This window comes from Xenopus laevis, chromosome 7L (assembly GCF_017654675.1).
Source record: "Xenopus laevis strain J_2021 chromosome 7L, Xenopus_laevis_v10.1, whole genome shotgun sequence".
In the NCBI taxonomy this organism is placed as follows: domain Eukaryota; kingdom Metazoa; phylum Chordata; class Amphibia; order Anura; family Pipidae; genus Xenopus; species Xenopus laevis.
This window is the reverse complement of record NC_054383.1, coordinates 126,969,414-127,113,592: the sequence shown is the minus strand read 5'-3', so window position 1 is coordinate 127,113,592 and position 144,179 is coordinate 126,969,414. Positions and strand designations below refer to the sequence as shown.

Genomic DNA, 144,179 nt, shown 5'->3' with positions numbered 1-144,179 from the left:
CTATATTTATTAAGATAAACTAAATAGATTTAGATAATAAATAAGATAATTTCACGCTCAAAAGATTCTTCCTAGCCTTATATATTAACTGATCAAAGATAAAATGCAAGTGAATTGAGCCTTAATGCCATTATTTTGTAATATTAATTGAATGTGCTGCTAAAATAAAAAAAACATGGGATAGAGCCTTTCCCTAGCTAAAAGGGTGATTTATCAATTCTAATTTTACCATCATTTCACATTTTTTTTAGCTAAAACTCATGAACTTGAATCATGGTTTCAAAAACTCGAATGTTCGGTATTTTCTTTTTAAATTTTAGGTGCTAAACCTTGGCACCTAAAATCTCACAAGTTCATGTAGAAGTCAATAGGAGTTGATAATAAAAATAAGTAAAATACATATTTGATGCATTCAAGTTTTTTTCTTACGGTTTTATTTGATAGATTTTTTCGGTTTCAAATTTTTAAAGAATAAGCAAACATTAGGGGCCTTTTTACTAAAATTATTTCTATTCTTTTCAGGAAATTTTTTTTGATTTCTTACTTTTTTCTCTAGTAGTTCTGAAAAACTTAAATTTTTTGATGTTTTTGTATTTTTGGCGCATGGTTTAGCATTTTCTTCTTCATTCGTGCTTTTTATATTCTAATCTTTTAATAAATTACATTGCATTCGTGGTTTTAGAGAGAATGAGTTTATTGATAATGTCAATAAATCTGAATTTATTTGAATAACTAAAAACTCTAAGGGGGTTATTTATTAAAGTCTGAATTCAAACAAGTTGAAATTTTTTTTGAGATTTATTATTCCCAGAGGATGTAAAAAGTCAAAATCCGAAAATACTCCATCTCAGACATGCCAAGGTTGTATATAAGTCAATGAGAGAGGTCCCTATCCTATTTGGAAGTTTCTGTGGTCTGCGCTGGAATTAGCCCAAAAACAAAATGCTATTTTTGGCTATTCGTGCAAAAAAATCTGAAAAATTCAGACTTTTCAGGAAAAAGTCCAAAAAATGTATCTATTTGGGAAAAAGATCCGAAAAAATTGTATGATTCAGATTTTCACTCATTTTTATTGAGTTTTTACCAGATCCAAATAAATTGTGTTTTTTAATAATAAATAAGGTCCAATCGTGGATTCTAGTTTGGTCAGACTTTTTTTATTTAAATACTCAAATTTGGATTTTGATAAATAAGGCCCTAAAATTCAAAATTTGAATGCTGGTGAATAAGCCTCCATGTGTGCATACAACCAGCAATTATCAAATTAACTATGGAACCTGCCTGCCTCTTTATATTATAATAAACAATTATCTCACCTTCCTACCTTCTATCTTTACAAGGTGTCTATTAAGCAAAAACAGTATCTTCCACCCATTTAATATTATGTGCTTCCTTCCCATTGGTTGTTTAAAGTAATTACTTTGTTCTACTAATGTTAATATACTTCAAGCTTACTGATAATAACACCTGAATTTAAGCTGATACCATATAAAGCAAACTATGTTCTGCTTTCCAACTGATGCCATAACAAGCTTGAGATACCTTATGCATCATAAAATGTTATAGTTTGTTTTAAAATGAAGAAGAAATTGTAGGCCTCCCAGCCAAAGCCACAGCCTTTACCTATTATACTGAATGGTGAAAAAATGGTGTTTATAAGATGCATTACCAAAAACTGCTCCATCTGCAAACTGGACCTGTTGCACAGGATTGTGAGACACACTGGCAATAATGTTGGAAGAAGAATAACTCACCCATTGTCCTCATTTCATAGAAAGATCCACAACTATCATATTCAGGATCACAATTTACAATACGGCCAGTGCAGTTTTTATAATTGGGTGGTGCATTGTATTTGAGGCAGGACATGCATTTTATTGAACTTACTGAAAGACAAAAGAATAAAATATGTAATTTAGAATCAACAAATCACAATAAAGATTATGGGAAAGAAAAATACAATTATTAAAGAGCTACTACACCAGGTAAGTACGTGTGACATCTCTGTATCACCCTACATCTTTTAGGGGCAGATTTATCAAGGGTCGAATTTCGAGTTTTCCCATAATCTCGAAATTTGAAAAAAAAATGACTAATCGAAATTTATTAAAAAACATTATTTTTAAAAAAACGGGTGAATAGGATCGAGCTGCAAATTCTATTTGAATTTGAATCGATTCAAGTTTTTTTGTTTTTTTCAAAAGTCTACCATATGACTCCAAATTGATTGTAGGAGTTCCCCCATAGTCTAAAACACCAATTCAGCAGGTTTTAGATGGTGAATAGTCTAATTCAACAGTATACAGTATATGATAAATTTCAAAATTTAAATTTATAATTTTATTTAAATTCGAATAGAATTTGGACTATTCCCTTGTTGAATTAAATTTGAATTTAAATTTTTTTTTTCAATTCGACCCTTGATAAATCTGCTCCCAAATTGATTGTAGGAGGACCCCATAGGATAAAACGCAAATTCTGCAGGTTTTAGATGGCGAATAGTCAAATTTGAATTTTTAAAGGGACAGTATATAATAAATTTAAAAATTCGAATTTAGATTTTTTTTTTTCAACTCAAATCAAATTTGTACTATTCCCTAGTCAAATTATACTAAAATAAACTTCAAATTTGAATTCAAAAATGTAAATTTTCAATTTGACCCTTGATAAATTTACCCCTTAGAGGCACATTTCAAATTTCGAAATTATGGGAGTTAAAAAAAAACTCCCATTACTTCAAAATTCGACCCTTGATAAATTTGCCCCTAAAACTCAAATCGAGTTTGGATAATTCACAATTTAAATTTGAGAGATCTGACTGAATTTTCACTTCGACCCTTAATAAATCTGCCCCTTAATGTCACATTTTTGCTGCATGTTATGTACAGGTACTATTTCACAATTTTTTAAATTTGAAGTTATTGTTCCAATTTACTTGTAAGTTAGTTCATTGGTATTGTGAGCTATACTGCCCAACATACATCCAGTAATGGTTAGGGCCAGAGAGATAGATCAGGGATACTTGCATATTGTAGTAATGGTGTCAGTTGGATGTTGTGAATTGTTGCGCAGTGCATGCGCCATTACTGTATTATCCTACTTATATCTGTTGACAACTAATTTCAGTCAAAATCCTTAGGACAAACTAAGCTCCATATATTTTTTAAAATACATACAAATAAATTAGGCTTCAGATAAAGGCATCATTTCAGCAAGTCACACTTACTAGAGTCAAGCACTGGTGTAAAATTTGGGTACAGCTTTATGGTGAAAGCTATGAAAGCCTCGGAAGTCACAGATGGAGCTAAAGAATACATTCTGGGTCTCTGGTACAATCACTGCGCTGGTATATATATCCCTATGGCTTGATTTATTTTTTACAAGGATTAAGGGCTAAACTCCACGGGCGACTTTGTCGGATGATGTTGGATTGACAAAAAGCATCTGAAAAGTCGGATACCGTCGCATGGGTTAAAATATAATGGGACTTATGCAAAAATCGAATGTAAACAAAACTACATTTTCCATGTCACACAACATGACTGCGGGATCGGAACACAGCTTGCTGCGTCTGCATTCGACAAGATAAAATCTGATGCTGTCTGATATACGTTGACTGTAGGTTGTAGATCCATGAACAAACTACACCATCTGAGTTGGTCCTTGATTCTTCTTAGCTCTCTGATCCGACTTTACATTCTAGCTATAGGGGGATCAAATTGTGTAGGATCCTAATAATCTCTTGCTGTTGCGTAATGTTGCGTAGTGTTGCGTGGCCAGATCAGATAAAATCTGTAACACAAAATCAGAATCTCCCATGTAGGTATCTTAAGAGATCATGATATTGTTTTCTGTATATGAGGTCAAGATTAAACCATATTAATTCTTAGGAATGGCTATCATTAGATTATAATGTGCGGCTGGACTTTTTCCAATAACACTAACCTGTTGCAGTAAGAGCGGAGATAACACAGGCTCCAGTGAGGAATCCTCTCATGGTCATGGCGTGCTGGAAAAAGATGGAGAAAGCATTTCCTGTGGATTTCTCTATAGAGTGCAAAGCCGTCTCTGTGCCAAGGACTAGGTGTGATCACTGCTAAGATTTGAAAGCAGGCAGGTACCCAGGGGAGAACTGTTTTTTTTCTAAGTAAAGAACTATAATTAATAAAACCTTGCACCAGAGCGCTGGCTAAACATAGTTGGCAGCCAATTTACAGTTGAACCCTTTACCAGAAAATCCCTACCCCCCACCCCAAGCAGGGGTTGAATTCTCCTTAAACATCAAAAACAACCAAAGTTGCTACTGTTCCTGTTGTATTGCAGTGCAGCTCCTGCTCTCCCTCCCTGAAATGAAAGAGCCCCTCCTAAAAAGCTCAGTCGGGTATTTCAGCTGCAGCAATTACCTCGCAACTCTGGACTGTATTAAAGGACTGTGCCTGTGATTAATTATTCCATGTTCCAGAATGTTATAGTAGATAACGTCCTGGGAGCAATATATGACCCATCTACAACTAACCCAGCTGCTCTGTTACAATATATACATATATAATACACAAAAGCCATGAATATCTTGTAAATTATATCCTTATAAACGGTGAGTTCTGATGTCATCGATTATAAACGGTGAGCTCTGATGTCATTTTTGTCACATGACTCACTGAAATTTGTGTATTATAATAAATAAAGTACCCCCAGTTGCCTTCGGCCTCGTGTTTTTATATGGTCATGAAACTCCTCGGTAACTTATAATATCCTTATATTTAAAAGAGGGGGTACTTTATTCACTATATATCCGCAGCAATGACTCAGCACTCTTAGGACTAGCTTAAAAAATTAACAGAGAAATCCTTTTTTGTGTGCAAAAATCAACGTTTTGGTCACATATTCAGACCGTTATCTTGGTCTTGAAAAAGTTTTGAATATGTCTGAAAATGTTGATTTTGCACAATCAGGGCCAGGTCAAACATCCTAGGCCAGGGGTGTCCAAACTTTTTGCAACTAGTGCCAGATTTGGTGAGATGAAAATGTGTGGGGGCCGACCATTCAGCCTGACATTCTTTGAACCATTAACATCATTTCGGCACATTAGTGAAATGATCTGCAACTTGGTCTATACTGCTGCCTGTGTGCTGAAGGTGTTAGTAATAGACATGTACTGGCACGTAGAGACGCGCTGGTTTTGCATACTTCTTTAGTTTATAGTACTGGCACGTCAGTTCGTCTATTGACACCTTCAGCCCTAAAGAAGTATGTGAAGTGGCGCGTCACTATGTGCCAGTATGCTGATCCAAATTGTGAAAAGATCTCGTAAAAGAAGGCTGGAAGTAGGTTATGTCTGACTGATCACCCCTAGGTGTTTTGCCTTCCTGTGGATCAATTAGCAGTTAAAGGAAAACTATACCCCCAAAATGAACACTTATGCAACAGATAATTTACATCATATTAAATGGCATATTAAAGAATCTTACCAAACTGGAATATACAGTATATTTAAGTAAATATTGCCCTTTTACATCTCTTGCCTTGAACCACTATTTCGTGATGGTCTGTGTGCTGTCTCAGAGATCAGCTGACCAGAAATACTGCAGCTCTAACTGTAACAGGAAGAAGTGTGGAAGCAAAAGACACAACTCTGTCTGTTAATTGGCTCATGTGACCTAACAAGTATGGTTTGTTTGTTATGTTTGTGTGCACAGTGAATCATACGATTCCAGGGGTCCCTTATTTTTTAAAATGGCAATTTTCTATTTATGATTACCCAATGGCACATACTACTAGAAAAGTATATTATTATGAAAATTGTTTATTTACATGAAGCAGGGTTTTACATATGAGCTGTTTTATGCAAAATATTTTTATAGAGACCCACATTGTTTGGGGGGTATAATTTTCCTTTAAGCAGGTTATTTATAGAATTAAAAGGTTGAATTTGATGGACATATGCCTTTTTCTCAACCAAACTTAATTTGGTTTTGCTACCCCCAAGTGCTAAACCACTTTCCTTCTCCTGTAAAGGGCTCAGAGTCAGAACACATTACTGTTTACAGACAGACTGGTACTTACACGTGGGTAAACTTTTTCATGTTGTTGCCCACTCGGTTGCACTCGGCAGCTTTTCCACACCTTCTTATAAATTCTAATTCATCTGTAAAAATGTAATTGAGCTCATTAAACTCACACAGTGCTTTTTTTTTTTTACGGGAAAGTGACTAAGTTTTATGAAAACATTTTTTTTCCTTTAATTAGACCTTACATACAGAAGTGTAACTTTTAAAATTGTGTTCGTTTATGGAGAATTTGAGTTTTCAATTTGTGGAGTCATCTGCTAGTAGTTATTGTTAAACATTGATTAACTTTATGTGCATAATTATGGGTATTATTCAAGCGTGGCGTCTGTAACGTTACATAATGGACTTGGACAGTGTTTTGTCACTTTCAGTTATACTCCAGTGTTGATTTACAATTCATTTAACCTCTTGGGAACCAGTATCAATTTTGTAGATATTACAAATGTATTCTCATTACTCTGCTGACTTGCTTGTCCCTGTCCATATGCCCGCGCTTTGGTAAGAGATGCCTCCAATAGATCATGCTTATAGCCTCTTTCCACAAAGCGTTTGCCCATTTGAACTAGTTGTTCCTCACAGATATCCTGGTCCGAATTATTTCTCATAGTTCTTAAAAACTGGGAATATGGAAGAGATTTCTTAGTACCTGGGGGATGAAAGCTGTTAAAATGCAACAAATTGTTGCGGTCTGTTTCCTTACGATATAATTTGTAACCTAAGCCACTGTTTTTTTTTAAACACTCAACATCCAAAAAGTGAATCCTCTCTTTGTCAGCAGAAAGTGTAAAGCGGACTGAGGCGTTCAACCCATTTAATTCAGTTACCATTTGATTCAGAGACTCCAAAGAACAAAGACATCATCAATGTAGCGTAAATATATTGCCAGGTTATCCTCATATTTTGGAATAATATATGTCTGTTCATAGAATTCCATATAAGAATTGGCATACGCCGGGGCCACTGGGGCTCCCATCGACGTGCCACTCTTCTGTAGGTAGTAGTGATGGGCGAATTTATTCGCCAGGCGCGAATTCGCGGCGAATTTGTGTGATTCGCTGCCAGTGAATAAATTCGCAAAACGCCCGCGAAAATTTGCGGAAAAAATTCGGCGGGGTCAAAATTTTTTTTCAAAAAAACGGCGTCAAAAACGAGACGCCGGCGCCGTTTTCGCGAATTTTTCGCTGTTTCGCGAATTTTTCGGCGAAGCGAAACGGCGCAAATTCGCCCATCACTAGTAGGTAGTACTGATTTTTGAAATGGAAGTAATTGCATGTCAAACATAAATGTAGCAGTTCACAAAAAAATTCTACAGGGGGGCCATTATAAGAATTTGAATTTTGTAAAGCCCACCGTACTGATTCAACACCCTCTCAGTGTGGAATTATTGTATATAAACTGCATACATCCATGCTCGCCAAAATCCAATCACTTTCTGGGGTGGCCATCCCAGAAATATATTGTAGGAAATGGCCAGTATCTTTCAGAAAATAGGTAATGATTGGACTGTATGCTGAAGATGGTAGTCCAAAAACAGACCTATTGGATGTAATAAACTGCCCCTTGAAGATATGATTGGCCTACTGGTGGGTCAACAATACTTTTATTCCAGTAAGCATGTAGACAATAAGTAATTTACTGTCCTTGAATTATAATTAATAATGTTACTTCATTTCTAATTTTATTTTTTAAGGTTATTGAATGGGGAACGGAAATCGGAGGACTCTGAGAGCAGCCATTACCTTCCACAGACATAGTGAGGTCAAAGAGGGAATACAAATCATGATTTAAGAACGTTATATGTGAGCATCTCAGATTCTTCTGATTTTCCGGACCTTTAGGATCGAATTCCTAGACTATAAAATTTATGTTTACACAGTTGTATGTATTTGAGGTATCATTAAGTCCTGATATTTATTGTGTAGTAATAATTGAATTTTGAATAACACAAGATGGACAATTATCATGAATTGGACACAAAAAATTTTTTTATCAATGAAGATGGAACACGAATTTTTGCACGGATTTTTACACGGTTTTTATTCAATTTTATTCAATTTTATTCAATTTTATTCAATCTTATTCACTTTAACAATTTGTATATTTATAACAGTGAGTGTATATGAATATTAAACATGAAGTAAGTCATGAATTGTCACAGGCATTCCCGCCCAGTACCTCCCCTAACCTTACCCCACCCACTTGTAACACTATTTAACACTGCACAGTATGTAACACTATAGGCTTGAGAAAGGGCCCTGTGAGGCCCGAAACATTGCCCCCCCCTTTTGTGTACCTCCACGTGAGCTAATAAAATCACAAAGTTGAAAGTGACCTACAACTAACAGTGTGCTGCAGTTATTGGACTTTGTATTGGACTCTCCTGACCCGTGGCAGGTGGGGTTAATTACAGCTGAGCACCTGGTCCACAAGGATTTTGCACTAGGTGAGCACTCCAATATTGTGTGGAATAACAATACTTTTATGGACTTTAGGAAGACAATATAGAACAGGACATATGGGGTACTGTTGTACCAAAAACAATTTCTCATCTGGTGTAATGAAACCTTGTAACAGTGCCCTGTCTAAAATGGATACTACTGTCCTCTTAAATCTTTCCACTGCTGGTTTCAAAATGATCGAACAGTCATCATTTAATGTTCTTAAATGACGGTCCCTTGAGGTACCGAAACGCGTAGATGTTTATATGGTTCAGTAAAGGACTATATATATATATATATATATATATATAGCTTGGCTCGTGTTGAGCGAATTTTTTCACCAACCATGAATTTTCAGTGAAATTTCACATTTTGCCATCTATGATTTTTTTCCCAAAACTGCGGCAAAAATTCAAAAGCAGAAAAATTTGCTGCAACAAAAAAGACACCAAGACAGAAATGTTGCAGAGACAAAAAAGATGGCAAGACAAAAATGTCATTGAGACAAAAAAGATGGCAAACCAAAAATGGCATAGAGACAAAAAAGACACCAAGACAAAAATGGCAAGACAAAAATGGCAAGACAAAAATGTTGCAGAGACAAAAAACACGAAGACAAAACTTTTGCTGAGATAAAAAAGAGGACAAGACAAAAATGGCACAGAGACAAAAAAGACGCCAAGACAAAAATGTCATGAGACAAAAAAGACGCCAAGACAAAAATGTCATGAGACAAAAAAGACACCAAGACAAAATGTTGCAGAGACAAAAAAGATGCCAAGATGTAAGGGGGGTGTACCGTATGAGGAACGTGATGTGTTAGAATGTTGTTATCTTGTTAAGTGACAAAAATGTGCATGTATGTAAAATGTATGTGTGTTTAAAATTATTGGGTGTAATTTGTGTAATTTGAGTTTTAGTCTAGTTTCAGTGTAATTTCTACCCCGGCCACCAGAGGCCACTGTAGGACACATAAGGGCTATAAAAGGCGACGGAAGGCGTGGCCGAAGCAACATCACCTGGCTGGTGAGTGAAGACCTACAAAGGTAGCTAGGAGAAGTTAGAATAGGAAAGATCAAAGTGAGTGAGCACCAGGTGCACAAGATAGTTAGGACATTTAATAAGGGCAGTCGTGGCCCCATCAAGGAGGAAAGTGGAGTTAGTCTCCTACGGGCACTCAGTAAGTAAGGGAATCAGTGGTAGTCTAGGACAAGGTAGGAAGGACACCGGGGCTATAGGCCAGGACTTGGATGGAAAAAGGTCCTAACCTGGAAGAGTGGAGGGGTATCACCCTGAAGGTATTGGGACACTATTGGAGAGAGGGGGATATGGGTGGAGTATATACCGGACCACTAGGCAGTTAGGTGGAATCCAAAATCCTAAGGAAGGTGTGCTTATCAAGAAACTGATTTGTTGGAATATGTGTAACTAAATGTGTCTGACGAAGAGTGTGCTGGAGTGTGTAAAGCGTGTCTGATGATGAAGACCTCTGGTGTTCCTGAAAATAAAAATCTCCTGTTTAATTTTTATATGAAGTTCCGTGTGGTGAGTAACAGTTGGGTTTACTTCCTCTTAAAAATCTCTAAGCCCTTCCCACAAAGACAAAAATGTTGCAGAGACAAAAAAGATGCCAAGACAAAAATGTTGCAGAGACATATAACTTTAATACACAGTGAAAATTGAATTCCCGGTGTTTCTGATCTGTTTTATTTTTATAGCAATGTTTAGCAATATAAGTAGGATAGGATAGAAATGAAGGATTATAAAATGTAAATAAACCTTAAAGAGTTTACCAAACCATTTGGTAAAGAGAATATAACAGTTGTATCAATTAATACAAGTTTTTGACCAACATTTTTCATCAAATATTAGGGTATCCCATTGTCAACTCTCTAATTTATATTTGCTGAATTATTCTTCAATTAAAAAAGCATTACTACCTGTGAGAAACTGGCCTCTTTACTCTGGAATTTAAAATCTTTTACAAAATGGGAAAAAAAAAATCTATGTGATGTTACATTTTGCTCTTCTTCTAAGACATCAAACAAGATATAAATGTATCAAGCAAGTCTCGAAATAAGAGGAATATACCATGTATGGGCCAATTATTTTCTGTCAGGCACACGTCTTCTCCACCTTCGCAGTGCACTGGGTAATATTCACACTTATCTGTATAAGAATGACAAACTGGGCAAAGAATTTACTGAAATTCAAGAAAGAAGCAAAAGAATAAAGCAATATTAGTATAGTTAATTGACAACTTCCCTGAGCACTTACTGAATACACAATTAAAGTACCTGAATCACAGACAAACAACACAGAAATACTTTCCCTATAAACAAGTCAAAAATGTATCCACACAAACACCTAGGGGCAAATTTACCTAGGGTCGAATATCGAGGGTTAATTAACCCTCGATATTTGACTGCCGAATTAAAACCCTTCGACTTCGAATATCGAAGGAATAATCGTTCGGTCGAACCATTAGATCCTTCGAATCGAACGATTCGAAGGATTTTAATCCATCGATCGAAGGACTATCCTTCGATCATAAAAACCTTGTAAAGCCTATGGGGACCTTCCCCATAGGCTAACATTGGCCTTGGTAGGTTTTAGGGGCGAACTAGGGGGTCGAAGTTTTTTTTTTTAAAGAGACAGTACTTCGATTATCGAATGGTCGAATATTGGAACGATTTTTAGTTTGAATCGTTAGATTCGAAGTCGAAGGTCGTAGTCGAAGGTCGAAGAAGCCAATTCGATGGTCAAAGTAGCCAAAACAAACATTCGAAAATCTAAGTTTTTTTTTCTCTATTTTCCTCTATTCCTTCACTCGAGCTTAGTGAATGGGCCCCCCCGTGTTTAGGGCCGTATTTATTAAGGCAGCACAGCCCAATAATTAATGCGAATTACTACCAGTGTCACATTTATGGAACAATTACAGTTTAGCAATGCTGTGTGCACAATGTAGTAATTAATCAACAGATTTGCAAAATATAGACAAAATAGACGGGCATCAAAAGAATGCACATTGTAGTATTTGTGGCTGAGAGTTTGGCTCCCTTGCACAAGAATGACACTGGTCTGTTAATCAGCTGCCTTTGTTTCATTATATCAACAGGAAAGAAGGAGAAAAGAAAGGGGCAAACACTGCATTCAATAGCAATACAAATAACTTAAACACCATAGAAAATGTGTAATGAATGTACATTACAAAGTTGCTTAGCATTATGTTTTCTTGTATTAAAAGAAGAACTAACCCCTAAAAATGAATGTGGATAAAAATGCCATATTTATATAGTGAACTTATTGCACAAGGCTAAAGTTTCAGCTTGTCAATAGCAGCAATGATCCAGGACTTCAAACTTGTCACAGGGGGTCACCATCTTGGAAAGTGTCTGTGACACTCACATGCTCAGTGGGCTCTGATTGGCTGTTGAGAAGCTAAGCTTAGGGCTCGTCACTAATTATCCAGCAGAAAATGAGCTTCCCCTGTAATATAAGCTGATGCTACAGGTTTGCTGATTATTAAATTCTGATGCTAATTGCACTGGTTTCTGTGCCACCATGTAGTAATTATCTGTATTAATTACTAATCAGCCTTATATTGTGACATTTCTATTCTATGTGTACTGTATATTGTGAGTGGGTCCCTAAGCTCAGTAAGTGACAGCAGCACAGAGCATGTGCAGTGAATCAGCAGAAAAGAAGATGGGGAGCTACTGGGGCATCTTTGGAGACACAGATCTTTACTGCTTAAAGGGCACCAATCATGACCAAAATCATTTACTAAGTAAATACACTATGTGAAAGTTCAAGAAATCCGATTTTTAAAACAGTTAGAATTGTTTGTATAATGTAAATGATCAGCTCACTATACCGTCTGCAAGATCTCCCCTATCTCCCCTGCAGTTCTAGCTGAGGCAGCCATCTTGGATTTCACTGGCTCCTCCTACCTATATCTTCCCAGCCAACTGTAGCTCTGAAATCTCGCACATGCTCAGTTGAAATTCCTTGTTGCTTATCAACCCTTCTAAGCTATTTTCAAATCAGCCAAACCTGTGTGTTAGCTGCTGTACAGTAGTGCTGCCACCTGCTGGAAGTTAGCAGGTGGCAGCACTTCTAGTGGATACTTCTAGTGGAGGAGTTTACTAAAACAAGGCATTCTGGGTAGAATACTCAAAGCAGTGTTACAATCTGAGCATGCTCCTGAAATTTGCACATTAGAGTCTCTGTTAGAGTCTCAATATGGCCTCCGTCAGTGAAAGAACCCATTTGACAAAGTAAGGGATTTTTTTAAAACCTGCAGTTTTTTCAAAAAACTATATATGTAGTTTGATTAAAAGTGTTTAGCTTGTACTGGTCAGATTGTTAATATGTGTTTGATTTTGGCTGTGATAGGTGCCCTTTAAGGACTTTGGTTGCCTTGGGCTGATACAGAAGCACAAAACATAATGTACAACATTTCTAGCTACTTCTTTAGTTAGGCTTTAGTTCTCCTTTAAGCAAAAAAATAAATAAAAAAATTGGGTGGTTGACATTCTCTTTAAGCCATTATTAGGAAAGGCGAACAGGCAATTGCAATTTCGAAGTCTGCTCCATCTGTAAGCTGAAATGCTGCACAGCGCTGCCAGATACACTGGCTATGAAACTGGAAGGAGATAAAGTCACCATTTACTCTTAGTTGATATGAAGCTTCACAGAAGTCATATTCAGGCCGACAGTTTATAGTAGTGCCATTGCAAAACTTAAAATTAAGTGGACTGCTTGTCATGCAGGACTTGCACTTGATTGAACATACTGACAGAGAAAATACATGAATCAACATAACACAATGAAGATTAGAAAGATAATAATATAAGGGAAAAGACAATAATATATAAGACAAAGACAGACAATAATGTGAGGGTTTTAACAGAGTGGGAAATTCCAATGGTGATTTGGTTTTAGCAAATCTCTTTATAAGATATGAGATAACCTTAAAGTTCTTAAAGGAACAGTAACACCATTTTTTAATGCTATAATAATAGGTAAGGCTTACTTTCCCTTGGAGTTAATTCAATTGGAAAAGTTGAATTTGACTTTCAAAGTGCCCCATAGTAGAAAGGCAAAAAAGAGACGGCAGCTTGAATTCCTCTCTGCGATGAACCAGAAGTCAGCTTCGTTCCGATAACCTAAGCTTTTTTTCAGCGTTTGCCCAGAACTCTCTACTTGGTCCTCTCACTATGAGACCTGATGGCATCCGAGTAGCAGGAGGCTCCTTCCGAAGCAAGAGGAGGCAGTTATAGGTGGAAGTGTGAGCTGATTCTGAGTTATTGGGGTTTGTTCCTTAAGTAAAGTAGGCCTGGAAGAGGGCTCCTAAGAAGAGGACTGTAAGTGTCCCCACGCCCCACTGGACCACCAGGTACCCTCACAGGGACAGCTTTATGGTTACGTTTAGTATCTTTTTAAGAAGGATATTAATGAGCTGGAGAGATTGAAGACACTTGCAAATAAATTAATAAAATAAATGGAAAAGTCAAACTATATCAAAAATAGACTACAACGGTTGGGGTTGTTTTCTGCAGAGAAAAGTAGTTGGAGTGGAGACATTCTTACTTTTTACAAGTACATTAGAAGACATGATAGATGATGATAGATAAATTATAGATAGGTGATAGATAGATGATAGATAGATAGATAGATAGATAGGTAGATAGATAGATAGATAGATAGATAGATAGATAGATAGATAGATAGAGTAGATCGCGCTTACCTTAAGAACTCTGATGGGGGTCCGGCGGGTCGCATCGCTAGCGCGAGAGTGAAATTGTGCTGGAAAAGCTGAATTTCCGGTTTAAAAACTGGAAATTCGGCCCTTAAAGTTACCAGGAGCAGCTTTTTGCCTTCTGCCGTCTGAGGCAAGGTGCTCAGGCAAGGTAGATGATATAATTCATTAAAAAATTCCTCAAGTGAATTGATAGAGGTCAATTGAAAATTAAAGTGCAGTGCTAATAATTAATAATTGATTTATCATCCCAAATAAATGCAGATAATATAGATAAATAAGATAATGGAGGTCAATTAATCCAAAGTACAGTGATAATAATTAATAATTGATTTATCATACCAAATAAATGCGGATAATATAGATAAATAAGATAATGGAGGTCAATTGACATAAAGTGCAGTGCTAATAATTAATAATTGATTTATCATCCCAAATAAATGTGGATAATATAGATAAATAAGATAATGGAGGTCAATTGATCTAAAGTGCAGTGCTAATAATTAATAATTAATTCATCATCCCAAATAAATGCAGATAATATAGATAAATAAATAATGGAGGTCAATTGATATAAAGTGGAGTGCTAATAAATGGTAATCAATTTCTCATCCAAAATAGAATGAATAAAAATTAGTGACCATTCAAAGTTAGGATAATTAGACCAATCTGCTCAAATTCATAAGTGATAGTGGGAAAATGAAGTAAAGAGAGGTGGAGTTGTCCCAATTTCAGCTACCTATGAATTTCTATCACTGGGACACCACAAAGGTGGAGAAGACAGAGTTACTGGGGCTGTGGTCTTAATTCTTAACTATCCCTAAGCTGTTAGAGATGCTGTTATAACCTCAAAAAACACAAATCCATGGACTCTTAGAGTTTAGCAGAGAAATATCATGGAGAAGAACTGAGCACTTAGCTTCCAAATCACCACCCCACTACAACCATTTCCGGACTAAGTATAGAATCGTTGTAAGTTTGTTGAACAGTATTAAAATTCAAGCTAAAAGGCAGAGTATTGCCGACGCGCCTTTCACAATAAAAGCTTTTTCAAGGCGAAAGTTGTTAAGTATATTACATTAACACTAGCACTCATTTGTACAATAAGCTCAGACACAATGGGATCCAGAATAGAACAGAAATGTGACTTTGATTATTAATGACATATTTTCCTAAGCATATCATTATCAGTTGTCTGGTTTAAAAAAGAAACGTGTAGGAACTACATAACAGAACATGATGTGATCCATCTCTGGATACTGCTCAACCTCCTAAACCAACCTGTTCATGTGCCATTATGCGCCTTCTACCCGTAGCCCTGGATTTTTTAAGCAACTCAGTTTTTGGTTACAAGAATATTATTTTTTCAATTGCAGTTTTGTGACAAAGTCAACGTCAATTGAGCTAAATTGTGAGTTAAGGTGGCCATACACGGGCCGATAAAAGCTGCCGACAGACCAAGTCGGCAGCTTATTGGCCCGTGTATGGGGGCCCCCGACGGGCTTCCCCGATCGAGATCTGGCCGAAAGTCGGCCAGATCTCGATCGGATGGGGTTAAAAATCCCGTCGGATCGCGGCCGCATCTGTTCGTTGATGCGGTCCCGCGATCCGACCGCCCGTTTGGCGAACGCTAGGATCCGATCGTTGGGCCCTAGGGCCCACGATCGGATCAGCCCGATATTGCCCACCTCAAGGTGGGCATATCGGAGGGAGATCCGCTCGTTTGGCGACATCGCCAAACGAGCGGATCTATCCGTGTATGGCCACCTTTACAGTGCTGTATTGTTGAGAGAGATTTCATGAATGGCATCATGGGAACGCTGAGAATTGTAGCTCAGTGCATGTTACATCTCTGTATTACCCTACAACCAACATCTCTTGGTAAAAGTATTTCACAGCAGCCAAATCCTGAAGATATACACAACTTAAGTTCCATATATATTATATATTTTTTAAAAATAAATTATTTTTAGTATGAAGGGGTTCCTCATCATAATTTTATCCTATTCCTAATGGAATGGCTCTGGTTAGATATAAGGGGTAATTAGTTTCTACTTAGCTATTTATACAATATTTGTTGTTCGGTTGTTACATATCTCATTATAGCGTCCTGATTTTCATCCATTCTCTACACGATTTTGCCTTTTCTCCGAATAGGAGCATGTGTCTCCATATTTTGGGAGGATTTGGGAGCCTTGTTATTCCAAGTAGTTGTTATTGTATTCTGTTACTCTGAGTTCTTGTTTGAAGTTCAAAGCATGTGTTAATATGGAACTGGCAAACCACTGATCTTTCTGTAACTGCTTAAATATGTAATGATACCATAATTACTTCTGAAATACTGTATTCTTATCGAAGGTTTGCATTTCTTGTTTGTATGAAAATCTTCAATAAAACTTATTAAGTTTAGAAAAAAAGATATAAGGGGTAATTCACTGTAACCTGGAAGGCATTTACTAAGGTGCTAAGGAGTTCAAGTGCACTTGTGCCCGGGGAAGAGAGGTGTTCTGCTCCTCAATCCTCCACCCGCTGACTCCTCTTGGATCAAGCTCTGCCTTTGTTGGGGTTTGATGTACTATAAGTCTCTATTCTCCATGAAGAAGCACAGAGACCTGTGGTTGACTGGGGATTTCTTTTGCACTTTGCAGACTACAGGATTCATAGTAAATGACCCGTATAATGACTTGTCTTGCTGTTCCATAGATGACAAACCTGTTGCAGTGTAGATAATGTAGGCTCCAGTGAGGAATCTTCTCATAGTCATGGTGTGATGGAGAAAGCTGTCTAAGCAACTCCTGTGGTTTTTTATATTGAGTGTAAAGCCGTTCCTGTACCAAGGACCAGGTGTGAGCACCTTTAAGATTTCAAAACAGGCAGGTACCAGGGGAGAACTGTGTTTTGTTCTAAAGCATTGTAATTAATGTGTACAGTCACTGAGTCAACATGAGATGCATGAGAGGAAGTAGAAATGTGCATCACGGGGTATTTCTGGCACACGCCGGATGACTTGCCTGATTTGCTTTGGAAAATGTTTTCCTAATTAATACAGTTAGTGCACCAATAGTTCTCTAAAACTGTAATTGGGCATTGCGTGCAGTGGAGAATTGCAATGTCTGCAGCGTTACACAGTACTAAAGGGCATGCTCCTGCACTTCTGCCTGGGTAAATATTAAATGACCCCATATGGCTGCTGACATGTTTAAAGGAGAACTAAAACATAACTAAAGAAGTATCATCATCATATTTACATAGCGCAGACAAGATATAACAGTGCTTTACCTTAGTTATGCAATTTGTCTATAGGTTCGCAAACTCAAAAAATACAATTTAAGAGACAAGAGTGGTATATATAAAAGATAATGCTTTACTCTTATGCAAAAAAATTCTCAAGAACAGTACAATAGTAAATTGGCATATATTATACATTACATCATATAGCAATGCATATCAAATATACCACCCATTGGTTGAACATGACAAAAAAAGAACATCAACTAGGAGCGATACCAAAAGAAATGAGAATAGCCCCAACGTTTCGGCATCAAGGCCTTTGTCAAGGGAATTGTCTCTTAAATTGTATTTTTTGAGTGTGTGAACCTATAGACATATCGAATAGTATTGTGTTACCTTGTGTAGGGGTAACCTATGGTCTCTGCATCTAGAATATTTTTACTAATTCGATGTGCCCTCCTTCCACTGTTAACTCTTTACCTTAGTTATAACAGACAGGGAATAAATGGTGTAAAACAAACAAGGGTGGCGTTTTTGAAAGGTTCAGTTTCAGGTGGCGCTGTGACATCCACGAAGAGACCGTCTGTAACTTGGTAAAGGACAGAAGGAGAAAGATTAGGAGTAGAAAAGTAGAGTTGGGTGTCATCAGCATAAAGGTGATACTGAAGTCCAAATGACTGAATACGGTTTCCTGGCGAAGAAGTATAGAATGAGAACAGCACGGGCCTAGAACAGAGCCTTGAGGAACTCCGACAGAGAGAGGGAATGTATTGGAAGTAGAGTTAGAGAAGGAAACTTTAAAGGAACGGTCAGACAGATAAGATGTAAACCATGAAAGAGCAGTATCACAAATGCCAGCTGAGTGTAGAATGTCTAGGAGAAGTGGGTGGTCAACTGTGTCAACGGCTGCATAGAGATCTAGAAGATTCAGTATGGAATAATGACCTTTAGACTTTGCCAGGAGAAGATCATTGGTTACTTTGTTGAGTGCAGTTTCAGTTGAGTGTGTTGGGCGGAAGCCAGATTGCAGGGAGTTGAGAAGGGAGTTGTGAGTGAGATGCTGGATCAGATGTTTGTAAACAAGCCTTTCCAGTAATTTGGATGCGAATGTAAGAAGGGAAACCGGACGGTAGTTAGCAGAAAAGCTGTGTAGCGGTGCATGTGTAGTTTGAGCAATTTTCTGTTTCGCAACAACTGCACATGCGCCGAAACTCACGAAAATTGCTGAAATGACTTTCTCATTCCGAAGATTACCGAAGCGGTTGAAGAAAGCGCCCGTGAACTCCGCTGGACAGAAACTGCACCAAGAGGTAAGTAAAGAGTTAGGGGCATTTACCCGGGGTAGCAGCGAGGCTGGGGGGGAGGAGAGAGGGGTCTATATAGGGTAGGAGATTAGGGTTTTTTTAACGTTATGGTTTAGTTCTATTTTAAGCAATTATACTGTCCATGAAGAAATGGATACATTCTATGCACACAAATTTGCTGTGTTTCACCTCTGACAGAATGATAAAGACCCTTTATGATAGGGTTTGATTCTTCATATTAAAGACCTTCTTTAACCACAATCTTCTGGTAAGCTTGACCCCATGTGCCATCCTGGCCAGGCCCCTTGGCTACCCTACCACTACCCACCACAACCTCCTACCATGACCAGCTCAGGAGCAGTGTCCCCTCTTATCTTAGAACCCGCCCCCCCCCCCCCGAACCTGACCTGCATATTACACTACCAAAATAAAGAAAGAAGGAGCCAAGCTGAGGATAGATTAACAGGTAGCAATGTCCCCAGTGTGGCTTCCTAGCAATACAGGTATAGTATCCATTACCCAGAAAGCTCAGAATTACGGAAAGGCCATCTCCCATAGAATCCATTTTAATCAAATAATTCAGATTTTAAAAAATGTATTCCTTTTTCTCTGTAATAATAAAACAGTAGCTTGTACTTTATCCCAACTAAGATATGATTAATCCTTATTGGAAGTAAAACAATCCTATTGAGTTTAATACATTTTTATCTGAAGTTTTAGTAGACTTAAGTTATGTAGATCCAAAGTACAAAAAGATCCCTTATCCATAAATCCCGAGGTCCCGAGCATTCTGGATAACAGGTCCCATACCTGTACTGCAGTAATAATTTGCTGCAGTAGGCCCGGTAAACCCACAAAATTGTAACCCATATATATGGTTTATACGTATATACAAATTCTCTGCTCACAAACAATTAGCTGGGCACTATATAGTGAATAAAGTACCCCCTCTTGTAAAATATAAGGATATTATAAGTTACTGAGGAGTTTCATGACCATATAAAAACACGAGGCCAAGGCCAAGTGTTTTTATACAGGTCATGGAACTCCAAGGTAACTTCTAATATCCTCATATTTTGCAACTGGGGGTACTTTATTTATTATAATACACAAATTTCAATGAGTCATGTGACAGAAATGACATCAGAACTCACCGTTTATAACTGATGACATCAGAACTCACCGTTTATAAGGATATCATTTACAGGATATTCATGGCTTTTGTGTATTATATAGTTCATTATATACACTGTTGTGGATAACAGTTCACAATCAAATGTAGTCTGCTCTGTGAAGGTAATTCATCACTCACCACTCGAAAACTTTGATCCGGGTGCATTTAGCCGTGGACCTACTCCTGTGTTCAATCAAAAACATTTGATTATCCCAAAGAGCTGCTTACCCCTGCAGTCCTTTGACCCGAGTGCAAACACCTAGAATCCATAGCTGAAAGGAATTGTTCAGTATAAAAATAAAAACTGGGTAAATAGATAGGCTGTGCAAAATAAAAAATGTTTCTAATGTAGTTAGTTAGCCAAAAATGAATGTATAAAGGCTGGAGTGACTGGATGTCTAACACAATAGCCAGAACACTACTTCCTGCTTTTCAGCTCTCTTGGTTTCCACTGATTGGTTACCAGTCAGTAACCAATCAGTGAATTAAGGGGGCCACATGAAGAGGAGAGCAAGCAGTGCATGGTTGCTAGGGTCATTTAGACCCAAGTAACCAGACTGCTGAAACTGGAGAGCTAATGAATAAAAAGCCAAGTAACTCCAAAACCACAAATAATTTCAAATTGTCTCAGAATTTCACTCTCTATATCATACTAAAAGTTAACTCAGAGATGAACAACCTCTTTAAGATACATAAACTAATTGGGCCATAGCCTGAGCAGTATAGCACCAGGGGCTTGGAAGGTATGTAACATGGATTTCTGTGTTTATTGGTTTTAATAAAAGCAGCCCTCCTTGGGTCATTCTTCAGTTTTCTGATGCCTAAGGTGGGTCATATGGCTTTTGGTTTTAGAAAGCTATGGCTTATATAGTTAATTAAGAGTCCTTTTTTTTAGGGGCACATTTACAAAGGGCTGAATTTCGAAGTTAAAAAACGAAAGTATTGAATTTGATACTTCGATAGTCTGAGTATTTTTTCGATCAAAGTAAAAATCGGTCGATCGATCGATTTTACAAAAAAATACTTAGACTACTCAAAATTTAGCCAAACACTCAGAAAGGTTATAGGAGGTCCCCCATAGGCTAAACAGCAATTTGCAAGGTTTGAGGTGGCGAAGTGAGGAATTCGAAGTTTTTGAAAGAGACAGTACTTCGATTTTTGAATGGTCGAATTTGTGAAGTATTTTCAATTCTAATCAAATTTTAGCCTATTCGATGGTCGAAGTACCCAAAAATTACTTCGAAATTCAAAGTTTTTTTATTCAAAAATTCACTTCGACCCTTAGTAAATGGGCCCCTAAAGGTGTGTAATGTACTAAGCTTTGCAGAATGCTGAAACCTGTTCCTTGTTCTTTGGCCATGTTCTGGGGATCCCAGACCATACCTCCCTAATGTTAAATTTTTCACGGGACAGTCCGGATTTTGACAGCTCAGCCCACAGTCCCGGATTGTTATTGAAAAGTCAAAAGTTACAAAGATACAAAGTCTCTAACTTTATAGACTTTTGGCAGAGAGCCCAGAAGTGACAGGTGCATTAAGATACTTTTGTAACAATTTAAGATCAGCAAAAAACTACTGTAACAATTTAAGATAAGCAGGTCTCTTGGGGAAACTGACTTGCAGCTTTATCTTCATTAGCAAAACTGTAATAACACATAAAACCCCCAGAAATGTGTTCAAACTTTCATAACCTGCCAAATTTTGTAAAATGAACATGATAATCAGGGGTGTGGCCACAACATGGACATGGTCAATTCTCTTTAACCCATCTTTCTATTTCCAAATGTTGGGAGGTACATCCCAGACCTTAGGGATTGTGTTGCTACCAGCAAATAAACACAATTATTTTTGTGGCTGGACAGGTTTTATGATTAGTAATCCTATGCCCATCTAAATTCGTTACCATGTGTTTATCATTCAGGCAATGTATATATGCTACTGTCATTTTTAAATGTTTTAAATATTTGTGTTGTATGTTTTTCTGTACAATACTCAACAATAGATTTGAAACTGGTTTTTTTTACATTTCATTTTGAAATCTGACATACTGTCAGTTTCCCAGCTACCTCCAGTCATGTGACTTGTGCTCTGATAAACTTCAGTCACTCTTTATTGCTGTACTGCAAGTTTGAACTATGGGAAGGTAACCAGATAACAGCTCCCTAACACAAGATAACAGCTGGCTGGTAGAGTTAAGAACAGCACTCAGTAGTAAAATACAGGTCCCACTGAGACACATTCAGTTACATTGAGAAGGAAGAACAACAACCTGCCAGAAAGCAGTTCCATCCTAAAGTGCTGGCTCTTTCTGAAAGCATATTACCAGGCACATTACCTGAGATGCACCTATACACCAATATTACAACTAAAAAAATAGACTTGCTGGTTCAGGGATGAAATTTTATATTGAAGAGTGAATTGTTTTCAGTGTTAACAGTGTAATTTATAAATAAATACAACACCATAAAAATCATGACAGAATCCATTTAAAATCAACCCCATAGTGTCTGAGCTTGCTCATTATGCACATGCTTGTTAGAGAGTTCCAGCTCTCTGGGGCCTTCAGTTGCATTCATTTGGCTGGATGCAAAATAAATTAAATTATAAGATATAAATATCTTAATTTTAAGATATTACACAAAGTTTGCAGGCAGAAATAACATTTATTTTCATAAAAGTATATTTGAATTATAGAAGTATTAAATAAAGTATAAATATATATAAGTAATTAATAGTAAAATGAGCTTTATCGCATTACTCAAGTACCTGTTGAACAGAAATATAATGAGATTTTGTAGTATATGGACAAGCAATAGAAGTGATGTACATGTCATCTATGGATTAATGTTAAAGTGGTGTTTCACCTTTAAGTTAACTTTTAGTATGTAATAAAATGGCTAGGGATGGGCGAATTTTTTTGCCTTGTTTTTTTTTTGCCATTTTTTTGACGCCCATAGACTTTAATGGGCGCCGGCGACATTTCACCGGCAGCGAATTTTTGGCAAAACAAAACAGGTCAAATTCGCCCATCCCTAATGTCTAACTTTTCATTTGGTCTTCATTATTTATTCTTTATAGTTTTTTTTTTTTTAATCATTTGCCTTTTCATTCTGACTTTTTCCAGCTTTCAAATGGAGGTCACTGAACCGATCTAAAAACAAATGCCCTGTAAGGCAAAAAAAAAATTATTTTTACATAATAGATAATTATTGCTACTTTTTATTATTTTTATTCATATTTCAGTCTCTTATTCAAATCAGTGCACAGTTGCTAGGGTAATTTGGACCCTAGCGACCAGATGGCTGAAATTGCAGACTGGAGAGCTGCTGAATAAAAAGCTAAATAACTCAAAAACCACAAATAATAAAAAAAATTAAAACCAATTGGAAATTGTCTCAGAATATCACTCTCTACATCAGTGATCCCTAACCAGTAGCTCGTGAGTAACATGTTGCTCTCCAACCCCTTGGATGTTGCTCTCAGGGTCCTCAAAGCAGGTGCTTATTTTTGAATTCCAAGCGTGAAAGCAAGTTCTAATTAAATAAAAACTAAGTATAGTGCCAAGTAGAGCCTCTTGTAGGCTGCCAGTCCACATAGGGGCTACCGAATAGCCAATCACAGCCCTTATTTGGCACCTCAAGGGACTTTTTCATGTTTGTGTTGCTCCCCAACTATTTTTATATTTGAATGTGGCTAAAGGGTAAAAAAGGTTGGGGACCCCTGCTCTACATCATAATAAAAGTTAATTTAAAGGTGAACAACCCCTCTAATGACAGAGTTTGGTTATACGATAAACTTTATTGTCCTTAGACCTAATAATATAAAAACCAAGTAGAAGTGGAAGGGAGCGATCAGTCCCATACTGCTGCTGCACGTCATATCCATTGTTACAGTTTTGAAACTGTCATTTACCAAATACAAGAATTTTTTCGTTGATGATCCAACGCTGCAGATACTGTCTGTGGCACATCCATATAAAGACTGAAATGTCACAGTATTTTCTGTAAAACAAATAAACAAGGAAGCTTGAGTACAACACAGTGCGCAGAAACAAAAGTAATATTCTACTCATTTTTAGGTTATTTCTTATTAAAAAAAAAATAGGCTGTATCAATATAATGGTTCAATGGTAGTGATGGACGAATTTCTCCCGTTTCAGCAAAAAATTCCCTAATTTCCTGCGAAATTCGTGGAAAGGCAAAAAATTCTCGTAAAATCGTGAAACTCGAAAATTTACGCCTCCGTCAATTTTGACGCCAATGTTAAAGTCAATGGGCATCCGAATAGTGTTGACGCGTGGCGATTTTGACACAAGTGACTTTTCGGACGTGCATTGAAATTTTTTTGATTTTCGTGAAATTTTTTTGATTTTTCGTGGGTGTTTTGAGAATCTATTCGTCGTCAGCGAAATGTGCAAATTCGCAGTAAATTTGTGGCAGTTGAATTTATTCGCACATCACTATTCAATGGTTGAACAAAGAAAAATGGGGGGTAGAAAAATCAGAGGGGGGCCTTTTGACTTGATAGAAAAGGCAATGGATAACGGTAGCCCATATTTTTAACGGCGGCTGGGAAAATTCCCCTTTAATTGACTTATGTGTTGGGTTTCTTGTCACTTGTCAAAATATCAAACAAACATTTTCTTCTAATTCTTTACATATATATTCAAGTGTCACGGCTTTTGCAGAGTTCGAGGGTCTGCTGAGTATTGGTATACTACAAATAATGATCGTTTGTGTGAATTACCAACAAGCCATAGCTGGATAATGTTATAACTGTATATGGGTCATCTTTCTCAAGTTCTATATGGGAAAGTACCACTAGATAATAATAACTTATAGCCTGTGACAGTCACCAGAAAAAGGCTGAAGATATTTTCCTGGGGAACTCAGTGTGAGCATATCCAGAGTAAGCCTATCCCTATATTAGAATCATCTCCGAAAACTACAAATGGACACCCTACTATCCCTTCCACCACATTGCAGCACTTCACTTTAGCTGCCTTACGGACTACAAATTTGTTAAAACCTTGAGAAAAGCTGTTGATATGGTGGTCGAGGGCAAGGAGAATTCATTCCACAACATGTCTCCTCAATGAGTCCTCATATGCACTCTCATCACCTTGGGTCCAAATATATGTTGACTGGTAGGGGTCTCAAGCACCCGGTCAGCCAGTGATGGAGAGATCTGCTTTTATTGAAATCAATAGACTTTGTTAAACATACCTAAAAGCAGTACAGGCATGGGACCTGTTATCCAGAATGCTCGGACCTGGGGTTTTCAGGATAAAGGATCATTAGTAATTTGGGTCTTCATACCTTAAGTCTACTAGAAAATCATGTAAACATTAAATAAACCCAATGGGCTGGGTTTTGTCTCCCAATAAGGATTAATTATATCTTAGTTGGGATCAAGTACAAGCAACTGTTTTATTATTACAGAGAAAAAGGAAATATTTTTAAAAAAATTGGATTATTTGAATAAAATGGAGCCTATGGGAGATGACCTTTCTGGATAACGAGTTTACCGGATAGATGGATCCTATTAATTTTGTGGCAGACATCACCACTTCCTCACCTTGGATCCCCAATGTTGCAACGGCTACAAAAAGTAGGGCACTGATGGAACAAGTTGCTTGCTTTCTCCTTATATTTGACTTTTGCTGATGTTTTTGGCTGTATGATCCATCTGTGCAGGGTTTTTTCTCATATATCCTTTGTTCTCTCTTTTCACAAGCCTCTTCCTTCTGTACGTCTGAGTGTTGTTTGTTGGTATGTCTCTTTCCTCTTAAATATATATCTTACAGTCTGTGAGCTGATTATATAGGTTTCTTGCTTTATATATATAGTGATGGGTGAATAAATTCGGCAGGCATGGATTTGTGGCGAATTTCCACATTTCTCCGCCAGCAAATAAATTAGTGCTGAAAACTCACCAGCAAAAAATCGGGCACAAAAAAAAATTAGTTGCAGGTCGGAATAGGCACGCGTATAAAAAAATTTTGCAGGTCAAAATTATTTGGACGCCCATTGACTAATTGACGAAATGCGTAAGGCTTTGCTGTGATGTTTTTGCTACAATAAAACCTTTCTTACTACATCAGTTTATGTAGTGTGGTCTGGTATTGTGCAACCCCTTTACTATTTTCTATTTGCCCATTGACTAATGCATTTGGATAAAATTGGCGCATGTATAAAAATTGATGCGCGTCAAAATTATTTTGACGTCCATTAGTTTCAATGTGTTTCGCAAATTTTTGGCGAAGCAAAACGTTACAGATTCGCCCATCACTATTTATATATACAAGTGTATAGTTTCCTTATAATATTTACCGTTGGTCTCACACTCTGCAAGAGTTTACAATTTGCGTCTCTCTCTTTGAATTGTTTGTATGGCTCTCACCGTGAGTGCTGAATTCTGGCTGATCTCACGCTCATTATGAGTATTTGTAACTGTGGCCAATGGTAAGATATTTTCATATTTTTCCTGTTCACACATATTACCCCCATCTGTGAGTACGGTTAAAGTCTGGGCCTCTCTTACTACTTCTAGTAATGACCCTCTTACAGTGTCGCACTGGCCCACGGGGATACCAAGAAAACTCCCGGTGGGCCAAGGTGTCAGTGGCCCTCATGCTGCAAAACTTTTGGCCTATTTCATGGCCATTCACTATTTTTATGAGAACAAAGAGGCTAAATAGATGGAATAATAGATTATAGTATGGAAAGAAAAGAGACTAGGAGAATAGAGGTTGAGTGAGGAGAGGATGAATAATAGTACTGAGAGTGGCCCCTATTCTAAGATTAATTGGTTGGCCCCTGGTCAAAGGTTTTTGGGTGGACCCCTAGCGTCCCAGTCCGACACTGCCCTCTTATCTAGAACATTATAAAGCAGCTACATGTCCCTAAACCAGAGGCAAAAGGTGCTGCCTATGTGTGTCCCCCAGCCAACCCCTTATTAACACAGTGATGCCTAATGCAGACATAGACATGGTTCAAGGTTGCAACATTTGTCCTACATGCCCCCTGGAGAATGCTCAGGTCTCCTCTTACTGTATCTCATATCCATCTTGCCCAGTTGTCCCTCTGTCCTCCTTCATTCAGCATCTTCTAAAGACCTCCTTTTTCTGAGTTTTTCACCCTCCTCTATCCATGCTCAGCTCACCAATCTTTGGGGTAGATTTACTAAAGAGCGAAGAGCCTAAAGCTAGCGACCATTCACCAGTGTTACTGCCTGCTGGGACATCTGCAATTTACTAACGGGCGCAGATGATAATTCGCTAGCGAAAGAGACAGACGCTAGCACTCATTCACAGTGCTGAAAGGCATATCATTTATTTTACAGGTTTCATAAGAAATAATATACAAACCATAGATTTCCTGCTTTACGTAATTGATGCAGTTGCTCTCATTTCCAACACATTCCAACGGGTCTTTTCCAAAACATCGATTAGAGTTTTCTATATAGCATGATGGACAGGTCAGTCCATTTTTATTGGCGGTTTGGCTGGGAACTTTAAAAATTGAGAGAATTTTAGTAAATGTAGTAAATCCGTCTTTCTATAGCTCTAGTCCTTTTGCATACAGTACTTCTTACAGCTCAGACATCCTTTTATTTCTCCTTCACCATCTGGTTGTTTTTAAGATAACTTGGCGCTAATCTCTGTCGCAAAGTACAGGTGGATTGAAATGGTGCAAAAGTACCAGACATATAGAAAGAAGGATAGAGAAATTTAAATCTAATCAAACACAAAAGGAATTTAGGTTAAAATTATCAACTTTCTAATTATATTGATTTTAGAGGTTTTTGAAACCACAAATGGCATGTCATTTATTAAATGATCCGAATATAAAAACAAAAAATGCTTAACGATCCAAATAAAATCTAAAAACCTCTAAAACCTTTAAAAAGTTTACCATGCAAGTTTTAAAGAAAACAAAATCCAAAAACCCCCAATACCAATAGGATCAGTGCAGCTCCCACTGCTGCTTTTACTTGTATTGCATTAGAGTTTTTCGTGATTTTTTACTAGTGATGGGCGAATTTGTGGAGTTTCATTTTGCCGAAAAATTAGCAAATTTCCTGTGAAATTTGCGAAACGTGAATTTTGACGCCCCCATCAATTTTGATGCCTGTGTCCATTCTGACACCGGCATTAAAGTCAATGGGTGTCTGAATAATGTTGATGCGCAACAGTTTTAACGTGAGTGACTTATCCGATGTGTGTCCAAAATGTTTTGACGCCGTCAACTTTTCGACGCTGAATTTTCGCTGCAGTTTCTCTAATTTATTCGCTGGTGGTGAAACACAGAAATTCAGAGTGAATTCGTGACTGGCAAATGTATTCGCCCATCGCTAGTTTTTACACATTAAACTACGATATTGCAAAAAGCCTGAGTTTTTGAGCTGATTTTTTCGTCAAAGCTCACATTTTCAAGTTAAAAAAAAACTTGAATTTTTCAAGATTTATTATATCCTGACTCTGGAAACAGCTCAAATCCGAAAAAAAAAAAACCCATCTAAAACCTGTTGAGGTCAACGGCAGAGGTTTGAGTTTTTGGGGTTTCGGAACTCACAGAATCTGTTTTTTATCCATTCGAGCTTTTTTCTTAAATAAGATACCATTCGAGTAAGAGTTCATCCAAGGTATAAAAAAAACTCACCTGTTGACTACACCTTTGTTTTCTCACACTAATCCGAGATTCGGACAAGCATTAAAGGTTTTAGGAGACATTTATATGCATATCAATAATCAAATAATCCAATTCTCCAATATTTTGCCTACATTTGCTGCCCACACATAAATGTAAATAAATTTTAGAAAAAGATGATCGTTTGTGTTGGTTGGGACGAGATTTCTTACAAACCGGCTGGTACTTACACGTGGGGACTGGAGAAAGGCACAAGCTGGAGTTACAACAGGTGGTACTGACTGCAAACTTTCTGATGTTGCTGCTGTAAGTACCAACTCGGCTGCACTCGGCAGGCTTTCCACATCTTCTTATAAATTCAAATTCAATTTCTTTTTCTTTCCCTTTAAAATTCAAATTAAATGTATTAAACACACTCGCATTTACTTAAGGCCAATCAGCGAAAAAAAAATGTGGCAAAAAATTTACTCCAACGCATTCAGAGAAATGTTGTAATTTAGAGACATTTTCATTGATTTTGCAAATTTTTCAGCTGGGTAGACAGCTAAATATTTTATATACTGTGTAGTTAAAATCATTAGGGGGCCCATTTACTTAGTTCGAGTGAAGGAATAGAAGAAAAAATACTTCGAATTTCGAATGGTCGAATATGGCTACTTCGACCATCGAATGGGCTACTTTGACCTTCGACTACGACTTCAAATCGAACGATTCGAACTAAAAATCGTTCGACTATTCGACCATTCGATAGTCGAAGTACTGTCTCTTTAAAAAATTCTTCGACTCCCTAGTTCGCCACCTAAAACCTACCGAGGCCAATGTTAGCCTATGGGGAAGGTCCCCATAGGCTTCCTAACAATTTTCTGATTGAAGGAAAATCCTTCGAACGATGCCCCTAACTGTTTCTCAGTTTATTGGCAGGTCACTATATCTCTCAATGATGAATATTTTGAAATACGATTGAGACATGTCAGTGGGTCATGAACAAATTCTTTACTCTATGGGAAAAAAACACAGCATTTTGGCAAAATTTCAGTATTTGGCAATTGCATATAATTGTTTTAATTGGAGTTTATTTATTTATTAAAGAAGATATCATCCTAAGACATAGGGGGTATTTACTAGGACTCAAATGTTTCCCATTTTTTTTATTAAAGCAAAGTTGACCTCAATCCCATGTACCTACAGTAATTTATTAAAAAAAAGTTGGTGGGGAAAAAGTCTTGACAAAATTGTGTGACAATTGTAGTGATGGGCGAATTTGTGCCGTTTTGCTTCGACAAAAAATTCGCGAATTTCACGCGAAATTAGCGAAATGGCGAAAAAATTCACGAAACGGCGCCAGCGTCTCGTTTTTGACGCCGGCGTCCGTTTTTGACACCGGTGGCCAATTTTTCGATTTTTCAATTTTTTTTTAGATAAAAAAAGTCTGACCAAACTAGAATCCATGATTTGCCCTTATTTATCAATAAAGCTTTTTCGGCTTGTCGCGCGGAAACCCCCAGTTTTTTGCGGGATTCTAGTTTTGGGGAAAAACCAGCATCAATCCCCAATAATGCTGAACATTTTGTGAGGGTTAAAACTTCTTCAAATGGTTAAGGGGACATTTTTACATGAATTCAGCAGGTTTTAAATGGAGTATTTTTGGATTCGAACTTGGAACAGCTTCGGGGCATAATAATTCATTAGTGATGGGTGAATTTATTCACCAGGCACGAATTCGCTGCAAATTTCAGAGAAAACGTTTTTGGACACCAGCGATAATTCTGACGGTGGCGACAATTCTGACGGCAGTGAAAATTCAGATGCCAGCGACAATTAAATGCATGCCCAGTGACTTTAATGTCCATAAATTTTGACACCCGTGAATTGCTGCCTGCAGCAAAATTTAAGTTACGTGAAGTTTTCGCTAATTATGAGTGAAATTCGCAAATTTTTCAGCGAAGCGAAATGGGACAAATTCACCCATCACTATAAATCACATCTTTTTTTACCATGACTTTTTCGGGTTTTCGGCATCTGGACGCTACGACAAAATCGACCACCTTAAATTTCTATTTTTTTCATGAATTGAGTTTTATCTCTAAAAAATCATGAAAGATCATGTCATATACAAAACATCTGCAAGTAAAAGTAGTCAAGGTCCTAATGAAATCAATGGGAGCTGCACTGATTCTTATCTTTAAATATTCAGACTTTTAGAGGTTTTCTGATTTTTTTCACAGGTAATTGAACGAAAAAAACTTAAATTTTTTGAGATTTTTTCAGATGGTTCAGCACTTATTTTTGTTCATGCTTTTTGTATTCAGATCTTTTAATAAATCACATGGCATTCATGATTTTAGAGAAAATTAGTTTATTTGTGGTTTCAAAAACCACTGAAATGAGAATGTTGATAAATGGGCCTCTATGTCTAAACTGGGTGAAAAATGTTTAGGAACCAACAATAAAATTACAAGAAACATTGACAGGAAGAAATCCCCTTAAATGACATGTTATTTTATAAACATTTTAATATCACAGATATATATATACCAGTAATGGTCCATATTTTCTCTGTTAGGCACATGGTTTCATCACCTTCACAGTGCACTGGATAATATTCACATGTATCTCTATTAGAATGGCACACTGGGCAAAGCAAGGAATTTACTGAAATACAGAAAAAGTAAAAAATACAGAATTCAAAATTACAAGACTTGATTTAATAAGGGGGTTATTTACTAAACTCTGAATACAAAAATAACGAAAAATTCATGATTTTTTTTTTTTATATATAAACAGACTTTTAAAAAAATCACGAATTTTTCAAGAATTTATTAAACCCCGAGGATGGAAAAGTCTGTATCTGAAAATCCGGCATCTCAGAGGTTGCCTATAAGTCAATGGGAGAAGTACCAATGATTTTTTTGATGTGCACTGGGTTTTTGGCAATACCCCGAAGTTTTCGGAGTTTTCAAGCAAAATTCGGAATTTTCGGGTTTTATTTCCATAATCCATAATGACATTCATAATTAGGTTAGGAATTCTGCTAGTTAGATCCAATATATTATATGGGGGGATCCTTTCCTAGCAGATGAATTAGAGATCACTCAAATAACTGATTCCAGTACAAGCAAAATCTAACAAAACAACTGACTTTTGCAGAAATTCTGCATGTAGAGAGACATGATGTCTGGAGATTTTAAGCTCTAATACATCTTCTAGCCAAAGGGAGCCCTCCTATAAGATATATTGGATCTAACTGTCACCCAACTGCTGCATGAAGAGAGAATGAAGAGAAACAGATGCTGAGAGAGGGATAGTGAAGATAAACTTGATTATTTCAGAAACGGTACAGAATTTTCAATTGATAATATTTAGAAAACTATGCTGAAGCTTGTTTAAAATGTTCATTTAGCAATAGTTTCCCTTTAAAATGTGGATTATTTGGAAAAAATTAAGTCTTTCCATAATTTGGAGCTTTTTGGATAATGGGTTTCAGGATAACGGATCCCATACCTCTACAAACAATCTAATCTTTTCTGCAAACTGATGATAATTGTTATAATCAACACCAGTGATGGGTGAATTTCTCCCATTTTGCTTCCCCGAAAAATGACCGAATTTCCCGTGAAATTCACGAAACAGTGAAAATTCACGGAAAACTCCAGAATTGACGCCCATGTCAATTTTGGATGCGCCCAAAAAGTAGATTGCGTCAATTTAGACGCCGGTGTCAATGGGCGTCCGAATAGTGTTGATGCGCTGCGATTTTGATGCGAGCGACTTTTCGAACACGCATCCAAACATCTAATTTTGGCTAGAGTTTCACTAAATTTTTCACCGGAAGCAAAACGTGGTAATTCATGGCAGCCGAATTTATTCGCCTATCACTAATCAACGCATTTCTAAAGCAAAAACTTGATTACTATAGAAGGGTATATATATATATATATATATATATATATATATATATATATATATATATATATATATATATATATCAAACATATAATTACTGACTTATACACAAGGTAAAGTTTGTCCCCACTCATGGAGGTAATGTTTTCTTATGTGTAGTCCCTGAATTAAAGAAAATCTGGTTTACCAGGTTGCATTCACTTACCCACACTTAGAGGAGAGGCTTTGTCTATCGATTTGCATCCGTCATTAACAACATTCATATAGGTTAAATTACAGGCATCCTCAGTGGCACAGCCCTTTGTAGAATAAAACGCTAATAAACAAACAGAAGAACAAAATTATTTGATGCCGTTTCATTCCATTTACTTCCTCTCATTGTACAAAGAACTACTGAGATAGGGTATAAAGTTTGGTCTGTTCAGATCATTTCCTCTCACTGTAAAAATAACTACAGAGAGAAGATAAAATGTGAGTGCTATATATTAATAACGGGTATGTTTCCTTTCAAAATGTGTCGTTTTTGAAAATTCTTTTGAAAAAAGGCAAAAAACCTCTAATACACATCTGCAAAAGCAATCAAGTTCCTATAGAAGTTGTACTAATCCTACTGGACATTTTTCATTCAGACTTTTCGAGGTTTTCAGATTTTTTTTTCACTAGCAATTGTCCGAAAATGTTTTAGAGGTTGTAGATGTTTTCGTATTTTTAGCGCAGCATTTCTTTTTGTTTATACTTTTTATAGTCGGCTCTTAGTAACATTGTATTCATGGTTTTACAGAAAATAAGTTTGTGGTTTCAAAAACCAATAAAACCACCTAAATGAGAATGTGACTTGGGTTAGCAGGACTTGGATTTTTTACAATTGAGTGTTGTTCTCATATTTATCATGGGAGCATTGTTAGCAATGCAGGGAGCATTATCAGGGAACTGCTATCTGATTACTTTCCCAATGTTCTATTGTTAGGCTGCTGGAGGGGGGGGTGGCCGCGACTCCTACAGTTACATTAAGAAGGAGAAAAAATAGCTTATCTGAAAGCACCCCCCCTAGTGATATCACTCCAACTTGCAGTGCAGCAGTAAGGAGTGGATGACATTTATCAGAGTACAAGTTACAGATGAAGCCACTTGGATTTGTAAGTTAAATGCGTCATGACTCAGGGTTAATTGAAGAAACTGTGTTATCTAAAGTCATCTTAACCCATTTAATGCATTTAACCTTTTCATTAGCATACCAAAGCATCATTGTTTACAATGGTGAATGCTTTAATTAGATGGGATGTTGTGACACAGTTTTCTGTGTTAAATGAGATAAATGGGATATCTGTGTTTAGTTATTCTGTGTCAAACAGACAAACCAAAGTGGCTGCATCTGTACATGTCTGAGGGCACCTGGGAAACTAACAAGATGTCCAGCATGTTAGATTTCAAAATTAAGTATAAAAAATCTTACAAATGGCAATACACAGTTACATAAAATTTGTATAAATAGAAAGAAAAAAAGTACCCCCCTTAATCACTCAAAAAACAGTAGTCACAAAATGGGCCAGCTTGTGGCCTTATTCAATTACCTTAAAGGGCACTTATCACAGCCAAAATCAAACACATATTAACAATCTGACCAGTACAAGCTAAACAAGTTTAATCAAACTACATATATAGTTTTTTGAAAAAACTGCAGGTTTTAAAAAAATCCCTTACTTTGTCAAATGGGTTCTTTCACTGAGGGAGGCCATATTGAGACTCTAACAGAGACTCTAATGTGCAAATTTCAGGAGCATGCTCAGATTGTAACACTGCTTTGAGTATTCTACCCAGAATGCCTTGTTTTAGTAAACTCCTCCACTAGAAGTATCCACTAGAAGTGCTGCCACCTGCTAACTTCCAGCAGGTGGCAGCACTACTGTACAGCAGCTAACACACAGGTTTGGCTGATTTGAAAATAGCTTAGAAGGGTTGATAAGCAAACAAGGAATTTGAACTGAGCATGTGCGAGATTTCAGAGCTACAGTTGGCTGGGAAGATATAGGTAGGAGGAGCCAGTGAAATCCAAGATGGCTGCCTCAGCTAGAACTGCAGGGGAGATAGGGGAGATCTTGCAGAAGGAATAGTGAGCTGATCATTTACATTATACAAACAATTCTAACTGTTTTAAAAATCGGATTTCTTGAACTTTCACATAGTGTATTTACTTAGTAAATGATTTTGGTCATGATTGGTGCCCTTTAAAACTCAAGTATAAATATAAAGTGCAGTGCTATATTTATATTACTTATTTAAATCGAATTGGGAGCAGAAGTAGTAAATACTATTTGTAAGCATGTTGGAGACCTCTAGTGACCAAAAAGAGGCAAAACCACAATCTCAATAATTTCTCCAAAACATGCTATTCAATAAAAAAATATATTTTATTCACATCAGTAGTTAAAAAACATGTATAGTCATCCCTCTAACGCCTAACGCGTTTCATGCTTACCCAGCACTTAGTCATAGGCAGAGTCTATATTTATATTAAATTCATTAAAAAACTGTTTAGAATTGATCAGTAATAGTTTAAATAAAGTGCAGTGCAATATCAACCTATAGTGATTCGATTTTAAGGTCGGAAAATTGATTAATACTTATACCCCGGCTTCAGCAGTTTATAAGCCACCAATTACCCTTAGCTAAATGATTGTGATTTTTATAACTAGCAACGTTGCTTGAGAATTAAATTAATAAATTATAAAGTGCTTGATAGTGCAGAATAATTCATTAGAAGGTAATAAATTGAATTAATTAGAGTGACCACAATTAATAGGATAAAAATTTCTAATAAATGCTCAGTTCATGAAAACAAGAGAGAAGTTGGAAAAGAAGAGGAGGTGGAGTTGTCCCAAATCTACTACCTATTGTTTTTCTATCCCTGGGACACCACAAAGACTGAGGGGCAAATTCACTAAGCGCCGAACGCTAGCGTTACTTCGCTAGCGTTTGTCATTTTCGTTACTGCGCAAATTCACTAACGAACGCTGGCGTAGTTTCGCTAGTGTTACTTCGCACCCTTACGCCTGGCGAAGTTTCGCTAGCGACGTAACTATGCAAATTCACTAATGCGCGCAGTGTACTGAACGCTACCTTTTACGCCAGACTTCCTTCGCCACCTCAGACCTGGCGAAGCGCAATAGAGTAGATAGGGATTGTTTCAAAAAAAGTCAAAAACTTTTCTAAGTCCCAAAAAATGCTGGCGTGTTTTCTACATTATGGGTGATAGGCTGAAAAAGATCGAAAACATTTTTGGGGCTCCCCTCCTTCCCCCCTACATTTCCTGACTCATGGCAACTTACCTAGACAGTGGGCACATGTGTAGGGCAAATTAAAAATTTTATTTGATGTTTTGAAGCTTTTCTAGCCATTTGTAGTGATACGTATTCCTCCATTGAAATTTAAATTTCGCGCCGTATGCAAATTAACCATCGCTAGCGTAACTTCGCTTTACTTAGCGAATCAACGCTAGCGCAACTTCGCAACCTTACGCTACCCCTGAGCGAAACTTCGGATTTTAGTGAAGTTGCGAAGCGCTGGCGAAACTACGCCTGACGAAGTGTGGCGAAGTGCGGCGAAGTTGCGCCTGGCGAAACTACGATTGTTAGTGAATTTGCCCCTGAGAAGGCAGATCAACCGGGACTGGTGGTCTCAAATTTAACTAAGCCCTATTGCTGTTGAAGGCTAATGTATCCTAAAAACCACAAATCCACGGCCTCCTGAGAAAATAGATATGCAGAAAGAGAGATATAGATACGAACTGAGCAGTTCCCACCACCCCTCCAATATTTGACCGATGATTTAGATATTAAAAATTGATTTTAAAAAGACTAAAGATCTGTAAAAACAGGAACGCCGACACGCGTTTCGCAATGTCAGCTTTTTCAAGGCGTAATCTTTTTTCTCAGGAGGCCGTGGATTTGTGGTTTTTAGGATACATTAGCCTTCAACAACAATAGGGCTTAGTTAAAGGGATACTGTCATGGGAAAAAAAAAATTTTTCAAAATGAATTAGTTAATAGGGCTGCTCCAGCAGAATTCTGCACTGAATCCATTTCTCCAAAGAGCAAACAGATTTTTTTTATATTCAATTTTGACATGGGGCTAGACATTTTGTCAATTTCCCAGCTGCCCCTGGTCATGTGACCTGTGCTCTGATAAACTTCAATCACTCTTTACTGCTGTACTGCAAGTTGGAGTGATATCACCCCCTCCCTTTTCCCCCCAGTAGCCAAACAAAAGAACAATGGGAAGGTAACCAGATAGCAGCTCCCTAACACAAGATAACAGCTGCCTGGTAGATCTAAGAACAACACTCAATAGTAAAAACCCATGTCCCACTGAGACACATTCAGGTACATTGAGAAGGAAAAACAGCAGCCTGCCAAAAAGCATTTCTCTCCTAAAGTGAAGGCACAAGTCACATGACCAGGGGCAGCTGGGAAATTGACAAAATGTCTAGCCCCATGTGAGATTTCAAAATTGAATATAAAAAAATCTGTATGCTCTTTTGAGAAATGGATTTCAGCGCAGAATTCTGCTGGAGCAGCACTATTAACTGATTCATTTTGAAAAAAAATTTTTTCCCATGACAGTATCCCTTTAAATTTGAGACCACCAGTCCCGGTTGCTCTGCCTTCTCAGTCTTTGTGGTGTCCCAGGGATAGAAAAACAATAGGCAGCAGATTTGGGACAACTCCACCTCCTCTTCTTTTCCAATTTCTCTCTTGTTTTCATGAACTGAGCATTTATTAGAAATTTGTATCCTATTAATTGTGGTCACGCTAATTAATTCAGTTTATTACCTTCTAATGAATTATAGTGCACTATCAAGCACTTTATAATTTATTAATTTAATTCTCAAGCAACGTTGCAAGTTATAAAAATCACAATCATTTAGCTAAGGGTAATTGGTGGCTTATAAACTGCTGAAGCCGGGGTATAAGTATTAATCAATTTTTCGACCTTAAAATCGAATCACTATAGGGTTAATATTGCACTGCACTTTATTTAAACTATTACTGATCAATTCTAAACAGTTTTTTAATGAATTTAATATAAATATAGCACTGCACTTTATATTTATGCTTGAGTGTTAAGGTAATTGAATAAGGCCACAAGCTGGCCCATTTTGTGACTACTGTTTTTTGAGTGATTAAGCAGGGGTACTTTTTTTCTTTCTATTTAAACAAATTTTACTGAATTCATCTGATCTAGGTCAGACCTCTGCATTAATACAAGGATAAGAATTGTTTTATTATACAAGGGAATCACTGGTGTGTTTGGATTTAATACACAGTTACATTTTATATCCCAAACCTTATAACATGGAAACATTTTGGCATGTGTGAATGTTTGGGCACCCTTTCACTTGTCCAGTAATATAAGTAAGGTCTTAGCCATTAGAGCTTAATAAAATCTCTGGCACCCAAAACTTTGGGGTGTCCCTCAATAACCACAGGCTAAACACAGGTATGGGTATATAGAATTTAATTAAAAGTAGGGAGGGGTGTGTGTATGGATGCTGGGTTTTCATTTGGAGGGGTTGAACTTGTCTTTTTTCAACCCAATTTAACTATGTAACTATGTAACTATAAGCAATTTAGTGAAGGACTGAAAACAAAGTTAATGAATGCCTACAAAGGAGGAGAAGGCTTCAAACACATTGCGCAATGCTATCAGCTCTTAAATTCCACTATCCAGAACACCTTAAAAATGGCATTTGAAGGAGAACTAAACCTTAAAAATAAAAATCGCTAAAGCTGCCATGTTTTATATATCGAACTTTTTGCACGAGGCTAAAGTTTCAGCTTGTCAATAGCAGCAATGATCCAGGACTTCACACTTGTCACAGGGGGTCACCATCTTGGAAAGTGTCTGTGACACTCACATGCTCAGTGGGCTCTGATTGGCTGTTGAGAAGCTAAGCTTAGGGCTCATCACTAATTATCCATCAGAAAATGAGATTCCCCTGTAATATAAGCTGATGCTACAGGGCGGATTATTCAATTCTGATGCTAATTGCACTGGTTTCTGTGCTGCCATGTAGTAATTATGTGTATTAATTACTAATCAGCCTTATATTGTGACATTTCTATTCTATATGTACTGTATATTGTGAGTGGGTCCCTAAGCTCAGTAAGTGACAGCAGCACAGAGCATGTGCAGTGTACAATGTACAACATTTCTAGTTACTTCTTTAGTTTAACTTAAAATACATAAATAGTACATAAAATTAGGGTTTTTTCTGTAAAAACAGTGTAAACTACAAAAAAAACAATATACAGAAAAAAAGTCACATCTACATGGGAAAATGGTGGTTTTTATGGAAAATGGGGCAACATTATTATGTAAAATGCATGGAAGACATCCTGACCTCTGGGAAATGCTCCCATTGAAATGCATTAGAAAATGAAAGGACTGTAAAAAAGAAAAACATAAAATGGGGGGTTGATTGTACTTCTATCTCAATTCTCTTTTCCCAATATTAAAGGGATATTGTCATGGGAAAACATGTTTTTTTTTTCCAAAACACATCAGTTAATAGTGCTGCTCCAGCAGAATTCTGCCCTGAAATCCATTTCTCAAAAGACCAAACATATTTATTTATATGTCATTTTGAAATCTGACATGGGGCTAGACATATTGTTCGTTTCTCAGCTGCCCCCAGTTATGTGGCTTGTGTTCTGATAAACTTCAGTCACTCTTTACTGCTGTACTGCAAGTTGGAGTGATATCACCCCCTCCCTTTCCCCCCCAGCAGCCCAACAACAGAAGAATGGGAAGGTAACCAGATAGCAGCTCCCTAACACAAGATAACAGCTGCCTGGTAGATCTAAGAACAACACTCAATAGTAAAATCCAGGTCCCATTGCGACACATTCAGTTACATTAAGTAGGAGAAACAACAGCCTGCCAGAAAGTAGTTCCATCCTAAAGTGCTGGCTCTTTCTGAAAGCACATGACCAGTCAAAATGACCTGAGATGGCTGCCTACACACCAATATTATAAATTTAAAAAAATACACTTGCAGGTCCAGGAATGCAATTTTATATGGTAGAGTGAATTATTTGCAGTATAAACAGTGTAATTTAGAAATAAAAATGACACAATAAAAATCATGACAGAATCCCTTTAACTAACCCGATTCTAGTCAATGAATATTTAAGAATTGTTTTTAAAAAACAAAAAAAAAAACAAAAGTGCTCATTATAATTATTATGAAGTTCCCCTACACTGTCACAATTCATTGTCCATTTATACCCTAAAGGCCGTTCTCAAGATTAAGGGGTCTGCAATTTAACGGCTGCTCTTAATGAATTGAGTCAAAGTAGCAAGTTGTTTAACAAGAGTAACATACGAGTCTTGTGATGGACACACATTGTCTCATTCCCTGTGCAGGCCATAGAAGAAAGTGAGTGACAGCCAACTTTCTTCAGATCAAAACAAGCAGGGCACAGGACTCCATTTAATGTTGTATTCCGGCGTTTAACTAAAGATAAGAGGGAGAAAATATCAGTCTTCTAAAAATAATTGAAATATTAAATTAGCCCAATAGGATTGTTTTGGCACCAACAGGAATTCAAGCAGGTTAGTTACAAGTTGCTGTTTTATAATTACAGAGAAAAAGTAACTTATTTGCTTAAAACAGAGATGGCTTTTCTGTAAATCAGATCTTTCTGGATAACAGGTTTCCAGATAATGGTTTGCATACCTAATAATAATTTATAATAAACAACAGGTATTGGATGTGGTGACCAGAATGCTCTGGACCTGGGGTTTTCAGGATAAGAGGTCTTTCTGTAATTTGGATCTCCATACCTTAAAGGAGAACTAAACTCTAAAAATGAATATGGCTAAAAATTACCACATTTTATATACTGAACTTAATGCACGAGCCTAAAGTTTCAGTTTGTCAATAGCAGCAATGATCCAGGACTTCAAACTTGTCACAGGGGGTCACCATCTTGGAAAGTGTCTGTGACACTCAGATGCTCAGTGGGCTCTGATTGGCTGTTGAGAAGCTAAGCTTAGGGCTCGTCACTAATTATCCAGCAGAAAATGAGCTTCCCCTGTAATATAAGCTGATGCTACAGGTTTGCTGATTATTAAATTCTGATGCTAATTGCACTGGTTTCTGTACTGCCATGTAGTAATTATCTGTATTAATTACTAATCAGCCTTATATTGTGACATTTCTATTCTATGTGTACTGTATATTGTGAGTGGGTCCCTAAGCTCAGTAAGTGACAGCAGCACAGAGCATGTGCAGTGAATCAGCAGAAAAGGAGATGGGGAGCTACTGGGGCATCTTTGGAGACACAGATCTTTACTGTTTAAGGGCTGTGGTTGCCTTGGGCTGGTACAGAAAACCGGAAGTCGTAAGACAGCAGTGTAAGGTGGCGGGGAAAGAAGGAAGAAGAGCTCGACCCACCCTACACCTGCAAATGCGTGTCAACCCACGGGTATTGGGCCGGCCCGCACATCACTACTGTGAAGCTGTCATAGAATTAGGAAAAAAAAATAGGTACTTACTGAGAGGCTGTGGAGTACAGTTGTCTGTAGTACAGCAGAAGGTTAAATATGCAAATTCATATGCCAGTGTTGAAACGGTTGTTGTTTTATTACAATTCTTGCTTTCCCAGCATCCAGTCACAAATACAAATTCTTTCTTCAGAAAAGCTGTAAAGCAACATAGAAATTGTTATATTGGTATCAGCTCCTGAAGAGACTGCTTCCCCAAGCAGAGGAGTGACTTTCCCGGATATGATTGTGGGGGGCTGATTAGTGATGGGCGAATTTATTCGCCAGGCGCGAATTTGCGGCGAATTTGCCGCAAATTCCCCATTTCCTGGGTCACAGTATAACCCCTAGCTATCCCAGGTTTGGCTACTAGTTGGCACTGTGCTATAATATAAATTCCTGAGCCATGTGGTCTCAGGAGGGATTCTGCCAGAGTAATTCTGCCAGAGGCTTTTGCCTAACCCTTTCCTAAGTGGATTTGAGCGAATAAATTTGCGAAACGCCCGCGAAAATTCGCGTCAAAAATGGGCGCCAGCGTCAAAAAAACGTGTGCCGGCGTCAAAAACGAGACGCCAGCGCCGTTTCGCAAATTTTTCGCCGTTTCGGCGAAGCGAAACGGCGCAAATTCGCCCATCACTAGGACTGATAAATGTATCCCCATTTACTTTGCATTCCCCTAAGGATTGGGCACAAAGGGGACCCTTAGGAGTAGCTCTAGCAAAGGTCGAATTTCGAATCTATGTGAAATTTCTTTTTACTTAATAAATTAATAAATTCGAATGTACTCAAAACACGAATGTTATCTTATTTAAGAAAAAACATCAAAAATTCAAACGATTGTTACTGATCCAAAAACTCAAATCGAATTTGAATGAAACTCGAATTTGAATGAAATTCTCCGAAAAAAACTTGAATGCCAGGAAGGCTATTAACAAATTCAGACGGGTCAACTAATCTCTGCCATTGACTAGTAAATTAATTTGGCAAGTTTTAGGTGGCGAATATTTGATTTAGAACTGTTTCCATGGTCGAGATGTGATACATTTCACATTCAAATTTACATTCACGTTGGTGCTTTTAAATTTAAATTTGTGAGCTTTGACAAAAAAATTTTAAATTTGAATTTGAATAGACCATTAAAACATGAATCTGCCCCTTAGTCTAAGGAAAGAAGTAATTCCCCATTTCCTGGGTCACAGTATAACCCCTAGCTATCCCAGGTTTGGCTACTAGTTGGCACTGTGCTATAATATAAATTCCTGAGCCATGTGGTCTCAGGAGGGATTCTGCCAGAGTAATTCTGCCAGAGGCTTTTGCCTAACCCTTTCCTAAGTGGATTTGAGCCTCCTGTGGTATCATCCTTAGTCAGGACTACTTATGGGTAGCTAGCTCCAGTAATAATCTCTGTAGGAGAGATTGCCAGATTAGGGCTACCTATATTGAGCAGCTTTGGCTCCACCGAGGAGTGATAGAAGGTATTAGATCCCAAGGGCATTGTTACTTAGTCAGGGAACCAGAGACAGGGCAAAAGAGACTCAGATAGTTCCCCACTGGGTTTCCCATGAGAAGTGTCCCCAGAGGAAACAGGAGAAACTGGGTAGTCGGATATTCTCCTCTCAGCTCTATTGGAGGAAAGACTTTACGATTGGTTGTATTGTGAGTATATATTGACTATTACACCACGATTGTTTTCTGTATCATTGTGTTATCATCTGTGTTAATAAATCAGTTCAATGGTGCCCAATTATTGTGCACTGCAGTTATTTACAGTTGTGCAACACCCTGCCTCCACACCGTTGCGAGGGCTCAACCCCTGGGAATGAAGGTCTCCTCCGGAGCACATAGGGTTGTCACCAGGCCGGTATTTTACCGGCCTAGTCGGTAAAACACCTGCCGGGGCCGGTATTACAAATTTACCGGCAATATAGTGTAAGGAACGTACCTGGTGGTCTAGTGGGGGGACGGCAGGGACGCCTGCCGCCCCCTCGGTGGGGACGCCCGTCGCAACAAGGAGCTTCTTTTAGGCCGCAGGCGCCGGCGTCTTAAGGCGCGCGCGGCGCGCTCTTGTGTAATTTAAAAGTGCAGGCGCGCTGACGTAGTGACGTCAGCGCGCAATGGCGCATAATTCAAAATGCTATTTAAAGCCCATTAGGGCTGTGGGAGTTTGCCCGTGATAGGTTTATACCTGGTGCTTTCGAGCTTTTGCTATTTTGTATCCTGAACTTGTTTGATTCCTGTTTGTGACCCTTGCCTGGCTTTTGACTATTCTGACCTCTGGATCCTGACCCTCGCCTGTATATCAACTACCTCTTCTGCTGAATCCCTTCTGATTGACTTCCTGGTTTGACCCTTGCCTGCCTGATAACGTTTATTGCCTGCCTGCCTCGACCCGGCCTGATTTGACTACTCTTTTGCTTAACGCCTTGTACTACGATCTTCTGTCCAAAGACTTTGCTTTGCAGTCGTGCCCCTCTGCCTATCCAGAACCCTCATCTTGCACCTTTCATTTAAGTCCAGGTGGCATCCAAGTAAGCCGAGGGCTCCTCCCGAGGCCCAAAGGCGGTCACACTACTGGTGAAGCACGAGCCGAGACCAGGGTGCCTGGTGTTTTGTTCTGGTGTTGGGTGCCGACCGTGACATATAGTTGCCGGTAATTTGTAATACCCTTAACAAAAGCCCTTGGCCCTCCGGTGGAACTTACTTTTTCTTCGTCTTCTTGGCATCACACGGCATGGCCCATCCCTTTTGCGGCATGACCCCTGCAGCACCGCAGCTTTTTGCATCAGGGCCCGTCCCTTTAGTTCCCGCCCCCACCACTGGCCGGTAAAAATTTTTTGTAGTACAGCAGAAGGTTAAATATGCAAATTCAAATGCCAGTGTTGAAACTGTTTTATTACAATTCTTGCTTTCCCAGCATCCAGTCAGAAATACAAATCCTTTCTTCAGAAAAGCTGCTCCATCCGAAAATTATTGATTGCGTACCATTGTTTGGTATAAAGACACGTAGGGGCACATTTTTCAAATGATTGCATTTGGGGTATAAATCCAATGACTTTCTACGGACTTTGCACACATTAAAAATCTCATGTTGCAAATGCATTTTTAATCCATTTAAAGGGCAAGTCGACCCCAAAGTAAAAGAAATGGCTAATAAAAGAAAACATAACTCTCAGCAACTTCCCAATGTACATTTAAAACCATAAAAAAAATGTAATGAATGTAGATTGCAAAATTGCTAAGAATTATATTTTCTTTTATTAGACAAAAAAATATTTTTGGGGTTGACATTCCCTTTAATTAATTGTGACTGTTGTAAAATCAAATAAAAAAAGCAGGTTTAACAAACATAATTGATACACTTCCCCTTGACTTGTATGGCTTCGCCATAGGCTTTAGCTAACATCATTTGAATTTGTATTTTTGAATATTTTTTTAAAATACATTTTGCAAAATCACAGCAAAATATCCCAAATTGTACAAAGTGGCAAATTTAGATTGATTGCCACAATATATCATGGTCCCAGACTACATTTGATAAACTACCCCCTTCTGTAAGGTTAAAAAAAAAATAACTCACTGTATCCGCCATAATAAATTGAGGTTCCACAACTGTCATATTTGCTGTCGCATTGCACAGTGGGGCCTTTGCAACTACCAATAGTTTTTTCTCTAATGCAGGACGTGCAATTTATTGAACTTACTGAAAGAGAAAAGGGTAAAAGACAATGACATTGGCATCGAACAAGACATTTCAGGATCAGCACAAGACAATGAAGTTTACAGAAAGGGAACAAAGTGATTTAAAGAGTGTTATAAACTTTTGTATTTATTATATAAATGCTGAATTGTGCATGTCATGGGGTGTGCTGAAGTGGCGTAAGGAAATACCTGTACTAGATCTAGGTGTTATAGAAAAACTTTAATCGTATATGAAGTAAGCTCATGGAAGACTAGAAATGCTGTATTTTGTATACTAAACATTAACATGAATTACTGCACCACAAGTCTAATCAAACAAAAAATTTATGCTTTCAAAGTTGGCTACAGGGGGTCACCATCTTGTAACTTTGTTAAACATCTTTGCAGACCAAGAGCAGGAGAAGAACCCTCACCTGCCTGCCAACTGCGAAGTAGAGTGCGTGGTCGGCCTGAACACGCCCGACCCGCGGGTCTTGTGGGTTTCCGGCTGGCCCACACATCACTCTACACAGTCACCGACTGCTCTACAGGGAAACAAACAAAGCTGCTTGAGTTCTGTATGGCTGGGAAGTAAGGCAGGGGCTCCCCCTGCTGTTCATAAGTATGATTGTTTCCCTGCAGAGCAGTTAGGGACCATCTGACAATTCCTATCCACAGCAGTAAATGAAGGTAGAATTTCACTGCATACAGTCAGGTTTCTTATAAAAACACTACACATTTTTTTAATTAAAGTATATTGGAGATAGTTACATAGTAGTTACATAGTTACATAGTTAAATTGGGTTGAAAAAAGACAAAGTCCATCAAGTTCAACCCCTCCAAATGAAAACCCAGCATCCATACACACACCCCTCCCTACTTTTAATCAAATTCTATATACCCATATCTATACTAACTATAGAGTTTAGTATCACAATAGCCTTTGATATTATGTCTGTCCAAAAAATCATCCAAGCCATTCTTATAGTCATTAACTGAATCAGCCATCACAACATCACCCGGCAGTGCATTCCACAACCTCACTGTCCTGACTGTGAAGAACCCCCTACGTTGCTTCAAATGAAAGTTCTTTTCTTCTAGTCTAAAGGGGAGGCCTCTGGTACGGTGATCCACTTTATGGGTAAAAAGGTCCCCTGCCATTTGTCTATAATGTCCTCTAATGTACTTGTAAAGTGTAATCATGTCCCCTCGCAAGCGCCTTTTTTCCAGAGAAAACAACCCCAACCTTGACAGTCTCCCCTCATAATTTAAGTCTTCCCTCCCTCTAACCAGTTTAGTTGCACTTAGTCTCTGCACTCTCTCCAGCTCATTTATATCCCTCTTAAGGACTGGAGTCCAAAACTGCCCCCATACTCCAGATGAGGCCTCACCAGGGACCTATAAAGAGGCATAATTATATTTTCATCCCTTGAGTTAATGCCCTTTTTTATACAAGACAGAACTTTATTTGCTTTAGTAGCCACAGAATGACACTGCCCAGAATTAGACAACGTGTTATCTACAAAAACACCAAGATCCTTCCCCTTTAAGGAAACTCCCAACACACTGCCATTTAGTGTATAACTTGCATTTATATTATTTTTGCCAAAGTGCATAACCTGCGTTTATCAACATTGAACCTCATTTTCCAGTTTGCTGCCCAGTTTTCCAGTTTAGACAAATCACTCTGCAAAGTGGCAGCATCCTGCATGGAACCTATAGTTCTGCACAATTTAGTATCATCTGCAAAAATAGAAACAGTACTTTCAATGGCCACCTCCAGGTCATTAATAAACAAGTTGAAAAGCAAGGGACCTGGTACAGAGCCCTGCGGTACTCCACTAATAACACTGGTCCAATTAGAAAATGTTCCATTTAAGATAGGTTTCTTTTTAACAAAAGAAAGTAAAAATTAGATTTTTTTTTGCCTTTACATGCCCTTTAATGTTTAATCATACCATAAGTAGTTCCCACTGTTACTTGAATTATGTAGCAGCAGGGCCAGAACTAGGGGTAGGCTGAAGAGGCACATGTCTAGGACACAAAGGTAGAGAAGGCAGATTTGAATTGAGGGGCCCTGGGCCCCACAAATCCTCCTCCGGCCCCCTTGCCCAAAATCCGGACAAACCTCTGCCTGATTGACCAGGAATTTAGCCAGTCCATGTCTGCTGTGTCTTAGCCCACTGATACACCTATGCCTGCCCCTAAGCTTCACCACCAATATCAACCAATATCATGGGTTTACTACCAGTGATGGGCTAATTTTTGGCGCTTCGCCAAAAAATCCGGGAAATGCATATTTTTATCAGCGACAGTTTAGATGCGCTCCATTATTCCATCATGCGTCCAAATTTGTTTTGATGCAGGCGAATTTTCGTTGCAGTTTTGCAAATTTTGTTTTTGGTGAAACGTGGAAATTTTCCGTGAATACACGCATGGCAAATTTATTGGTTGACGTCAGCGTCAATTCAAGGCAATTTTGATGCCTGTATTAAAGTCAATGGGCGTCCAAATAATGTTGACATGTGACAGTTTTGACACGAGCGACTATTCTGACGTGCATCCAAATTTTTTTTGGATGCTGGTGTATTTTCGCACAGTTTAGCAAGTTTATTCGATGATGGAGAAACGCTGAAACTCTTCGCTGAAACTCGTCACAAATTCCCACCTGGCGATTTTATTCGCTCATCACTACTTACTACCACTAAGTACAATTTAAAAATCCGCTTCATTCTATTGTTGTTATTTTACTCACAGAGGTAGGTGGGGTAGTGCACCTCACTCCAGAATTTTCAACCAACACAAGGTGCAGAGCACAGCAAGACCCCGGAGGCCAGTGATTTTTAAATGAGCACTAAGGGGTACCCTTTAGCCTCAGTACCTTTTGAAGTCCTTTTAGAACTCCATATGTCTTACTGAAACAGCTGAGAATAAATTGTATATATATATATATATATATCTCCAGTAAGCTGACTGGATACAAAACACACCTTCTTTCATTTTAAGAGATTTTATTGAAACATCTCATTGTTTGCATACATCCAAACTTAAATCATAAAAATAATTTCTGCCAGTATATTGGGCCCCTTGTGCTCTAACAGAAAAAAATTAAATGATTGGGTTCACCCCTGTATTCATCCCACTTAGTGATTCTTTGGGGGAATTGCCTCTTGGCTTCACTGTCTATCTCTTAGTTAATGGTGTAACTACAGAGGAATCAGACACTCTGGTTACAGGAGACCCAGGTCACATTCCTCTATAGCCAGGGGTGATCCTAGTCTCTCCTGAGTTGGATTGCTGTTAGCCCCCCGCTCATCCCGCCCCCACACGTACACCTTTTTGGTGCCGGAGTGGGACCACTATGCTAGTGCAGAGAACACAAATACGCTCTCTGCATTAGAAGAGACAAATTTCAGGTTTTAAAACCAGTAATTTGACTCTTAAAGTTACAAAAAGTGTATTTTTGCTGCCTCTGCCTCAACTTGCCTCATTGGCACAGCCCCTGTCTTTAGCTCAAAAATCCCCTTTCCCAGCCACTTCTTCTTTAAATTTTTGTTGGTGCCTGGGCAAGCAGGTGGTGGGGAAGAAGACTCTTTTGTGGGGACCCTCTTGTTATGCCACTGCTCTCTGACGCTCCCTCTGCTCTTTGTGTTGGCAGACATTACCTCTAGCCCAGTTGGGAGTTCCCACTCAGAGATGTCATCACTTAAATAACACATAGGACTTTTCAGAGAGGTCCTATTCAGAGACCTACTCCAAGAAGTCTGATGACTCAGAGAAGTCAACTCTTTACACTATCGTTCCAAAGGATATTCCTTTGGAAAGTGAGCTGGACCAATGGAATAGAATGTGTTACCGCAGTGGAATAACTTGGAAGTGTCCCCAACCCGCCAAAAAATCTATTTTAAAATTAAAAGACGGGTCGGGGGACTATGATGCAGCAGACCTATTCTGCTGTATACTTAGTTCCAGAACACTTCACTTTGAGGATCCAACAGCAACATTTTTTAAACCTTCTCTGTTTGGCAACACCTTCCCTGAAGCTTACATCTCCTTTGGCCATTTGCCCAAAAATATATATTCCATTGTTTCAATTAATTATAACAACGTTCAGTGACAAACTCATGTTATTGTGATCTCACAAGAATGAAATTCATCATCATGTACTTTATGATGGGTTTCTCCAGATATCCATGGATATTTGATTTTAAGCCATTATCACACCTGCATACTGAACTCCTTGTGGAGGAACAATATTTGGGATACACTGGAGGCATGAGCAAGCATTTACATTCAATGAGACAGTTTAATAATGAGAAAATGTTATAGATATATTTATTATACAATGTAAAATCTTCTTCTCCCTCTGATCCAGTTGCCACATTTTCCACCAGCACAACTCAATGGGCTGTTTGTTCTGTGTTTGTTGCATTGCTTTTGTCTGAAATAAGTAGGGGCTCACCGAATCCACTATTTTGGAATCGGGCAAAAGATTCGGCCGAATACCGAACAGAATCCAAATCCTAATTTGCATATGCAAATTATGGGTGGGAAGGAGAAAGCATTTTTACTTCCTTGTTTTGTAACAAAAAGTCACACGATTTCCCTCCCTGGATTCAGATTTGGTTCGGCCAGACAGAAGAATTTGGCCGAATCCTGCTGAAAAAGGCAGAATCCTGACCGAATCCTAAACGGAATCCTGGATTCAGTCCATCTCTAGAAATAAGGCAAACAAAACAAATGGGGCTATCCAACACTCAAGGGAGTCCGGAGTGTCAAAAAATGTAAGTAAAAACCAATATCTATTTGTAAAGTTTAAAATTTACACATCTTCTTTGAAATAGCTCTGCTAAGATATAATTTTCATCCTGTCTGTTCCCAAGATCACTAACCTGTTGCAATAACAGTGTTTATAATGCAGGCTCCAGCGAGGAATCTTCTCATGGTCATGGTGCCAAACAGAAAGCCGTCTACTCATTTCCTTTGGATTTTAATACTAAGAAGAATGGACCAGGTGTGTGAGCACCTTTAGCATTAAAAAAACAGGCAGGTACCCAGGGGAGAGCTGTGTTTTGTTCTGGAGAATTGTAATTAAATGTACAGTCACTGAGCAAATATGAGATGATTCAGAAGAAGTTGAAATTTGCACAATGGTGTATATATATAGATATGGTACTATATAAATGTGCTTATTGGTCTTATTTTTGTAAAAACAAATCTGCTTATTCTTCTTATTTTTGTAAAAAAATTTGCTGTTTTGTGCATTTCTTGTATGTTTGGATTCTCCATGTGGATGATTGATATGAAGCTGTTATCCCACATGCCAAAGGGTTAACATTTTTATATAAACATTAAATGCAAAATCTCAGCTTTCTGGGAACCCTTGTTGGACGTTTTTGCTATTGGGCAAGTCCAGGGCCTTGTTGTAACCTGCGTCCACCACTGCTTCCGGACCTGCACATTTAAATGACAAAAAGGTTAATGGACATTTAGGGAGTGGGTAGAAAGATTTCTATGTACTGCCCACCCATCAGTTATGAATATATTGCTGAAAGTTGCAGGCAGTGCTGTATTCATGGGGAACAGTGACGGGCGAATCTGTGCCACGAAATTAGCGAAACTGCGAAAAATTCGGGAAATGCATTGAAGTCAATGGGCGTCAAAATAATGTAACGTGCATCAATTTTGACGCGAGCGTCAATATTTGTACGTACAGTAGTGATGTGCGGGTCGACCCGATACCCGCGTGCCCCATGGGTGGGGTGGATTCGGGTCAACCTCGCACTGCTCCTCGCGGGTAGCAGGTGGCGGGTTGAGATCTTCTCCTGCTCTCCCCACCTGCCACCTCCAAATGCCGGCATCCGACTTCCAGTTTTATAGTCTCGCGTCTGCTCACCCCGCCCCTTTTGTGACATCATAATAATTACATATACCCATACCTCTACTAACTATAGAGTTTAGTATCAAAGGCTATTGTGATACTAAGCTCTATAGTTAGTATAGATATGGGTATATAGAATTTAATTAAAAGTAGGGAGGGGTGTGTGTATGGGGCTGGGTTTTCATTTGGAGGGGTTGAACTTGATGGACTTTGTCTTTTTTCAACCCAATTTAACTATGTAACTATGTCATTGTGACGTCATCGGCAGGGCAGGTCGGTGCAGGTCTATAAAAAGCACAATGCGGACGGGTGGGTGCAGGGTGCAGCAGGGCGGGTTAGGGTCGGGTGTGGCTCAGGAAAACCCTGACCCGCACATCACTAACGCACAGCTATTTGGTCCAAATGCATTACAGTCAATAAGCATCCAAATCATTTTTATACCTGCACCAATTTTGATGCGGCGGATTTTTAGTCGGCGAATTGTTGCTGCAATTTTGCGTATTAAATTAGGTCGAAACGTGGAAATTCACCACAAATTCGCGTCTGCCGAATTTATTCGCCCATCGCTAATGGGGAATGTTACAAGAGTCTAAATCCAAAAACGCATTGGTGCATCTATGAGCATTTTTGCATTTTACAGTCTTGTTCAACTTTAGTGGTTTACTTAGTACTGTTGAAAAAAGGCACATGTCCATCAACTTCAACCTTTTATATCTATATATTACGCTTCTGAGATATTTGCATTTTTATATTGCTAAAAAGAATCAACAAACCTGGGGTTACCTGGAGTCACTGATACTGCTACAAGCATTTTGTAAGGAAGGCTTACCAGCATGGCTGCATTCCGTCCCAAGATGGCGGCGCCTCTTCCTTCCATGCGGATCGTCCTGGGCGCAGTTCAGTGACGTCATCATCTAGATGCAAAACAAATTACCTAATTTCCCCTAGGTCTCTCCTAGTAATAGTTGCCCGGTGCTGGCTGGAGGGGTCGGCGCCTCTCCCAGAAATATCTGCAAAGAAGATTAGCCAAACAACACAGGCTGGTGTAGCGGGGATCTCCCCTGCACGTTTATTTTGTCAAGTGATGTAAAGTTTCGGGGGCGTGCCCCTTCATCAGACATCAATGAAGGGGCACGCCCCCGAAACGTTACATCACTTGACGAAATAAACGTGCAGGGGAGATCCCCGCTAGGGATGTTGCGGACTGTTCGCCGGCGAACTTGTTCGCGCGAACATCGGCTGTTCGCGTCCGCCGCAAGTTCGCGAACGTCGCGCGACGTTCGCCAATAGGCGTTCGCGTCAAAATCGTTCGACCATTCGACCATTCGATCGCTAAAATCGAAGGATTTTCGTTCGAATCGAACGATCGAAGCCATTGGATTGAATGAAATCATTCGATCGAATGGCTTCAATCGTTCGATTCGAACGAAAATCGTTCGATCGAATGATTAAAATCCTTCGATCGTTCGAATCAAACGATTTTCGGATGTTCGAAGTTCGCGAACTGTTCGCATTTTTTGCCGGTGTTCGCGAACGGCGTTCGCGAACACATTATCGGCGGTTCGCTACATCCCTAATCCCCGCTACACCAGCCTGTGTTGTTTGGCTAATCTTCTTTGCAGTCATCATCTAGATGCCAGCACAAAGACTCCAGCGCCGGATTGGATGCCAGCGCAAAGACGCCAGCACAAAGACGCCAGCGTGATGACGTCAACACGTACGTTTTTGTATAAGGGCTATTTAAGACGCCAGAGCACTCCAGACTTTGCCGTACAATGGGTTCCACTTAGTGAGTTCCTGGGTGCGCTATATTCTTCTGTTATCTGATCCTGATCTTGACCTTGCCTGTTTATACCGTGTATTGAACCTTTGCTGCCTGTACCGACCTTATTGCCTGGACCTGACTTTGCCTTCTCTTAACCCCTTGGATACCTCGATCTGTTGAGACTGTGCATCCTCCTTGGTCCGCTACCTCTGTCTGAGCCTTCGGGCCCCTTACACATTTAAATTGCATAAAACCTCTAAAATCTTAGAAGCCAAAAAAAAAAGAAGATATAAGTAAATTGCAATAGTGCTAAGAGGACTACTCTGAGTAAGTTTACATCAGTTTATTTTTGGGGGGGGTTCTCTATAAGTGAGCCCATGTGTGGCCACTTGTAGCCTCCCCAAATAAAAAAAATACCCCTCCACCCATGTACAAGACTGTGTGTTCCAAAATGCATGAATTGAAGAGGCGTGGAAGTGCAAAAATTGTGTTTTTTTACATTTTTAGACCTATGCCCCCTGCCATTCATTTTATAAATGACCTCTTATCCTTACAGTGACCAAGAAATCACAACATTGTTTCTGTAGATGAGCTCACGATTAAGTCATTTTTATTTCTCGGAATTTGCAATGCCATTAACATATTGCAATAAGAGCGGCGATAACTCAGGCTCCGGGAAGGAATCCCCTCTTGGTCTCGGCGGTGTATAAATCGAAATATTTCTTTTGGATTTAAGACAGGGAGGAAAGACCAGCTGTGAGCACTTTCATAATCTGAAAACAGGCAGGTGCCCAGGGGAGAGCTGTGTTTTGTTTATAAGAATTGTAATTAAAATGTACAGTTGATGAGTAAATGAGATGGTTCTCAGGAAGTTTATATGAAAGCCACAGTGTATTTCTGGTTTGCCTTATTTTCTTTTTATCATCTTATGTAATGCTCAGTAATCAGGTTCCTTCCTTACTTCTTGCTCCTGACATTCTTTGCAATCCTGACAGCAGAGTGCAAAGCCTTTGAGCAAATCTTCCTTGTAAAGTGAAGCATGAGTGAGGGTATCCATGTGCATGACCCTGACGACTATGCCATTATAAAGGTGTAGCCAGGACAACAACAGGTGCCATGTCCTTAACACCTACTAGCTATTAGTTATGATGTTCCCTGTATATAAAGAAAAACATAGGCATTGGCAAGGGTGGTTGGGGTGGCAAAGGGGATTTGAGTCCTCCCAGAATTCCCCCCTCCCCAGGTCTAAATGTTGGTCAAGGCAAGTAGGTGGTTAGCCAGGAGGCAAGAAAAAAAGTTTCACGCAGTTGATAAATATTTTTGTATTTGCGTTAGCTATACAAGTACAGATATTGTGGTCAGGTCCAATTTTTGGTAGCATACTCTTGTGGTGTTTATACAAATGGCCTGTAGATGTCACTGTGCCCAGACTTATACTGTGCATACTTCCTGACAGCTTAAAAGTGAAAGTGAAAGTTACTGTTGTGTAATGCCTGCATGAGACTCTGCTAATAAAGCACTGTTATACTCTACTCATCATCGGCTACTCAAAACATAACAGATTGACAACGAGATGGATCTTCTACCTCTGCAGCAGCCTGCAGCTTTTCTTCTAAACCCTGGTGAGCCTACCATACCTTTTACTGCTTGGATCCGTATGTTTGAAAATTACATTATTGCTGCTAGAAAGCGTGCTTTACTTATTCACTGCCTGGGAACTGAGGGACAGCGTATATTCTATACATTACCATTACCTGATGAGACTTGTGAAACTGCTCTTACTGCCATAAAGAACTTTTTCATGCCAAGAGTAAATGTGGTTGCTGAAAAATATAAATTCCGCCAACCTGGACAATGTAATGGCAAATCCACAGAACAGTTTGTAGCAGCTTTGAGAGAGCTGGTTGTTACCTGTGAGTTTGGGAATCTAACAGAGACCAAATAGTGGGAAAAACAAACTCACCTCACATTAGAGAGAGACTTTTAACCCTTGATTTTTAACCCTTTGAAAGGCTATTACAGTTGCTAGCCAAATTGAAACAGCAGTGGCAGAGGCTAAAACTCTCAGTCAGGGAACTGCTGGGAATGTACAGACTGTGAATTCAGCACTGTGGCCTAATAATGCACAGGCAAATGACAGTCAGCAAATACAAATAGAAAATACTGCTTTCACTGTGATTCAACACAACACACTGCAAATCATGTTACATGTCCTGCAAAAGCTAAACGGTGCTGCAAATGCACAAAAGTAGGACATTTTGCTAAGATCTGCCGTAGTTCTGCTAAAGATGTTCATGAAGTCACTACTACAAATGTTACAGTATTAAGTGTGGATAAAGCTGGTACATTTATTCCAGACAAGTTTATATGCTCTGTCAGTGTCAGTACTGCTTCTGCTGACAAGGGACACTCCATTAACCTGATGCTTGATACAGGTTCAGCTGTTTCTATACTACCAAAGAATATTTTCTTGAAATACTTTGCAAAAGATCCGCTTGTTGCACCTCCCTGAAACTGGTCAGTTACTTAAAGGATCCAATCCCTGTGCTTGGTTGCTTGCCAGTGACTGTACAATTTGAATCAAATACTGCAAAATGTGACTTTTACATTGTGAATAAGGGAACTGCTATACTTTAAAGGGATCTCTTTGCTGCATTAAACCTACAATTAGTTGATGGTCTTTTTACTACAGCATCAGTGCCTGCCACGCAGCCAGTGTCTAAAGCCACAAGCAACACTTCACTGGGCTGTGCAAATAACCTTGTACACAAGAGACCAGATGTAAAACAAGTACCATTTCCTGATTCAGCATGGGAAAAACTCGCTATTGATATTGTCGGTCCTTTTACAGATGCTCCTATGGACTGTAGATTTGCTATAACCTTGATGGACTATTACAGTAAATGGCCTGAAATTGCATTTGTTTCTCATAAAACATCAGCTACAGTAATAACATTTCTGTCTACAGTCTTCAGCAGAGAAGGTAATCCAAAGGAGTTAATATCAGACAATGGACCACAGTTTGTCTCATCTAAATTTGAATCCTTTTTGAGACAGAGGAATATTGTGCATAGGAAATCTTCAGTGTATTACCCACAAGCAAATGGAGAAATCGAGCGATTCAACAGAAGTCTAAAAGAAGCACTACAGACAACAAATCTTAGTGGAAAATCTTGGAAATTATTTACAACAGAGTTCCTACATAACTAAAGAGCAATGTGCCATGCAACAACCCAATCATCTCCAGCTGAATTATTACATGGCAGACAGATGCCCACTAAGTTACATGTTGCAGACATGAAACTTCCAAAAAATACCGTGCCTACAAAATCATCTACTGCTGACATTGTGAAACATCAACAAGCCAAATGCAAGGCTCATACTGACAGAAAACGTGGTGCCAGAGAAGTACACTTTCAGCCTAGATCTTAAGTCAGAATTAAGAAACCAGGAATACTGAAACAAGGACATTTACTACACCACTTGAAGTGAGACGCTAGCGAGGACAATATACATATGAACTGTCTGATGGACGCATATGGAATGCAAGTCGTCTTGTTCCTGTTAGACATGACTTTGGAGAAGCTCCATTTGATGAAGGACATTTTCCTACTCCTGATGCCAACTGCAATAGGCTTGAAGAAAGTGAACCTATAAGGCGTACTGAGAGAATCAGAAAACTACCTGCATGGACCCAGGACTATGTATTGTTAATCAATTATATTATTGCTTTAAGATACATTGTTGCTGTTTATAACATTTGACCAAATGCTTTCCTACTATAGGGGGGATATGTGGTGTTTATACAAATGGCCTGTAGATGTCACTGTGCCCAGACTTATACTATGTATACTCCCTTACAGCTTAAAAGTGAAAGTGACTGTTGTGTAATGCCTGCATGAAACTCTGCTAATAAAGCACTGTTATACTCTGCTCATCATCGGCTACTCGGAACATAACAACTGTGTCAGTGTATAATCTAGACAAATATTATTGTGCAGTGGTTAGTGGTTATTTCTGTGATCAGAAAAATCTAAATGCTGTACTTATATGTATCAACCATCTGCTGACATGGGTAGGACATGAAATAGTTTATTGGTTAAAAAGGCAGGAGGAGAGCAGATGGGTTGCCTATTTAGGGTTGCCACCTTTCCCTGCCATTAACTCTGGGTGGGGTGGTGATGTCTCTATGGGCAGGCCGATGAGGTGGCAGGGGTGGGGTGATGGTTGTGTGGCCAGTCTAGTGATGTCAGGGCAAGGCTATGATGCAACGATAATGGATTGGCCAATTGACATGTGAATCTCAAGGAATTCTACCCTTTTTTCCTAATTTGGAAAACCAGTCAGGCAGTTTTGACCAGGACATCCCTTCCAAAAACCATGCTGTCTGGGTAAGAACCCTATGATTTTCCATTTCTAGGTGTTGGATACATTACCAGTTCCTCATGCCAAAAGAGTTTTTAGGTAGTTCTGTATGGCAGTTCATGAGCACAGACCAAAATGTACTGGACTGGACACAAGTAGCTGTGGTTGAGGTTAGAAACTACCAACATGGAGTCTGTATGTTTGTGAAGATTCTCATTCATCCAGGTCATGGTATATCTATAGAAATAATTCAAATCATCTGGACTTGCTGTGTTTTTATTTTCCTTGAAGACGTTTCACCAGTCATCCAACTTGCTTCCTCAATTCATACCTAGGTACCCATAATGAGGTGAAGTATTGTTTGTAAATAGTGGACTGAAATATGCACTTACATTGGCAGATTGCAGCATCCACTAAGGTTGCCCCTATGTGTAACCACTAAGTAGCATCTAAAATGGGGTAGGATCCTGTACAAGAGTGTTGGGGCAGAGGAAAAGCCTTCTTGGCCTGAGTAAAATCTGGTGACATTACACACTCTTTGTAGCAGGTGCTTATTAAAATGCAGGCTCAGGAGGGGCAGTTTTTCTTGGTTAAGGGCAGCTAGGAAGTAGCAGATTTGTTTTCTAATAGCTCAGAGGTGAGGAACATTTAGTTTAGTTAGCAAAGGATGTACTGTTCCCACATAAATAAAAGTTGCCCCTTTTAGCCAGATGCCATTATATATTTCAAGGGTGGCAGGAGTTGCAACACACACCATTTTTATGTTAAATTGTATACAAGGTGGAGACTTGTAATTACAGCCTTTAACGTTAACGAAAATCTCTTCAGCCATCTATTGGTTGGTGAATAATACACTTTACACACAACATAATGGAATTCACAAAAGTGGAGATTGCCCATTTTTGGAGTAAAATTGGTGGTAAACTGGTGTAAAATAATTTCTCCATATTCACAAACAGAAATCCGCCTAAATTACGGCTCAATCGCCACTTTTCATAATTTAGTGAACGAAAGACATTTTACAGACACGTTTATGACTTTGTCTTCAAAGGACTTAAAAATGGCGCAAAAATGGCATTTTAAACGACATTTTCAAAAAGTTGTAAAGATCAGTATAGGTATGGGACCTGTTATCCAGAATGCTCAGGACCTGTGGTTTTCCTGATAATGGATCTTTCCGTAATTTGGGTCTTCAAGCTTTAAGTCCACTAGAAATTCATTTAAACATTAAATAACCCCGATAGGCTGGTCTTGCTTCCAATAAGGATTAATTATATCTTAGTTGGGATCAAGTACAAGCTACTGTTTTATTATTACACAGAAAAAGGAAATCATTTTTAAAAATTTGGATTATTTGGATAAAATGGAGTCTATGGGAGACAGCCATTCCGTAATTCGGAGCTTTATGGATATCGGGTTGATATCAACTTGACAAAGGGCCACATAGGCCTGAAACGTTGTTTATTCGAGATCCAAGCCAGAGAATGCAATAAAGGCTTTTTAAGAAAAAATACGCTTTGGATGGTGCTGTGATTCTATTTTCGTATCGGGTTTCCGGATAAGGGATCCTATACCTGTATAACTCTTCCCCATGTGTCAGATCAATAATCTGCTCTGTTTTGGTTCAGACAATCTTCATTTCACACCTCTTGTAGTTGCCCCATTAGGTAATCATTAGCATATTAATAGGGACTCAGGGCCCAAATTTGTGTCTAACCCTATAGGTGTAAAAGTCTCATTAACAAAACAAGTAAAACACTGATAAAACAAAAAAAAGTGTATAATTTGATATGTAAAAAGTTTTAAACTCACATTTGCATTATTTTTATCTTAATGAGTGAGCCAATATTAACAATCTGAGTGAATATATTAAAAAAAAGTTGGTTTTACCAGCACTGAGACACTTGACCTCAGATAAAAACTATTTCTGATACAAATCACTTTATTATGCAAAATTATCCTTATGTCTTGTTACAGAAGTGGAATTACACAAACATGAAGGCAGATTTAGAAAGCCCAGGTTATCCTGAAAAAAATGATGTATACATTTTCCTAGGTAAAATGAACCCCCTCCCACGGAAATGCCAGTTTGATGCCTGACTGACAAGTATGAGCTTAATCAAGTTCAGAAAAAATGTCATTAAAATGTCATGCAAAAGGCAAAATCTGAAAAGTGTCTGTTTAAAAGACAAATTCACAAACGTGGAGATAAGAGGTTTGTGAATTTGGTGGGAAATCCAACATTTTTATCTCCACTTTTATTTTGTCTCAATATCAATATCTCCACTTTTGTGAATTTCCCCATAGGGTTTTAACCTTTTTGTCTCCATCCTACAAGGGCAGTGCTTTGGTACTAGGAGGGTACAAAATCCAACTTTTCCAGCCCCATTTCTGAAGACACCCTACCTCTATCATTTTCAGAGGGTATTGGGGTTGCAAGCAGTAAGACTGTGAGTAAATTGGACCTCTTAGTTCAACTGCCTGTTAATATCTATTTCCGACATTGGGTATTCTAAGACATGTTCCTCAAGGCATGTTCCTCTTGGAATGTAAGTGTTTCTATTGGTCAATGAACAACTTCTTATGAAGAAAGAGCTACTATCTTCTATTCAAAACAGACCTCCTGGCCTTCTAATCCCCTTTGAACTATACTCGCTTGCCCTGAGAATTTGTTTTGATCCCTAACTATGAAATATCCATAGGCGGAGGGTGATTTTTTAATTTGGGTAGGCTAATGTCACATGAACAGTTTCTTCCACAGTGATTTCCATTGGCAGAAAACGTCTCATTAACAAAAAAAACACAGTAGCTGCCTTTTTACTGAAGTTTCAAAGTAATACTTATAATCTTAGATGAGTTTGAAAACAGACATGCGTCCAACCTTAAATTAAAATTTTTGTCCAACTGAAGTTAGGCTAAGGGGCAGATTTATCAAGGGTCGAATTTCGAGGGTTAAAAAACCCTCAAATTCGACCCTCAATATCGAATTCGAAGGATTTTAGCGCAAAACGTTCTGTCGAACGATCGAATAAAAATTGTTCGATCGAACGATAAAATCCTTCTAAACTAACGATTTTAAGCGATCATCGAACGATTTTTATTCGACCCAAAAAAACTTAGAAAAGTGCTGGGGAAGGTCCCCAAAGGCTAACATTGAACTTCGGTAGGTTTAAAGTGGTGAAGTATGAAGTCTAAGTTTTTTTTAAAGAGACAGTACTTCGAATGGTCGAACGATTTTTACTTCGAATCGTTTCGAATTTGACCAATTCGATGGTCGAAGTACCCAAAAAAAACCTTCGAAATTCGAATATTTTTGCATTCGAATTATTTACTCGAGCTTAGTAAATCTGCTAATTGAACCAGGAAGGTAAAACAAACTGTAGCCCTATATAGCGAAAAATCCCTTCCTGACTCCAAGAGAGTAATTAGAACAACTCCTGAATCAAAGTACACATATGCTGCAAGCTAAACTGTTGCTATATGGCCATGCTTAAGATTTTTGAAGGTGCTGTGGGGTACTCACAAAATGTAAAAGTTGCTTTACAAATTTAGTGTCTGATACAGTTATAACTGAATGTAATGTGCTGCAAAGTGGAAAAAGGTTCTTTGCAGCCCTGGGTGCACACTGAACACTGTGCAAGGGTGCCACCCTCATCTTGTGGCTTCTTCAGTTTAACCAACTCAGCGTTAGGGAATACAAATATGCTAATTAAAGCAAGCACTTCAATAAGAATAAACTGCATGTTTATTTAGCGGGACGCCAATAATACAATGCCTTTAAACCTTTAAGGGTATTACAGTTACAAACGTTCAAGCACAATGGTTATGGTTGAATTTATTGGGAGGTGTTAGCTGAAACTCTAGGGTTAAAGGTGTGATCCATTCACTAAGGTAACAATGTTACTTGGTCACACTTTCACACCTCTGAGTTTCAGATAATACCTACCACTTAGTTAAACTGAAGAAGACCCTAATTCAGATTTATTTCTACTAGAAATTTACATCATGACCTGGATTAATGAAAATCTTGATATATAGTTATTTTTAAGGGCTCAGTTTGTCTGACACTGTAGGACACATATACACATTCTGTTTTTGCTTTTTTTTTTTTTTATGCTGCCACATACTGCCTGATGCTACCAAAATAAGGGACCTGTAGACACTGGCGGCTAGTGGATTCCATTTAAAATAGGCAAACCCACACAACTGCCTGCTATTTTAATAATATAATTTTTGTTTTTTCATCCCATCTACATTACCACAGGGACTGCTATATGCAGTATTATGACAGGCACCTTTGATGGCAACTTTAACAAGGGCTTCACACATACTGCCTGTTGCTATATCCCTTTCAACCTGATTTTTTGCTGCTACTTTTAATAATAAAAACCCCAAAACTCCCAAATACACTGTTGGCTGCTGTACTATTTTACATTAGGAGCCCCCATATTTGTTTTGGTGCCAATAATTCCTTGAAACTAAAAAGCCCAAACCACCAATCCAGAAGTTCAGATACTACTGTGTCAGAAGATGTAGTATAAAAATCAAACTCCACATACCAAACAAGTCGGATCAGCAGCTTCTGTGTCTTTTAGCCCTAATCATCAGCACAAACAACTAGCCTAGATAATGCTCACTCTCACCTACTCCTGCATACAGTGCTTGGTGTGTAAAACCCGCTCCTGAGCTTCTCATCTGAAATCTCGCAAGATTTTCAGTGCGAAATCTCGCAATGACGTCACTGCATTCATTCGTTATCTGAGGATTTCTTTCTCTTTTTAAAACCTTTTATTATTATTTTTTTAACCAATAGGTTTGGGGAGGCTTAGCCTCCCCAAGCCTTAATGAAAATCCGCCCCTGGAAATATCTTTATAATAACCCAGTCATTGCTCATCAAGCTCATAGGTCTCAAGCTGCTGAGAGTATACATTTTAGAACCCAGTTGTTTCAGTTTGTTCTGCTTGTGATATCCCAGTGCTGGGTGTTGTGGAACTGGAAGAATGCACACAAAGATGCCAGACTGCAGGGTAGAAGTCAGCTTTATTCCTGGCTGCTCTCTCCACCCTGTTTGCTCCTCCCCCTTCACTTCCCCTTCCTGTGTCCATAACCTTTCTCATTACTCCACCCAGTGCTAAGCTGCTAATGCATATTAAACTGAACATTTAACATCACAGGAATGGATGGAACAACATTACACTGCTCATGTTGATTCATGTCTAGTACTTCTTACAGAAAAGCTAATATTGACTAACACTTAGGGCAGGACTCCACGGACGATTCCGGCGCGATCCGACGCGCTGCTCAAAAATGCAGGCGTCACGTTGGATGCGACGGAAATAAGGTAAGTAATTCTATTGTCAGATCGTGTCGCATTGTTGATGCGACGCGACACAACTGTCAGATACAGACGCAGCGTGCAGCATCTGCATCTGACAGTCATGTTGCATCGCATCAACACTGCGGCACAATCCGACAATAGAATTACTTACCTTATTTCCGTCGCATCCGACGTGACGTCTGCATTTTTGTGCAGCGCGTCGGATCCGCCAGAATCGTTCATAGATATACCTGCCCTTATACAACATCTTAATTCTTTAATAATAGTAGCCAAATTAAACACTGCCACCACCGCTGTTTCCTTGTTATTATTATGAATAGAAGAGAGGCCTGAATAAAAAGTTTAGCAATAAATAGTAGCAATAACAATACATTTATAGCCTTACAGAGCATTTGTTTTTCAGAAGAGGTCAGCGACCCCCATTTGAAAGAGTCAGAAGGAAATGACGAATAACTAAAAAGTTGCTTAGAATTGACCTTTCTATAACATACTAAAAGTTACCTTAAAGGCGATCCACCCCTTTACATTGACAACACCCACAGATTCACAAAATGCCTACATAAAAAAGATTGTTTTTTTGTTTTTTGCATTTTGATTGGAATTGTAGGTTAATTTAAAACATTAAATACATATACATTATAAGCAGTGTCCTTATGTTCCTTGTTAGTCTCTGCACTTGTTTTTCTACATTTTGTTTAATTATTACATCTCTATAGCAAAACCCGCCCTTACTTCATATTTATTAGGTACCTTGGGGCAGATTTATCAAGGGTCGAATTTCAAAGTAGAAAAAGCTTCGAAACTCGACCATTGAATTGGAATACTTCGACATCGAATTTGGCCATTTGCGGTCGAAGTAAAATAGTTTGATTGAACAATGAAATCCTTCGAATCGAACGATTTGAAGGATTTCATCCATTGATAGAACGATTTTTCTTCGACTTTAATTTTTTTTTTAAAAATGCTCTAGAAGGTCCCCATAGGCTAACATAGCAATTCGGCAGGTTTAATTTGGCGAAGTTTTGCAGTCGAAGTTTTTTAAAGAGACAGTACTTCAATTGGTCGAATAATCAAAATTTTCGAATTTTTTTACTTAGAAAATTCCCTCTAATTCACTTCGACCCTTGATAAATCTGCCCCCTTGTATATATACTTTTTTTTTTACCCAATTTGTCAGTTCCCAGATTGTTCTAGATTTGCGGTGATTAAAAATAACCAGAGCTTATTAACAAAACACTATTGGTGGCAGTAGTTTTCCTCTAGATGGCGCTGTGCATCACGTTTTTCCAGGAGGGATCTTGGATCTCAGATTTTGCAGCATCTCCTATAACAATATAATGACAGAGCCAGAGAGGCAGGTCACATGATGCAGGCACTTTTCATCTAAGAGAAGATCTAATTACTGCTATTGACTTACCCCAACCACCAGAGCAAGAGAATACCCAGTACATATACATAGTGCAAGACAGATAAATAAAATCCAACTCCAAATAGTTGTGTTTAAACTATATAGTGGCTACGGCAGTATACTTTCATATGGAACTTCTTGTATAGGCAGTGCTGTATATTGCATGGCATTAATAGTACCAGCAGTGCAATAAATTAATGAATACATACAGTTACAGTTATAAAAATTTAAGTAAACCTTAAAAATAATTTAATTTAAAATTGATGCTATTCTAAGCACTTTTGAAATGTACATTCATTTTTTTTTTTTAATTCCAAAGGATACATGTATTGTTAACATCAATAAATGTTGTTACAACAGCGCCAACTGCTGGTCATGTTGTAATGAGTCTGACCACCAAGTAAAGAAACAAAGAGGCTGCTCTGATGTTTTTCTGGTTTGGAAAACTTTCTGAAATCTCTCCTATCCAGACAAACCAGCCCTCTTTCTTTCTCCTGGCAACTTCCTTGCATCCTCATCAATTTTACATTCACTTATTTTTAAGGTTTACTTTTCCTTTGAGTGCCATGTGCCCATTGTTACATGTATAGGGCTCAAAATGGTGTAGGGATGCACCGAATCCGCTATTTTTGATTTGGCCGAACCCTTGAATCCTTCGCAAAAGATTCAGCCGAATACCGAACCGAATCTGAATCCTAATTTGCAGTGAGAAGGGGAAAACGTTTTATACTTCCTTGTTTTGTGACAAAAAGACATGCGTTTTTCCTCCCCGCCCTAATTTGCATCTGCAAATTAGGATTTGCATTCGGTTCAGCCAGGCAGAAGTATTAGGCCGAATCCTGCTGAAACCGAATCCTGGATTTGGTGCATCCCTAGTATGGTGGGAGCAGATGGGAACTGCAATTTTTATCACCCGAAAACCAGGGTCAGACTGGACATGGGGGGGCCCACCGGGTTACTATACTCCGGCCCTCCCCCCACGCACATGCGTGAACGCTGATGCGCATTCGATACCGGCACATCGATTTATTTTTATTTGGGGGACCAGAGATCGGGGCGGGGGCTGGGCCACAGGGGGTCCACGAGGGCCGGGGCCCACTGGCTTTTTATCATGGCGTCCAGCCGGCCCTGTCCAACGATGCCCGAAATCTCGCCACCATTCTGTTGCTCCATGCCTACCCATATCTTGGGCCCTTGGGCGGGATGGCAATCGGGGTGTGTCGTTTTCCGAAAACGCCTCACAGGAAAACTTCAGGCGACTTCGGAAAACGAAGCGTTCCGAGGTGCCATCCCGCTGGCGATTTAGATTCTAGCCGGCAGGAGGCAGTTCGGTGAGATTAGTCGCCCCGAAGTAGAAGAGATTTGTTGCTGGCCGACTAATCTCCCCGAATCTGAGTTTATAGTTTGGGGGTTTATAATCCATAGATTTTACAACATAGTATGGAGGTCCCATCCCGTTACAGATTACAATCTTAGTGTGGAGTTCTATTGTTCCTCGAATTTACAATTTATGGAGATTCCAGCCCCTTAGAGTTTACAATCTAAGTATGAAGGTCTATTCCCTGTACAATTTCCAATCTAATTATAAAGGGGTCCCATCCCTACTGCTGAATAAAATGTTAATAACCACAAATAATAAATAATAATAATAAATAAAAACAGATTGCAAATTGTCTCTCTCGACATCATACCACAGGGCAGATTTAGCAAAGGTCGAAGCGAAAATTCGAATTAAAAAAATTTGAATTTCGAGCTAATTTTTGTGTACTTCAACTAGGGAATAGTCCAAATTCGATTAGAATTTGAAAAAAATGTGAAAATTCAAATATCGAAATTTATCATGTAATGTCTCTTTAAAAATGTGACTTAAACCATTTGCCATCTAAAACCTGCTGAATTGCTGTTTTAGACTTTGAAAAATCGTTTTGTTTTTTTTTGGAAAAATCGTTTTTTTCTAAATCGAATGCGCTATTGCTTCAATTCGTCCGATTTGAAAATTGACTTATTCGGCCTAAAAAAAAATGTAATTTTTGAATTTTAAAGTTTTTTAAATTCGAAATTCGACCCTTGATAAATCTGTCCCCACAAGTTAACTCAAAGGTGAACAACCCCTTTAAAGGGATACTGTCATGGGGAAAAAAAAGATTTCCAAAATGAATTAGTTAATAGTGCTGCTCCAGCAGAATTCTGCACTGAAATCCATTTCTCAAAAGAGCAAACAGATTTTTTTATATTCAGTTTTGAAATCTGACATGGGGCTAGACATATTGTCAATTTCCCAGCTGCCCCAAGTCATGTGACTTGTGCTCTGATAATCTTCAGTCACTCTTTACTGCTGTACTGCAAGTTGGAGTGATATCACCCCCTCCCTTTTCCCCACCAGCAGCCAAACAAAAGAACAATGGGAAAGTAACCAGATAGCAGCTCCCTAACACAAGATAACAGCTGCCTGGTAGATCTGAGAACAACACTCAATCGTAAAAAACCCATGTCCCACTGAGACAAATTCAATTACATTGAGAAGGAAAAACAGCAGCCTGCCAGAAAGCATTTCTCTCCTAAAGTGCAGGCACAAGTCACATGACCAGGGGCAGCTGGGAAATTGACAAAATGTCTAGCCCCATGTCAGATTTCAAAATTGAATATAAAAAAATCTGTTTGCTCTTTTGAGAAATGGATTTCAGTGCAGAAGTCTGCTGGAGTAACACTATTAACAGATGCGTTTTGAAAAAAACATGTTTTCTGATGACAGGATCCCTTTAAGGTCTATGCTCTTTAGAGCTTACAATTTCGTATGCAGAGCCTTGCCTCTTAGAGCTTGCAATCTATTTAGAGTTCTCTGCTCTGTAGAGATTACAATTTGAGCATGGAGGTCCATGCCCATAGAGATTGCAAATTGCAATCTAAAGGGCAGATTTATCAAGGGTCGAATTTCGAATTTGAAAAACATTGAAATCTCAATTTCAAAAAGATCAACTGAAGTTAAATCAAAATTGTTTTTTTTGGCCGAATAGGTCCATTTTAGATTGAATAGGTTCGTTTTCTATCGAATTCGAATTGTACGATTCAAAGTTTTTCCCAAAAAAAACCTTTGATTTTTCAAAGTCCACCAATTGACTCCAAATAAGTTCTAGAAGTTCCCCATTAGTTAAAACAGCAATTGGGCAGTTTTTTTTTTTTTTTTAAATGGCCAAATCTGCATCTTTTTTTATTATTTAAAAGTTTTTATTTTTCTGAAATTCTCACAAGCCTATTGTTAACACATGTATGATCTCCCAGGTTGTCATTTCTGATACATTATGACCGATTGGCATCTTAAATTTGTAAGCACTCCTAGATAGAAGGGTAAAAGTAACAGGGAAGGTCAGAGGGAAGTCAAATTTTTAAAGAGACAGTACATGATAAATTTCGATATTATAATCTTCGAATTTTTTTTCAAATTTGAATTGAATTGGGACTATTCCCTAGTTGAAGCACACAAAAATTCACCAAAAATTCACATTTTTTTAATTCCAATTTTCACTTCGACCTTAAATAAATAAATCTGCTTATCCCTTACCTCAACCTCTGAACTACCCAGCGGTGACTGTTACCACTGTCTTTGCCGCCACCACTTAGCCTCATGGGGGCAGCCTTGGGTGCAGCTGAACTCTATGCCCCCCATTAATAGTTACGCTACTGACAAACAAAACAGCAATTTGGTGTTAATAGTATTTTTAAGCTTAAAAGTATAATTATGTTAGATACATTTGTCCGATGTGAATATGAGGTCACTTTGCTGAATTGTATCATGTGAATTAGCCCTTAGGGTCCCCAGACAGTGCATTTGGCTAATTACCACTTATACAAATCGTCTTATTTAATTTACGGCTGTAATTTTCAATCTGCCCCCCAAGGGGCTCTTCTCATAATGCAGTTTATTCCAGTATCTGAGAGGCACATTGGACAGGTGTGTGATCTAATTCCTATTATTTCTACTGATCAGTAGGGATGGGCAAATTTGACCCGTTTTGTTTCACCAAAAATTCACCACCGGCGACATGACGCAGACACCCATTAAAGTCTATGGGTGTCAAAAAATTTTTTTGACGCGCGTCTTTTTATTTTGATGCACAACACCATACAAGTCTATGGGCATCATTTTTTTGCTGAAACAAGGTGAAAAAAATTTGCCCATCCCTACTGATCAGTTGGAGAAGAGGAAGACCCTGGCAATGCTGGAAGGATCCAACGCCTTGGTGGGGTGAAAGGTGGAGAATAATATAAATCAGGGATCCCTAATCTACATGTGCCAGTGAGATGCCTTACCCTAAAATCAGCTCTGCTATTGAATTAGCTCTACTGCCTGAACATTCAGCTTTTTGCTGAGCAGGGGCACGCTGAGGATGATGGGAGTTGTTTTCACCCCTCTAGTATTTCAGCAGCAGAAATAAACGGCACAAACTACAGATAGAACAGATTTCTTCTCTGCGCCTTCCCTTATTTATACCGTTACTATATCTTTTCATTACAATTCTCTAGATGAAAACACAGATCTCCCCTGGGTACCCGCCATCTTTTCAAACCTAAAAGTGCAGACACCTGGCTCCCGGCTTACAGACAGTGTATTTACTAAAGAGCTGATGCTCAGAAAACCTCACCATGAAGGGGTTCCTTATTGGAGGCTGCATTATATCTGCTGTTATTGCAACAGGTTAGTCACAATGGTATAATAGTTATTAAAGTTTTTTTGGGGGGTCAGGAATCTATAGGAGGGACAGAAGGACTATAAAGGTGGAGCAATTTGTCTTCATGTAAAATCAGAATTAAAGCCATGCATTAAAGAACATATCACAGAGATCACTGGGACAGTGGGGAGTCATTATAGTTTAGTTCAGCTGGAATGTTATCATTATAATAAGACAACACAAGTATGGGATCCATTATCTGGAAACCTGTGACCCAAAAAGCTCTCAGTTGTGGGAAGGCCATCTCCCCTAAACTCCATTTTAATCAAATAATTCATATTTTTAAAAATGATTTCCTTATTCTCTGTAATAATAAAACAATAATTTGTACTTGATCCCAATTAAGATATAATGAATCTTTATTAGAGACAAAACAATCCAATTGGGTGTAATATTTAAATAATTTTTAATAGACTTAGGGTATGGAGATCTAAATATATATTTATATATAGACACACACAAACACACGACACGGAGCACACATTGGACTTAAAGGGGTTGTTCATCTTCCAACACTTTTTCAGTTCAATTGGTTTCAGATTGTTCACCAGAAAAGAAGACTTTTTCTAATTACTTTCTATTTTCTAAGTGTAATTTTTTAGATTTCTAAAGCAGCCTTGGGGGGGTTGCCGACCCTGCAACTTTTCTCAATCAAAACATTTAGGGGCAAATTTCGAATTTGAAAAACGTTGAAATTTGAATTCAAAAAGACCAACCAAAATTGAATAAAAGTTTTTTTTTTTGGCCGAATAGGTCCGTTTTTGATCGAATTCAAATTGTACTATTCAAAGTTTCTCCCCCAAAAAAACTTAGATTTTTCAAATTCCACCAATTGACTCCAGATAGGTTGTAGGAGGCCCCCCATAGGCTAAAACAGCAATTTGGCAGGTTTTAGATGGCGAATGGTCGAAGTTGAATTTTTAAAGAGACAGTACATGATAAATGTCGTTATTTGATATTCGAATTTTTGAATTTTTTTCAAATTCCAATCGAATTTGGACTATTCCTTAGTCAAAGTACACAAAAAATAGCTTGAAATTTTGAATTTTTTTCATTCGAAAATTCACCTCGGCCTCTGATAAATCTGCCCCTAAATGTTGCAAAATTTTAACAGTTCAGGATCTGCATTACTGAGCTGCCAGATGGAAATACCAAGGACATTAAACTTTAAAAAAAAAAAATCAAAATTATGTTTTTCTTTATACAGCGATGCCACAGAAAGAAGATTACGTTACTTGTACTAAAACACATTTCCTGCTCTACCCCCCGTGTAATTCAACCCTCCCTAACCTTTTTCGATTTTAAAGTACTGGTATGGGATCCATTATTAACCAGAAAACTCAAAACTACGGAAGGTCATCTCCCAAAAACTCCAGTTTAATCAAATAATTAAGATTTTTAAGATTTCCTTTTTCTGTGTAATAATAAAACAGTAGCTTGTACTTGATCCCAACTAAGATATAATTTTATTGGTGGTAAAAAAATATCCTATTGAGTGTAATTTATTTTAAGTAGACTTGTATAAAGATCCAGTTATGGGAAGATCCCCAGGTCCTGAGCATTCTGATAATAGATCCCATTGATGTAATGGATTCTGGGACTTGAAGTCCTTTGACTTACATTAGCAGGGTTCAGATCAAACACTGGTCTGGATATTACCTGATCTTTACTATTTCCTACTAAAGCCGGCAGTTGCTTTTAGCGCTGATACCGATTAGTTTCCTTAATGTATAAGTAAACCTTAAAAATAAGTGAATGTAAAATTGATGATGGTGCTATTGTAAGAACTTTTGCAATGTACATTCATTATTTATTTAGTTTTTTAATTCCAAGATATTAAAGGATACATGTACTGTTAATATCAATGAATTTCGTTACAGCAGCGCCACCTGCTGGTCATTTTCTGATCAGTCTGACCACCAAGTAGTCAAGAGAAAGAAAGAGTCTGCTCTGATGTTCTTCTGCTTTCTCAAATCTTTCATAATCCAAAGAACATCAGTGCAGCCTCTTTTTTTTCATGATAACTTCCTTGACTACTTAGTGGTCAGACTGGTTGGAAAATGACCAGTAGGTGGCGCTATTGTAACAAAATGAATTCAAGTTAACAGTTCATGTATCCTTTAATATCTTAGAATTAAAAATAAATAAATAACGAATGTACATTGCAAAAGTGAGTCGAATAGCAACGTCATCAATTTTACATTCACTTATTTTTAAGGTTTACTTTTCCTTTAATGTGTATTTTAGTATTCCTCCCTTCTGCTCTCTTTCCTCCTACCTCCATGTTATAAAAAGTCTTCAAAGTACAGTTTATTCCCCAAATACAGGCAGGGGCTGTTTAAAGAGGTGGTTCACCATTCAGTTAACTTTGATAATGTTATAGAATGGCTAATTCAAAGCAACTTTTCAATTGGCCTTCATCATGTCTTTTTTATAGTTTTTAAATTATTTGCCCTTTTCTTCTGACTCTTTCCAGCTTTCGAATGGGGGTCACTGACAGCACCTTTAAAAAATGCTCTGTAAGGTTACACATTTATTGTTATTGTTTATTACTAATCTTTCTATTCAGTCCCTCTCCTATTCATATTCCAGTCTCTTATTCAATCCAATGTATGGTTGCTAGGGTAATTAGGACCCTAGCAACCAGACTGCTGAAATGGCAAACTGAAGAGCTGCTGAATAAAAAGCTAAATAATTTAAAAATCACAAGTAATAAAAAATGAAAACCAATTGCAAATTGTCTCAGAATAACGCTATCTACATCATACTAAAAGTTAATATAAGGGTGACCAACCCCTTTAACTGCATTTCTACAGAAGAATATAACTGATGCAAGCACAAGCTCCATTTCTATTGTGGTCACTTTACTGCACTGTTGTTGTATCTGGATTTATTTTGGGGTGCGGCATCCCTTAGAGGTTTCTGTAGGCACACGCACTATTCACAGCTTGCTGTACAGTATAAATATCTTGCATCAGTGAAATGAAACTGATGCAATGGAGTGACAGCAGTTTATATCTGTGCAGGTGAATGTTATTTTGCATTCAGAGCCAATTCCAGGGGTGGATATACAGGTTGTGAGATGGTGAGGGCAAACAGGGGATCTATGATGCATAAGAGCCCTTAGCAGTGTATAAACATCATAATATTTTACAACTAATTCATTATTTTGACTCTACATCACCCCCTACTGTAAATGATAAGGATATTAGAAGTCACTGAGGGGTTGTTCTGTGACCATATAAAGGCACAAGGCTGCAGGCTGAGTTATACAGGGAACTCTGAGTATTACTCATGTATTATAAGGGATAATGTACCCCCTACTGTAAATGATAAGGATATTAGAAGTCACTGAGGGGTTCTGTGACCATATAAAGGCACCAGGCTGCAGGCTGAGTTATATAGAGAACTCTGAGTATCACTCATGTATTATAAAGGATAATGTACCCCCTACTTTAAATTATAAAGATATTAGAAGTCACTGAGGGGTTGTTCTGTGACCATATAAAGGCACAAGGCTGCAGGCTGAGTTATACAGGGAACTCTGAGTATCACTCAAGTATTATAAGGGATGATGTACCCCCTACTGTAAACGATAAGGATATTAGAAGTCACTGAGGGGTTCTGTGACCATATAAAGGCATAAGGCTGCAGGCTGAGTTATACAGGGAACTCTTGAGTATCACTCATGTATTATAAGGCATAATGTACCCCCTACTGTAAATGATAAGGATATTAGAAGTCACTGAGGGGTTGTTCTGTGACCATATAAAGGCATAAGGCTGCAGGCTGAGTTATACAGGGAACTCTTGAGTATCACTCATGTATTATAAGGGATAATGTATCCCCCCTACTGTAAATAATAAGGATATTAGAAGTCACTGAGGGGTTCTGTGACCATATAAAGGCACAAGGCTGCAGGTTGAGTCTTACAGTTCAAGTCCAGTGCTTTGTTCTGTCCACTTAGCTCCTCTACAGGTAGGGTTGGCACCTGTCTAGTTTTCACTAGTTTTTCTTGTGTGTGGCACTACAGGAGTCCTGTGCCTCCGCAATATGGGAGATCAGCTACACTAAAAAATGGCATCCCCAAACCCAGGGTCAGGACAGACTGAACTGTTATACCCCTCCATGGGGAACTGATTTCTGATCCACACACACAGGGATATTGTTGATTTGTTTGTAAAACACCATAACTTTTAATACATGCAGACGTATGGATCCCTTTACAGTCTCTCTTTGATGGTGATGTTTGTAGTCACACTAATGAACAGTAAATGCAGTAAATGCTTAAGTTGCCATAAATATTAAATAACCTTATTACCGAAAAAGAACAAAGTTGTTTTAGAAGAAATATAATTAAAGCACTGCACATAAAAAAACACGTAATCACACAGAACAGAGCAACCAATCTCAAATGAGTCATTTTTGCCAGAGGGAAGATGATTTTGCAAAGTTATCAATTATATCATCATAAATTAAATTATTTGCAATGTCCCTCTCAATGTTAAGCAGCAGAAATGATTCTGGCAACTCCTGTCCAATCATAAATCTTAAACGGGGTTTTTACTATTTTCATTCTTTCACATGACACCAAGGTGTCATCACATGTGCAAGCCAAAGTTAGTAGTGTTTTATACACAGCAAAGAGGTTGGTGTACGCAGAAGAGTGTAAGTTGTGGTCGTTAGGGATGGGCACATTTTTTCACCTTGTTTTGCCGCAGACATGAGGCCCATAGACTTGTATGGCGTCATGCGACAAAAAAAAAAAGTCGCGCGTTACAATAATTTCACTGTGCATCAAAAACATTTTGTCGCCCATAGACTTTAATGGGCGACATTTCGCCTGCGGCAAATTTTTGGCCCATCCCTAGTCGTCGTATATAATTTTTGGGGGGGGAGTTTTGGGCGCCATGCATGCCTACTGAGCTGCGCAGCTCACGCATGCACGCTGAGCGACGCAGCTCGCGCATGTCCATGGCGCCGTTCATCACACAGTAACGCCAAGCTTGTCGCATCACAGTAGGGGGCCAGGGGGGCTGGAGGGGGGCCCTGGACCAAAAGCCTCGGTGGGCCCCGGGCCCCCCAGTCCGACCCTGTGTTGTGCTCTTAACATTTATGAGAGCAATAAGTCTTTCATGTACATCTCCCTCTCACACATATCTCAGAATGGTGCTGCATTGTTCCATCACACCAACATCCCACACTAAATTTCACTGCATCTTTAACTTCCTGGCTAATTATTGGCTTTACCATCATTCCCATTACAATTATCAAGTTATTTATTGTAGTTTTACTTAGGAAAGTAACTAGTCCTCCTCTCCCTTTGCTCTTGGGAATGTTGCTTTTTCCTTTCCTCACTCATTGCCACTACCACTTTGACATGATTTTGTAGAACACTGTCATATTTACTAAGAAGTAAAACCAACTCGAGGAAGTTACCATGGCTCAAGTCATGTGCCGCTCCATCCTTTCCTCTGTAAGCCAGGCCAAGTTTTACAATATGCTGAATAATGTCACAACCTCATTATGACTAAATAATTATGCCTTATTTTTACCTTTTGTTTGTTAACTAAATTTAAATTGTTTAGTGTTTCAATGTCGCATTTCCTTTCTGCTGTCAAATAAGATGTTACTTATGTAGGACAGATTCCTCATGTTCCTTAACTCTTTCATTGACATGCAGTCTATTAACTGGCTGGCCACTAATAAATATACTTCTTCTGTTAGTACAGAAAGCCATGCAGGCTGAGCAGTAAAGTTTTTGGTCATCAATAGTGATGGGCAAATTTATTCGCCAGGCGCAAATTTGCGGCGAATTTGCGCGATTCGCCGCCAGCGAATAAATTCACAAAACGCCCGCGAAAATTCGCCCAAAAAAACGGGCGCCAGCATCAAAAACGGGCGCCGGCGCCGTTTTGCAAATTTTACGCCGTTTACGTGAATTTTTCGGCAAAATGAAACGGCGCAAATTCGCCCATCACTAGTCATCAACACAAAACGAAAGCCATTTTCTCTGAATTGCACTTCCACCAGGCACTGAACGGAAATATACTTTGTTTGCTTGGAAAGGAAGTGTGTGAGTAGCATCTGAAAGTGGCTGAACTGGGTGTGCTTTTATGAAATGTAATTTAACAGATAGATTGCAGGTTTGGTCTGGGGCCTTAAATGGATTAAACTGAGCATATGTGGAAGTAACAGGGGAAAGCACATTACGCTCAGCCAAACTTTCTGAATCTGAGTCTTTATCAGATTCTACAGGGATGATAGAGGAGTCTTTCTGTTCACTATCCTGTTCTCTTATAAGCCAAGAGGACCCTTCACATTCCTCCTCAACCCTAGATGATGATGATGCAGCCATTGCTATTGGTAGAGGGGCATCTTCATGGGTTAAGGCCTAAAGCTCTGTAGAGCTCTGACTTGGCTGGTTTGGTTGCCATAGCTTTTGTTCCCTGCATCCACTAGCCCTTTTCTGGAAGCCTGTAACCTTTTCTCTGAACCTGTTTTATACTTCTTTTTAGGGATGGCTTCCTTGCTTTTATCTTTTGGATCAGTTGCTCTTTTAGAAGACATAGTAGATCTCCTATGAATAAAGAGTGCATTCTGTGTATTAGTATCCCTAGCCCTAAATACACCTAAACTTGTAATTTTTGTGCACCATGTCCATGCTGAAGAACTGTGCTACAGGCAAGAGAACATTGAGCTTCAAACAGACACGCTATGCACAAAAAACATGTCATCATGCTGCGGCATCATGCTTAAAAACATGCCAAAAAAAAGGAATCATAGCATGCATTTTGCTTCATAACAACAAATAACAAGCCATACCAGATATTGGGGCTCATTTATAAACACTGGGCAAATTTGCACCTGGGCAGTAACTCATAGCAACCAATGAGTGACTAGCTTTTTTCAGCCAGCTGTAGGTTGAACACTAAAAGCAATCATCTGATTGGTTACCGTGGGTTACTGCCCAGGTGCAAATTTGCCCAGTTTTTATAAATAACCCCCATTGTCTTTCTTTCCCTGTCCAAATAAATGTATATTTAATATATATATATATATATATATATATATATATATATATATATATATATATATATATATACAAGTTTCGGCAACGGATTGCATAAATACATACAATAACTACAAAACTATAGATCACAATAGCCTTTGATATTATGCTTGTTCAAGAAACCATACAAGCCCCTCTTAACGGAATCAGCACAGAATCACATCATCTTCCAACAGTGCATTCCCCAACCTCACTGTCCTCACTGTAAAGAACCATATGCCCTATTGCAGGTTAAAATTCTGATGGTCAGTTTAGTATTTAGTAATGAAAATAGTAACTTGCTTGATTGATGGGAATGTGATAGGGTCTTCTGATAGTAAGCTACACTGGGGCAGGGACTTGTGGGAATGTGATAGGGACCTTAGATTGTAAGTTCCAATGGGGCAGGGAGTGATGGGAATGTGATAGGGCCTTTTGATAGTAAGCTCCATTGAGGCAAGGACTTGTGGGAATGTGATAGGGACCTTAGATTGTAAGCTCCAATGGTACAGGGAGTGACGGGAATGTGATAGGGCCATTTGATAGTAAGCTCCATTGGGGCAGGGACTTGTGGGAATGTAATAGGGACCTTAGATTGTAAATTCCAATGGGGCAGGGAGTGATGGGAATGTGATAGGGCCTTTTTATAGTAAGCTCCATTGAGGCAAGGACTTGTGGGAATGTGATAGGGACCTTAGATTGTGAGCTCCAATGGTGCAGGGAGTGATGGGAATGTGATAGGGCCATTTGATAGTAAGCTCCATTGGGACAGGGACTTTTGTGAATGTGATAGAGACCTTAGATTGTAAGCTCCAAAGGGGCATGGAGTGATGGGAATGTGATAGGGCCTTTTGATAGTAAGCTCCATTGAGGCAGGGACTTGTGGGAATGTGATAGGGACCTTAGATTGTAAGCTCCAATGGTGCAGGGAGTGATGGGAATGTGATAGGGCCATTTGATAGTAAGCTCCACTGGGAAAAAGACTTGTGGGAATGTGATAGGGACCTTAGATTGTAAGCTCACTGAGGCAGGAACTGATGTGAGTAAGAGAGGGACTTTAGATTGTATGCTCAATGAGCAGGGACTGATCAAAACACCTGGTATGCAAAATCCACACTGAAATCCACAAACTGAAGCTTGAAAGGCAGCCCATGTGCAAATAAAGTATGAGAGCTACATTATACACACATTTTATAAACACCAGTACTCCATTAGCTTTATGAATTGCATTCCATTTAATTAACTGGTAATTCATTAATTGATTTAAAATTCATCTTATACTGCATTAATCAAATAAAAAAATCATTCAGCGTTTCATTTATTTTATTGATTTTATTTTGAACAGTCCCAGCCCAGTCCCAGTAAAATAATTCATATCTCAGCTTCATCCAGAGATAGAGAGATGAAGCAACTACTGGAAAAGTTTGGAGATCAGATAAAAAAAAAAGTCCATGTGGGCTATGGGTGTAATTAAGGCCAGCCGCCAGCATAGCTCATAGTCTATAGTCCATACCCCCCCCCAACCACCAGGGTGATTAAGGCCTACATACAGTACCCCCCAATCCCCCAGGGTGATTAAGACCAACACAGTCCATGTCCCTCCAACCCCCCCATTAAATCATTTGCTCACCAGCAGTGCACTGTAGTAGTGTGTGGTATAATAATTTATAATACACAAAAGCCATGAATATCCTGTAAATTATATCCTTATAAACGGTGAGTTCTGATGTCATCAGTTATAAACGGTGAGTTCTGATGTCATTTCTGTCACATGACTCACTGAAATTTGTGTATTATAATAAATAAAGTACCCCCAGTTGCAAAATATGAGGATATTAGAAGTTACCTCGGAGTTTCATGACCTGTATAAAAACACTCGGCCTTCGGCCTCGTACTTTTATATGGTCATGAAACTCCTCGGTAACTTATAATATCTTTGTATTTTACAAAAGGGGGTACTTTATTCACTTTATATTCTCCAGCAACAAAACTGGGCTGGCAGAGAAGACAGGGAGAAGAGAAGACACAACTTGCAAAGCGAATGCAGCCAGCCAGGATCCACCCCACTGCACCGGTCCAGCAGTACCACTCCCTCTCTGATCTGACGCGTCCTACACACGCACCTCTCTCTTCCCCCACCCCACGTAAAGCAGGACGCATTGGACGCCAGCCAGTCTGTGACATTATCAGTGCTGCGGTGCCCAATGCAGTGGAAGAAGCAAGCGCAAAACCGGAGCGCAAAAAATTGATTGGTCAGGTGTTTGGTCGTGGGGGCCCACATGGACTGGGGCCCACTGGGATATTTCCCGGTTTCCCGGTGGGCCAGTCCAACGCTGCCTGGCTCATTACTGTTATGGGACTGATGAACCTCTCTGCTTGTATATAAAATCCATTTTTAGGCTTTAGTGCTTTTAATTTTTTCATTCCATAATACCTTATGGATCATGTGTCTAAAGTCCATTTTGTTTGGGCAGGGCACCCATTACTTATTTTGTTGTATCTTGTCTGTTTCCTTTTTGTGAATCACTGCATAATATTCTCATGCTGTTTATATTAAATATTAGCATGTATATTCCAAAATGTTACATTCTGCTTTTAACAACATTAGTTCTATATACAAATTGCACTTACTTGTCTCTAGAGTTGCGTTGCTCTCAATACAGTTTTGATCTGGACTACAAGAAGTCTTTGTCGCTTTGTCCTCCGAACAGCTTCCATCATTATAATCAACGCAAGAGTAGCACTCTTTTCAGCCTAGGCTCCTAGGAAATTAAAAAAAGTAAATTTTCAAAATAAATCTAGCAAAATAAATCTAGCAACACTGTCAAAATAAAGTCAGAGGCAAACGCACATATATTTTTAAAGGCAAACTGTTTAAGCATCACCTTGCACACAGGATACACACAGGATACACACAGGATACACAAAGGATACACACAGGATACACACAGGATACACGCAGGATACACACAGCTCATCACAACACAACATTAATTTCAATGAAAAAGGTGTGAAACTGATCTGTTTAAATAAAGTAACAGAGTGGGACCTACCAAGCCAAATAGCTAGATAACCTTTGCTTTATCTGTATGTCAGGAAAAGTCAAGTTGTGGTTAAAATTAGTGACGAGCGACTCTGTACCATTTCTGCAATTAATGTTTGCCGCAGTTTCGCTCAAAAATTGCAGGTGCGAAGTATGGAAGTTCACAGTGAATCCATGCCTGGTGAATAAATTCACTCATCAGTAGTTACAATTGCCCAAAAAAGTAGGAAGAAAACTATAAAACCTATTATGTATGGATGATATTTTATAATATTGTGGTTCATCAAAGGTGAAATACAACTGCTTACACAGTTTTTTTTTTAAAAACTTTATTATATAGAAACCTGTGTTTTATATATATATATATATAGCTAAAGTAGATATATAGCAAGAAAGCTATTCTAGCTAGACAGGAACATTCAGCAGGTTGGAACAGGCATGGTGGAACATCCATGCAGTCACCACATTGCTGCAAAGTTCACAGTAATTTATAGTACTGCCAAGTATTTCACTTTAGTCATCCCTTAACTGTATGGATCTCTGTACTAATACAATAGAACCACAGTCAGTTGAAGCCAAATGGATCTCAATGTGGTCTTTAAGCTTTGCAGCTGCTTCATCATCCAAAACCCTTATTAGTCCCATGACCTAAGGCAATATAAGGTTTTTCCTACCTGGTATCAACAGCACTAGTACCAAACAGATATTGGATATCATGGCTCTTCTGAAAGTCCTTTGAGTGATCCACTCCATCCTTAGTAATTCTTCTCATTAACTCCCAGGAGAGCTTGTCAGTTTTCAGTTACATCAGCAGAAACAGCATTTTATTTGTTAGACCTGCCCTAAGACTTATCAACTTAGGATAGAGTTATTTATAGGATACTCCCTTCTACATATAATAATTTACTACACAAAGAGACAGCCCTTCCCAGCACCAAGTATACAGTCTTACAGACTTAACATGGACTGAATATCTAGATTTTTCAAATGTATATTGTTCTGTTCAGCTCTGGCTTCCCAGAAAATGATCCTTCTTTTCATTTTTTTTTTATTTCATTTTTTTTGTTGCTTTTAATTTATCATTTCTACTATGCTGAATTGTTGAAATACAGTCAAGTATGGTATTGCTATCCCAGTTATGTACATATACTCTCTGCTTTTTCTAGTTAACATTAAAACCACTTCTATCTTATACGCAAGTCATTTTCTATGCTAAATGTATATTCATTTTGTGGACATGACTTGGATTGTTTAAGATTTCAAGAGGTATGGGACCTGTTATGCAGAATGGTTGGGACCTGGGGTTTTCCGAAAAAGGGGTCTTTGGATTTCCATACCTTAAATCTGCTAAAAATCATTTAAACATTAAAACAACCCAATGGTTGTTTTCTCCAATAACGATTAATTTTAATGTATATTAGTTGGCATCAAGTAAAAGCTGTTATTATTACAGAGAAAAAGGAAATCATTACAAAAATGTAATTGTTTGATTAAAATGCAGTCTATGGGAGATAGGATTCCCATAATTCAGAGCTGTCTGGATAGCAGGTTTCCAGATAAAAGATCCTGTACCTGTGCTTATTACTTTGCTTTATGATCTATGCAATGCTGAAAACTTTTGCAGGGTTTCTTGGCAAATTTTTGAGATGCCCATTTTACCTGAATCCAACATTGTTCCAAGTGTTCGGAAATAATAGATATTTGGAACTCTTTTCGTATATCCTTAGTTTAACCCAGTGCTCTTTAAATACATATTTCTTTAAAAATGCATTACTTTAAGGGTCAGGGCACACAGGCAGTTTCAGGGAGATTAGTTGCCCGGTGACAAATCTCTTCTTCTTCAACTAATCTCCCCAAACTGTCTTCCCCTGGCAGTCGGATCGATTCATATTCCGAAGTCGCCTGAAGTTGCCTCACAAGTAGGTTTTGCTAGGAAAAAAGGTTGAACCTGTTGGATGTATTTTTTTAATCACAGCTACTATGATACAAACGAATCAATCATTTTATTGTAAATCAGGGGTGTAACTATAGAGGAAACAGACCCTGCAACTGCTTGGGGATCAGGAACTATAGGGACCGAGTGGGACTGATAAGTAGCTGCTATTTATGTTCATGGACAATGTCTTGTTCTCAGTTTAGGGGCCCAGTGATCTCGCTGTGGGGCCCAATAACTAGTCGTTCTACTGCTGAAAGGTTCATGTAGGTAAAAGCTCATATAAATCAGTACAGGTATGGGATCCATTGTCGAGAAACCCACTATCCAGAAAGCTCCGAATTACTGAAAGGCTGTCTCTCATGGGGGCAAATTCACTAAACGGCGAAGCGCCTAACGCTAGCTTTAATTTCGCTAGCGTAGCAAATTTTCGTTAATTCGCCGATTCACTAACGGACGCTGGCGTAAATTAGCTAGTGTTAGTTCGCACCCTTACACCTGGCGAATTTTCGCAATGGACGTAACTACGCAAATTCACTGAAGCGCAAATTTTTCTGAACACTACCTTTTACGCCAGACTTCCTTTGCCACCTCAGACCAGGCGAAGTGCAATAGAGTAGATAGGGGTTGCTTCAAACAAAGTTAGATATTTTTCTAAGTCCCAAGTTCTTTTTTTATGGGTGATGAGCTGAAAAAGATCAAAACAATTTTTGGGGCTCCCCTCCTTCCCCCCTACATTTCCTAACTCATGGCAACTTAACTATACAGTGGGCACATGTGTAGGGCAAAATAAAAATTTTAATTGCTGTTTTGAAGGTTTCCCAGGCTTGTGTAGTGCTGCTTCATATACCTCCATTGTAACTTCAATTTGGTGCCGTATGCAAATTAAGCATCGCTAGCGTAACTTCGCTTTGCTTGGCGAATTAACGCTAGCGCAAATTCGCAACCTTACGATTCTCCTAAGCGCAACTACAAATTTTAGTGAATTTGCCCCATGGACTCATTTTAAGGAAAATTTTCTCTGTAATAATAAAACAGTAGCTTGTACTTGATCCCAACTAAGATATAATTAATCCTTATTGGAAGCAAAACCAGCCTATTGGGTTTATTTAATGTTTACATGATTTTCTAGTAGACTTAAGATAAGATAAGACCCCTTATCTGAAAAATCACGAGCATTCTGGATAACAGATCCCATACCTTTATATATAGATTCCTATAAACAGTTAAGAAGGTTAATTAATGTGCTAATAAGTCTGTCCGTTCATTGGGGTCGGTGGAATTTACCCATGCCTGGCCCGGTTAATGTTCTCTACCATTGCTTGATACAAGGCTTCTATGTGAATTATGTTAAGTTTCTAGGCAAGTCAAAACTTATGCAATTCGTGTAACTTTTGTAATGCAGATGGACCACCCTTCAGATGCCGATTTCACTGGCCCGGTACAAAAGTATCCCCTCTCCCTGGTACAATATATATATATATATATATATATATATATATATATATATATATATATATATATATATATATATATATATATATATATATATATATATATATATATATATATATATATATATATATATATATATATATATTCTGTCCAGGAGAGGAACATATATACTGAGGCAGCTACTAATGAATAAGGACTTTATTTAACCACCAAGAAGACATATTATTCTGGTGTTGGATCCCTGAAGAGTAGTTTATGTTGATTTATGGATCTATCTTTTTTTTCTAAAAATGTAATATACAGTCATATGAAATATAAAACATTTATTCAAAATATGAACAGTATAAACTAAACTAACACACTGGCTACCGTTGGCAGTTAAAGGAGAAGGAAACCCCCAGGGCGCTAAACCCCTCCCCCCCTCCCCTGTGCTGCCCCCCCTCCCTCCTCCCCCCTGGCCTACCTGTCCCCCTGGGCAAATGCCCCTAACTTTTTACTCACCCCTCTGCGCAGGTCCTGTCCACGGAGTACGCAGTCGCCATCTTCTCCCACGCGCGTCTTCTTCCTGCTCTGATCGGCGTTTTCTGGCGCATGCGCAGTAGGAACAGGTACCGGTACGGCTCTACTGCGCATGCGCCGAATGTCACGAAGTTTTCCGATTTCATCGGCGCATGCGCAGTAGAGCCGTACCGGTACCTGTTCCTACTGCGCATGCGCCAGAAAACGCCGATCAGAGCAGGAAGAAGACGCGCGTGGGAGAAGATGGCGACTGCGTACTCCGTGGACAGGACCTGCGCAGAGGGGTGAGTAAAAAGTTAGGGGCATTTGCCCAGGGGGACAGGTAGGCCAGGGGGGAGGAGGGAGGGGGGGCAGCACAGGGGAGGGGGGGAGGGGTTTAGCGCCCTGGGGGTTTCCTTCTCCTTTAAGGAGAGAGGGAGAGCTCCAGGGTTCCCCAGCACCAATAGGAGCAACAGTGATAAATTCGGAGTAAAAGGCAGGAATGATTGAGCAACACTGACTGCAACTATATAGAATTGTAATAAGATGCAAATAACTTTAATGAAAATGGTTTTATGTGAAACTGACGTCAGGAAAATTGCAAGGACCCAAACTGCACTTGCAGACATAAATGAGCCCATGACTTTGTTGAAGAATATTATAAAGGCAACATTTAGAGAAACATTAGAATAAATAAACAATTACGTTAGCAAAACAGACAGAAGTTGCTTCTGAAAGACAATTAAGAAAAGGTCAAACTTTAGCAAAAAAACTAATTCTGTCTATGTATATTGATTTATTTCTAGCACCTTTGGTTACACTATTGCCATCATATTTACATGACACTATGGACACACATTTGGCTTTAGCTGAGCTCCTGTGGAATTCGGATGGTTTGTTTGTAACACTTGACGTATCTTCATTATCTATTTGCATTGAGCACAGTGTAGGTTTAGAGGCTGTTAAACACTTTTTGGACAATTTGATCACTTTTTAGTTAAAGGGCATCGATTTTATTTTAAATCACAATTTTCTATAGACAAACTTATGGCACGAACATGGGTACACATTTTGCACCGAGTTATGCAAGTTTTTTACGGGCTTTTGGGAGGATCTGTGTGGGGAGACTATGTACTGCCCCCCATTTACATTTTTGGAGGAGGTAAATAGACAATCCCTGTGTATTGACATTAGTAATTATCTGAACTTGAAAGATAAGGCTATTGTTTTGACTTCTACTATTAGTAGACATCAAGTAGTTTTTCTTGATTTTATGATTTCAATTGTAGATGGTGCTATTTGCACAACTACCCACTTGATGGAAGTGGATGTCAACTCCTACTTACCTGTTGATAGTTGCCACCAGAAGGCTTAGTTTAATGGGGTCCCTTACGTTTAATTCATTAGAGTGAGAAGAAATTGTAGTAGGGTGGAAGATTTTGAAGGTCAGGCGGAGGTTATTAAAAATAGGTTTTTAGAAAAGGGTTCTGTGGAGGACAAATTAGAAACAGATGTAGAGAAAGTAAGAATTCTAGATAGAAAGGTATAATTAGCCCCTAAAAAAGGAAAAGGATAATTGAACATTTTAATATTACTTGAAAGAATTCAATCGCTGATGGTGATTTTTTTATATCAGTTATTGATTTTTAGTGTTCCTATGAATTGCATTTAAAGGGTAATGTACTGATTTTGATATTTATTTATTTTATTGATTGTAAACGTGGCAATAAAATCTCAACTGTGAGTATGCAAATTGTTTATTGTTTTTTTTATATTGTGTATAATAATTGTTATCCCTGAAGGGACTAGAGGGGATTGGTGGCTGTGGAAGGCCAATTGAGGTTTTGGATCTCCTTGGTGCCACTTATTCATTTATACAAAAAATGATTTCCCTTTATTTTATTTATTTTAGAGCATAACATAAGTAAACAGTGACTGTTATAATGAAATATTGTAATATATCACTGATCCCCAACTAGTAGCTTGTGATCAACATGTTACTCACCAACCCCTTGGATGTTGCTCCCAATGACCTCAAAGCAGGTGCTTATTTTTGAATTCCTGGCTTGGAGGCAAGTTTTGGTTGTATAAAAACCAAATGTACTGCCAAACAGAGTCTCCTGTAGGCTGCCAGTCCACACAGGGGCTACCAAATAGCCAATCACAGCCCTCATTTGGCACCCCCAGGACCATTTTTCATGCTTGTGTTGCTCCGCAACTTTTTTATGTTGCTCGCGGGTTAAAAAGGTTGGGGACCTCTGGCATAGATTAACCTAAACTTCAGAAACCAGACTCAGGAATGCCCAAGGTTTACTTATAGATGTGGTAGAACATTTTAATCTACCATTTCTCAGAATGTTGTGTCCAGTAATACTGCATTCACAATACTAGTGAGTTATTAAATGTTGAGTATGCAAGATGTGCAAAGAAAATGGTATAACAAACTGCTGGATGTCACACAACTGTCACACCTTTCTTTTTAATGGGGTTGAGTATTTTGCAGTTAACCCCTTAAAGGAGAATGAAAGTCATTTTATACTTGGGGGTGCCAAAAGTTAGGCACCCCCAAGTGATCACATTTACTTACCTGTAACTCCGGCTCCTATAAACAGAAAACTGCACTGGCCTGAGATTCTTCCAGCGAGCACCACGGAACGATCATCTTCCTGCTTCTTCTTTCTTCTCGTGGCTGTGCACAAACAGTAGAGTAAAACGCTGAACTGTAATGAAAAAGTTGGCTATCTCGTTGTACTGCGCATGCATCTGCCCCGGGAAATTTGAAACGGTAGTTCTTTTTTACTCGCTGGAAGAATCCTGGGCCAGTGCAGTTTTCTCCTTATAGGAGCATCGGCACAGGGTTTCAGGTAAGTTCATGCGATCACTTGGGCGTGGCTAACCTTTGTCACCCCAAGTATAAAGACATTTTCTTCTCCTTTAACATCTTTATTATTCCCTCCTCTAATAAAGTCACATAGTTGCAAGTTATTATTTCCAAAGCCATTGGAAGCTTTCAATCCTCATCTCGTCTTGTAAGGCTTTCCACTACAGGTTGGAGTAATTAGGGTGGGATTTACAGTAGATGTTTACTTGCTGTAGAATGGAAAACCAGGCCAATGTCCACTATATGTGAGATTTGGAGAAAACATTTTTTAGCTGTCATAGAAATTCTTGGAACTATAACAAGACAACTACAATGTTTCCAGTATCGGTAACTCTAAGTGGAGAACCCCTGCAGTTGAATAACAGTAAAGTCACAATAAATAAGGTGATATAAATATTTTATTGTTACAAAGGGCCAATATTCAGAAAACAGACTATGAAAGCAGATTATGAATTAATTTTTACAGATAGTTAGCAGTTCAGTTGACTGACGGACAGATATAAATATATACTATAACCATGACTCTGGTACCCTTAATCTAAGGCAAAAGGGACACCATTGAAACCATCGAAGCATTGAGTGGTGGAGGCTTCACACAGCCGAGTTACAGGAATGAGAGGGATGTCGGAGGAATAGCAGATGTTTTCAGTTGCACAGCCCTGAAGAGCAAACTGTATGCAGTCACCTAAGAGCAAAGAGTTTTGGAGATGTTTAGGGCTATGGACAAACATGGGTGTAGTAGACAAGTATTCAAATCAGTCTTAGTCTAGTTTGCTGCGGCACATCAGCATTTGAGCAGTTTGCTATGGGTTGTAGGGCCAGGCGATCTCAGCCACATTGGTGAGTTCTTTATGGTTAGTACACTAACCCCCCAATGTAATAAAAGCAGTGTCGGACTGGGATGCCAGGGGCCCACCAGAAAACCTCAGATTGTGGGCCCACCAGAAAACCTTAGACCATGGGCCCACTATCCAAACTATTATTTTTCCTCTCCATTATTAAGCCTAAAAAATAGGGAATGACCATGAAATAGGCTAAATGGTTAGAAGCAAGAGGTCCACTGACACCTGGGTGGGAGTTTTCCTGGTATCCCGGTGGGCCAGTCCGACACTGAATAAAAGGCACAATGTTTGCCCAGGAGCAGTAACCCATAGCCACCAATAAGATGTTCGCTATTAAACTGATGACCAATAAATGCTACCTCCTGATTGGTTGCAATGGGTTTCTACACCTGGGCAAACATTGTGCCTTTTATTATATTTGGGTAGGCATTTCTTCTAAGTGGAGGTTATAAGACCTCACGAGTAGGAAAATCAAATCAAGTCTATATATAAATATATATCTGTGCATTGCTCTGTATTATACATTATACACCAGGATGTGCATTACTTCCACTTACCTTGGTCTGAGTCTGACATCTTTCCATAGAAGCTAATGCATTTATTCTCAGATCCAGTGCATCTAACCGTATCATTGGCCTCACAGAAGTTGGCATTCATTTCAAAGCAGGAGGGACATTCCATCCCATTCTCTGTGGTGTTCTGGGAAGGAGCTGAAAAAAGTTGGATAGATGAACTCAGCTTTCTACAAGTTATCATACTGTATTTTGATGCTGTTTTTATTGGAGCTGGCCATTGACTCTGCTAAACAGTAAGGCTATGACCATGGTACTATAACTTCCACTGGATGATTCCACTTATATTTTCAACATGCCTTGGCATGCATTACCCAGCTATGGCCCGGTTTTGTGCCCCATTGAATTTTTGGTAAATCACACTCTTTTTTGGGCTAAAGGCAGATATGTCCAGCCTAATAGGACAACTACGAAGCACGTGATTATCTCAACTTTCTGTTGGTTTGATGCTGTCTCTTTTTCCAAAATAGGGAGGTGGTGCTTTCTTGTTATATTGTTATATTGTTCTTAAAAAGCAAGGAAAAGCAGTAGAAACCTGAGACTAGCGGCAGCGAAAATATCAGGGAGAGCCGCTTTACCGGAGGACTGGGGAGAACCTCAGTGTGGCAATTTAACAGGCTGCAATACAGACTGCCCAAATTAAGCCTCTGATGAAGTCTTAAAGGGACGAAACATATAAGGCGAAGGCATCTGACGTAGGGTTGCCACCCGACCGGTATTTTACCGGCTATAAAACTAAAAAAACATCTACAGCACTTAGATTTCCTATTATGCTGAATTCTTGTTTCCTCAAGCTTTTTTAGTGCTGACTCATACAGACTTTTGAGATTGTAGATACCAATTGATGGAAGATTAGCTCCCTCAACTGGCCAAAGCTTAAATCTGCATGCATCTGCTCCATCCTACCCACTGAAATCAGTAGGAGAAACCATCTGATCTGCCATCCCTTCCTGTACATGTGAATGAGAAGGACCTAAAAGCAGAATTTATAGACAATAGGAATTTTTCTGTAGGTAAGTACTGTGGAATTGAGTGGAATCGGCATAGAGAGGTTTCCAATGGGTCACTGATCCTTATTTATTGAATACATCTTGCATCTCGGTGGGATGCGTTGAGTTGTAGTTAGCAACAGTTTGAATGCTTCCAATTATACCTATTACAGAGTGACGGTATGAACTTACTGCTCAGGACAGGAATATTACAGAATGAACAGTGGCATGATAACATTATTACAGAATACATTGGGTTATACCAACTTACTGTGCATGGTAGCGTTGTTACAGAACTCTGTATCACAGCAGGAAGACGTGAGCCCCATGTGAGTGGTCGTAGTACTCAGATGGTAGGAGATGTTACACATCTCTGGATTCATATTGCATGACTTGAAGATTGTTGGAGAAGAGGCATTTCCTGTATTAAATAGAGAAAAGAACAGAACGTAATAATATATTTATGTTTTGGGGTTATTTCTCTATCTGGGTAAAGTGGGAATAAGACATATTGGGCGTTGTATGTTGATGGACTATTTCTGATGGTGATACAGTGTATCTAGGATGGAGCGAGTGTATCACAGTGCTACGCAATACGTTGGCGCTATATAAATGCATGTTAATATCTGAGCAAGGAGCGACGATGGAGCAATACTTTCAGAAAGGTGGAGCATATTTCGCCATTGTGTAATGATGGTGCATATTTGGGCAATCTGAAGAATCTCTATCAACAGTGTCATAATGCAGCTTATCTAGGCACAATGTGATGATAGAGAACATCTGACTGCATTGTGTTGATGACACGCCTATGAGTTGGGTGCCTAAAGAGTATATTTAGAAACTTGAGTATAATATCTAAGCTGCAGATGCTTCTCTATACCCTATGTTTTGTGTGAGTCTGTGACGTATTCCTGTAGTGTTCACTTACCATTCTGTATCTGTACATCAGTGATGACCGTCAAACAGGACTCACAAGTCACCAAGGAGCCTTCACAACTGGAACTGGTTTGATTATTGCACTCTGTGCATAACAGACAGTTACCTGAAGAAATATAGAACAGGAGGAGAGGTAAAATTATAGCACACAGAACAGCCTGACACTACTGAGCTATAAGTTTCTTTGAAGTAATGTTGAATACGGCTTTAATAACAATGTTCTTATTCTGTAACCTAGTGAGCCAGGTTACAGAATAAGGATTCACTTTGGCTTTTGATTTGAAGACAGTAGCTTGAGACAGCTTTGTCAAGAAACTAAATGCAAGGCCCCCATATAGTACTTCTATACCAGGGGTCCCCAAGCTTTTTTTACCTGTGAGCCACATTCTAATGTAAAAAAAAGTTAGAGAGCAATTGAAGAACACAAAAAGTTCCTGGGGTGCCAATTATGGGCTGTGGTTGTAAGTTGGTAGTCCCTATGTAGACTGAAAGACTACAGGAGACTCTGTTTGGCAGTACACCTGGTTCTTATGCAACCAAAACTTGCCTCCTAGCCTGGAATTTAAAAATAAGCCCCTGCTTTGAGGCCACTGGGAGCAACATCCAAGGGGTTGGTGAACAACATGTTGCTCACAAGCCACTGGTTGAGGACCGCTGTTCTAATATGTTAAAGTACAGAGGCCTCCATACACAGATTAGAAACTCAGTATAAAAGTCATATGTATATTTATTTAAACCTGGAACTGATAGGAAACTAAACCCCAAGAAGCCCAGAATTTATTTTTTTACCAGATTGTGGTCCTCAGAATAATTATTAAGTAGAAGCACAAGCAGAACATGATCAAAGAAGTCTTACCTGCTGTTATGAACACACAAAAGATACAGACGCTGGTCAGGAACATTCTCATTGTGATCAAAGACCTGCTGCCACTTGGATCTTCTTCAGCTCTGTGACCAGCCAACTTATACCAAGGACAAAGGGAGGGATCGGAAATAATTGTCTGTCACAATTTGTATCTGATAAAATCTACTGTCAACTAACTATTAACTGTAATTACTAAATACATCTGGAATATTGTCATTACGAGTATTTTGACCTCTTTAGAAGAGTTTATGACTGTAATATTCATTAGTATAGTCTTTATATGGAATATAACTTGTTTGCAAAATATTCAGGTCTTCCAAAAGATGATGCTTGAGGTCCTGGAGTGTGGAGGTGGAACTTGTAGGTATACTTAGATGTTGGGATGCTACAGGGGAAGGGAGCTGAGCCCAAAAGGTCTGGTTGAGGGGTTCCTATGCACCAATGCCGGGCAGATCAGTATTTCTAATAACAGAATTACAGAGAAGCAAGCATCATGATTCAATTCTTCATTAAATAAAAGATCTAATTATCAGCATTAACTAACCTGAATCAGCAAAGCAAGAGAGGACACAGAGTAGGACGAAAGCCCAATACATTGCAAGGAGAGACCAAAATCAGCAAAGAATAAGAAACAGCCTCTTTTTCACATGCAACGGCAATTAGATGGCTAATACTTTCGAAGCTGAACATCTGACTAAGGTGGCCATACACTGGCAGATTAAAGCTGCCAATATCAGTCCTTTAAACCGATTCGGCAGCTTATCTGAGCATGTGTGGGGGCTCCCAACAGGTCCAACCGATCGATATCAGGCCGAAAATCGGGCAGATATCGATCGGTCAAGTTTGATTTTTTTTTTTGTACGATTTTTTTTGCGCAGCGCATCGCATTGCACCGGAATCGTCTGTGGAGTCCTGCCCTTATATGTAGGAGCTCAATGCTACATTTATCTATCACATCTAGACATGCAGCAGGGCTTCCCCTTAAACATATCAGGGAGCATCCAGAAAAACAAATTCCTTTTCTATTCTTCACTGATTTCTCCAAATGGGACAATATTGGTCAATAAGCAAATCCCTTAGCTGCATGCTTCAGACTGCACTGGTTCCCTTGCTGCCATGCACTTTGCATTTTAAAGGACAAGGAAAGGCAAAAAAATAAAATCCCATTTTTACTTTCTTTAATGAAAATGAAACCTTTCTCCAATATACTTGAATTAAAAAATGTGTGCCGTTTTTATAAGAAACCTGACTGTATGCAGTGAAATTCTCCCTTCATTTACTGCTGTGGATAGGAATTGTCAGACGGTCCCTAACTGCTGAGCAGGGAGACAATCATACTTATGAACAGCAGGGGGAGCCCTCGCCTTACTTCCCAGCCATGTAGAATTCAAGCAGCTTTGTTTATGACGATCCCTAAGCAGCCCAGACCACACTGAGCATGTGCAGGGTCAGGGTCAGGCAAAGATGTTTAACAAAGTTACAAGATGACAGCCCCCTGTGGCCAACTTTGAAAGCATAAATCATTTGTTTGATTAGGCTTTGTGGTGCAGTAAGTTCATGCTTATGTTTAGTATACAAAATACACCATTTCTAGCCTTATTCTTTTTTAGACTTTCCTTGTCCTTTAATGAATTGCTAATAAGGCTGTACAGCACACGGGTGTGTCTGATTTTAAAAGTCAGGACCATAAAATTCATGCTAATGAAAGATAAGAACATGTTTCCTTCATCGCTCCCTGTTATATTGGCTTATGGGAATTGTAATGTTCATGCGTGTCTGGAGTATCACATTCCATGGATTCCTTCAGATTATTACTGCTTCCTCATCCATTTAAAAGCAGGCTCTTAATTTAGATGCATGAATCATGGCTTTACTGATGGCTCTGTAGTCTGCAGCAAGTTTCTTTCACTATTTATCCTTTGTGATATTTACTAAAATTGGATTTATCTCATATTTTAGTAAAAAAAAACATGACCAAACTCCCATGCCCAATTTCAGCTTATTTATTAATTAAAAAACTTGATTTTAATCGGATCATGGAAAAACTTGGTAAAATCAAGAAAAATCCATAATTGCTGTAATTTTTCGGGCTTTTTCCTGATTTGCTAAAATTTTCGGGCTTTTTCCTAAATTGCTCAAATTTTTCTGACTTTTTCCTGAATTTCTAGAATTTTGTGGACTTTTTCCTGAATTGCTCGAATTTTGCGGGCTTTTTTTCCTGAATTGCTCGAATTTTGCGGGCTTTTTTTCCTGAATTGCTCGAATTTTGCGGGCTTTTTTCCCCCATAAACTCCTGAAAGGGCACCTATCATATTAAAATTGTTTCTCCCTCCATTTGGAAACAATAGTACCTTCAGTATTTTACCTGCCATGTTTTTATAGTACAGGTATGGGATCCATCACTTAGAAAGCTGCAAATTACGGGAAGGCCCTTCTCCCATAGTCTCCATTTTATCCAAATAATTAAAAACTTTAAAATGATTTCCTTTCTTTGTAATAATAAAACAGTAGCTTGTACTTGATCCCAAATAAGATATAATTAATCCTTATACATGTCTTAAGGTATAAAGATCCAAATTGCAGAAATTCATTATCCAGAAAACCCAAGATTAATTCCCCACCAATAATCAAAAGGCCTCCATGATACTTTTTGAAAAGAACTTTATCCATAGACCAAAGAGACTGCTTCCAGATCAAGACAGAGACTTTGATTTTGGGATTTTTGGAGCTGCTTACTGGATTTGATACAATTCGATATTTTAAATGCTCCATTGTTTTATTTATTACTCTTAAAGGATAAGTAAACCTTAAGTGATTGTAAAATTGATAAATGGGGTTCTGGCGAGCACTTTTGCAATGTGCATTCATTATTTATTTTTTTTCATTCCAAAATACTAAAGGATACATGTACTGTAAACATGAATTTATTTTGTTACAACAGCGCCGCCTACTGGTCATTTTCTGACCAGTCTGACCACCAAGTAGTCAAGGAAGTTATCAGGAGAAAGAAAGAGGCTGCTCTGATGTTCTTCTGCTTAGGAAAGATCTGAGAAAGGTTTCTAATTATTTTCCTAACCAGAAGAACATCAGAGCAGCCTCTTTTTTTCTCCTGACAACTTCTTCCTTGACTACTTGGTGGTCAGACTGTTTAGAAACTGACCAGCAGGTGGTGCTGTTGTAACAAAACGTATTGATGTTATCAGTACATGAATCTTTTAATAACTTGGAATTAAAAAATAAATAATGAATTTACTTTGCAAAAGTGCTTAGAATAGCATCCTCGTCAATTTTAAATTCACTTATTTTTCTTATTCTTTAATGATCCTTCCTTTCCGCTTAAATAGCAATTTGTCAAGGGCAGACTCAAAATAACCACAAAAATACTCTTCCCATACAGAAAAGAGTTTAGTCAATGTTTTTTCAAGTACAAATGCAACTTTTTAATATTGTTAAACTATTGTTTTTTAACTATTGAACTAATCTTGCTTATCGTGTGAACTCTTGTAAGACTTTCTGTTACATACACAGGGGTTACTACAGATCCCAGCTTTCTTCAAATCAAGGGTTAAAACAGTCTGGTAGCCGTAGTCGAACCCAGGGTTAAGAAACAGGTCTCTAAGGGTTACTATCGCTTTAACTCTACAGTTTTTTTTAGAAAGGTATAGCAGAACAGCTGCACAGGACTATGTAAATACATAAAGAGAAACAAGTAATATGCAATACTCTAAATGAAGATATTCCTTTATGAATAAAGCGCTTATGACTTCTAAGCCTATTATTAAAGAGACCAGAGGTGGGTGGACTGGACTATTCAAACTAAAGGCCTTGTTGCAGGTCACATCCATTTTGGTAGTTTTTATTAAGGAGGTTTTCAAGAAAAAGTAATGTTTAGTTGATGATCCAGCTTTGCAAATGTTCTCTGTGGTACAGCCATAAAAAGACTCTGTAGTCACAGTTTTATCTGAAACATAAAGAAATAGGGGGGTCAGCTTAAAAAAACAAACAAGAACCCCTACATATTTGGCACATCTCAATCTCTTATTACATTCAAAACATGTTTGGCAGTCTAAATTAAAATGTAGCCTTTAAAGGAGAACTAAAACCTGACAAAAGAAGTAGACTAGAAATGTTGTATATTATGGGGCTGATTCATTAAGGGTCGAATATTGAGGGTTAATTAACCCTCGATATTCGACTAGGAATTGAAATCCTTCGACTTCGAATATCGAAGTCGAAGGATTTAGCGCAAATTCTGCGATCATGCGATCAAAGGATTATTCCTTCGATCGAACGATTAAATCCTTCAAATCGAACGATTCGAAGGATTTTAATCCAACGATCGAAGGAATATCCTTGGATCAAAAAAACTTAGGAAAGCCTATGGGGACCTTCCCCATAGGCTTCCCCAACATTGACTTCGGTAGCTTTTAGCTGCCGAACTAGGGGGTCGAAGTTTTTTTTAAAGAGACACTACTTAGACTATCCAATAGTCGAATAGTTGAACGATTTTTAGTTCGAATCCTTCAATTCGAAGTCGTAGTCGTAGTCGAAGGTCGAAATAGCCCAAAAAAAACTTCGAAATTCACTCGAATTTAGTGAATCGCCCCCATTTATGTGTTGTGCTTCTGTACCAGCCCAAGGCAACCACAGCCCTTTAGCAGTAAAGATCTGTGTCTCCAAAGATGCCCCAGTAGCTCCCTATCTTCTTTTCTGCTGATTCACTGCACATGCTCTGTGCTGCTGTCACTTACTGAGCTTAGGGACCCACTCACAATATACAGTACACATAGAATAGAAATGTCACAATATAAGGCTGATTAGTAATTAATACAGATAATTACTACATGGCAGCACAGAAACCAGTGCAATTAGCATCAGAATTTAATAATCAGCAAACCTGTAGCATCATCTTATATTACAGGGGAAGCTCATTTTCTGCTGGATAATTAGTGACGAGCCCTAAGCTTAGCTTCTCAACAGCCAATCAGAGCCCACTGAGCATGTGAGTGTCACAGACACTTTCCAAGATGGTGACCCCCTGTGACAAGTTTGAAGTCCTGGATCATTGCTGCTATTGACAAGCTGAAACTTTAGGCTGGTGCAATAAGTTCAATAAATAAAATATGACATTTTTAGCCATATTCGTTTTTAGGGTTTAGTTCTCCTTTAAAGGGGCTGTTCACATTACCCTAGCAACCATGCATTGATTTGAATAAGAAACTGGATTAAGAATAGGAGAGGCCTGAATAGAAAGATCAGTAATAAAAAGTAGCAAGAACAATACATTTGTAGCTTTACAGAGCATTTGTTTTTTTTAGACCCCCATTTTAAAGTTGGAAAATAATTGAAAAAATTAAAAAATAAATAATAAAGACCTATACAAAAGTTGCCTTGAACTGGCCACTCTATAACACACTAAGGGGGTTATTTATTAAAGTCAAAATGCAAAAAAACTTGAAAAATTCGGGTTATTTTGTACTATAAATTATATATATAAATTAAATTAATATATATATATATATATATATATATATATATATATATATATATATATATATATATATATATATATATAATTTTTAGTGGGAAAAAACTAAAAACATTTAGAATTTACTAAACACTGAGGGGGTCAGAAAAAAAAGTACTCCACCTCAGACCTACCGAGTTTATATAGAAGTCATTGGGAGAAGTCCTGAATATATCCTGATCTGGGTTTCGAAGATAATAATCCGAAGATTTCATGGTTTTTGGGCAAAAATCTGAAAAATTCTGATCAAATCTTCTTTTTTTATTTTTTCAAGTTTTTTTCCCGCACCTAAAATTTTCGGGAAAATGTATTGATAAATAAGGAGAACAAAACCCGTGCCGGTCAGAGTAGCTTTCAGAAAATAATGAGTTATTTTCAGATTTTGATAAATAACCCACTAAATTAATTTGAAGGTGAACCCCTCTTTATTTTACACAGTTCTTTATGTTAAAATAGTTGTAAAAATATGTGACTAAATAAACAATACTGTAGGTGCAATAAAGAGTTTAACAGAGGGAAAGAGTTTAACAGAGGGAAAGAGTTTAACAGAGGGAATTTTTCTATTCACTTAAAGTGGATTTTTTGGGGGGGAATTAGGGATGAACTGAATCCAGGATCCAGTTCCAGATTAGTTTGAAATATTTTCATTTTTTAGCAGGATTTGAAGGTCATCAAATCTGAGGGGACTGATTTATTATCAATGATGTTTGAGATTGGGTAAAACAAGGTGAAAAAGCAGTAGACTTTCTTATAGTGTGAGTGTGTGTTTTTTTTTACATTGTTGTCTTTTTTTTACATAAATGCATTTATAATTTTTTTTAATCCACACATTTTTTCATGATGGTTTTTTTTAACTTGAAATTTTTTCGGTAAAAGCATTGGCAGATTCGATTTTGGGAGTAAGAATTCCCGCATGCTTTTGAACCACATTTTCCTTCAATGCACAACATCAATCTGTATTAATTCAGTCCCAAGTTGTTTCACTCATCTGATGTCATGTGAATTTAAAGCTCTGGACTAGTGATAGCCGAAAAAATTGAGCACACGTCAGAAAAGTCGCGCGCATAAAAATTGTTGCATGTCAATGCCCATTGACTTTAATACATTTGGACAAAATAGGTGGGCGTATAAAAATGTCGCGAATGTCAACATCTACATCTATACATAGTCAAAATAATTTAGACGCCCATTGACTTCAAAAAGTTTTTCTGTAAATTCGCGGAATTTTTCAGCGAAACGGGACAAATCACTACTGAAAGGAACATGATTTTTTTCAAACTGTATTCAATTTTATTTCTTTTTCACAAAATGCATATGCCCAGCGTCGTAACTACAGAGGAGGCAGACCCTGTGGGTGCAGGGGGGCTCGGAAGTATAGGGGGCCCCATGAGGTCCTCATTATTGAGCAATTTCAATATTTACTGGTAAAACAGGACAACCTCGGAATATGTTGGGGGCCCTAAAATTAACTTGCTATGAGGCCCAGTAAGAACTAGGTACGCCACTGCATATGAGAATCAGATTTATCAAGGGTCGAATTTCGAAGTGTAAAATACTTCCAAATTCGACCATCGAATTAAAATACTTCGAATATCGAAGTCAAAGTATTTTTTACCGAATTAAATCATTGGAATCGAACGATTTTAGCGTACGAGCGAACGATTTTACTTCAATGTATGAAGACCAAGGGGCCGATTCACTAACTTCAAGTGAAGGATTCGAATTTCGAAGTTTTTTTTGGGCTACTTCGACCATCGAATGGGCTACTTCAACCTTCGACTACGACTACGACTTTGAATCGAAGGATTCAAACTAAAAATCGTGTGACTATTCGACCATTCGATAGTCGAAGTACTGTCTCTTTAAAAAAAACTTCGACCCCCTAATTCGCCATCTAAAAGCTACCGAAGTCAATGTTAGCCTATGGGGAAGGTCCCCATAGGCTTGGCTAACTTTTTTTGATTGAATGATATTCCTTCGATCGTTGGATTAAAATCCTTCGAATCGTTCGATTCCAAGGATTTAATCGTTCGATCGAAGGAATAATCCTTCGATCGTACGATCGCACTATTTGCACTAAATCCTTCGATATTCGAAGTCGAAGGATTTCAATTCCCAGTCGAATATCGAGGGTTAATTAACCCTCGATATTCGATCCTTAGTGAATCAGCCCCTTACAAAATGGTTGTAGAAGGTCCCCATGGGCTAACATAGCACTTTCTCAGGTTTAATTTGGCGAAATATTGAAGTAGAAGTTTTTTAAAAGAGACTTCGATTATCGAATGGTCGAATATTCGAATGATTTTTACTTTGAATCGAAGTCGAAGTAAATTCAAAGTCGTAGTAGCCTATTAGATGGTCAAAGTATACAAAAAATTACTTCGAATTTCAAATTTTTTTACTTTGAAAATTCCCTCGAAATCACTTCGAGCCTTGATAAATCTGCCTCTTAGAGTTTGAATTCAGTTTTCCTTTTTCGGCCAAATCCCATAATAATAGCACATGCCCTCATTATATTGTACATACCAAGTGTCTCTTTACTGATGTAGTTGATGCAGCGGGTCTCATTTCCAACACATTTCAAGGGCTGTCTTTGTAAACATATATCAGAATTTGAGATGTAGCATGAGGGGCAGGTCAGCCCATTGGCTTCTGAGTCAAAGGGAGGTACTTAAATAAAAAGACAAGAATATTTAAAATAGTTTTTTCAGTAACAATGGGCTGTAAACATTTAGTACAATTATGGGATATATTATGCAGAATGCGTTTTCAATTATTTTTGGGTCAGGTTTTTTGTCGCCAAAATCCAAAAAAGTCGTGGAAAAAAAACTTTTCGGGGATTTATTATCCAACAAAATTGTGACAATTCTGAAAATACTCCAGCTAAAACCTGTCGACATCATGTAGAAGTCAATGGCAGATGTCCTTTTTACAATTGGACGACCTTTCTTTGCTTCGTGTTTTTTTTTAGGTTTTCAGGTAACCATACGAAAAAGCTGTCGTAATTGTGCGACAATTTAAAAAAAGTCACAACTTTTCTGTATGTCCCATGTCAGATTTCAAAATTAAAAATAAAAAGAATCCTTTTAATACAAGCCTTATAGCAATCAATGATGTTTGCTTTTAAACAGGTGACCAGTAAATGCTTCCTGCCGATTGGTTGCTATGGATTATGGACCTCAGAAGTGGAAGTCACAGACCCCAAAAAAATAGCAGAGAAATTCATTCACTTTTACTGAACCCTTTACACCACTAAAGTCCCCTACACTAAGGGGTAGAGTCACTAAAGGACAAAGTGGCTAACGGTGGCGACAATTCGCCAGCGTTGCCACCTGCAGGGACATCGCCAATTCACAGGCGCAAGCACCAATTCGCTAGCGAAAGAGACGGTCGCTATCATTCGTTTGCACTCTATCACTCTGGCGAAAGGTCGATTTCACCACCTCAGACCAGGCAAAGTGCTAAAAAGTAGTTACATCCTCCTCAATCTTCTGTCACTTACATCATATCCTGTGAGCCGAAAATGCACGACTTTTCCGACTTTTTTTGTGTAACTGGTTTTCTCCAGACATTTCATAACATATGGAACATTCATGTTACAGTGGGCTCATGTGTAGGGCATTATATTAACTCTCTTGTCTTTATTAATGTTCCCTGTTAGTGATGGGCAAATTTGTCCTGAAAAATTGGAGAAAAAATCGTGAAATCGGAAAGTTTTAAGAAAAAATTGTGAAATTCAGAAATTTTTATGAAAAATCAAGAAAATCAGAATTTGACGCCTGTGTCCAATGACGCTGGCATTAAAGTCAATGGGCATCCGAATAGTGTTGAAAAAATAGTGAAAATCTGACATTTTCACGAAAAAATTGTGAAAATCTGTCATTTTCACGAAAAATCAAGAAAATAGGAATTTGACGCCTGTGTCCAATGACGCTGGCATTAAAGTCAATGGGCATCCGAATAGTGTTGAAAAAATCGTGAAAATCTAACATTTTCACGAAAAAATTGTGAAAATCGGAAATTTTCACGAAAAATCCTAAAAATCGGAATTTGACACCCGTGTCCAATGATGCTGGCATTAAAGTCAAAGGGCATCTGAATAGTGTTGACGCACGCCGATTTTGACGCAAGTGACTTTTCGAACGCGCGTCCAAAAAATATATTCGCCAGCGGCAGAACGCAGAAATTCACCGCAAATTCGTGCCAGATGAATTTATTCGCCCATCACTACTGGACATTTGTAGTAAAAACTGGTAACTTCAAGCATTTGCACCAACATTTATAATAAAGACGTCTATACAACTTTAAATTACCTACCGTATGCAAACTCACCTAGACACAAACGAACGCTAGCGCTACTTCGACAGTGCGACATTTCTTAGCGAAGACGCATTCGGCGCCCAGGATGAAACTCCGCATATTAGTGAATTGGCATAGTCATAGCGCATTTGCGCCAGGCAAACTGATGTGAGCTGAACGAAGCTGGCGCTGGTGAAAACTCGGCCGTTAGTGAATCTTCCCCTAAGGCTGAGTTAAAATATTTCTTGGCACAAATACCAGTCTAATCCCTAAAGCCCGAAGAAATACTTTCCATGCAACTAATAAAGTCTCAGGCTCACATGGACTCACTGCTGAGCTGTACAGGCAAAATATCAAAGTCCTGGTACCCAAACTCTTAGCTAATTTCAGGCAGCCTATGATTCAATGAATGAATTAATTATAGTGGTGATCCTACATTTCCTTGTGGATGAACCAGCATTGCCTAATCTCTGCCCAAATGCACTTGAGAGCCTTAAAGGGGTTATTTACCTTTGAGATAACCTTTAGTATGATGTAGAGAGTGATATTCTGAGACAATTTGCAATTGGTTTTCATTTTTTATTATTCAAGGTTTTTGAGTTATTTCGCTTTTTATTCGGCCACTCTTCCATTTGCATTTTAAGCAATCTGGTTGCTAGGGTCCAAATTCCCCTAGTAACCATGCATCGATTTAAATAATAGACTTGAATATGAATAGGAGAGGCCTGAGTAGAAAGATGAGCAATAAAAAGTTGCAATAACAATAAGGGGCATATTTATCAAGGGTCGGATTTCGAATTGAAAAAACTTCGAAATTCGAATTCAAAAAGACCAACCGAAATTAAGTCGATGTTTTTTCAAAAATTCAAATTCGATTTAAAGTTTTTCCAAAAAAACCTTTGATTTTTCAAAGTCCACCAATTGAGTCCAAATAGGTTCTAGGAGGTCCCCCATAGGCTAAAACAGCAATTCGCCAGGTTTTAGATGGCGAATGATCAAGCCGAATTTTTAAAGAGACAGTACATGATAAAGTTCAATATTCAATTTTTTACATTTTTTTTCAAATTTGAATCAAATTTGGACTATTCCCTAGTAGAAGTACACAAAAAATAGCTCGCAATTCAATTTTTTTTCATTCAAAAATTCACCTCGACGTTTGTTAAATCTGTCCCTAAATATGTAGCCTTACAGAGCATTTGTTTTTTAGAAGGGGTCAGCGAAGCCCATTTGAAAGCTGCAAAGAGTCAGAAGAAAAAGACAAATAAGTATAAAACTATTCAAAAATAAATAATGAAAACCAATTGAAAAGTTGCTTAGAATTGGCCGTTCTCTAACATAATAAAAGGGACCTTAAAGGTGAACCACCCCCTTAATAACCCTTCTTTTGTTCTATGCAAAAAAAAATGGTGGCTATGACATGGATGGGCCCTACACTGTATCAAGATGGAAAGCTCTTGTAAACAAACAACTAAAGCTTTACAAATTAACATACCTTACAAGGGGGGTTCCTGACACGTTTGATAAAATATGGGGACCCTGAATTGATTTGCTGGCTACTGTGGATAATTAAATACATCTTACTATAATACTTGTCAACTCCTTATTTCTTTTCTGTAACGGTATTGTACTGTTATTGAAAAATGCAAAAATAAAAATATTTTAAAAAAATATATATATATTAAAGCCAATAGGCTGGTTTTGCCTCCAATAAGGATTAATTATATCTTAAGCTGGCCATAGACGAACATATCCTATCGAGGATTCATATGATTTTCGGATCGTGCGTGGAGAGTGCCGACATCTTTCGTCCGGCGGAGATCGGTCGTTTGGTCGTTCTGACAGGTTTGATTTTGACCCGACCGATCCCGCCCGGAGCCCATTGCGCATCGTAATCGGATACTGAAGGTATGAAGATTTAAATTACGGAAAGACCCATTATCCTGATTAAAGTTTTTCAGATTACCCCCGATATAGCCATGATAACGTTTTTCAAATTTCCCCCTATATAGCCATGCTCGTTAATGGCATATCGGGGGAAAGATCCGCTCGTTTACCGATGTCGCCAAACGAGCGGATCTTTGCGTCTATGGCCACCTTTAGTTGGGATCAAGTATAAGGCATTATTACAAGGAAAAAGGAAATTTTTTTTAAAATCGGAATTATTTCATTGTAATGGAGTTTATGGGAGACAGTCTTAACGTAATTCAGAGCTTTTTGGATAAGGGATCCCATACCGGTAGTAGCACCTTCTCATGGCAGTTGTTGAGTACAGTGCTCCCGTGCACCAGTGATGGTGAGTAATGCACCGAGCGGTGAACCAACACAGCATTTCAGCTCTTCTGTCATTAGCATAGAGTGTAAGCTTTTTTAATTTTGGACTCTACCATTGTTTACAGCTTTGATAGCTGAAATATTAAAGTACAGGTATTGGACCTATTTATCCAGAATCCTCGGGACCCAGGGATTTCAGGATAACGGGTCTTTCCGTAATTTAAATCTTCATACCTTCAGTCTACTAGAAAATCATGTAAATATTAAATAAAACCCAATAGACTGGTTTTGCTTCCAATAAGGATTAATTATATCTTAGTTGGGATCAAGTACAATCTACTGTTTTATTATTACAGAGAAAAAGGAAATACTTTTTTGATTATAATGGAGTCTATGGGAGATGGCCTTTCCGTAATTCAGAGCTTTCTGGATATCGGTTTTCCGGATAAAGGATCCCATACCCATACCTAAATTAGGCTGCAGAGTAATGAAGTAAATGTACAGTAAGAGATTTTATATTCACTGTAGTCACTCGTGCTTTATTATGTTGTATTGAATTAGATAATATTGTATAGAAACAGGGTCTGTCAGGGTACCGGGGAATCCGGGGAATCTCCTGGTAGTCCAAGGTCCTAGTGGGCCACTCTAAGATAATTCCTATTAGTTTTGTATTATATACACCTGGAGCTACGTATGTTATTTACTTCTGATATTTGTAACAATCTGAGACCCCTAGAAGGTCCAGCCTTAAAGCTCCCCATAGACGCGACGATTTTTCTTGCCGAACGACTGATTTTAGGGAAGTCCGACCAATTCTTCGAAATTATCGTGCGGTTAGTGGGATTCGAACGATCGTACATCTTACGATTTTCCTGCCGACATCTGTCAGGAAATTGATCGGCCAGGTCAAAAAAATCTTTGTCGGTCCCAGTGCAATCTGTTTATGTTTGCAGCTCCCCTTTGTTTTCCTGGCAAATTGGTCTTTTTAGTTGATGGTCAATTCGCACGATCGTACGATCGTTCTGAGAAGATCTTGGTCTCACGATGAGGATCGGATCTTTTAAAAATCTCAACATCTATGGCCAGCTTAGCACTGTATAGTATAATGTTTTAATTACACTGCCTGAGCTGTGTCCTAATACATAGAACAATATTTATTCCAGAATAGTAATCCTTAGCAACCAACCAGAATCTTGGCATCCCCGGTCCATTGATTTTTTTAATATTGCAGTTACTATTCCAGAATGAGGGATGATATAAACAGTCACCAAAGTTACGAGAATCATATTTGTACTTACGCGTGGGAATGGGCGGATCGCAACTGTTTGTGTCACAGCATGTTGTATTGATAACAATCTTCTTTTCGTTGCTTCTTAATGTGCCAACTCTGCCGCACTCCTCAGATTTCCCGCATCTTCTAATAATATCTTGGACATCTTGTCCATCTGAAAAACATGTCAATTTGTTTAGTTGAGACACACAGGGCTTAGTTTGACTTGTCCTAGTGGCGGCAGCCTTAGGGCAGAGACACACACAAGAAGATTCTGGGAGATTTAGTTGCCGGGAGACAAATCGCCTCTTCTTCAGGCGACTAATCTCCCCGAATAACCTTCCTGCCGGCTAGAATCGAAATTGCATGCGGGATAGCGTTTAGTTTTCCAAAGTCGCCCAAAGTTTCCTTGTGAGACAACTTGGGGCAACTTCGGAAAACAATCGCTCCGAGTTTCATCCTGCCGGCAATTAAGATTGTAGCCGGGGGAAGGCAGCTCGAGGAGATTAGTCGCCTGAAGAAGAGGCAATTTGTCTCCGGGTGACTAAATCTTCCCGAATCTTTGCCTGTGTCTCTGCCCTTATAATGCCTAGGAGCTATATACATGTTAACCCTCCATATTTATGTTAGTCTCATATATCTATAACCCTGGCCTAATCAGATTCAAGGTTGTGTTCAGGGAGTAATGGGTGTGACAGGGTGGCATACCTCCCTATATTTTGGAAATAGAAAAGGGGGGCAAAAAGAATTGACCATGCCCACTTTCGTGGCCATACCCCCAAATTACCATGTTCATTTTACAGAATTTGGCAGGTTATGAAAGTTTGAGCACATTTCTGTGGTTTTTATGTGTTTTGCTAATGAAGGTGTGGTCTATGTGAGTACTGATATTGTGTAAAGAATACTCTTGTGGACAACCTTCACCCCAGTCTGTGCTGCATGCTGTGCCCTGCAATAAAGAAGTATTTTGAGTTCACCACATTCTTGCATACCAGTGACTTTCTTGGGGCCTTACACTTAAATATCTACTAATGGTTGATGCTCTAGCCATGGGTTCCCCTGTTAGAGGTGAGCAAGAACCTCAACTGCCATGGCAGTGGATGTACAGTAATCTACTTCACCGTAAAGCATTTGATACAGTGCCACACAAAAGGTTACTGGTTAAATTAAGGAATGTTGGCCCGGAACATAGTATTTGTACCTGGATAGAGAACTGGCTAAAAGATACACTACAAAGAGTGGTGGTAAATGGAACATTTTCTGATTGGACCAGTGTTGTTAGTGGAGTACCGCAGGGCTCTGTACTTGGTCCTTTGCTTTTCAACTTGTTTATTAATGACCTGGAGGTGGCCATTGAAAGTACTGTTTCTATTTTTGCAGATGATACTAAATTGTGCAGAACTATAGGTTCCATGCAGGATGCTGCCACTTTGCAGAGTGATTTGTCTAAACTGGAAAACTGGGCAGCAAACTGGAAAATGAGGTTCAATGTTATTCACTTTGATAAAAAAAAATACGAGTCATACACTAAATGGTAGTGTGTTGGGGGTTTCCTTAATTGAGACGAATCTGCACATTTAATAACAAGTTGTCTAATTCTAATGTTGATACATTAGATAGTTTTAAGAAGTAGTTGGATGACCTGGCTTTTCAACCAGGTTTGGAACCCTCTTTTTATAATAGATGGTCAAGCACTAACACCCTCAATGTTGGAGACCTTATGGATCAACAAACTCATAACAAAACTTCGGATGTTTGAATTTTTTCAAATACTTCATTTTGTGACCCCTTATTCCAAAGCAGCAGCAACTACACCTCCCATCAAATTTGAAATTTTGGCCAGAAAGGGCCTTCCTCAAAAGGGCCTGATTTTAATCATTTACAAACTATTGCTTCAACCCTATGCAGATCCTCCACCAACACACACTTAGATGGTTAAATAGAACTCTCTTCTACCACATCAACTCTCTCAAGATGGTCAAGTACTAACACCCTCAATGTTGGAGACCTTATGGATCAACAAACTCATAACAAAACTTCGGATTTTTTCAAATACTCCATTTTGTGACCCCTTATTACAAAGCAGCAGCAACTACACCTCCCATCAAATTTGAAATTTGGGCCAGAAAGGGCCTTCCTCAAAAGGACCTGATTTTAATCATTTACAAACTATTGCTTCAACCCTATGCAGATCCTCCACCAACACACACTTAGATGGTTAAACAGAACTCTCTTCTACCACATCAACTCTCTCAAGATGAACAGCAATCTATATGGATTAATACAAAAAAGGTGGTGACTGCCACAAAAAGAACAAATATATAAATTACTAACGTTCTGGTACCATGCACCAGACAAACTTCAACGGCTGTTTCCAGTTGGAGGAACTGTGGAGCGCAAGGCATCTTACTCCACATATTTTGGGACTGCCCACTTATTCAACCTCTTTGGAAGGCAGTACATACCCTATTAAACCATCTGTAGGGACATACGGTTCCCATGGAAATCTGCGACAGTGCCACCATTGTCAGACGTACAAAGGAGAGTCAAGAGCAATGGACTTTTTGAATCTAGAATCTCCTTTCTACATAATTGAAAATGGCTCATTATCTCGGGATATGGTCTATTTGGGAACTAAAAGGATATGCAACTCCATAGATACCCAACTAATTACGTAGGGGAATATATCTTAAATCGCCATTTAAGGTGACTATACTTGGTATTTCTTGTTTTCTGGACCTCCTGCCCATTGAATGTCTTTATTGTTATTATACCATGGTGAGACCCCCATACTGTATATTGCATCTTAAGACAGCTAAATGTCTAATTTCTTTCCTGACTTTCTCTCTACTCTTTCCTCTTTTATGACTTGTGTTTACAGTTATCTTCTGTTGTGTTTCTTTTATATCTTCAATAAAAAATACAAGTTACAAAAAAAAGTAGTTGGATGGTGTTTAGCAAGTGAGGGAATACAGGGTTGTGGAAGATAGCTCATAGTACAAGTTGATCCAGGGACTGGTCCCATTGCCATCTTGGAATCAGGAAGGAATTTTGTCCACCTCTCAGGGTAATTGGAGAGGCTTCAAGGGATACTGTCATGGGAAAACTATTTTTTTTTTAAATGAATCAGTTAATAGTGCTGCTCCAGCAGAATTCACACTGAAATCCATTTCTCAAAAGAGCAAACTGATTTTTTTATATTCAATTTTGAAATCCGACATGGGGCTAGACATATTGTCAATTTCCCAGCTGCCCCAAGTCATGTGACTTGTGCTCTGATAAACTTCAATCACTCTTTACTGCTGTACTGCAAATTGGAGTGATATCACCCCCTCCCTTTTCCCTCCCCAGCAGCCAAACAAAAGAACAATGGGAAGGTAACCAGATAGCAGCTCCCTAACACAAGATAACAACTGCCTGGTAGATCTAAGAACAACACTCAATAGTAAAAACCCATGTCTCACTGAGACACATTCAGTTACATTGAGAAGGAAAAACAGCAGCCTGCCAGAAAGCATTTCTCTCCTAAAGTGCAGGCACAAGTCACATGACCAGGGGCAGCTGGGAAATTGACAAAATGTCTAGCCCCATGTCAGATTTCAAAATTGAATATAAAAAAAATCTGTTTGCTCTTTTGAGAAATGGATTTCAGTGCAGAATTCTGCTGGAGTAGCACTATTAACTGATGTGTTTTGAAAAAAACATGTTTTCCGATGACAGGATCCCTTTCAGAAGGGGTTTTGCCTTCCTCTGGATCAACTAGCAGTTAGGCAGGTTTTTTTATAGCTAAAAGTTTGAACTTGATGGACTTGTCTTTTTTTAAATCTAACCTTGTTAACTTTGTCTTGCATAAAAAGGGCATTAACTCAAGAGACGAAAACATAATTTTTGCTTTTTTATAGGTTCCTGCTAAGCAACACAGGGGAGGGATTTTAGCGCCGAAGGGGTTTAGTTCTACTTTAATAACATGCACCCAGCCTGAACCACTTTAGTGATGTCACAATTGGGTGATAATGGCATGGTGGGTGACATCACTGGAGGGGAGGGGGCTGATGCAGGAAACCTGCTTTAAAGTTTGCCATCCTAAAGCTGCTCTCACCTCAAACCAATAGAATCTGCAGGTTTTATGCTGGCGTGCCCATCGCTGTAGGCAAGCAAGAGTTAGCAGCTAGACCCACAGCTACACTTTGCAATGACATATTTCTCAATGGTTTCACCAGTGGTCTCTGAAAACCTTGAAAATCTGTTAAATAATTTGTATTTGCTTTTAATGATGATAAAATGTATCTTTTCTATGCTTACTATAGATCTGAAAAAAAATCAAACATACAGCTTATGGTCCTTATATTTTCCGTCATACAAACGTCTTCCTGAACACTACAAAGCTCTTCATGCATCTTGCAGCCTTTGATTTTACCATGGCAAGCCTGACAGGTCAAGAAGTTTCCTGTAATAAAAGAAATTACATTATTAATATTAAATTATATCTAACAGTTTTTTAGATATTTGTTAGCTTCCCCTCCAACCCAGATAGCAGCTCTGTGGTAGATATAAGAACAACACTCAATAGTAAAAATCCAGGTCCCACTGCGACACATTCAGTTATATTAGGAGTAGGAGAAAAAATAGCTTATCTGAAAGCAGCTCCATCATGTAGTGCTGGATCTTTCTGAAAGCACATTACCAGGCAAAATGACCTGAGATGACGCCTACACACCAATTTTACAACCAAAAAAATATATACTTGTTGGTTCAGGAATGAAATGTTATATGGTAGAGTGCATTATTTGCAGTGTAAAAACTACACCATAAAAATCATGAAAGAATCCCATTAAGTTAACTTTTAGTATGTTATAGAACAGTCAGTTCTAAGCAACATTATAATTAGTATTCATTATTTGTTTTTTTTTATTTTTAGTTGACTTTTTCATCTGATTTTTTTAAACAAATGCTCTGTAAGGCTACAAATGTATTGTTATTGCTACCTTTTATTACTCATCTTTCTATTCAGGCCTCTTCTATTCATATTCCAGTCTCTTATTCAAACCAATGCATTGTTGCTAGGGTAATTTGGACCCTAGCAACCAAATTGCTGAAATTGCAAACTGAAGAACTGCTGAATAAAAAGCTAAATAACTCAAAAACAACAAATAATAAAAGATGAAAACCAATAGCACATTGTCTCAGAATATCACTCTCTTCGTGATCCTAAAAGTGAACTCAAGGGTAAACAACCCCTTTAAATCTCATCCATTCATGTGGTATGATCCCATCGTATTTGCATTGTCCTGGGAACAGAAGATTATTTATACACATGCATTGTATACAATGAAAGGAGCCCACTATCTACAACTATCAAACAACAACATGAAATATTTGAAGAGGAAATGTACTGTACACCTATGTTGAGCATAAGCCAAATTAACAGGACTTAAATTAAAATGTATTGTTCCCTGAGTCAGACTGGGCCTCCTGAGGACCCACCAGAGCCCATAACATCCAGGGCCTACTCTCACAGTGATTATGCAGGTAGTGGTATTTGTAGTGATGAGCGAATTTTTTCAGCCATGGATTAAGGAGACAAAAAAGTTGCCATAAGAAAAAACGTCCATTGACTTTAATGCATTTGGACAAAAAAGTCGCTATAATAAAAACGTCCATTAAATTTAATGCATTTGGAGTAAAAAAGTCGCTATAATGATAACACCCATTGACTTTAATGCATTTGGAGCAAGAAAAATTGTTGTATTTCGCAAATTTTCGGCAAAGCACACGGCACAGATTCGCTCGTCTATAGTGGGCCTTTATCAAAGGTTGAATTTCGAATTTATGCGAATTTTTTTTAACTCTAATATACTCACAACTCGAATATTCGATCGAATAGTCCCGTCCCAAAGATTCTAATCGAATTCGAATTGCGTTTTCCCTCCGAAAAAACGTGAATGTCAGGAAGGCCATTAACATATTCAAATAGTTCAACAGAACTCTGCATTTGACTTGTAAGGGTAGAGCTCCATGAGCGTTTTTTGTCGGATCGACGCCCACCGACAAAACGCCTGCGACAAGTCGGATGGAGTCGCACGTGTGAAGATACAATTGGACTGAATGACAAGTCGGAGGTAACAACTACATTACACCCGACGCGACTGTCGGACCATGTAGTTGTTAACTCCGACTTTTCATTCAGTCCTATTATATCTTCACACGTGCGACTCCATCCGACTTGTCATGGGCATTTTGGCGGCCGGCGACGATCCAACGAAAAACGTTTGTGGAGCTCTACCCTAAATGAAGTTGGCAGGCTTTAGGTGTGGAATATTTGAATTAGAACTGTTTTCATGGTCGAGGTCTGATAATCTCACATTCAAATTTACATTTGAATTGGAGGATTAAAATTTGCAAATATGTGCATTTTGACACCAAAAAATTTAAAAAAATTTGAATTAGAATTTACTATTCGATCCTTAACAAATCTGCCCCCAGTTATTTGCTATTGTTGCTGTGCATTATCCTTGACTGACTTGACTTGACCCTTGTGGACCCCGCCAACCAAGACCCACACCCCCCCTGCAGCCGCGCTGCTCCCTGCACCAAAATGATATCCTCATCTTTTAATACATCTTTTAATTTATGTTTCTCCTGCAGGTTCCTGCACATAGAACTGCAGTCGAAAATGGGTTTTATTTTCTTCCTGAATTTTAAATGTTGTCATCTTACCAATATCAATGGCCCAGGGTGTAGTTACTTACGGACAGGTAGGGAAGAAATTGTGTTGGTTGTGTTGCATGTATATTGTTCATGATTATATCTTTTGATGATATCGGTTAAGTTGCATTGATCTGTTGTTGAGCAGCCTCTTGAATGTTTTTTAGAATTAGCTGATGAAGGAAACAGAGGAAAATGTCACATCGTAATGTTATTTATTTCCCTCTTGGTACAATGACCAGAACACTAAATTCAATTATTAATAAACTCAGATCCACTGGATGCAGAAGTCCATGATTTAAAGGGATCCTGTCATCGGAAAACATGTTTTTTTTCAAAACGCATCAGTTAATAGTGCTACTCCAGCAGACTTCTGCACTGAAATTCATTTCTCAAAAGAGCAAACAGATTTTTTTATATTCAATTTTGAAATCTGACATGGGGCTAGACATTTTGTCAATTTCCCAGCTGCCCCTGATCATGTGACTTGTGCATGCACTTTAGGAGAGAAATGCTTTCTGGCAGGCTGCTGTTTTTCCTTCTCAATGTAACTGAAGGAGTCTCAGTGGGACATGGGTTTTTACTATTGAGTGTTGTTCTTAGATCTACCAGGCAGCTGTTATCTTGTGTTAAGGCGCTGCTATCTGGTTACCTTCCCATTGTTCTTTTGTTTGGCTGCTGGGGGGGGGAAAGGGAGGGGGGGTTATATCACTCCAACAGTACAGTAGTAAAGAGTGATTGAAGTTTATCAGAGCACAAGTAACATGACTTGGGGCAGCTGGGAAATTGACAATTTGTCTAGCCCCATGTCAGATTTAAACATTGAATATAAAAAAATCTGTTTGCTCTTTTGAGAAATGGATTTCAGTGCAGAATTCTGCTGGAGCAGCACTATTAACTGATTCATTTTGAAAAAATCTTTTTTTCCCATGACAGTATCCCTTTAAGGACATTTGTTACGGTAGGCATAAGATGACTCTGTCTAGAAAGCTCTTCTTGAAGCAGATCTACAATTATAGTTCAAGAAGAGCTTTTTTTCTATATCCTCTACCTTCAATACTGATATCTCAGTAGCTATTGGAGCAGGGTTGGAGTGGGCTGGTGGAACACTGGGAAAAACCTGGTGGGTCCTGGCTCTCGTGAGCCCCACCAGTCCAGACCCACTCCTTGCTTGAAGCATTGCTGCTCTCCTGACCTCCCTCCCTAGCCCCGGATGCTGCTCCGACCTTCCTCCCTGGCCTCAGTTGAGAATGAAGTAGATGAAAGGACAAAGAATATATTATATTGTGATATTCCCATTATATACTGTGTATGACCAGCCTGTAGCCCCCCAGCTGTCAGGGCTGCCATCAGGGGGGCACAGGATTTGCTTTTCAGTGTTAAGGGGGGCCAGGCTGTTCCACACTTCCTGGATAAACTCGGGCCATTTGTGTTGCTGAAGTAGTAGCTGAAAGCTGCAAAGTCAAAAAAGGGAGCTGAAGCCAACGATAGGAACTAAAACCACTGATGCAGGGAGCTGAAGCTGATGAAGGGAGAGGAGGAAGGCATAACTTCCACTGTACACCAATGTTTTATATTCTTTACATGGGGAGATCCTGGTCAACAATGCTTTTTAAAACTTAAGGAGAGGCCACGGCCACCAATGTTTTTTTTTAATTTGTAGGGTGGGGTTGGACAAAAGGTAACTCCAGCACACGTAACATGCTCAAGGGATTACTCCCGTGTTTAATGTTAAACACGGGAGTAATCCCTTGAGCATGTTACATGTGCTGGAGTTACTTTTTGTTCAGCGATCGTGGAGGGGCCGTCCTCCTATACCCCAGGCACCGTATGTAACTATTTGGAGAGGCCAGGTGTGCGTGTGTATTCTTGCCTAGGTGGGGGTTGGCCTAGAAAAACTTTATTGTACGGGACCCTGTGATTTCTATTGGCGGCCCTGGGTACAATGGAACAGTTACTCTGGATGTGGTCAAACTGTAATTATATTTATAAGCTTGAGGTATGGGGTTGTGTAAAAATACAGTATATAAATTAAAGTAACTCTAAATATTCTGAAATTAGAGAATCCTGTATACAAAATGATAGTGTCCTTATAACTAGCGAAGGAGTGAGCAGAATGTACCCGTCATGAGATGGATGCAGGTTCTCTCTTCTCCTGTGCAGGCCATGGAGTATTGTGGGGAGCAGTTGTTCTTGTTTTGGGTGTAACAGGCTGGGCAAGTGAGGCCATTCTTCTCACCATTTATTGGCATCACTGAAGAAAGAGGAAGAATAAATCAGTGAAGTTTATGAAGTATTTCAAGACTGCCGGAATCTATCTATCATCTATCTATCTATCTATCTATCTATCTATCTATCTATCTATCTATCTATCTATCTACTATATATACATCATGTATCTATCTATCTATCTATCTATCTATCTATCTATCTATCTATCTATCTATCTATTTATTTATCTACTATATATACATCATGTATCTATCTATCTATCTATCTATCTATCTATCTATCTATCTATCTATCTATCTATCTATCTATCTATTTATTTATCTACTATATATACATCATGTATCTATCTATCTATCTATCTATCTATCTATCTATCTATCTATCTATCTATCTATCTATCTATCTATCTATCTATCTATCTATTTATCTACTATATATACATCATGTATCTATCTATCTATCTATCCAGATCTATCTATCCAGATCTATCGATATTACGGATGCACCGAATCCATTATTTTGGATTCGGCCGACCCCCGAATCCTTCGCTGCTCTGATGTTCTTCTGCTTAGGAAAGATTTGAGAAAGTTTTCTAATTTTTTTCCTAACCAGAAAAACATCAGAGCAGCCTCTTTATTTCTCTACTGACCAGCAGGTGGCTCTGTTGTAACAAATATCATTCATGTTAACAGCAAGTGTATCTCTTAATATCTTGGAATTAAAAAAAAAAAAAAATAATGAATGTAGAATGCAAAAGTGCTTAGAATAGCCCCCTCTTAAATTTGACCTTCACATATTTTTAAGGTTTACTTATCCTTTAAGGTGGCCATACAGGGGAAGATTTAAGCTGTTCTTTTTGAGTCCTTTAAACTGATTTGGCAGTTTATCTGCCTTCCAAAGGACCCAGCCAACAATTATCGGTCTTAAAATCGGGCATATTTGATTTTCCCGTCAGACCAAGGATCCCTGCCTAGGGGTAGGCTGAAGAGGCACCTGCCTAGGGTGCAAAATTAAGGGGCAGCTTGGCAGGTACCTATTAATCATCTTCTGCCTACCCCTAGTCTGTGTTCGCTACCCTCCCCTCCCTCATCCCTTCTTCTTCACTCCCCTCCCTCCTTCACCTCCGTCCCCTCCCCTCCCTCCTCCCCTTCCTCCCACCTCCTGCTTGGCCCAGCCCTGAGGGACACTACCTTTCATGTGAGCCTTTCCTTCTTACCTAATAAATTTCCCCACAGTTTTCCTTGAATTGAATAATCTCCACATAAATGTTTTAGAACTGGAGCTTGACTATTAAATCAGTAGGTACTTACAGGTCGGCAATGGTGCGGTACAGTTGTCGGTATCACAGCAGCTGGTGGCATATCTTACTTTTACATACGGTGTGGTAATGCTGATATTTAGGTTACACTCCTGTTTTCTCCAGCACCCGCTATAAACAGTTTCCAACGGAACGTTATTATAATCTGTAAGGTAAAACAATGTATTAAAGGGGTTATAAACCCATCAGTAACACCATCCCACAGCGCCCCCCTAGTTTTCTATAGAAGTTGCAGAAAAATATAATTGTAGACGCAAGAAATTTCACCAATGAGAATTCTACTGATCAAAAACTTCATTATAAATGCAAAAGAACTGACCAATAAGAATCCAGATTCCCAGCACCATGTCAGACATCTTGCTGTTCTCTTACATATAGAGATAATTATGTCATTTTTTCCCTTGATGATATTACACTGGAATCAGACATGGGGATAAGGGACAGACATATCAACTGGGATTCTTATTGGAGGATTGTTTCGCGTTTTATTGCAGCCGCTGGCTGTGGAGATTTGGGGAAAGTTTTGAATACAATACAAATAGAATACAAACCTAATGTTGCCGGACTATAGCTCCCAGCATGCCTCAACCTTCATTATACACAATATTATTCTGGGATTTGTAGTCCAGCAACAACTTAGTAAAGTTTGGGTGAGCAGTGCGGTGCAGCAGGGTTCATCATCCCTTTAAATATAAATTGCTATTAATTTTGGAGATAAAGCAGCCCTATGACAATAAGGAGATCCTCTCCCAGGCATTGTCCATTCATCAATAGGTTCCTCCATAGCAGCAACAAAACCCAAACCCCTAGTAAAGAAAAAAATAAATCTGGACTATATATATATCTAGCGTGTTTATCAATAGTAGGAAACCAGAGAATTGGTTCCCCAAATTGGGTTTTGTCAATAGAAACTGCTGACTTGCAGTTAGTGATTTGGATGCTATTGTCCTACAAAGTGTCATGCCAATCCCCACAATTGTCAGGGTTGGATTTACTTACCTAGGCCCGGCAATGATCGCCCCCAAATTTCCTTCTTCAGGTCCAGAACACTGAAGATTGTTACATGGGAAATTTAAAAAACGATCAAATCTCCTGTGTTTCCCCAGTGCTTCAGAATCAATGTGGATAGAACTGGGTGATATGCCGCCCCTAAAACCCTGACGCCTAAAATCCTAACACCCCTAAAATCCTGCCACCCAAGGCCCAGGCCTTAGAAGCCTTCCCACAAATGCAGGCCTGACAATTGTATGAAATGCTCAAAAATAGTGATGGGCGAATTTATTCGCCAGGCGCGAATTCGCGCAATTCGCCGCCAGCGAACAAATTCACGAAACGCCCGTCAAAAAATGTCTTTCTGAAAAAACCGGCGCTGGCGTCAAAAACGGGCGCCGGCGTAAAAAAAACGGGCGTCGGCGTCAAAAAAACGGGCGCCGGCGTCAAAAACTAGATGCCGGCGCCGTTTCGCGAATTTTTCGCCGTTTCACGAAATTTCCGAATTTTTCGGCGAAGCAAAACGGCGCAAATTCGCCCATCACTACTCAAAAATGAACATGCACAATAGAATGCATTTAGGTGCATTGTGTGCAGTGAATGCAACTCAGCTCTTGTCCGCAATGGTGCTGGGATTCTGAGAAAAAATACTACAAAAACATTAGTATTGGACCGTACTCACGATAAGCTTCAATTTCATAAGCGGTCAGGCACACCTCGTCTTCCTTACACATTGCAACGCTGACGCATGGATCATTTAGTACATAACATTCAATGCAGTACAGAGAATACACTGCAAGAGAAAGTGCAAAATGGTAAAAAAAAGAAAAAACAAAAGTTCATTTTAGAAATCAGTTTTGTGATTAATTATCAGATTAGCTGTGTCTGTACAGTAACAGAGCAAAAATCTTGTTGCACCTTAGAAATGTGAATTCAAGGGTTTCTTTTATAGAATGTATGTTTTCTCCACATTCCTTCCTATCACAGAATAAGTAGGAGTCATTTATTAACACGAGAGCAGGGTTCAAAGGGCAATTTTCCATGTTTTTTACCCCATAATCTAAGCATACCTCCCAACTGTCCCATTTTCCTGCTTTTCACAACGTTTCTAATTTACTTGGCTATTGGCAGAGAGCCCAGAACAGCCACCAGGTGCAACTCAGATACTTTGTAACAGTATCTAATAGTACATAAGTAATTGTAACAATTTAGATAAGGAGGTCCCTTGGGAAAAGTTAGACTCACAGCTTAAAGGGCAATTCACCTTCATTAGCAAAACTGTAAAAGAAAAACCACAGAAATATGCAAAATTTTGTACAATGAACATGGTAATTAGGGGATGTGGTCAAAAAAGTCCTTGCGGCAAATGTTTTTTTTTTTATTTCCAAAATGTTGGGAGGAATGTCCAGGCATTGTCAAGAGGGAGTAGTTGCATCTAGTTGTGTCCAATGCACAAAATGTGTTCTAGAGTTTTGTGCAGATCGGGTCGGGCAGAACTATGCGTAACCCAGACCTGCTGACCGATAACCTGCCCTGCACCCACCACCCAATTTATCCTCCAACCCAGAACCACTACCCAACCTAGAACTCAAATACATACCTCCCAATCTTTGAAAAATGCAAAGAGGGACAAAAACTTTTAGCCACGCCCATTTCTGGCCACACCCCCTACTTACCATATAAATTTGGCAGGTTATGAGAGTTTGAACACATTTCTGGGAGTTTTAGTTCAATGTTTTTTGTGTTATAACAGTTTTGCTAATGAAAGTGGAATTGTCCTTTAAAAGGGTTGAGTTCACTTTTTAGATGTACAGAATGATACTCTGAGACAATTTTCAATGGTTTTAATTTTAAATTTTTTATGGTTTTTCAGTTATTTAGCTCTCCAGTTTGCAGTCTCAGCACTCTGGTTGCTAGGGTCCAAATTACCCTAGCAACGATGCATTGATTTAAATAAGAGACTGGAAATCTGGAATATGAATAGGAAAGGCCTGACTAGAAAGACGAGTAATAAAAAGTAGCAATAACAATACATTTGTAGCCTTTTTAGAGCATTTGTTTGTAGTTGGGGTCAGTGCCCTCCCCGCTTGAAAGCTGCAAAATAGGCAAATAATTAACAAACTATAAAAAATTAAAAATGAAGTCCAATTATAAAGTTGCTTAGAATAGGCCATTTTATAACATACTAAAAAATTACTTGAAGGTGAACCACCCCTTTAAGCTGCTAGTCTCAGTATCTCTCAAGAGACCTGCTTATCTTAAATTTGTTACAATTGTAACATTGCTCATTTTACATTGTTACAAAAGTATCTTAAGTGCAGCTGCTGACTGTTCTGGGCTCTCTGCCAAAAAGCCTCTTATTTTAATTGAGTTTCAGAAACGTTGTATCTTTTTCTTGAGTTGGTGCAGGAGATCAAATAGAAAGTTGGGACATTTCAGTTCAGACTGCGGGTTGAGCTGTCAAAATCGGGACTGTCCCACTGAAAATGGGACAGTTGGGAAGTATGTCCAAATAGTTAACTTACCCGACCAGGGACCTGCAGAACGGAACCTGACATCATAAATCCAAAATATCACTGCGGAGAACCGTTTCTTGACTTGACATCATCATGGACCTGAAGTGCCATCACTCTGGCGACAGATCAGCAGGGTAAGGGTAAAAACTTTCCAAAACCACAGAGAAGGAGGGATCACTCCTGTATATATATTTATTGCCATTTATTAAAAGTATTTAAAAGTGCTAATGAACCTCCCAATCTGCTCTGATAAATCCTACACAAGGGCTCCTTTTGACGCCGGGGTAATATGGACTTGGTAGTAATTCTAGGGTTCACACAGCAGATGGAGTCAATATCCACAACAGACTTGCACAAACAGAATCACTCGCTAATTCCATAGAGTCAGCTACCCTAGAATTATCATGTGCTCAGGAACAAAATCAGGGTATCAAACCTGATGCACCAATGCCGTACCAGCGCCCACACAAGACTGGGTGGATGGAAGCAGATTGGCCTAATATCATGGAGACATTGTCGGACTGGGGTGCCTGGGGCCCATCAGGAAACCTCATCCCCATGGTACCAACATTTTTTGGTGAAATTAAACGGATCAGATTAACTCATCAGTACAATGAAACTTGGTTTTAGGAAGTAAAAAAAACAATATTTTTGTCTGCTTATCCCCACCCCAGTAACAGATTGGGCATTGAAACTGATTTTTTAAGTAAAATTTTTTATTTTTATTAAATAAAAAAGGATGGAACAATTTCATGTATAAATACCCCCAAAGCTCACAAAAAGATGGCACAGTGGCAAGTTCACATATAAATACCCCAAAAACTCACAAAAAGATGGCACAGTGACAAGTTCACATATAAATACCCCAAAAACTCGAAAAAAGATGGCACAGTGTCAAGTTCGTGTATAAATACCCCAAAAACTCACAAAAAGATGGCACAGTGTCAAGTTCATGTATAAATACCCCAAAAACTCACAAAAAAGATGGCACAGTGGCAAGTTCATGTATAAATACCCCAAAAACTCACAAAAAGATGGCACAGTGACAAGTTCACATATAAATACCCCAAAAACTCACAAAAAGATGGCACAGTGTCAAGTTCATGTATAAATACCCCAAAAACTCACAAAAAGATGGCACTGTGACAAGTTCACATATAAATACCCCAAAAACTCACAAAAAGATGGCACGGTGGCAAGTTCACGTATAAATACCTCCAAAATGGACAAAAAGATGGCACATCGGCAAGTTCATGTATAAATACCCCCAAAACTTACAAAAAGTTGGAACAGTGGCAAGTTCATGAATAAATGCCCCCAGAGCTCACAGTGGCAATAAGTGGCAATTCCATGTACAAATACCCCCAGAACTCATAGCAGAATGGCACATTTATATGCTTTACTGCCTGCACTGCTCTCTGGCTTTGACTGGAAAGTGGACCAGTAGCCGGCACAATTATCCAGGGACAACTTTGAATGATACAAAAGCTGAGCCACTGACCGTGTGGGTGGGCCCGTGTTTAGCAGGCTGCAGACTGCAGTACTTTAGTGTGATAAGCAGCCCCTACCTTGCTTCCCTTTCTCCCGCACTGAAATCAGAGAACTGAAGGAGGCAGGTAGATTCATTGCTGGCCAATCTGATGCTCCACAGCTGCTGCCATTGCTCTCTCCTTGTCGCAGCCAAAGTCATTTGATCGGGCTGCAGGGAAATGTGACAAGGGACGAGCGAGCACCAGGGGACGTGTAAAAAGAAAGCTCTGAGGGAATGAAAGAAAACATTTTAAAAATCAGTGCAGTCTGGCTGCTACTGGATGAAGTCTCAATGGAATTATGCGGCACACATACAAGACCGGCTGGCTCTGGTACTTAAAGTTACTACTATTTCTGCCAATTCTGGGGCCCACCAGGATTTTCTCCCGATACCCCGGCAGGCCAGTCCAACTCTGCATGGAGACCACTCAAAATATCAAAAAGCAAAAGTGCTCACAAAAGAGCTTAAAATAATTTTCTATTTAGGAATGGATGAGCAATTTGAGCACATTTCCTCTGCTGCAGAACTCAGTTGCTCGGACTGGGCATTAACGGCTCAGCCGCCCAGCCATGCCATCCTTTTACTGGGTGAAAAACTTGGTCCCACAGAAAATTATTTTTCAGGCCCCAAAATGTGTAAAGGTTGACAGGTTTTACCAATATTTATTGAAATTGTATATTAATTATGGCCTCATGGGGCCCCTATACCTTCTGCCCCCCCTGCAGCCGCAGGGTCTGCTCCCTCTACAGTTACACCCCTGGTAAGAAGGACATGGAAGCTACTTACAGCAGATAGCCACACAAGTAAAAACTAGTGAAAACTAGACAGGTGCCAACCCTAAATGTAGAGGAGCTAAGTGGACAGAACAAAGCAGTGGACTTGAACTCTAAGACTCAGCCTGCAACCTTGTGCCTTTATATGGTCACAGAACCCCTCAGTGACTTCTAATATCCTTATCATTTACAGTTGGGGTACATTACCCCTTATAATATTTGAGTGATACTCAGAGTTCCCTGTATAACTCAGCCTGCAGCCTTGTACCTTTATACGGTCAGAGAACCCCTAAGTGACTTCTAGGGGCCGATTCACTAACTTCGAGTGAAGGATTCAAAGTTAAAAAACTTCGAATTTCGAAGTTTTTTTTGGGCTACTTCGACCATCGAATGGGCTACTTCGACCTACGACTATGACTTCGAATCGAAGGATTCGAAGTAAAAATCGTTCAACTATTCGACCATTCTGTCTCTTTAAAAAATACTTCGACCCCCTAGTTCCCCATCTAAAAGCTACCGAAGTCAATGTTAGCCTATGGGAAGGTCCCCATAGGCTTGGCTAACTTTTTTTGATCGAAGGATATTCCTTTGATCGTTGGATTTAAATCCTTCGAATTGTTCGATTCGAAGGATTTAATCGTTCGATCGAAGGAATATTCCTTCGATCGTTCAATCGAACTATCTGCGCTAAATCCTTCGACTTCGATATTCGAAGTCGAAGGATTTCAATTCCTAGTCGAATATCGAGGGTTAATTAACCCTCGATATTCGACCCTTAGTGAATTGGCCCCTTAATATCCTTATTGTTTACAGTAGGGGGTACATTATCCTTTATAACAGATGAGTAATATTCCGAGTTACACTCAGTATAATTTAGCCTGCAGTCTCTGAATTTCCCTGTGATGCTTATATATGCTTATAGTTTACAGAGGTTTATTTTAAATATAATTTACTTTTAATTTAAATTACCTTGCAGAGTGGGGCATTTACTTGGTCACATAACTTTAAAGTAAAACTATAAACTAAAGCCTAACTATAGAAGTAGGTAGAAATGTACATTATGTTTTGTTCTTCTGTTCCAGCCCAAGGCAATCACAGCCCTTTAGCAGTAAAGATCTGTATCTCCAAAGATGCCCCAGTAGCTCCCCATGTTCTTTTCTGCTGATTCTGCACATGCTCTGTGCTGTTGTCACTTACTGAGCTTAGGGACCCACTCACAATATACAGTACACATAGAATAGAAATGTCACAATATAAGGCTGATTAGTAATTAATACTGATAATTCCTACATGGCTGCACAGAAACCAGTGCAATTAGCATCAGAATTTAATAATTAGCAAACCTGTAGCATCATCTTATATTACAGGGGAAGCTCATTTTCTGCTGGATAATTAGTGACGAGCCCTAAGCTTAGCTTCACAACAGCCAATCAGAGCCCACTGAGCATGTGAGTGTCACAGACACTTTCCAAGATGGTGACCCCCTGTGACAAGTGTGAAGTCCTGGATCATTGCTGCTATTGACAAGCTGAAACTTTTTAGCCATAATCATTTTTAAGGGGCCAAACCACCATGAACTGATGTAAAGTCAAAATGACAAATTAGTTGTAAAATATTATGATGTTTATACACTGCTAAGGGCTCTTATGCATCATAGATCCCCTGTTTGCCTTCACCATCTCACAACCTGTATATCCACCTTTGCAAATGGCTCTTAAACAAAATAACATTCACCTGCACAGATATAAACTGCTGTCACTCCATTGCATCAGTTTCATTTCACTGATGCAAGATATTTATACTGTACAGCAAGCTGTGAATAGTGTGTGTGCCTACAGAAACCTCTAAGGGATGCCGCACCCCAAAATAAATCCAGATACAACAACAGTGCAGTAAAGTGACCACAATAGAAATGGAGCTTGTGCTTGCATCAGTTATATTCTTCTATAGAAATGCAGTTAAAGGGGTTGGTCACCCTTATATTAACTTTTAGTATGATGTAGATATCATTATTCTGAGACAATTTGCAATTGGTTTTCATTTTTTATTATTTGTGATGTTTGAGTCATTTAGCTTACAACACTCACAACACAGTTTCAGCAGGCTTGTTGCTAGGGTTCTAATTACACTAGCAACCCTGCATTGGTTTGAATAAGAGACACAAATATGAACAGCAGAGGGACTGAATAGAAAGATTGATAATAAAAATCAGCAATAACAATAAATGTGTAGCCTTACAGAGCATTTTTGTAAGGTAGGGTCAGGGCAAATAATTTAAAAACTATAAAAAAAAAGACATAATGAAGGCCAATTGAAAAGGTGCTTGGAATTAGCCATTCTATAACAGAGTCAAAGTTAACTAAAATGTGAACAACCACTTTATCCAGCCCCTGTCTGTATTTGGGGAATAAATTGCACTGCAAGGCTTTTTATAACAAGGTGGTTGGAGGAAAGAGAGCAGAAGGGAGAAATACTAAGGGGCCCATTTACTTAGCTCGAGTGAAGGAATAGAGGAAAAATAGTTCAAATGTTTTTTTTGGCTACTTCGACCATCGAATGGGCTACTTCGACTACGACCTTCGACTTCGGATCGAACGATTCAAACTAAAAATCGTTCGACTATTCGATAGTCGAAGTACTGTCTCTTTAAAAAATACTTCGACCCCCTAGTTCGCCACCTAAAACTTACCGAGGCCAATGTTAGCCTATGGGGAAGGTCCCCATAGGCTTTCCAAGGTTTTTTTGATCAAAGGAATTTCGTTCGATCGATGGATTAAAATCCTTCGAATCGATCGATTATTCCTTCGATCGTTCGATCGTAGGAATAGCAGTAAATCCTTCGACTTCGATATTCGAAGTCGAAGGATTTTACTTCGACGGTCGAATATCGAGGGTTAATTAACCCTTCGTATTCGACCCTAGGTAAATGTGCCCCTAAAATGCACATTAAGGAAACTAATCAGTATCAGCACTAAAAGCAACTGCCGGCTTTAGTAGGAAATAGTAAAGATCATGTAATATCCAGTCCAGTGTTTGATCTGAACCCTGCTATGGTAATTCAAAGGACTTCAAGCCCCAGAATCCATTTGTCTTTTTCTTCTGACCCTTTGCAGCTTTCAAATGGGCATCTCTGACTCCCTTCTGGGGGTATTCTGGATAAGGGGTATTTTAGTAATTTGGATCTCTATACTTCAAATCTTCTTAAGAATCATTTAAAAATGAAATAAACCCAATGCAATGGTTCTACCTTCAATAAGGATTAATTATATCTTTCCCTGGATCAATTACAATGTCCTGTTTTATTATTACAGGGAAAAATGTAATACTTTTTAAAAATTCGAATTATTTGATTATAATGGAGTCTATCCTGTAATTCGGAGCTTTGTGGATAACAGGTTTCCAGAAATGGATCCTATACCTATATATATATCACATATATTAAAGGGGTTGTTCACCTTCCAAACACTTTTTTTCAGTTCCATTGATTTCAGATTGTTCACCAGAAATAAATACTTTTTTCAATTACTTTCCATTATTTATTTATTTTTGTTTTCTTTTCAAAATCTAAGTTTAAAGTTTAATGTCCTTGGTGTTTCCGTCTGGCAGCTCAGTAATTCGGGTGCAGATTCTGAACTGTTACAATTTTGCTCCATTAGTTGATAAATTTCTCAGCAGCATCTCTGGAGTATCAGCAACTATTGTATCAATTCTAACAGCTGCCTTTAAAGGGGAACTCCGGCTTCCAAACCGAAATTTGATAAAGAGGCCACATAACACAGAAACCCCTAATATATCCATTCAAAATTACCTGTTTCTTCAAAAAGTATGAATAAATGCCATTTTCTATGCTGAAATCCAGCTGTGTAACAGTTCTTCCCTTTCTGTATCATTTGAAATCCTGGCAGGGAAGGAGAGACTAAACACTGATGTTACAAATTGTAACAACTTCTCCACAGCTTACAGACAGCATGCAGGAACTACATAACCCACAATGCATTGCACCTTATTGAAATCACATGTGCAGGGAATTGTGGGGTTTGGAGGATGCAGGCTGAGGACAGGTGGCTGTTGATACAAAGTAACAGTAGTCAGACAGCTCAGCAAAGTAGTCAGACAGATCATCAAAGTAGTCAGACAGATCAGCAGGAGAGCAGGGGGCTAAGTTAGGGAACTATCAGAAACCATTAAAAGTCTGCATATTTTTTAATTGGGGTATATTGCAAAGTTGCTTGAAAGTATGGTAACTTTTCAAAAAGCTTAAGTTATGTGGAGTTGTAGAGTTCCCCTTTTATGAAACTCAGGGACTCTGCTCAGCAGGGACAAAGATAAGAAATCTATAATCTAAATGTTTCAATTTAGAACAGTTACAGGGTCGGCGACCCCCCGAGCTGCTTTAGAAATTGAAAAATGACACTTTACACTTCCATATTAGAAAAAACAGTCACACATAGAAAATAGAAAGTAATTGGAAAAAGTCTTTATTTCTGGGGAACAATCTGAAACCAACTGAATTGAAAAAGTGTTGGAAGATGAACAACCCCTTTAAGTCCAATGTTTGCTCCGTGTCGTGTGTTTGTGTGTGTCTATATATAAATATATATTTAGATCTCCATACCCTAAGTCTATTAAAAATTATTTAAATATTGCACCCAATTGGATTGTTTTGTCTCTAATAAAGATTCATTATATCTTAATTGGGATCAACTACAAATTATTGTTTTATAATTACAGAGATCAATTTCAAAATTTTAATTATTTGATTAAAATGGAGTCTAGGGGAGATGGCCTTTTCACAACTCAGAGCTTTTTGGGTAACAGGTTTCCATATAATGGATCCCATGCTTGTAGAGGCTATTATAATGATAACATTCCAGCTGAACCTATAACTATAATGACTCCCCACTGTCCCAGTGATCTCTGTGATATGTTCTTTAATGCATGGCTTCAATTCTGATTTTACATGAAGACAAATTGCTCCACCTTCATAGTCCTTCTGTCCCTCCTATAGATTCCTGACCCCCCAAAAAAACTTTAATAACTATTATACCATTGTGACTAACCTGTTGCAATAACAGCAGATATAATGCAGCCTCCAATAAGGAACCCCTTCATGGTGAGGTTTTCTGAGCATCAGCTCTTTAGTAAATACAATGTCTGTAAGCCGGGAGCCAGGTGTCTGCACATTTAGGTTTGAAAAGATGGCGGGTACCCAGGGGAGATCTGTGTTTTCATCTAGAGAATTGTAATGAAAAGATATAGTAACGGTATAAATAAGGGAAGGCGCAGAGAAGAAATCTGTTTTATCTGTAGTTTGTGTCGTTTATTTCTGCTGCTGAAATACTAGAGGGGTGAAAACATTTCCCATCATCCTCAGCGTGCCCCTGCTCAGCAAAAAGCTGAGTGTTCAGGCAGTAGAGCTAATTCAATAGCAGAGCTGATTTTAGGGTAAGGCATCTCACTGGCACATGTAGATTAGGGATCCCTGATTTATGTTATTCTCCACCTTTCACCCCACCAAGGACTTGGATCCTTCCAGCATTGCCAGGGTCTTCCTCTTCTCCAACTGATCAGTAGAAATAATAGGAATTAGATGAACACACACCTGCCCAATGTGTTTCTCAGCTACTGGAATAACTGCATTATGAGAAGAGCCCCTTGGGGGTTAGATTGAAAATTACAGCCGTAAATTAAATAAGATGATTTGTATAAGTGGTAATTAGCCAAATGCACTGTCTTGGGACCCTAAGGGCTAATTCACTTGATACAACTGCACCCAAGGCTGCCCCCATGAGGCTCAGTGGTGGTGGCAATGACATTGATAACAGTCACCGCTGGGTAGTTCAGAGGTTTAGGTAAGGGATAGGAGAGTTGGTTACTAAGAAACTCAGTACTTAGATTACAACCTCTACTGGGCATGGACCTCAGTGCTTACATTTTAATCTCTACAGAGCAAAGACCTTTAAATAGATTGCAAGCTCTAGAGGCAAAGCTCTGCATACTAGAGGGCTGAAAACAACTCCCATCATCCTCAGCGTGCCCCTGCTCAGCAAAAAAATTTTCCCAATCAGCTACATATAAATTCAGACCCAGTATTGGGGATGGCACTCGTGTCTGGGGCATGGCACGAGTGCTAACATTTCCTAAGTGCTAATATTTCACAAGTGCTTAGAAATGACAGTTAAACAAGGCAGTTGGACAAGGCATTGACAAGGCAAAAGGAACCAGATTCCCCTGCAATCAACAGTGAACTAACTGGGATAAGAAGAAAACAGATTTGTTTGTACCTGCTAGTCTGTTACTTCTTACTCCAAACATGTTTTATCCTGCATTTCTCCTCCTTTCACTCTCATGTTTCATAAAACATTTTTCACTACCTCCTCCATCAAATCCCAGTTCTATACAAATCTCAGCCTCTCTACTCTCCTCTCCTTCCCTCTCCAAACATGAAGTTTATAAAGTACTCTGTTCAGCTATTCCACAAAACTCCTCTTTTTCATACAAACTAAGAACTTACAAATCCCGCTCTCACTTAGTCTTTCTTTCCTTCCTATTACTGGCAGCTGGGGACATTTCCCCAAACCCTGGCCCTTACCCCATCCCAGTTATGTCACGACCACGAGCTCCTTCTCTCTGGTGCAAATTCCAACAGTACAGAACTTTTACTCCTACACCCAAAAACCCAGTTAATCTTTCCTGCGCGCTCTGGAATGCCAGATCTGTCTGCAACAAACTCACCGCTATACACAACCATTTCATTGCAAATTCCTTTAACCTACTCGCACTTACTGAAACCTGGCTTTCTCTTACCGACACTGCCTCACCTGCTGCCCTGTCCTATGGGGGCTACACCTTACTCATACTCCCAGACCTGGTAACAGACCTGGAGGTGGGGTAGGTTTGCTTCTTTCTCCCCACTGTACTTTTAAAGTTCTTCCACCTGTTCCCTCTTTATCATTCTCCTCATTTGAGGCTCACTGCATTAGGCTCTTTTCTCCTGTTTCACTCTGCATTGCTGTTATATATCGACCACCAGGACCAACTGCACAATTTCTGGACAACTTTGCTGCCTGGCTTCCTTACTTTCTTTCATCTAACATCCCATCCATCATATTAGCTGACTTTAATATTAACAACATTAACAACTCTACTGTCTCTAAACTTCTTTCACTAACCTCCTCCCTAGGCTTATCTTTGTGCTCAGACTCCCCCTCTCACTCCAATGGTAATGCTCTGGATCTCATATTTACCAGACTCTGTTCAACCACCAATTTTACTAACTCACCATTTCCCCTCTCTGATCACAATATGCTCACATTTCAACTCTGACTAACTCTCACATGACTAGGGGCAGCTGGGAAATTGACAATATGTCTAGCCCCATGTCAGATTTCAAAATTGAATATAAAAAAATCTGTTTTGAGAAATGGATTTCAGTGCAGAATTCTGCTGAAGCAGCACTATTAACTGATTAATTTTGAAAAAATTATTTTTTCCATGACAGTATCCCTTTAAGCCTTTTTCCCATAAAGAAATAAGGGACAACCATGAAATAGGCTAAATGTTTCGAAGCAAGAGGCCCAATGACACCTGGGCCCTGTTATCCCGGTGGGCCAGTCCAACACTGTTTCTGGATAAAGGATCCAATACCTGTACAAGTAATCCTATATAAAATTATACTGCCATAGCCACTATATGGTTTAAACTTTTGGATTCTTATTGTTCAGATACATTGTATTTATCTGTCTTGCACTATATATAAGTACTGGGTTGTCATTCTGCTTTGTGTATTCTCTTGCTCTGGTGGTTGGGGTAAGTCAATAGCAGTAATTAAATCTTCTCTTAGATGAAAAGTGCCTGCATCATGTGACCTGCCTCTCTGGCTCTGTCATTATGTTATTATAGGAGATGCTGCAAAATGTGTGATACACAGCACCATCTAGAGGAAAACTACTGCCAATAATAAGCTCTGGTTATTTTTTATCACTGCAAATCCAGGGGGAAAAAAGTATATATATACAAGGTACCTAATAAAAATGGAGTAAGTGGGTTTTGCTATAGAGTTGTAATAATTAAACAAAATATAGAAGAACAAGTGCAGAGACTAGCAAGGGATATTAAGATGCTGCTTATAATGTATATGTATTTAATGTTTTAAATTAACAATCACAATCACAATACAGGTTCGGGACCTGTTATTCAGAATGCTCTGGACCTGGGGTTTTCCGTATAACGGATCTTTCCATAATTTGGATCTTCATACCTTAAGTGTACTAGAAAATTATATAAACATGAAATAAACCCAATAGGCTGGTTTTGCTTCCAATAAGGATTAATTATATCTTAGTTGGGATCAAGTATAAGGTACTGTTTTATTTTTACTGAGAAAAAAGAGCTTTCTGGATAATGGGTTTCCGGATAACGGATCCCATCCCTGTACAAATAATACCCATCCTTTTTATGTAGGCACTTTTTGAATCTCTGGGTGTACTCCATTTAAAAGTGTGGTTTTAACTTTTAGTATGTTTTAGAATGGCCAGTTGAGAGAAACTTTCCAGTTGGTCTTCATTATTTATTGTTATAGTTTTTTTCATTATTTCACTTTTTCTTCTGACTCTTCACAGACCCCATCACTGGCCCCATCTAATACTCTGTAAAGCCACAGATGTATTGTTTTATTAGTCATCTGTCTATTCAGTCTATTCAGTCCCTCTCCTATTCATATTCCAGTCTCTTATTCAAATCAGTGCATGGTTGCTAGGGTAATTTGGACCCTAGCAACCAGATTGCTAAAATTGCAAACTGGAGAAATGCTGAACAGTGATGGACAAATCTGATCTGTTTCCCTTCATCAAAAATTAATGAAAAGGCAAAAAAGTCCTCTAGTGTGAATGAGCGCTAGCGTCTGTCTCTTTTGCTAGCGAAGTTAGGCCTGCACCCGTTAGTAAATTGGCGAAGTGCCTAAAAACGGTAACACTGGCAAATTGTTGCCAGCGTTAGTCACTTTGCCCTTTCTGCCCAATCTGCCTCAAAGACTTAACTTAAAGGTAAACAAGTGGATGAGTATAACCAAATTTGAGTAGAATTACTTTTATTTGTTTTAATTAGGCAAAAAAAATCCACTTAAACAGTTTTCGGAAACACAAACCAAATAACTTTGTGAAACCCACGAGGGACTGCACCTCCCCCGATGGAAAGGAATTGACTTGATAATTCCAAGGATACATAAAACCTTTTCCTTTTAAGGAACACGAAGGTTATAGTTGTTTTCACAATAAAACAAAACAAGGTGCAAATTTTAATCTTGATCATCGTGTGAATTCTTGCAACGAGGTTACTGTAAAGATGACTTCTACTCTTTCTTTTTAGTACAATATAACAAAGCAACTGAATAGAATCTGCAACTACATAAAAAACAGGCAGTATCTGAAATTATACATATTATAAAAGAAAGAGAGGTGGGCTGAGTAATTGACACGCATAGCGCCGCAGCAGGTCATATTCATTTGGATCATTTTCCAGTTTCCAAAAAATTGTTTTTTTTTCATCCATGATCCAACTTTGTAGATCTCCTCCGTGGTGCAGCCATAAAAAGATTCCACATTCACCATTCTGCCATATAAAGGAGTAGCAGACTACATTTTTATTATATACAGCGATATTATGAGTTAGGTCGATTTGAATAGGAGAGGCGCATTAAAGTTGTATACACGTCCTTTTTAGAGATGTTGGTGGAAATGCTTGAAGTGCCCACTTTTTATTACAAATGTCCAAGGGAGCTTATTAAAGAAAAAAAAACTCCTATAATTCCCTAGACATGAACCCACCCTAAAATATGTGTGACAGGTCCCTCAAGCGTGTTAAAAAAAATGTTCACACAAAAATCTTTAATAGTTCAGACTTTTGAAGGCAATCCTGCTTTAAAAAAAGAAAAGTCGCCAGTGTTTTTTTTTAAACTCTTTTTATTACTTTCCGGCATAAAGATATAAGGAGTTTGGTCAAAGGTGAATTTTCGAATAAAGAAAATTAGAATTTCCAGCTATTTTTTGTGTACTTCGACTAGAGAATAGTCCAAATTCGATTTGAATTTGAAAAAAATTCGGAAATTAAAATATCGAAATTTATCTTGTACTGTTTCTTTAAAAATTCGACTTCGACCATTCACCATCTAAAATCTGCCAAATTGCTGTTTTAGCCTATGGGGGACCTCCTAGAACCTATTTGGAGTCAATTGGTGGACTTTGAATTGTTTTTTTTTTGGGGGAAAAACTTTGATTCGAATTCGATTGAATGCGCTTTTACTTTGATTCGCTTGATTCAAATTTGGCTGAATACGGACCTATTCGATCGAAAACTGACCTATTTGGCAAAAAAAAATTTGAATTAATTTCGGTTGGTCTTTTTGAATTCGAAATTCGAAGTTTTTCCAATTTGAAATTCGACCCTTGATAAATATGCCCCATATTGTCACTGACATCAGAATTAGGAAGATGTAGCTTCGTTGAAGGTCTAAGGTGGTGATGGAAACTCTGGCGAAAGAGGTAGCGTTCAGTCACTTTTAAAGAGAGTCTGGTTGTTGAGAAGAACCAAGAGACATGGTAATCTGATAGGAGGGTGATTTAACTGTGCTGAGGACCCACATTTGGGAATTCTCTATAAAAAGAAGCCCAATTATATGGCTTTTACAAATGTTGCTTATATAGGACCCTCAGAAGCATTTCTGGGCCCCTCGCCTCTTTCAGATGCCGCATTGTTAGTGCTGTTGAGCTCTCTTAAATATGTAATTGAAAATCTTGAAGTTACCAGTAGCAGCTTTTTTTTAGCCACCCCTGGTATGTTTTGGGTAGCCGAGGATGAGTAGAGTATTACGGTGCTTTATTAGCAGGTTCATGCAGCCATTACACTTCAGTAGTCGCTTCAACTCTAATACTTTAAAACAGTCTAGAAAGTACACAGTATACACCTATGTGCACAGTGACACCTCCAGACCCTTTGTATAAACACCACACTACTGCCATCTGAGCTCACCTAATGGCAGCAAAGCCCCTGAGAACCTTTTTTGGATTTTTGTACCCACCTAGTACCAAAAGCTGCCCTTGTAGGATGGACACAAAAAGGTTAAAACACTATGTTGTGTGTAAAGTGCATTTTTCACCAGCCAATAGTTGGCTGAAGAGATTTTTGCTGTCAACGTTTTCAGGGTGTAATTACAACAAGTCTCCACCTTCTACAAAAGTTAAAATAAAAAATGGTGTGTGTTACAACTCCTGGCACCCTTGAAATATATAATGGCATCTGGCTAGATGGGACAACTTTTATTTATGTGGGAACAGTACATCCTTTACTAACTAAGCTAAATGTTCCTCACCTCTGAGCTATTAAAAAACGAATCTGCTACTTCCTAGCTGCCCTTAAGGGTAAGTCCATACTGGGCGTTTTGGGGAGATTTGGTAGCCTGGCGACTAATCGCCTCGTTTTTGCGGCAACCAATCTCCCTAAACGCCTTCCCTGACTCTGCACCGGCTTAAAATAAAAAAACGCCGGCGCTAATCACACAGCGTTTTTTCAGTTCAGCCGGCGCAGAGTGGGGGAAGTCGCCGCAAAATGAGCCGATTAGTCGCTAGGCGTCCAAATCTCCCCAAAACGTCCTGTGTGGCCTGACCCTTAAGGAGTTCTATAAATTTGATTACCGGCACATGGATTCTGAATGTTAAGCAACCTGCCTAAGAAAACACAAAACCAATGATGGTTAAAAAAGAATTTGATCTGATACTTGCAAAGGATCAACGTCAGCACAGATACAAGTCTATAAAATAACCTACAGGTCGGGATGGGTGCAGTGCAGTTGTGCTATATCCTGATTTATAAATTTGGGTTAGTAATGCTTAGATTAAAATTACACTCTTGGCTTTTTCAGCAACTTCTCCAAAAAAATTAGTTTGTTGTTTCCTGTAACGTAAAATAGAAAAATGTGTTACACATAAATGGGGCAGATTTATCAAAGGTTGAAGTGAAAATTTGAATTTAAAAAATTTGAATTTCGAGCAAATTTTTGTGTACTTCGACTAGGGAATAGGACAAATTCGATTCGAATTTGAAAAAAATTTGAAAATTAGAAATTTACTGTCTCTTTAAAAATGTGACCTCGACCATTCACCATCTAAAACCAGGCAAATTGCTGTTTTAGCCTATGGGAGACCTCCTAGAACCTACTTGGAGTCAATTGGTGGACTTTGAAAAATCGTTTTTTGGGGGGGAAAATGTTGAATCGTACATTTAAATGTGATATTACTTCGATTCAAATTCGATTGAAAACTGACCTATTCGATCAAAAGCGGACCTATTCTGCCAAAAAATATTTGATTTCATTTCAGTTGGTCTTTTTGAATTCAGATTTCCAAGTTTTTCACATTCAAAATTCGACCCTTGATAAATCTGCCCCCATTATGTTGGCAGCTGCCTGATACAGGTCTCATCTGCTAAAGTGGAATTATATTATATAGCCAACATTTTTGGCCAAAAACATCCAGACAAGTCCTCAGTTAGAAAACTTACCTCTGAGTTCCATAGTGTCTCCAGCAGCAATGTTATTATTATGTCATTATGATTATAAGTAATCAATGACTTACAAAATTTAGGCATATTTATTATAGGTTGAATTTCAAATTCATGTGAGTTTTTAAACTCTATTAAATGTGAATATGCTCGAAATTCTATTGGGGGGTTATTTAATTAAAAATATCTTAAACTCACACAAATTATACCGACTCGAAAACTTTAATCGAATTCAGCCAAACTAAAATTACAATTCAAATTGAGTTTGGATAATTTGCAATTTGAATTTGAGAGTTTTGACCATAAAAAAAATCTAAAAATTTAAATTTTCAATTTAACCCTTAATAAACCTGCCCCCGTGTGTTGGAGAGATCTGTTGGACTTTGGAAAAGTGGTGACACTTCTACTGGCATGATAAATGACATTTCATCATCTGAAAGTGTGATGACAAAGTCTGGATTGGTAGATGCCAGGAGAACCCTACCTGCCTGAATTTATAAAGTTGACCATAAAGTTTGGTGGAGGAGGAATAATGGTCTGGGTTGGTCCCCTAGATCGTTTGAAAGCACAATGAATTTCCCATGTACAAAGTAAGGTTTGTATAGAATGAATCAGCTGATGTGGAAATTGACTGGCCTGCCCTGATGTCCTGAACTCAACCAAACTTTGACTTTACAGGGTTTTAGGACAAACTGAACCAAACCGTGACTGTTTAGGGTTTTAGGACAAAAACTCGAAAAAATTAAGAGATTTGGAATAAAGCCAGAAAATTTCAAGCAATTTGAGAATAAGTCCAAAAAATTTGAGCAATTCAGGAAATAACACGAAAAATTCGAGTAATTCAGGAAAAAGCCCGAAAACTTTGAGCAATTCAGGAAAGAGCCCAAAAAATTTCAGCAATTCGGGGGTTTCACTGGATTTGATTGAGTTTTTCCATGATCCGATACAATTGAGTTTTCTTATTCAAAAATAAGCTAAAATTGGGCATGGGAGTTTGGTCTTTTATTTTTTTTTTTTACTAAAATATGAGATAATTTCGGATTTTAGTAAATAACCAAATAAATATCACAAAGGAAAATAAATAGTGAAAGCAATGTAGACCCCGTTAAGAAACTTGCTGCAGACTAGGGATGGGCGAATTTGACCCGTTTCGTTAAAAATTTGCCGCCGGCGAAATGTCGCAGACACCCATTAAAGTCTATAAAAAATATTTTTATCGCGCGGCAAAATTTTTTTTACACATGCTGCCATAGAAGTCTATGGGCGTCATTTCTGCAGCGAAACAAGGTGAAAAGATTCGCCCATCCCTACTGCAGACTACAGAGCCATCAGTAAAGCCATGATTCATGCATCTAAATGAAGTATCAGCAAGCTATTGAGGAAATGGAAAGCGCCTGCTTTTAAATGGATGAGGAAGGAGTAATAATCTGAAGGAATCCACGGAATGTGATACTCCAGACACGCATGAACATTACAATTCCCATAAGACAATATAACAGGGAGCGATGAAGGAAACAGGTTCTTATCTTTCATCATTAGCATGAATTTTATGGTCCTGACTTTTAAAATCAGACACACCCGTGCTGTACAGACTTATTAGCAATTCATTAACATGCAAAGTGCATGGCAGCAAGGGAACCAGTGCAGTCTGAAGCATGCAACTAAGAGATTTGCTTATTGACCAATATTGTCCCATTTGGAGAAATCATAAAGAATAGAAAAGGAATTTGTTTTTCTGGATACTCCCTGATATATTAAATGGGAAGTCCTGCTGCATGTCTAGATGTGATAGATAAATGTAGCATTGAGCTCCTACATATAAGTCAGATGTTCTGCTTGGAAAGTATTAGGAGTCTAATTGCCGTTGCATGTGAAAAAGAAGCTGTTTCTTATTCTTTGCTGATTTTGGTCTCTCCTTGCAATGTATTGGGTTTTCATCCTCTGTGTCCTCTCTTGCTTTGCTGGTTCAGGTTAGTTAATGCTGATAATTAGATCTTTTATTTAATGAAGAATTGAATCATGATGCTTGTTTCTCTGTAATTATGTTATTAGAAATATTGATCTGCCAGGCGTTGGTGCATAGGAGCTCCTCTAGCCACCAGATTCTTTGGCCTCCGTTCCCTTCCCCTGTAGCATCCCAACTTTAAATGGGGTCCCTTAGCTTATAACAAGATTACAGGTATGGAACCTGTTATCCAGAATGCTTGGGATTTCCGGATAAGGGGTCTGTAATTTGAATCTGCACTCAACTGAAAAAAAACATTTAAACATTACATAAACCCAATAGGCTGGTTTTGCTTCCAATAAGGATTATTTATATCTTAGCTGGGATCAAGTACAAGCTACTGTTTTATTACTACAGAGAAAGAGGAGATCATTTTTAAAAATGTTAATTATTTGATTAAAATAGAGCCCAAGGGAGATGGCATTTCTGTAATTCATAGCTTTCTGGATAATGGATCCCAGACCTGTACATGAAAACAAGTCCACAGCAGTGCTATTTTTCCAAGTCCCCAAATCATATCCTAGTTGACCTATAGTCTGAGGCCCCTTCGTCCACTTGGATTTGGAAGCAACATATTTAATGATGCATGCGTTGTCTAATGCAATTTGGTCATTGGAGAGAGGGTAAACTGTTCTTAAACAATGGTAAAATGGTAAATCTTTAGTCTAGTTAAGGAAATGATTTCTAATAATCCACTACTGAAACAATCTGTGTGTTGTAGAATTTTCACTGGAACCCCTTGGAAACATAGTTGTTGATGTTGCTTTAAACGGACATTAAACCCTACTGCACTGCTCAACCACACTTTACTCAGTTGTTGCTGGACTACAAATCTCAGCATAATTTAATATATTAACAAGGTTAAAGGAGAATTTAACAGTGATTTACAAAAAACCCTGCCTTACATTGACCCCCTCCCTGTTCCCCCCTACAGCCTAAGTGTTACCCCTGGTAAATTCCCCTAACTCTTTACTTACCCCTTGTTGCAGATTCAAGGCATCAGAGTTCACAGGCGCCATCTTCTTCTCTTCTGTAACCTTTGGGTCTTCTTCCGGTGCTTTGGCAATTTCTGTGACTTTTGGCAAATGCGCAGTTGTTTTTGCGAAACGTAAGATTGCCCCAGCAGCGAATGTGCGGTTACCGAAAAAAGAAGATGGTGACCGTGAACTCTGATGCGCTGAATATGCACTGATGGGTAGGTAAAGATTTAGGGGCATTTAATGGGGGCAACACCTAGGCTGGGGGGAGCAGGGAGGGGGTAGGGTTTTTTTAATTAAGGGTTTAGTTCTCCTTTAAGGCATTCTGGGAGCTGAACTCCAGCAACATTAGGGGTGTATACTTAAAGCAATATTGCATTTCTTCAGGACTGGCAGCAGAAGCATTAGGGCTCTTACTGACGAGCGGTTGAAGCTGCGCTCCCCTGCGTTCCGTTTTTCTGCTTTCAGCCGCAGGGGAGTACAGGAATAGACGCATTCCGTTTTTTCCAATGGGGCTGTACTCACACAGGCGCCTGTGTGAGTACAGCCCCATTGGAAAAAACGGAATGCGTCTATTCCTGCGCTCCCCTGCGGCTGAACGCAGAAAAACGGAACGCAGGGGAGCGCAGCTTCAACCTCTCATCAGTAAGAGCCGTTATAATGCAAAATAATCCTCCAATGAAAATCCCAGCTGATCTGTATAAATCTGACTCCCTGTTCTTTGTTCCTGTAATTGGAGTTGGAAGCTTTAAGCCCAGTTTCCCATCACCGAACAAGTCTGTCCTTTATCCCCATGTTTAATTCCAGTGTAATATAATGACCCCAAAAATGGCACAATAATATCTGTATGTAAGATAAGAGCAAGATGGCTGACATAGTGCTGGGAATCAGCATTCTCATTGGTCGATTCTCTTGCATCTGTAATTAAGTTTTAGGTCAGTTAAATTCTCATTGGTGAATTGGTTTCCATGTGTAATTATTTTTTCTCAACTTCTACAAAGAACTAGGGGTGGCAGTGTGACAGTTTTATAGTTGGGTTTAGTGTCCCTTTAAGAGAAAAGTTGATACGTGGAGAAATGTAAAGTGTACGCTTCTGCCTTAACCCTGGAGGGAGTGGGGTTTTACACCCTTTTCACAGTTACTCAGTTAAAGGGGGTTCATAGAATCCTGTCTCCTGTAATTCAAAAGGGAACAAAATGTGTCTGTTTTCTATAACTCACAGACAGTAAACTAACCTTGTAAGTCTCCCTCCTACACAGAGTCCCTAACTATGTGCCGACTGGATAATTACTATAACAATTTATCTCTCTACAAGGTCAGTTTCGAAACCTCTTAAAAAGAATAGAAGAGAACTGCATTGTGTTCTTAAAGACACAATGACATTATAGGTTGAATGGATTATACTGTATATACAATTGTAATGGTTACAAGCACCAACCACTAAGTGATAAGACTAATTGCAATTTATTCTCTTTTCTCTGTTCAGTGTTAGGGGCACATTTACTTAGCTCGAGTGAAGGATTAGAATGAAAAATAGTTTGAATTTCGAAGTATTTTTTTGGGTACTTCGACCATCGAATTGGCTACTTCGAACTAAAAATCGTAGTACTGTCTCTTTAAAAAAAACTTCGACTAGCTACTTCGCCAGCTAAAACCTACCGAGCCCCATAGGCTTTCTAAGTAATTTCTGATTGAAGGAAAATCGTTCGATCGACCGAATGATTTTTCCTTCGATCGTTCAATCGAACGAAATGCGGTAAATCCTTCAATTTCAATATTCGAATTCCAAGGATTTTACTTCGATGGTCGAATATCGAACCCTCGATATTCGACCCATAGTAAATGTGCCCCAAAATGTTCGTTTCTATATTCGTTCCGATTGGTCCAGAGCCTCAGGGCAGACTGATCTCTATTCAGCATTTCCATGCAGTCGAATAAAAAAAGAAATAAAATCCACCATGTGGCAAACGTGTTTTGTAACGTCATCCCATAATGCCCACTAGTTTTCTATCGAGGTTGGCAAAAAACATAATTATAAATGCAAGAAATTTTACCAATGCGAATTCTACTGATCACAAACTTCGTTATAAATACAAAATAATTGACCAGTAAGAATTCAGATTCCCGGCACCATGTCAGACATCTTGTTGTTACCTTACATATAGATATATTTACTGGATGTCATGTTTTTTTCTTGTTGATATTATATTGGATTCAGACATGGGGATAAAGGACAGACTCGTTCAGTGCTGGGAAACTGGGCTTAAAGCTTCTAGCTAGTGATGGGCGAATTTGGGGTTTTCATTTTGCCGAAAAGTTCGGGGAAACGGCGACAGCTTCTTGTTTTTGAAGTTAGAAGTAGTGATGGGTGAATTTATTCGCCAGGGGTGAATTTGTGGTGAATTCCCTCGATTCCGTTTTTTGGACGCCGGCACAATTTCGGCAAAAAACAGAAACTAGCGTCCAAAAAAACGGACGCCGGCGGTTTCGCGAATTTATTCGCCGGTAGTGAATCCCGGGAATTCGCCGCAAATTTGCGATATAAATTTGCCCATCACTACTTCTAACTCCAATTACAGGAACAAAGAACAGGGAGTCAGATGGAATTCTCATTGGAGGATTATTTAGCATTTTAGTGCTGCTGCAGGCGCTGGAGTGCTGGGGGAAAGTTGAATTGTGCAATATTGCTTTAAGAATACAAACCTGATGTTTCTGGACTACAGCTCCCAGCATGCCTCAAGCTTCATTATAAGTTACATTATTCTGGGACTTGTAGTCCAGCAGCAACTTTTTGAGCAGTGCAGTGCAGCAGGGTTTGAACTAATGATGCCATTTGCTAATGCTTCCCTTACCTTTCAGGTTTCTGCCTGTCCTGTATACACTGTACCAGTAACAATGGCCTTACCTGCAGTGGAACTCCTAAGAACTGCACTGGTCTCTCTGTCTGTATGTCAACAGTTGCCCAGACCACAACCTACAGTAAGTACCATGGGTGCTGCATTTAATGATGCTAACAAAATGGCATTACTGCACAATATGTTGGCACTCTAAAAATACAAGTTATTATCCTTCATAATAATAATAATCATCATAACCAGTCTTGGCATTGTATAAGAACTTGATTCTGTGTTTTCATTTGGTGCAGAATGGTATAATAATCTTTATAGTGATGCAATTAAAAAAAAAAAAAAAATAAGAGGAACCTGAAAGTGATATTACTCCAAAGTTGTAAGTATAAATGAACAGGGATTCTTTTAACGAATGTGCAGTTGAAAGCAACTTTTATCAGTCCAACACTGTTCCCCTGTCTCTCTCTCTGCAGCTGGGACTAACCAGACCTGGGGAAGAAGGAAGCAGAGTTATTCCGGTTTTTTAAATTTTTCTGTGTTTTTCGTTCTAGCAAAACAAGTGGCAAATACATTCAAGAGAAACTGTGGAGAACCTCAAGATTGCAGTGCCGGGAGCTTGTCCAGTTACTTAATTACAACTGTAACCAACAGTAGAGATGTCGCGAACTGTTCGCCGGCGAACTTGTTCGCGCGAACATCGGGTGTTCGCGCTCGCCGGAAGTTCGCGAACGTCGCGCGACGTTCGCCATTTTGGGTTCGCCATTGTTGGCGCTTTTTTTTGCCCTCTCACCCCAGACCAGCAGGTACATGGCAGCCAATCAGGAAGCTCTCCCCTGGACCACTCCCCTTCCCTATAAAAACCGAAGCCCTGCAGCGTTTTTTCACTCTGCCTGTGTGTGCTGAAGAGATAGTGTAGGGAGAGAGCTGCTGCCTGTTAGTGATTTCAGGGACAGTTGAAAGTTTGCTGGCTAGTAATCGTTTTGATACTGCTCTGTTATTGGAGGGACAGAAGTCTGCAGGGGTTTGAGGGACATTTTAGCTTAGGTAGCTTTGCTGGCTAGTAATCTACCTTCTACTGCAGTGCTCTGTATGTAGCTGCAGTGGGCAGCTGTCCTGCTTCTGATCTCATCTGCTGACTGCTGCAATAACAGTAGTCCTTGTAAGGACTGCTTTTATTTATTTTTTTGTTGTTTTACTACTACTACTACTACTACTACTATAAGAGCCCAGTGCTATTAGTCTAGCAGTGTTGGGGAGTGGGACTGGTGTGCTAATCTGCTGCTCCTAGTAGTTCAGCAGCACCAACTTTAATTTTTTTTTTTAATATTCATTTTTTTTTTATTTTACTTTTTTTTATTTTACTACCGCTGTAGTAGTGTATAAGTTGACCTTTTAGGCATTATTTGCCCTGTAGGCATTATTTGCACACTGTTTTCTTCAACCCGCCATCGAGCTGTGTGACCTTGTTCACATTCTGTCTAAATATCCATAATATTACCGTCTCCAGAAAAAACACCGGAGTCACTTTTTTCAAGCAGCCATAATATATTTTACGTAATCCGTATCCACCGCTGTAGTAGTGTATACGTTGGCCTTGTAGGCATTATTTGCACACTGTTTTCTTCAACCCGCCATCGAGCTGTGTGACCTTGTTCACATTCTGTCTAAATATCCATAATATTACCGTCTCCAGAAAAAACACCGGAGTCACTTTTTTCAAGCAGCCATAATATATTTTACGTAATCCGTATCCACCGCTGTAGTAGTGTATACGTTGGCCTTGTAGGCATTATTTGCACACTGTTTTCTTCAACCCGCCATCGAGCTGTGTGACCTTGTTCACATTCTACAATGTCTACAAGGTCAACGTATGGCGAAAAATTACTATTTTCAGCATTTATATGGCATATTTTTTCTGGCAACTGTGCTTCAGTGGCTGCGTCCAAAAAAACTGGGCAAACAATGTCTACAAGGTCAACGTATGGCGAAAAATGACTATTTTCAGCATTTATATGGCATATTTTTTCTGGCAACTGTGCTTCAGTGGCTGCGTCCAAAAAAACTGGGCAAACAATGCCTACAAGGTCAACGTATGGCAGTTGTTTAAAGAGAACAGTAGATTACTAGCCAGCAAAGCTACCTAAGCTAAAATGTCCCTCAAATCCCTGCAGACTTCTGTCCCTCCAATACAGAGCAGTATCAAGCAGATTACTAGCCAGCAAACTTACTATCATCTGTCCCTGAAATCACTAACAGCTCTCCCCCTACACTATCTCTTCCAAGCACACACAGGCAGATTTTTCAGATACATTTTTGCCCTTGATCCCCCTCTGGCATGCCACTGTCCAGGTCGTTGCACCCTTTAAACAACTTTAAAATAATTTTTCTGGCCAGAAATGTCTTTTCTAGATGTTAAAGTTCGCCTTCCCATTGAAGTCTATGGGGTTCGCGAACCGTTCGCGAACCGCTCGCGTTTTTGCGCAAGTTCGCGAATATGTTCGCGAACTTTTTTTCCGACGTTCGCTACATCCCTAACCAACAGCACATGTTGCTTTAATGACTCCTGCACTCCCCCTACACCTACATGTAAGTATTGGCCTTCCAGGCATCTGCATCCTAATGTCCTTCATGCATTTTATGTGCATATGAAGGTGACCCTACATTTAAACCGATTAATAGATTTACACCCCCTTCTCTGCATCACCACGGAAAAATCACAAGAACCAAATGCAGCCAGTCCAACATCACCTATAGTATAATCTTGATGATGAATAGTCTTTGAACCCTCTCCTGTTTGTGTTCTTATTCCAGTGCCGACCTACAGATCAGAGACGAAGAATGGTGCCGTCTGTAAGACCTGTTTTGCACAGGATGAGAGGGAGTGTTTAAGATTTAACACCACAATGTGCACTGGATCCGAAACTTTTTGTGTTGAGTATGAAGTGAGGACCGAGGCAGGTGAGCAAAAATACTATGGGTAGCAATCACACAATTATTTACATTACCACATGTCCTTTGGAATTGCTTCTAGTCTAAAGACCTTTTTACATAAAGCTCAACACAAAAAAAGATATTTAAAGCCTTTCGAGTATTTTTTACTTTTTCTTACTCTCGTTATGCCCCCTCAGCCTTCTGTCATTCTTTTTTTTATTTTTTTATCCATTATACATGATACACAATATTCTCAAAACAGGGCAGAGATGAGTGATGTTCACCAAAGGAACCAATTGCTTGTGAGCAACATGTTGCTCACCAACCTCTTGGATGTTGCTCCCAGTGGCCTTCAAGCAGGTGCTTATTTTTTAATTCCAGGCTTGGAGGCAAGTTTTGGTTGCATAAAAACCAAGTTTACGGCCAAACAGAGCCTCTTGTAACTGTCAGTCCTTATAGGCACTGCCAATAGTCAATTACAACCCATAATACACACCCAGGTACTTTTTGCATGCCTGTGTTGCTCCTCAACTCTCTTTACAATTGAATGTGGCTCATAGATGAAAAAGGTTGGGGATACCAGTATTATACTGTAGATCACTGATGGGTTGGCCCAGAGCATATACAATATGGATTTGAGTCTGGCTTTCTGTATGTTGTAGGTACCACCATAGTTTGGGGCTGTTCCAGTGAAAACTTTTGTCACAATGAAGAGAGCAAGAAGTTTATAAACGATGACGACGAGGAGGAGGAGCTTGCCATCGTAATTGCAAAATGCTCAAGAAGTGAAGCCAATGTCCAGAGATTCCAAATAATCTACCTGTTGGCAACACTGCTGCTAGATTTACTGCTTCTACTTTTATCCTCTGAAATCCAGTCTAACAACATGACCAATTAGGGATTGTGATTTATGCATGAGTTTTAATATACAATTGGAGAGGTTTACTTTGGTATGCTTACCATTGTGAGCAGTCATATTATATTATTCACCCCCATATCTACTGTTCAAGAGTAAATCCATGTTGGAAGATTGCATAAACTGCCTTTGCCCAATTGGGACTCTCTTATTAATATGAATCCAATCTCCCCCACAGTTATCCATGGGCAGAGCTTAGGTACTCTGTGCATCAAGGTCTTGTGCTGCTTTGTTTCCCAATGCCATATATGTTTCCATGGGCCATAGGCTTTCATTTGTAGGGTAGTCCATTGGAGTTAAAGCATCTACTAATGGTCAAGTATGCAAGGAAGCTGGATTCGCCTACCCAATGTGCTTTCTATAAAAGTGGATTTACCCTTTAACAAATTCATATGCTCTGACTTGATTTATAGATGCCCTTGTTTATAACATTAATCACGCCTTTGCACTGAGGGTTGTGGATATTCGATACAAATGGGTCATTGTACTGTAAGGAAGTATTACACAGTTAATATAAAAATTAATAAACTATTTACTATTTTTATTATGTACAGTCTTTTCTAAAGAACTTTGGTTGCACTTGAAAGCGAAATCAGTCCGGTGTCTCTGAAGCTGCTTTATTGAAGCTGAAGTTCCATTATAAATAAGTGGCTAGTCACCCTGCGAGTCATGAAGTTCCTTTTTTTGTTGTAAATAAAGGAGCTGTAAAGCAACTCCTATAGATAAGCTCGAAGTCAACGGAGATCATCTAATCTGCAATAAAATATTCTTCTAATAAATCACACCTAGGTTTTTTTCATTTGGATCATTGAATTGTCAGAGGTTGTGACTTCTGGAAGTCATTAATTTTGTTCCCTAATGCAACGATAGCCAATAGATTCACTGAATCCTCCCCTCAGTTTAGAAATCGGTGTTTTAAAATGGGGATCTATGGGAAATGTCACTGCCATATTTTGGAGCTTTCTGGATAATGGATTCCCTACCTATATTTTTATTCACTAAGTGGGGTATATAGTTTTAAAAATCAGTCAGTGATTAGTTTGCAATTACATCTAATGAAGATCCTACAATAGGTAGAGGAAGAGATTATGGGGCTCAATATAGGTGCAACATAAGTCATGGTATTAAAGTTACAGTGTATTCTATAGGTCTAGGCACCAGTAGAAAAGCCTTATAGCAGAGTAGCCTGAAAGCTTCATGAGGACCATCTCCCAAAGATGCCTTCTTCCCCTATGTGTGTCTTTTGTTTTCAGATCTACAATACACAACTTCTCTCATGTTCCCACTTGCAGTTCCAAAGCTTTTCTCACGCTAAACTACAGCTACATTATTTTTATCCCTAGCTGGTGCACAATCATCTGGGGCTTTACTCCACTACACTCCATACACTACCATTACACCTCTTTGACCAGCTACTCTAACTAGCTACCATAGCTGCCCCATAGCTGGTATTCAAGGACTGAGTTACCCCTAGCTAGTTTAACCAAGGGCAGATTCATCCAGGCCTAGGTTGGTTGTACCTGCTTCATGGCTATGAAATGTTCAGAGGACAGTTTGACCTAAATTACATTAGTCTCCATTGCCTCATAGTGGTTAGAGTTAAACAGCACACAACAGGATCTGGAAACCAACCTCTGTTTGTTTGGGGGGTCACGTGTTACCCACTATATCTACAGTGAGGAATATTTTGATTACCCACTATATCTACATTGAAGTAAAAATTATTTTTCCATAGATACATCTGAAATCTAGTTAGGAATGCCTATATGTGTACATTTAGATACACAGCACATAATGCATCATGAGATCTTAACATCACTATACCTTAAGACTTCAGTGATCCCCAACCAGTGGCTTGTGAGCAACCAGTTGTTCAACAACCACTTGAATGTTGCTCCAAATGGCCTCAAAACAGTTGCTTAATTGTTAATAACAGGATTGGAGGCAAGTTTTGGTTTCCATAAAATCTAAGTATACTGCCAAACAGTCTCCTGTAGGCTGCCAGTCCACATGGGAGCTAACTAATGGCCAATCACAGCCTTAATTTGGCATCCCCATGGACTTTTTTCATGATTGTGTTGCTCCCCAACTCGTTTTACATTTGAATGTGGTTCAAAGGTAAAAGAAAAAAGTTGGGGACTCCAAGCTTAAATTATTTATAACAATGCTGTTCCTGGAGTGCCACAGAGGTGCCCTGTGAGACAACCAAAGTCCCATGTGAATAATTTATCTATCCCAGAAATATCAGAAGATTATATCAAATTGGCTAAATTCAACCCATTTTCCCATCCTGCTCCACATTAACAATGGCATTGCTCTTCAAACTCCCTGACACCCAGGCACTAGTACATTGCCCATTTTATGATGATTTACGAGTTCAGAGTCAACCAACAGAATCACATCACAGTAACAAACTGTTTCCTGAGTCATTTGTCAATTATTAGTCTCATCCCTCGGTTTGATTCTCACATGACATGGGCACTGTCCTCAAGATCTGTGAATCAGTTCATTATCTTTTAAAGGTATAATTATTACTAACTTTATAAAAGAAAGCCCATAATAAAGCTGGTGTGAATATTTCACTAAGTGTCAGAGGACCACAATTTATTACTTGATGAAAAACTTGGAATGAATTTTGTGTTGCTCTTGAATTTCTGTTTAACCACTGAATTTGAGCTGGGACTGTTTAGCTAAAAGGTACATACAGTCCCAGTGATTAGATTAATCTCTGGGAATGGACTGTGGGATAGCAGGTATAGTAGGGAGAGATGGTGCCTATAGTAACAGTGGATAATAGTCTCTGGGAAGGGAGTGTGACTGTGGGATAGCAGGTATAGTAGGGAGAGATGGTGTCTATAGTAACAGTGGATAATAGTCTCTGGGAAGGAAGTGTGACTGTGGGATAGCAGGTGTAGTAGAGATAGATGGTGTCTATAGTAACAGTGGGATAATAGTCTCTGGGAAGGGAGTGTGACTGTGGGATAGCAGGTATAGTAGGGAGAGATGGTGCCTATAGTAACAGTGGATAATAGTCTCTGGGAAGGAAGTGTGACTGTGGGATAGCAGGTATAGTAGGGATAGATGGTGTCTATAGTAACAGTGGGATAATAGTCTCTGGGAAGGGAGTGTGACTGTGGGATAGCAGGTATAGTAGGGAGAGATGGTGTCTATAGTAACAGTGGATAATAGTCTCTGGGAAGGGAGTGTGAC

General features: G+C 38.8%; 3 protein-coding genes across 3 annotated transcripts; 1 reads left to right on the top strand and 2 right to left on the bottom strand.

Moving 5' to 3' along the window:
- Window positions 1-23,761: 23,761 nt before the first annotated feature.
- On the bottom strand, window positions 23,762-73,218 carry LOC108695925 (phospholipase A2 inhibitor and Ly6/PLAUR domain-containing protein). The gene is made up of 5 exons (XM_018224873.2): window positions 73,165-73,218; window positions 31,165-31,327; window positions 28,860-29,006; window positions 27,348-27,491; window positions 23,762-23,979 (listed from the first exon to the last, which is right to left on the bottom strand). The coding sequence occupies exons 1-5, from the start codon at window positions 73,216-73,218 to the stop codon at window positions 23,762-23,764; spliced, it is 726 nt and encodes a 241-aa protein (XP_018080362.1).
- Window positions 73,219-85,498: 12,280 nt separating this feature from the next.
- LOC108697049 (phospholipase A2 inhibitor and Ly6/PLAUR domain-containing protein) lies at window positions 85,499-89,671 on the bottom strand. Its single transcript, XM_018226723.2, has 5 exons — window positions 89,299-89,671; window positions 88,435-88,548; window positions 87,778-87,927; window positions 86,503-86,655; window positions 85,499-85,788 (listed from the first exon to the last, which is right to left on the bottom strand). Exons 1-5 carry the CDS (start codon window positions 89,348-89,350, stop codon window positions 85,637-85,639), a joined length of 621 nt encoding a protein of 206 aa, XP_018082212.1. The 5' UTR covers window positions 89,351-89,671; the 3' UTR covers window positions 85,499-85,636.
- A 43,214-nt stretch (window positions 89,672-132,885) lies between these two features.
- LOC108696809 (phospholipase A2 inhibitor and Ly6/PLAUR domain-containing protein) lies at window positions 132,886-141,498 on the top strand. The gene is made up of 6 exons (XM_018226465.2): window positions 132,886-133,261; window positions 137,133-137,252; window positions 137,674-137,763; window positions 139,655-139,708; window positions 139,934-140,080; window positions 140,716-141,498. Exons 1-6 carry the CDS (start codon window positions 133,213-133,215, stop codon window positions 140,949-140,951), a joined length of 696 nt encoding a protein of 231 aa, XP_018081954.1. The 5' UTR covers window positions 132,886-133,212; the 3' UTR covers window positions 140,952-141,498.
- The last annotated feature ends 2,681 nt before the right edge of the window (window positions 141,499-144,179 follow it).

Bases quoted from the DNA above. Each gene is read 5' to 3' on its own strand.
- LOC108695925 (XM_018224873.2), bottom strand. From the start codon at position 73,218: ATGGACATGCGCGAGCTGCGTCGCTCAGCGTGCATGCGTGAGCTGCGC. The intron at 31,328-73,164 runs GTAGGCATGCAT...TATTAAATCAAG, and splicing joins TGCGTGAGCTGCGCAGCTCA to TCTTGTAATTTTGAATTCTG. The intron at 27,492-28,859 runs GTAAGTACCAGC...CAATTTTTAAAG, and splicing joins CCTTTCTCCAGTCCCCACGT to TTCCCAGCCAAACCGCCAAT.
- LOC108697049 (XM_018226723.2), bottom strand. From the start codon at position 89,350: ATGAGAATGTTCCTGACCAGCGTCTGTATCTTTTGTGTGTTCATAACA. The intron at 88,549-89,298 runs GTAAGACTTCTT...ATATTTCTTCAG, and splicing joins TTGTGTGTTCATAACAGCAG to GTAACTGTCTGTTATGCACA. The intron at 85,789-86,502 runs GTAAGTGGAAGT...CTTTGCTCTTAG, and splicing joins GATGTCAGACTCAGACCAAG to GTGACTGCATACAGTTTGCT.
- LOC108696809 (XM_018226465.2), top strand. From the start codon at position 133,213: ATGTATTGGGTTTTCATCCTCTGTGTCCTCTCTTGCTTTGCTGGTTCA. The intron at 133,262-137,132 runs GTTAGTTAATGC...CTTACCTTTCAG, and splicing joins CTCTTGCTTTGCTGGTTCAG to GTTTCTGCCTGTCCTGTATA. The intron at 139,709-139,933 runs GTAAGTATTGGC...TTCTTATTCCAG, and splicing joins CACTCCCCCTACACCTACAT to TGCCGACCTACAGATCAGAG.